General features: G+C 50.3%; 5 protein-coding genes and 1 long non-coding RNA gene across 10 annotated transcripts; 5 read left to right on the top strand and 1 right to left on the bottom strand.

The window, feature by feature from the left end:
- The first annotated feature begins 2,074 nt into the window (after positions 1-2,074).
- On the top strand, positions 2,075-14,524 carry MPZL2 (myelin protein zero like 2). The gene is made up of 6 exons (XM_058686901.1): positions 2,075-2,496; positions 3,481-3,647; positions 3,930-4,140; positions 6,899-7,046; positions 10,008-10,083; positions 12,302-14,524. The coding sequence occupies exons 1-5, from the start codon at positions 2,439-2,441 to the stop codon at positions 10,069-10,071; spliced, it is 648 nt and encodes a 215-aa protein (XP_058542884.1). The 5' UTR covers positions 2,075-2,438; the 3' UTR covers positions 10,072-10,083; positions 12,302-14,524.
- Positions 14,525-14,651: 127 nt separating this feature from the next.
- MPZL3 (myelin protein zero like 3) lies at positions 14,652-39,245 on the top strand. 2 transcript variants are annotated; one of them, XM_058686895.1, is made up of 7 exons: positions 14,652-15,539; positions 19,667-19,768; positions 24,425-24,591; positions 27,760-27,970; positions 30,268-30,433; positions 31,974-32,037; positions 36,372-39,245. In XM_058686895.1, exons 1-7 carry the CDS (start codon positions 15,467-15,469, stop codon positions 36,396-36,398), a joined length of 810 nt encoding a protein of 269 aa, XP_058542878.1. In that variant the 5' UTR covers positions 14,652-15,466; the 3' UTR covers positions 36,399-39,245. The 2 variants fall into 2 exon arrangements, with proteins under 2 accessions (XP_058542878.1, XP_058542879.1); XM_058686896.1 differs by lacking the exon at positions 19,667-19,768.
- Positions 39,246-41,103: 1,858 nt separating this feature from the next.
- Positions 41,104-68,542, top strand: JAML (junction adhesion molecule like). Of its 2 annotated transcripts, none has more exons than XM_058686884.1 (10): positions 41,104-41,239; positions 46,339-46,402; positions 49,276-49,430; positions 50,784-51,009; positions 55,744-55,856; positions 58,340-58,577; positions 61,971-62,109; positions 64,555-64,615; positions 66,031-66,117; positions 68,042-68,542. In XM_058686884.1, exons 2-10 carry the CDS (start codon positions 46,360-46,362, stop codon positions 68,132-68,134), a joined length of 1,155 nt encoding a protein of 384 aa, XP_058542867.1. In that variant the 5' UTR covers positions 41,104-41,239; positions 46,339-46,359; the 3' UTR covers positions 68,135-68,542. The 2 variants fall into 2 exon arrangements, with proteins under 2 accessions (XP_058542867.1, XP_058542868.1); XM_058686885.1 differs by lacking the exon at positions 41,104-41,239 and adding an exon at positions 44,917-45,040.
- On the bottom strand, positions 63,956-68,114 carry LOC131486891 (uncharacterized). The gene is made up of 2 exons (XR_009249510.1): positions 66,804-68,114; positions 63,956-65,013 (listed from the first exon to the last, which is right to left on the bottom strand). It is a non-coding gene; the product is annotated as an uncharacterized LOC131486891 (long non-coding RNA).
- Positions 68,543-75,579: 7,037 nt separating the features above from the next.
- On the top strand, positions 75,580-88,528 carry SCN2B (sodium voltage-gated channel beta subunit 2). Of its 2 annotated transcripts, none has more exons than XM_058686902.1 (4): positions 75,580-76,346; positions 83,189-83,355; positions 83,689-83,899; positions 84,566-88,528. In XM_058686902.1, the coding sequence occupies exons 1-4, from the start codon at positions 76,277-76,279 to the stop codon at positions 84,763-84,765; spliced, it is 648 nt and encodes a 215-aa protein (XP_058542885.1). In that variant the 5' UTR covers positions 75,580-76,276; the 3' UTR covers positions 84,766-88,528. The 2 variants fall into 2 exon arrangements, with proteins under 2 accessions (XP_058542885.1, XP_058542886.1); XM_058686903.1 differs by lacking the exon at positions 75,580-76,346 and adding an exon at positions 76,431-76,521.
- A 4,449-nt stretch (positions 88,529-92,977) lies between these two features.
- SCN4B (sodium voltage-gated channel beta subunit 4) lies at positions 92,978-117,931 on the top strand. 2 transcript variants are annotated; one of them, XM_058686899.1, is made up of 5 exons: positions 92,978-92,996; positions 106,699-106,871; positions 107,864-108,092; positions 110,496-110,625; positions 114,156-117,931. In XM_058686899.1, exons 3-5 carry the CDS (start codon positions 107,960-107,962, stop codon positions 114,247-114,249), a joined length of 357 nt encoding a protein of 118 aa, XP_058542882.1. In that variant the 5' UTR covers positions 92,978-92,996; positions 106,699-106,871; positions 107,864-107,959; the 3' UTR covers positions 114,250-117,931. The 2 variants fall into 2 exon arrangements, with proteins under 2 accessions (XP_058542882.1, XP_058542880.1); XM_058686897.1 differs by lacking the exon at positions 92,978-92,996 and adding an exon at positions 97,774-97,959.
- The last annotated feature ends 3,963 nt before the right edge of the window (positions 117,932-121,894 follow it).

The following is a 121,894-nucleotide window of genomic DNA, read 5'->3' as shown; positions in this document are numbered from 1 at the left end:
AGCCCGACGCGGGGCTCGAACTCACAAACCGTGAGATCGTGACCTGAGCCGAAGTCGGATGCGCAACTGACGGAGCCACCCAGGCGCCCCAATCCTATCACCATTTTGAAGATTGCCCCAGCATTCTGATTTTAGGTTCATCTCTGGTCTAGAAGCCGACATAGGAGCCACTCGATTTTCAGGAACACTCATCACAATAAAATACTCATGTTAGGAAACACTTCATTTTGGTTAGCTCCTGGGTTTCTCAGTTCTTTCTCTTCTTTTTTTTAATTTTTTTTATTTTAAAAAATGTTTATTTAGGGGCACCTTAGTTGGTTAAGTGTCCGACTTCTGCTCAGGTCATGATCTCAGAGTTTGTGGGTTCAAGTTCTGCATCGGGCTCTGTGCTGACAGCTCGGAACCTGAAGCCTGCTTTGAATTCTGTGTCTCCCTCTCTCTCTCCCTCCCCTGCTCACACTTTGTCTGTCTCTGTCTCTGAAAAATAAATAAACGTTAAAAAATTGAAAACTGTTTATTATTATTTATTGAAAGAGAGAGGACATGGGCATGGGAGAGGGGCAGAGAGAGAGGAAGAGAGAATCCCAAGCAGGCTCCACACTCAGTACAGAGCTTATCATGGGGCTTGATCTCAAGAGATCATCAAGAAATCAAGAGATGGCTGCTTAACTGACTGAGCCACCCAGGCGCCCCCAACAACTGCGTTTTGTTGTTTACCTTTTTTTTTTTTTTTTTCCCCCATGATCATGACATCTTTCTCCTGCTGCTTTGCTTTTCTTTTTGGCTTTTCTTTTTCACTTCTGCAATCTGCCTCTCCCTCGGTGGAATTTTCTCTTTTCCTCCCTCTTTATGAAGTTTTCTCTTTTTTCTCTTTCCTAGTCAGCCTGCCCCTTCCTTCCTTTTCTGGCAACTTCTCTGTTTCAGGGTTTAACTAGACGTTATGAATCACTCCAGTTTCTAGGTTGCTAATCCAGGGAATCCGGGCAATTTGTTTCTGTTCAGGGTTAGACTCCTGTCAAGCTTGCTTCTTAACTTCATGTGGAATCTTCCTTCTCTTCTGCTGTTTCGCCATGCTGCTTCATTAATCTGTAACAATTACCCACCCTCTCTCCAGACAAAGAGGCACCTTTACTCATTTAAATTCCTCAACTCTTCAGATTTCAGACAGATGGCTGCCCTCAAAATGGCAGGTGAAATCTGAGGCACAAAAATGTTATTTTTCTTTCAAAGATTATTTATTTATTTTGAGAGAGACAGAAAGAATCCCAAGCAGCCTCCATGCCCAGTGCCGAGCCCCACGCGGGGCTCGATCTCACAACCACAAGATCACAACCTGACCTGGTATAAAGTCGGATGCTTAACTGAGCCACGCAGACCCTGCCAAAAAAGTTATTATGGAAACCTCTTCCGCGAGAGTCCTCTGGGTCTGCTGGTCCACGTCGGGTATAATTTTGCAGAAAGAGCGTTAGACTTGAGAGCCAGAGAAGTTTTGATGTTCCTACCTATTGTCTGTGCAAATTTGGGCAAATCACTTACCTTCCCTGGGCTCTCTGGAAAAATGGGAACACTTCATGGGAGTATTGTGGAGTTGAAGAAAGAAGCAGAAAAGTACCTGCAAACTGGACCGAGATGGTAAGTGAGCAGGGACGGTGTTCTGCTTCTTTAAATTCTTCCAAGTGAAGGGGTCATTAAAACACTGACATTTGTTCGGTCAGTTTCTGCCCCCCCCCCCGCCCCGCCCCCCCTCCCCGGGTCTCAGGGAAAGCTACAAGCTGGAAAAGGTGCAGAGATCCTTGTGGTAACATTTGGCTCAAATGTCTACGCTGTAGGACTTTTTGTCTGGAGAGGGTCTTAAGGAATTCTGATTGGAGTTCTGTGAATCCAGCCCAGGCCAAAGCGGCCCCAGGGAGGTGCTTTGGGAAGGGCAATCACTGCAAGGTGGTTGCAACAGTTCACTTCGCAGGCGAGCAGGAAGCCTGATTAGAAAAAACCGTGTGTGTGTGTGTGTGTGTGTGTGTGTGTGTGTGTGTGCGCGCGCGCGTGCCAAACCCAAAGCAGCCTGGGACGTTTCAGGCTGGCACCACCTCCTCTGGCTGTCTCTGAGGCCATCCAGAGGCCAGAGCCCAGGCCGATTAACTGCAAAGTCAAGAGAGGACCGCAGAGTTTGGAACTGTGTGCGGACCGCTTGCAGCTCAGAGGGCGGGAGGGAGGAAAGGGAGGAGGGCGTAGGGAGCTGAGGCCCCACCTTTCATTCCAGCAAAGTGCAGCGGCGGAGCAGGGATGAGTCACAGGCACTGGAGCTCAGGTTCCCATAGGTGAGGGACTGGCTCTTCTCTCTGGGAAAACGAGGTGCCAGTTCTTACTGGAGCGGCCTTGGCAGGGTGTTGGAGCCCTCGGTCTGCCCGGTCTGGTCTCTGGGGCCAGGGCTGGGTTCCCTCATGTATGGCAAGAGCACTTGGCGTGCTGGGCTGCTTCTCCTTGGCGTGCAGCTCACAGGTAAGGGCTGCGGGGAGGGGTGGGGGGGGGGGTCCCTCGCCATTTCCTCCTTCACGGCGGACCCTGCAAGGTGGTCGCAAGAGTGTTGCTTGGAAGCCTGAGCCACGGTTGCCGTTCACTTTAGGTTTTGACTTTGCTGAAACCGAAGTTGGTGGGTTGTTTTTGGAGAACTGATTTTGGACAAACAGGTTTAGGTGTGTTTGGGCTGCTAGTGATTCAGGCACAGAGAGGGCTTTCTAATCTCAGGTTACAAACCATTTTTTTTTCCTTTTTTTTTTTTTTTTTTTTTTTTTTTTTGTGGCCACTCTCAACCTCCCACTGCAGGCAGGATCAGGCGCTTGGATTTCTGTGTGTCTTGTCTGGGACTCTCAGCAGCCCAGGGAAAGCTGAGAAACTTAAGGAGAGAGACCCACGGTGATTTTGAAACTGCCCCAATATGCACATTCTAAGTGTAAATATCCTGGTTAAAAAAAAAAAGCGCCACGTGGTGTAAAGGTTCCAGGGGTGCAGACAAACAGAAGCTGTCCGGGCTTAATTAATTTCAATTTCTGCAGAAGATTGGGGACAGTATGAAATCAAGGACCCTTTCTGGACAACTTGCCTTCTAGGGGACCATTATACACACAATACATAATGCTTCATCTGAATACATGTCTAATCCATGCTACGATTAGTTTTGATTTTTGTTCGTTTGTGCTTTCAATTGTATCTGCCGACGTTTGTAGTTGGTTCCAACAGTGTGGGAGCGGGGACCGCGAGGCTAGGGTATCGCACTATGGAGAAAGTTGAGAGCACCGAGAAGGCTCGCCATGTGGTATTCTGAGTCACGGTTGCACGTAAGTGGGAGCATGCAGACTCAGGATGGAGTAAGTTTGAGATCCGGGACATTGACTTCTTTACAAGACTCACTCAGACATTTATTTTGGCCGCGTCGGCAGAAATTCTCTTAATCTGCATCTTCCTTTCTCCTTTTCTCTCTGGTAGCCCTTTGGCCTATAGCAGCTGTGGAAATTTACACCTCCCAAGTGCTGGAGGCTGTCAACGGGACAGATGTTCGGTTAAAATGCACTTTCTCCAGCTTTGCCCCCGTGGGTGATGCTCTAACAGTGACCTGGAACTTCCGTCCTCGAGATGGGGGCCCCGAGCAGTTTGTAAGTAGATTATTGGCATAGGCCCGGGGACCCCTGGTTGGGGAGACAAGCTGGTCCATTTCTCCTTGCCCTGCCTGTGTTTTTTTGCTCAGCAATAAGCACAGGGTAAAGCTGAGACACGATTCTTGGCAGAGAATGACTGGCAGAGTTGAGAGGTCCATCAAGGGGAAAGCAAGAGGTTCTTGGAAGAGAGCCGCATATGGGGCAGTGAGGCTGGCTCCCCTTTCAGCCTCCGTGCCCCGGCACCGAATTAGAAGACTTTTGGCCGCTTCTGCCTTGTAGGTATTCTACTACCATGTGGATCCCTTCAAGCCCATGAGTGGGCGTTTCAAGGATCGAGTGGTCTGGGACGGGAACCCTGAGCGGTACGACGTCTCCATCATCCTCTGGAAGCTGCAGTTTGACGACAATGGGACATACACCTGCCAGGTGAAGAACCCACCTGACGTTGATGGGCTGATAGGGGAGATTCGGCTGAGCGTCGTGCACACTGGTAGGTCACACAGGGGAAAAGGGTTTTGGGAAGCTTGAGAGCTTATAGAAAGGAGAGGGGTGGTCTTTTGTGACGGCTGAAAGAGTAGCGAGAAGGGCTAGCCCTTCGGGTCTGGAATCTACAGAGGGAGGCTGAAGAGTCCTGGGGTAAAAAGAGAAAGGCTTTGTTTGTCTGTGGAAAGAAACAGAAAGTTAAGCAAGCAGACTGCGGAATCTGTTACAGAAGTGGCATTGAGATTGTAAAAGGGAGAGGAAGCAGTTCTCTGATAAAAGGCTAACAGTAGATCTGTTCATTCACTCGCTTATTCACAGGATACTTACCGAGTACCTACTCTGTGCCAGGCACTGTCCTGTGCTTGGCCCGTACCATCTCACTTAATCCTTACACCCTAGGCTGCGGATGCCAGTGATGGTGGTGATCATTTATTGAGTGCCTCCCACGTGTCAGGGGCTTCGCATATGTTATTTAATCTTTATATATCGCATCAGTTTCTTGTGCTCTTAGTGCCCCACATTTTACTAATGAGGAAGTTGAGGTTCATAGAGGTTAAGTCGTTTGTCTGAATTCATGGAGCTGAGGGAATGGAATCATTTGGAACTCAAACCCAAGCATCTTTGACTCCAAAACTGTACTCTAGACTAATGCATTGTAGTGCTTGCAATCTTATAAAGGAAAACCCGGGGCACTGGGTGTTGTAGGGAAGCCAATTTGACAATAAATTATATTAAAAAAATAAAATAAAATAAAAAGAAGGGAAAAAAATAAAAAGGAAAACCCGGAAGCTGTGCAGATAAGACCATAAAACTTAGGAGTTGTAAATCTGGGCTTGAATCACTGCTATCATTTACCGGTTGGCAATAAATCTTTTTTTCCTTTCCTTACAGTGAGAATAATCTAGCGAGGCTTATGGTGAAGGAAAAATGAGACAATGAATGTAAAAATTCCCCAAACTCTGAATTGCACCAAAAAACTTTTTTTTTTTTTGCACTGAAAATTATAATAACTACCGTACAGTGAGTGTTTATTATGTGTGGGCACAGCGTGGAACCAATTGATACGAATGTCTTTTTTTAAATAAGAATTCAATAAATGAATATTGTTGTCTCTGTTTGATACATTGAGGAAACTGAGGCTCAAAGAAGTTAATTACCCCAAATCACATAGCTAGTAAATTGTGGAGCTGGCATTTTCACCCAGCTGTCTCTGGCGGGTGCTCTTAACTAACACATGATATTCCTACCTGTAGAGTAGTAGGATTTCCTCCTTTCATTCCTAGTGTCATCCTTCAGGGCTCCATCAGTAGGGCTGCGTGACCTTGGAGGAGTCAGTTGAGTACCAAAAGACGTAATGGAATGTCTTTGGACCTCAGTTTCTGAATTCATCTGCGTGTAACCTGCACGAACAGGTTGGACAAGAACACATGTTCTTAAATGTATTGTGGTCACTACCCTGAGAACCTAATGAAAGTCGTGGCTCTGCTTCCCACAAAAGTGTACACATACACACATTATGACACAGAGTCTGTGGGCTTGTGGCCCGGCTCTCTTCCCATCCTCTGTCACAGACTCCAGGCTGGGAACTTCTGGGCTAGACATTTTCTTTTTTTATTTTTTTCAATGTTTTTTATTTTTATTTTTGGGACAGAGAGAGACAGAGCATGAACGGGGGAGGGGCAGAGAGAGAGGGAGACACAGAATCGGAAACAGGCTCCAGGCTCCGAGCCATCAGCCCAGAGCCCGACGCGGGGCTCGAACTCACGGACTGCGAGATCGTGACCTGGCTGAAGTCGGACGCTTAACCGACTGCGCCACCCAGGCGCCCCTGGGCTAGACATTTTCTAAAGTCCTTCCTGGCTCTGAGGGTTTATTGAAGTTTTAGTCAGAAATCAGGGCACCTGGGTGGCTCAGTGGGTTTAAGTGTCTGCCTTCAGCTCAGGTCGTGATCTCACGGTTTGTGAGTTCGAGCCCCGCGTCTGGGTCCGTGCTGACAGCTCAGAGCCTGGGGCCTGCTTCGGATTCTGTGTCTCCCTTTCTCTCTGCCCCTCCCCTGCTTGCACTCTGTCTCTCTCTGTCTCAAAAATAAATAAACATTAAAAAAATTAAAAGGCAGGAGACCCAGGCTTCACAGATTCTGCCTGGTGTTAGGGACCTTTCCCACTGGGTTCCCTCTTGCATCATTTTATCTACTGGACTATAGTTACAGATTTACTTGCCTATCTTCCCAGTGGGTATGAGTTCCTTGAAGGTAACGTCTTTTTTGGCTTCGTATTTCCGTTGCAATGTCTGAACATAGTAGGCCCTTAATAAATCTGAATAAATGACCGGATGAATGCCAGAGGTGAGAGGGAATCTAGGAGAAACAGTTTGGACGCTGGGTTTGGCTAGGTCAGCAATAACCTTACCCTACTGGGCGGTTTACTGGCTCCGTGGTTCTCGGAATCTTAGCATCAGAATCACCTGGAGGACAGACAGGTTAAAACAGATTGCTGGGCCCCACCTACAATTCAGGAGGTTGAGGTGGCCCTGATGATTTGCATTCCAAAGTTCTGCAGAGTGCTGCTATTACTTGTGGGACCATAGTTTGAGAACCACGAGAGCAGCCTTCGTAGCTTCCTTACTGCTGCTAGAGTCCACGAGATCGTATGGTAGGAGAAAGGAAGATTCCATTTAATGCTGAAACTACATCCCTCTTATATCGTTAGGTTTCATCATATTCTTTCTCTTTTGAGAATCATGACATCCTCTTTTTGTCCTTACAGTACGCTTCTCTGAGATCTACTTTCTGGCTCTGGCCATTGGCTCTGCCTGTGCCCTCATGGTCACAATAGTAATCGTGGTGGTCCTCGTCCAGCATTTCCGGAAAAAGCGATGGGCCGAAAGAGCTCATAAAGTGGTGGAGATAAAATCGTAAGGCTGGGCAGTTCTGGGCAGTCTTCCTCTAACCCTCTTCTGTTGTGACTCTTGGTATTTTACACTTGGGCAAAATGATTGTTGAAGAGATGTTTTTCCCTCCGAGTGAATCTTATAAAAGAATTCAGATTCACAGGATGGAGAAAGTAGGGTGTGATCTGGTAACTTCACAAAAGCTTTCTTAATTGTATAGAAGATTTCATTAGAGGCTTTCTTTATTATGGAGGATTTGATATTGTCAAAATCTGCTTATGTGAAGCTTTGCTAGGATATTCCGTACTTTAAAAAAATTTTTTTTAACATTTATTCATTTTTGAGAGACAGAGCACAAGCAAGGGAGGGGCAGAGGGAGAGGGAGACACAGAATCTGAAGCAGGCTCCAGGCTCTGAGCTGTCAGCACAGAGCCCGACGCGGGGCTCAAACCCACAGACTGTGAGATCACGACCAGAGCCGAAGTCAGACGCTTAACCGACTGAGCCGCCCAGGCGCCCCTGCTATTCCTTACTTTTTAATGTAAAGTGTATGTTTGTAAAATCTGCTGGGCAGGCAGCAGGGGCATCGTGAGTCAGTGCCTAGGAGAGTCAGCCATGCTGATATAAGGTGCTCGAAAAATATATATTTTTTGAGATGAAATTTACCTATCATAAAAATTTGTCTTTTTAATGTTCACCAAGTTACATAACCATCACCACTAATTCCAGAATTTTCATCACCCCCGAAGGAACTCCATACGTTTTAGCCATCACTATTTTCCACTTCCACCTGCCCCTGACAACTACTGATCTGCTCTCTGTCTCCATGGATTTGCCTGTTGTTCGAAGGCAAGGAGAACGTAAAGTGCCCCCCCCCCCACCGGCCCCGCCCCGAGACTGAGAAGGCACTTTGAAACTGGAAGAGATACAGAATACGCAGAGTTCTATGTTAAGTGACTTCCTGCCAGGGAGGATCAGGAGGACCGCCATCTGGACAGCTGCGCAGCCAGTCTCCTCAGAAGCCCTGCGTTTTAGCTTACTGGCTTTAAAGGAGCTGGACATGCGGGGGAGTGTTTGCATATACGTGACTGGTGGCTAATGTCTAGCAGACCTTATGGCACTATCCATGCGTTTGCAGAAAACTATGTTATCTGCACTGGTGTCTTAATGGGCCCATTGAAATCCAGAACAGATTCCCTGGACATTCTGGTTTTAGAAGGTGACCCTAGAGTTTATACATTAACCTTTTACATCTTATACATTACTCTAGAACATGTATCCCTGACGAGGTCATCAAGCAGACAACAGCAAGATGCTAGGGCAAAGATGGAGGCAGTATGGCCAGCATTCCTACACCTATTCTGGACATTTCGTATAAATGGAGAATCATCCGATGTGGCCTTTTATGTCTGCTTCTTGACTCAGTATAATATTTTCAAAGTTCGTCCACGTATGGCACTTCGTTCCTTTTTATGGCTGTGTCATATTCCATTGCACGTATATACCACAGTTTACTTATCCATTCATTCGATGGACATTTAGATTTTCTCTACTCTTTGGCCAACACGACTAATGGTGCTATGAATATTTATTTATAAATTTTTGTGTAGGCATGTTTTCAGTTTTCGTGGGTATATTATACCTAGGAGTGGAATTGCTGGAATGTATGGTTACTCTGTTAACCTTTTTGAGGCGTTGCCAGACTGTTTTACAAAACAGTTACGCCATTGTATATTTCCACCAGCAACATTCCAATTTGTCCATATCCTTGACAACCCTTGTTATTGTTTGGCCTTTTGATGATAGCCAGCGGATGGATGGGTGTGGAGTGTTATCTCCCTGAAGTTTGGATTTGCATTTTCTTAATGACTAATGATGTTGAGCATCTTGCCATGTGTTTATTGGCCATTTGTATATCTTATTTGGAGATCTATCTATTCAAATATCTTGCCCATTTAAAATTGGGTTATTTGTCCTTTGTGGGTTGCCCTTTCACTTTCTTTTTCATGTCCTCTGGAGCACAGAACTTTTTAGTTTTGATGAAGTATAATTTATCTATTTTTTTCTTGTGTTGCTTCTGCTATTGGATATAGCAGAAGCTATATATTCTTAGATATAGATTCATATCTAAGAATCTGGTGCCGGGGTGCCAGGATTAAGTGTTAAGCATCTGAGTTTGGCTCAGGTCATGATCTCAGTGTTCGTGAGTTTGAGCCCTGCATCGGGCTCTGTGCCGACAGCTCAGAGCCTGGAGCCTGTTTCAGATTCTGTGTCTCCTCTTTCTGTCATCCCCAACTCGCACTCTGTGTTTCTCTTTCTCAAAAATAAAAATAAACATTAAAAAAAAAAAAAAAGAATCCATTGCCTAATCCAAAGTCATGAAAGTTCATGTTTTCTTCTAAGAGCTTTACAGTTTTAACTCTTACAGTAGGTCTTTGGTTCATGTCGAGTTAATTTTTGCACATGGAGTGAAGTGGGAGTCCAAATTCATCCTTTTGCAGTTGAAGTACTTGAGTTGTCCCAGCACCATCTCTTTTTTCCCCTCAAGTAATATTTACTGGAGTAAAATGGAATTGATTTGAAGAAGCTCAATGAGCCCAACCCTGAGGTTAGGGCTTGAACAGAATATAAGCAATAAAGATGACTTCTAGGTCAACATAAAACTTTGTATTTTCTGAATAAGGAATGGAATTAGAGGCAGCATACTAATGTTAAACTAAGGTTTATTCAAGTTCCCAAATTGTATTTCCCTCCAAAAATATTCTGAAACATGTCAAAGTTCAGATACCCAGGGTCATGTGGAAGCATGTGCATTTTTAGACGGCACTAGTGGTAACTTTGGATCTATTCCCAGATGCATATAATTCTACCCAAAACATGGGAGAAAATACATCAACCGCAGCTTTGTAAGATTTGCCTCCCTTGCCTTTTTTTTTTTTTAACCTCCCTTGCTTGTTAACATTAGTTTCTGCTTCTTTGTTACAGAAAAGAAGAGGAAAGGCTCAACCAAGATAAAAAGGTCTCTGTTTATTTAGAAGACGCAGACTGACATTCTTAGATGGTGAGGTTCATAAATGAGTTGATTTCTTTCCTTAGCTTCCTTGTCTGGCCCATCTCTAACGTGGATCCTCCAGATTTTAGGACTGTTAGGTGTTTTCTACGTGACGTTAGAGGAGCTGGGTCAGGGAGATGAAAGTCTTCTATTAGTGTTATGGATGGCTTCCCCTTTCAGTATGTTTTGTGCAAAGGATGAGGGAGTTAGACCCTACTGCCGTTGAAGATGGAAAATTCTAAGATTATCTGAGGCTTTGTGGTTATGTTTACCATGACCACGAATAATAAATTAACTTTCAACATGTAAATAAATCTTTATTTTTTATTTATTAAGTTTTTTTCACGTTTATTTTTGAGAGAGATAGAGAGAGAGAGCGAGCGAGCGAGCATGAGCGGGGGAGGGGCAGAGAGAGGGAGAGACACAGAATCCGAAGCAGGCTCCAGACTCTGAGCTGTCAGCACAGAGCCCGACATTGGGCTTAAACTGTTGAACCGTGAGATCATGACCTGAGCCAAAGTTGGATGCTTAACCAACTGAGCCACCCAGGAACTCTGACATGGCCTGACATTTTAGCAGGAGAACTTTTATACTATTTGGAATTGATTTCAACTCCTTTCATCTAGTTATTGGGAATAGGAATCCCATTTTAGTAGCGTGTAATTTTATTTTACCAGTTTTCAGGCTTATTATGCTTAAAAAATACGATGACTTATTTTTCATATGATCGGAATTTTTTTCTATTCTCTGAAATAGGCCTGCTATTATTATTTTCAAAAAGAGTCATATTTTTGTAGCCTAAAGTCTCAGTGAAAAGTCTCAAGGACTTATAAAATCGAATATGGAGAAAAATGATTCTATTGTAAACCCAGAAGAACAAATTTGGTATCAGAGAGATTTTACCAAGGGCTATTGTCTTTTAAAAACCAAGCAGATTCTTGGGGCACCTGGGTGGCTCAGTCAGTTAGAATGTCTGACTTTGGCTCAGGTCATGATCTCACAGTTCATGAGTTCGAACCCCACGTTGGGCTGTGTGCTGACAGCTCAGAGCCTGGAGCCTGCTTTGGATTCTGTGTCTCCCTCTCTTTGCCTCTTCCCCATTCACGCTCTGTCTCTCTCTCAAAAATAAACAAACATTAAAAATAAAATAAACAAAGACAAAAAAACCAAGAAGATTCTCTAGCAAGTCCGGGTCATGGAAAATGAAGATGGAGATGAAAAGAAACTTTTAAAAACGTTTATTTATTTTGAGAGAGAGAGAGGGGGAGAGGGGCAGAGCAAGAGAGAGGAAGAGAGAGAGAGAATCCCAAGCAGGCTCTGCGCTGACAGTGGGCAGCTCAAACCCATGAACTCAACCCATGGGCTCTAACCCATGAACTGTGAGATCATGACCTGAGCCGAAGTCAGATGCTTAACTAACTGAGCCACCCAAGCACCCTGAGATGAGAAGAAATTTTAAGGAACTCACATGATCAAGTGCATTGTGACGGCATGTCCTGACTGGATGGATACTAGTTTGAACAAAGTAGTTGTAAAAAGATTAGGAGGGGGACAATTGGGAGTCTTGAATATGAAAATTTGAATATGGATAATATTAGGGAATTACTGTTAATTTTATTAGGTATAATAAAGGTATTGTGGTTATAGAGGAAAATGTTCCTATTTTAAATATGTATTTATATATATTTATTATATATACATTTATATATACATTTGTTATATATAAATTTATTTTCCCTATATTTGTTTTTTTATTATATATAAATACATATATAAATTTATATATGTATTTATATATAATAAAGTACCAAATATTGGGAAAATAAGGCAAAAAATGCTTTAAAATTAGGTGACAGGTGAATTCTATACACTGTCTTTTCTATTCTTCTGTGTGCTTGATTTTTTTTATATAAAAGAGTGGGGGAGGGGCAGAGAGAGAGAGAGAGAGAGAGAGAGAGAGAGAAGGCATGCATGTGTGTGATCGAGCTATAGATCATCTGAGTGTCTGTGCAAGGCAGAAGCTATGAATTAAGGACACTGAGAGCTATGTAGTTAAGGAACGGGAAACATCTTCTAAAAGTTGAATTAGAAGGAGAACAAGTACGTTTAAGAATAGTTTCCTTCACAGTAGAGAGCACATTCGATAAAATAGATGTAATTCGGAATTCCATGTTACCTCTATGCACTCTTCCCACGTGAATAATCCATTTAAACTTCTGTATTTCAGGAAGCTGAAGATTCCCAAGAACAAGCACCCTAGGATAAGCTGAAGTTAATGGAAGCTTTTCTTTGGCTTTACCAGTTGTGACTTGTCTTCCAACCAGCCCTGCAGTACATAACCACCCAGAGAAGCAACGTCTCTCTGGAGCCAGCATAGGCCCAGGGCCCTCTTGAGCTGATACCGGGAGACTCACACACAGCCCATCACTACGGTTTTATTTAATTTCAGAGTGCAAATACTTTTCAAATGCTCGTGAGCTTTTTATACTGAGAAACTACATTTTTGCCCTTGAACACTCCTTGGGGATTATTAATTGTATGCACGCCCATTGGTGTCAAATGAGATGAAAGCCATCTTGTCTGTCATGACATTTCCTTTAACGTATTAGTTTCTTCAGAGCAGCACTCTTGCTACTAAGGTTAATGTGTTTACTTTTTCCTTCTCAGTCTCAACTAAAAGATGAGCCAATTCTCTCAGCCGTTTTTGATCAATTAACAGGAAACCCTAAATCCCGTTCTTCAACAGTTTGATTTTTATGGCTCTCCTTGAGTATGGGACACATCTTGTTTTATTGAATTTCTTTCAGTATGCCAGATGATTGTTTGTTTTGGTTGATCCCACATTTATAATTAGCACAAATCTAAATCACAGAGTAGCTAGAAGAGTTTATGTAAATGCTTATGGATTGACAAATGCCACCTCAGGATGAATCACTTGTCACCTTTTTTCTCTGTGTTCCGAAAAAACAACCAACAGAGCAAGTCTTCCGTGAGCAGTGGATACTGTTCAGCTTACTGTTCAGTTATCACAACAGAGCAAAATCTGTGCTCTTTTGCAGACTGGAAATCATCAAGTAGTTACACAGAAGGTTCTGGAATAGTATATTATGACTATAAAAATTTAGGGCTGGTGAAAAAAATCAAGACTAAGTGATGATAATTTTGTACAGTGTTATATAAAGCTCTGAGAACTGGATGAGATTATTTTTTTTCCCTTTCCTTTCCTTTTCTTTATATTATTTTATTTTTGCTTTAATTTGCTTGTTTTGAGGGAGGGAGGATTTGGTATGGGGCAAAGAAATACCAAAACTAACAATATGAAACCAACTTTATTCTTTCTTCCCTTATGCCAGTAGAGACAGCAAACTTTATAAGTAGGCTATGGAAAGAAAAGTGCTTTTTCAAAAGTGTTTAACCTCCCAGTGTCTTTCCAAACTTAAGTTATAGCAGCATTTATTAAGAAAATAGAAAACATCTGAAAGTTTAGTTGCCCCCACCCCCGCCCCATCTTTATAGCCTAATAACTTCAGTTTTCACTGACTGGGCCAAAGATGTTCTTTCTTTTAACAAACTGGAATTTTCAAATAGGTTTTCTGTATTTAAATATGCTGAACTTTGAATGTTTTTTCTAGTCTTTTTAGAAAAATTGGTACAATATTCATATGAACCTTGATTCTGCATTCATTCTCTACCTATCTCATTTTGCCTTTTACACGAAAAAAGTAAAATTTTAACACTCAATTTGGAAACTAAAAGTTACATTAAAATATTTATTATTATTATTATTATTTGAGAGAGAGTACAAGCTAGCGGGGGAGGGGCAGAGAGAGAGGGGAGACAGGATTCGAAGCAGGGCCCACGCTGTCAGTGCAGCATGATGTGGGGCCTGAACTTAGGAACTATGAGATCATGACCTGAGCTGAAGTCAGATGCCTTAAGCGACTGAGCCACCCAGGTGCCCCAAAACTAAAAGTTGGCTTTCAGGTCTATATTACTTTTAAATTACATTTTCTACTTTTCTCCATAATTCAACCTTTGAAAATAACAATATTTTTTCAAACAGATGGCCTGAATGGTGTCCCAAAAGTGTAATGAAGTAGTTAAAACCTCATGGAAAATCTTTTCAGCAAAACTTGTAGCTTGTGTCTTGGCTAAATATTCAGGGGTTAATATGACCCTATTGTTCAGTATCTTTTTCCTAAAGAGAACTTTTGTATGGTAATTTATTTTTTATTGTGCCTAAACACATATGTAAATAACCTTTAGTAGTAAAGAATTATCAATTGTATAATTTGCTTACATACAAATCTAAAAAGTTTACATAGCAAGAACTCAAAAACACATGGTTATGTACTTTATCATTACTGAGAAATTTTCTTAGAGCCTGGAAGTCAATAATGGGTGAAATTAGTTTATACTGGATAAATAAATGTTTATACTGGATAAAGAATTCTACATTGCTTCGGATAATTGGGAATTGGGCACAACAAACTACTTAGTCTGGGTACTCTTTCTTAGGAAGGGTATCATGTTCTGTTTGGTACTCTAACATCACGTTTTTAATAGAGAAAACCACTAGCTTTCACATCTAGTAATGGAATGGGAACTGAAAAATGAAAAGTTATTAAGCCTTCCCAAAAGCTGAAACGTGGACTTTTGTTCTTCTCTTGATTTCATTAAACACGCAGATTCCAGGAGAATAGGTTGACCAACAATTGTAGCACGGTACCATCCCGTCTCTTAGAAGAATGTGACACCATCGCATAGCTTCCAGCACGGTGAAAACATTACTTTCACACTTTTCCCACCCAAAGATACATAAATCTAGCTCCTTTCCCCCTCTATTACATGTTGTACTGATTTCATCATTGCCACTGTGAACGGCAGTTTAATAAACACCCAATTTACGTAGGCACTTAGCTGGCTGCTGAACAGCAACACACAAAAACCCAGGCACTAGAGACACTTGAGCTACACATTTATCATGAAGGCGTAATACATATTTATTGACTGATGCTGTACGATCTCCTAGATCTCTCCTAACCAAAACTCTAGAAACCTATTTAAAGACCTCTGGAAGAGAGTCGGGGAGAATCGAGACTATTTAGTACTGCAGAATCCCACACAAATAAATTGTAATTTTTCCAAAGTCGGTGGCTTACTTCACCGTCAAGCAACAGGGAGTAATTAATTCTTACTCGAAACTTAAAAGAATCGCTCGTCGGGGCAAGTTTCAGGTGTGGCTCTGGAAAGATGCCACGTTCCTATGGCAACCTCGAATCGCCATTTGAAGCGTTCTCGCGACCTCCCGCCCTGACGTCACTTCCGGTATCACCTGCGTGGTTACCGGGAGCTGTAAACAAGGTGTGCAAGCATCCAGAGAGCTGTCGGGATGCAGCAGAGCGGAGCGGGTGGAGGCCGTGGCTGCGCTCTGCTCCCACTGCTGGGCGTCCTGCTCTTCCAGGGTGAGTGCGCCGGCTGGTTCCCCCAACTTCCGGCCGAGGGGGTTAGGGAAGATGGTCGGTTTTCCGGTTCCGGTGTGTGTGGGGGGGTCTCAGGAAAGCCCCCACATGGCTTCTAGCAATGCAGGAAATGTGAGGGTGTGGGGAGGCTGCTCTCTTCCAGTATTCGCCACCCACTGAGCAGCCTGTCAGTGCTTTTCCTGAGCGCTGGGGACGACGGACCCTTTGCGTGACTCGCTTTGTATTGTGGTGCTGGCACGACTTGCTAGAACCACGGAGGGCTCTGGCTTCGGGGGCACCCCGTCCTATCCTGTGATGACTTATCAGCGGTTGACCCTGCTGTGGTTTTGTGGGCTGTGTGCCCTGATTAGGATGGGGCAGTTTTAGTGCTCAGTAGTTTGGCTCAGTAACTGTTGGTACGTTTGGTTTTTGTAGGTGGTTGTCAGGGACTAGGAAGTAAAATGGGTATTGGTCACAGAAGGGATGTGCTGTGATTTCGTTAACGCTGGAGAGGCATTTGGTTGAGGAAAAGCCACTGCTGGAGCATTTTAACGACATTTTTAAACTACAAGAAAAGGCATACCTTTTCTGTTAACATTTTAATCTATTAACCAATATCAGAAGTGCAGTATTCACGCTATGGCGCGTTCTAAGGATTTGGATACATTTTGCTTTGATGCAATTTTCAAATTGCATAAATTTCAGCCCAACCTAATTGCCTTCGTTTTAGGGTGCCATTATGTCCTGCATTTGTGTGTGTGTGTGTGTGTGTGTGTGCGCGCGCGTGTGTGTGTCTTCTCAGGAAGTCGTATGTTAATAGATCAGAGTGAATTGTTAATTTCATAAAATTTCCCTGTGGTTAAGAGGGAATTTCTGAAGGGGGGCTTTAACATAAAGACATCAGTTGTTCTAAATCTTAGCATGTAAGGCCAGGAAGTTTTTATTTATTTGGTGACTAATATCCAGGTTGCCAGCACACTCCTTGGTCCCTCCCAGCTCTCTGTGTCATCACAGGTGTCCAGTTTTTCAGCTAAATTATTTTGCAATATAATATGTAGACTGACCTACTGTAATCCTAGTTTCATCTCTCCCCATCCCCCAGATATTCAAAAGTTGTCCTATTGAGGAAAAAAAAAAATCTAGAAATGATGAGTGGTTTCGTAAACTTGATGTCATTTCACATAGAAAAGCATCCATCAATTATAGCAGACCAAATAATTCAAACTTAAAAGTTTGTGACCTGTATGTAGTTGAATTGATTTATCTTTGTCTTTTATTTTATTTTTTAATGTTTATTTACTTTTGAGAGAGAGAGAAAGCAGGGGATGGGCAGAGAGAGAGAGGGAGACAGAGAATCCCAAGCAGTCTCTGCCCTGTTAGCCCAGAGCCCCGGGAACCCCTGAACACTGAGATCATGACCTGAGCTGAAACCAAGAGTCATGCTTAACTGACTGAGCCATCCAGGTGTCCCTGTCTTTTGTTTTTAGAGCTGACTTTGGCTCAGGCCATGATCTCTTGGTTTGGCTCGTGGGTTTGAGCCCCCGTGTGGGGGCTCCACATGGGGCCTGCTTGGGATTCTCTCTCTCTTCCTCTCTGCCCCTCCACGCTCTGTCTCTCGCTGTCTCTCAAAATAAATAAGCTCAACATAGCTTTATTCAGATAGAATTCACATGCCATACAATTTACCCATTTAAAAGGTCCAATTGAGTGTTTTTTAGGGTGTTCACAGACTTGTGCAATCACCACCATAATCAACTTTAGAATGTTTTCATCACCCCAAAGAGAAACTCCATATGCATTAAGTCACTCCCCATTCCTCCCTTCCCCCCCCCCCCCCCCCCCCCCCCCGGAGCAGACACCAATCTACTTTCTATTGCTATGATTTGCCTATTCTGGACATCTCACATAAATAGAATCATACAATATATATTCCTTTGTGGCTAGGTTTTTTCACTTAGCATGTTTTCAAAGTTCACCCATTTTTTGGAATCTGTTTCACACCAGTGTTTATCTGCTTTTCCCCTTCAAAGATAGGACCCATTAAATGATTAGCTTGTTTGAATTCTCCAATTTGTAAACATAGTCCCGTTATATCAGTTGTCAAGTACATGGAAACGATAGTTTAGGCAGCCTAGGGTTCTTACACTTTTCTCCATTTAAGTGTGCACTTTTATGAAACAAACGTTGACAGCTTTGTATTCTGGGAAATTGAGTGTGTAAAACTTGGAGTCTTGTTTTGTCATATTCTTTTCTTTCCTTCTGTGCATAAAATTACATATGTTTCAGTGTGATATTCTTGTTTTCCTCCCAGATTAAAAAAAAAAAACTTGTTAATGGTTATATTTCTATTGTTGGCTATCTTGACTTGGCAAGAATGCTTTTTTACTCAGGAGAAAATATAAATATCCCTAAATACATTGGGTTTAGGATGAAAATTTCTGAATGAATGTAACAGTGGATTAGTTATTTTATTTTATTTATTTATTTATTTATTTATTTATTTATTTATTTTTGGGTAGAGTAGACAAATTATTTTACATCTATTGATTGTAACATACTTTTAATTTTTAGAAACTAAATTTTTAGAAACGAAACATACCTGGGTAACTGGCACCTAAGTCAGGGTTTAAAGTGTCACTGGTACTCCAGAAGCCTTCCTTATACTTCCTTCCGGTCATTATCCCTTCTCCCTGAAAGGGAGAGACAGGTACATTAGTTTAGTTCATCCATGGATCTTACTTTTCTCTATGTACTTAAGACCCACTTATCCAATTTTTAGATTTCAGTAAAGTGACTTTACATATTGGTAACTTTGTGGTGAAATCATGCTAATGAACACGGAGTTAAGATATATTAACAATAAATTGGTTGTTAGGTAGACTTATTAATGGGGTACTTACTCTAATTCAGTAACCAAAACTTGCCCAGAACTTGTAGGTTTTATGCTTGTTTGGCAAGAATTTTTGTTTCATAAAAAGGAAACTCTGTTGGTTTGGTTCAGTTGAATATTACTGAGCATCCACAATGCCCTAGGTTCTGTTTTGATGAGCTCAGCCTCTATTGGAGAAGACAGACAAGCCAATAGATAATTTTAGAATCTGGTATTAAGAGAGAAATGTGCAAGAAACTGTGGGAGCACAGAAGAGATGCCCTTAAACAGCCATGAGGATACAGGGAAGACTTCCTGGATGTGCCACCGAAGTTCAATCTTGAAAGAAGTTGAGGGGCACCTGGGTGGTTCAGTGGGTTAAGCATCTGACTTTGGCTCAGGTCATGATCTCATGGTTCCCGAGTTTGAGCCCTCTGTGCTGTCAGTGTGGAGCCTGCTTCTGATCCTTTGTCCGCACTCCCCCTCCCCCGCTTCCCTGCCCCTCCCCTGATGATTCTCTCTCTCTCTCTCTCTCTCTCTCTCTCTCTCTCTCTCTCTCTCTCTCTCTCTCTCTCCCCCCCTCTCCCTCTCCCTCTCCCCCCCAGCCCCAAATAAATAAATAAACTTAAAAAAAGAAGGAGGAGGAGGAGAAGGAGAAGTAGTAGTTAGAGATAGGGAGTAAGTAAATTCCAGACAGAGAGAGGAACATGAATAAGGCATAGAGACTTTAAATAACTTTCCAGCAAATTTTTTGAGACGTATACTTTGATTGGGTTAACTGAAATCACATGTGGAGTGTGTGTGTGTGTGTGTGTGTGTGTGTGTGTGTGACACAATCAGTGTGGAGTGTTGGCTGGAGGGCTGGAGGGACATTAAGGAGATTCTGACTTATAACTGTAACTCACATATTTCTTCTTTGCTCTCAACCAGGGCCGGCAAACTTTTGTAAAAGGATAGAGGATAAATATTTGAGGTTTTGTGGGCCATAGGTCTCTGTTGCAACTGCTCACCTCGGCTTGAGTAGCGCAAAAGCAGCCCTAGACAATATCTAAATGAATAAATGTGACTGTGTTCTAATAAAACTTTATTTACAAAGAGTCATCGTATGTTAGATTTGGCCAGTGGGCCATAGTTTGCTGACCCTTACCCTACACCAACTGTCCACTGACATTATCTCTTGGCTATCTCAAAGGCCCATTAAACTTACCGAAATCAGGCTAACGCTTTCTCCCCTTCCCTTGTCTAGTCTTTCCTGTGTCAGTGAACGGTATCACCAAGTCAGAAACCTGGGAACCGTCCTTGATACTATGTTTCCCTAACATTCCACAACCAGTCTGCCACCAATCCTTACTGATTTTACTTTGTAAGTATGGTCTTCCTGGGTCTTTCCATGTCCACTACCACCAACTTAGTTCAAGCTTTATTTTTCACTTGGCTATTGGAGTAGTTTTCTAAGTAATCTTATATTTACTCTTGACTCCTCCTCAGTGTCTTCCCTAGAGTGATCTTTTAAAAATGAAAACCTCATCATGTCTTTTTCCACCCAGTCCCACATTTAACTGTTTTCCTTGGCTTCCCACTACTCTAAGAATAAGGACCCAAATCTTTAAGGTTCTGTATGACCTGCTTACCACCCATCCACATCTCCCTTTCTCTCATGCTGTTTGCCTTCCTTTCGGTTCCTTGGCTGCCTGTGCTCCTACTTGGCACAGGACCTTTGCATATGTTGTATTCTCTACTGGGAATGCTCTCCCTCTCCTCACTTTGTCACCCTTCCTTCAGAGCTCAACTCAAAAAGCAACTTTTTCGGGGAAGCTTTCATTAACCACTCCCTGCTCCCCTACTGTAATAGGTGCATTTCTGCTACTCTCTTGGTCTTTGCTTCAGAGTACTTGCCAGGTTTTGTAATTACACGTTTGTCTTTATGATTGATTTGATTGATATGTTGAACTTTTGATGTATTTTAAGCTCCAAAATAGGGAGCATATTTATTTTGCTCATGTTTAATTCCAGGCTCAGAGGGTGGCACACAAATGGATGCTCAATTACTATATGTTTGAAGAGTGAGTGAGTGAATAAGTGTATTGTCAAGAAAGCCTTGGGATGGAGAAGGTCTAGGAGCAAGCAGTCACTGCTTTAGAGAGATCCAATAAAATCAGGATAGAAGGACACCTATTGGAGTTTTTCCAGTTTTAGGACATGATGCTCTTTACCAGAAATGGTAATGGAGTCTGGATTGTGCTATAGGGGTCCAGAAGTGAATGGGAAGGGGGGAAATGGAGATGCCAGGTGTATACTGCTCTTTCACAAACTTGGCTTAGAAACGAAAGAGAGGGCAGTAGCTGGTAACACATAGTATCATGGGGTTAAGGGAAGATCATTATTATCTTGTTTTATTGTTATTTGTCTACCCATTTTTAAGGATGGGAGAGACTTCTCTGTGTTGAAACGAAGAGGCTGAGGGGGGAGAGGGCCCTCCGGAAAGGAAGAGGTTGAAGATAGTAGAGAGAGAGGGTTTTTCTGCTGAAGCAGGGCTTGGAGGGGAGGGCTCCAAGGCAGGACCAAAGAGGATGGCCTTGCATAGGAAAAGGGATACCACACCCTTTAAGATTGAAAGTATGGGTGGGTGTACCTGCAGGAAAATGCGTGGCTGGGCAGTTTGTAAAGCCTCACATTTCTTGAAAAAAGTAAGAGGAAATGTTTTCTTCTGAGAAAGAGGGATTTGGAGGTTGCATAGAGGATGGTGAAAATGGCAAAGGTTTGAGGAATCCGAAAGAGCTGCTGATCAAGGCTGCTTCGTTAAGGGCTCAGCTATGGGTGGAATCCATGAATTTCTCATGGTAACTATCTGTGCAGTTGTGTCATTCTTCTCCTTTACCGTACACCAGCCACAGCCGAGGAGGTCATCTCGGGCTGAGCTTTTCCTGAATGGGTGCACTGGAAAGAGAAGGGTGTAGAGGACTTAAGCATGTTGGAAATACTGTAAAAAAGGGGGAGCGGAAGAGACCGCGTGACTAATGAGCACACTTGGTTCCTATACTAGAATTTCTGGTGACCTGTCCACCTCTTTCTCTCAGTCTGCGTCTGCTCTCTTGCCTCTGAATTTTTGCCTTCAAGGTGCTCACGAACAGGGGAAATAGTCTTTATAAATTGAGGGCAATCAACAGTATGTGTACCTGAGGAGCATTATGTATTATTTGTTATGAAAACAGTGAAGAAAGAGCAGTCAACTGCACCCAGAGGAATCTGGGAAGGCATCACAGAGGGGGCCGCTATTTGGACAGGGTCTTGAAGGTGTGTGAGCACCGTGGGGGTGGTGCACACAGGTAGGATTGGTAGGAACGAGGAGAGCCTTCCAGACAATGCCACATTCGAAGAGAGGCACAGTGGCGTGAAAGGACCTCGTAAATTTGGGAAATGGTGGCTATTCTGGGCATGGTGGAGGGGATGGACGGGATGGGTAAGCGGGTGGAGTAGCAGAAGTTTGGGGCCAGGCTGTTCACTGTTTGGATTTTATTCTACGGCTCAAGGAGGAATTATTGAAGGTTTTTGAATGTTTGTGGTGTTCATTTAATAACAACAGCTAACATTTATTGAAAGATTCTATTTCAGATGCTATGCTAAGCATTTTTGTGTTATCTTATTTAATCGTACTAGATCCTAGCAGTGATCCAAGGAAGTAGGCCTTGTCGCTCTTCCGTTTACCAAGTGAGGAGACTGAAGCTCGAGTAGGTTAGGCAACTGTGATCCAAATCTCACAGCTAGAAAGTAGCTGGGCTAGAATGGAGGTCCAGGTCTATCTAATTCTAAATCTGTGCTTTCAAATCTCTCGACTGTACTTACGTTTTAGGATAAAGGAGTAGTATGGGGAGAGTATAGATTTTCCATCCATTTTCAGCTCCCAGTTAAAAAAAAAAATTCTTTTTTACATTTATTTATTTTTGAGAGACAAAGGGAGACAGAGCACGAGTCGGGGAGGGGCAGAGAGAGAGGGAGACACAGAATCTGAAGCAGGCTCCAGGCTCGGAGCTGTCAGCCCAGAGCCCGACGCGGGGCTCGAACCTGCGGACCATGAGATCATGACCTGAGCCGAGGTTGGATGCTCAACTGACTGAGGTGCCCCTCCAGCTCCCAGCTTTTGAGCTTGTTCTTGAGTAATGAGTAAGGTGGATCGGGAGTGAGGGCCTAGGAGAGAGTAGGGGCTGAGGGATGAAGGCTTTTGGGGCAGAGGAACATCATTTGCAAAGTCATAGAAGGAACGACAGATCTAGCATGGCAAAGCCAGAGTGGATGCGATGGAGGAAACAGAAGTAAATCCTTATCTTTGAGATGGGTCAGATCTCATTCGAGTTGTGAGCTCAGCCTTGGTCTCATCCTTTTAAGAGGAATGTGCACAGACTAGATTATCTTGAGAAGAGCAAGAAAAATCATTCAAAGCAGACAGAGGTGAAGGCGTTGATGACTCATAGCTGGGTCTGTGACGGGCAGGGTTGAGAGAGTGTAGGCAGGACTGAAGAGGTGGCCATCATAAGGTTGAAGCCATCTAACATGCACTGGGGTAGGCAGGCTTTCCAGTGTTACACCTATTTTCACTCATTTATTCCTCACAGTGACCTATTGAGGCCAGCGCTGTTGTTCTCATGCCCACCAGGGTGAGAAACTGAAGACTAACGTAACTTGCTAAGACCACAGGGCCAGCAAGTAATTCAGCTGGGGTTTGCCTCGACCAGAGGGCCTGCTGGTTTTCAGATTGGTGTGTGGGTTTGCGCTCTTCTGAAACCTTGCTGCTCTGTTCGCCTTTGGCCTGCCGAAAGAATCATGGCTTGTTGCAGTGGAGAAGGAAGCAGTGAAAACAAAGTGCGGGTGACTTTCCTAAAAAATGACTCCCTGGTGGAAGATAAACTTCTCCTCTGCGTTCTCTGAACGCGGAGGGGATTGGTCAGAGGAAAGCGGAAGCTCTTTCTGGGGGAACTGGGATGCCAGATTTGGATATCTGAGCCAGTTTTGGCAAGAGTTCAATCTCTGGAGGGTTTAGAAACGATATCTTATTTTTACATTTTACAATCTTGGTGTTTTTTTTTTTTTTTTTAATGTTTATTCATTCTTGAGGGTCAGAGAGAGACTGAAGGCGAACGGGGGAGGGGCAGAGAGAGAGGGAGACACAGAATCCAAAACAGGCTCTAGGCTCTGAGCTGTCGGCACAGAGCCCAACACGGCGGGGGGGGGGTGGGGGTGGGGGGGGGTGGGGGGGGGTGGGGGGGGTGGGGGGGTGGTGCGCTCCAACTCATGAAGAGTGAGATCATGACCTGAGCCCAAGTCAGACGCTTACCCGACTGAGCCATCCAGGTGCCCCTTTATTTTTACATTTCAGAATGCATTAAATTGTTCTGTTTTCTTCCCCCATGATTTACGTTTAATGGATGTGGGATTCATTAACCAGAGGGAAGAATAAAAGACAACCAGATGGAACCTTGGAGTAGCTTTCTAAAATTCTTTGAAACAAAATGCCCTATTCTTGTTTCCTGTTCTCATTTTGCTGGTGGTTGAGACAGTGGTAGCTTTGGGTTACAACTGTGCTGTACTTGGGGATAAGTCCCTTCGACCACAACAGCTGCCATAATTCCTGGCGGGGAGTGGGGGTGGGGCGGATGTGTGTGTCGAGGGGGAGTGAGTGGCGTTGCCTTTCAGCTGCTGTGAGCAGACCTACTTGTTTGTACTTCATTTGACCACAGTCTGTCTTTGGAAAGATGCTGGTGTTTTAGATTTTTTAGGTTTTAGATGGTGTTTAGGTTTCAGATTTTTACCCAAGCATTCGTGCTGTGACTGAATATCGTAAACTGACAAAAATACTCTCCTTGGTTAACGCAGATATCTGCTCCTTGTCTTTTTGGGCCTGCCTGACAAGATATTTGTTACTCCGAGAGCCCTGAAAATGATAGTGTCTGCGCACTGTTCACTCACATCTGTATATCCCGCCCCGCTGCATACGTTTTAAATGTTTGGGCTTTGCTCTGATTAGGTGTTTACATCGCCCTTTCCTTGGAGATTAAAGCGGATGCGCATGTCCGGGGTTATGTTGGAGAGAAGATCAAGTTGAAATGCACCTTCAGGTCGACTTCATCTATCACTGACAAACTCACCATAGACTGGACGTACCGAGCCCCCAGCAGCAGTCGTACTGAATCCGTGAGTATTTCCTCTTGAGGAAACTTCTTTGAGTCTTCTGTGGCCCACAGCTCTGGAGTCCTTTTACTCCAAGTCCCAGGCCCCCCTTAGACCTTCTCATCTTAGAATCAAAGATAAGCTTCTGTCCTATATGGCATCCATTTGGTCACATACGGCTTTTTTTTATGGGAGGATTTTGTAAATACACTATATAGGAAAAAAAAATTGCCAGAGACTCAGAGGAAATGTGGTTCACTTTTGTTTCCCGTTTGTTGTTTCTTTTTGCATGTTTTCCTAGCTTATTTTCAGATTCCAAGTACTACCACGAGTATCTCCAGGACTGCTGGCTAGAAAAAATTCTATCGGTCCCAGTCATAGACATCCTGTCTCATAAAGCTGCTCATTTCCTGTGGCATGAGGTTGTCTCAATGGGTGTATCTGTTTGCGTATCTGTACTCAGTAGATTTATCTTGGCACCGTGTCCTAGCATGTAAACATCTGCACTGATTTATATAGTTCCCTTCAGAGGGGATGGTGGCACCTCATGTTGATGACAGATGCTGTTGGTGACAGATGGCCTTGCAACGTTAGAAGCAATATACTTTATACACACATATAACACACATTTATGGCCCAGATCCCATTGTTGATGTCTAATTGGAGATTGCAGTGCTATTAAAAAACCCTTTCTCTTTAGCTTCCAGCAGCATCCTTTGTTCAGGATAGATGCTATTTCGAGGATGCAAATGTCATAGCTGTATTTTTGAAAGTATCCCTAGTTTATTTATACTGTGTTCTTCCCTGGGAGACTTTCTCTTTGATCTTAATATATAAGGTTTGGGTTTTGCTTTAGGACCCATTATTGAGAGCCACAGAGCTTGGAACCAGGTAGGGGGCCGCAGTGAAGGAAGCTAGGCTGTATGCCTGGTCCCTCTTCCTTAAAACAGTTCCTTTTGTTTTGAGTTATCAGAAAACTATAGCTGGCCTTATTTGGCTCTGCCTCCTTGGCCAAAAGCAGGACAGGGCAAGCAGTGGGAATCTTCTTGGGTCAGAAACCTTCAATGCAAATAGCAGTTCTCATATGGTGCTGTTTTTTTCTGGGAGACTGATTAGAAAGCCAGCAAGCTCACCTGCATTGGAATCAGCGGACCTTTATTTATTTATTAAAAACGCTTATTTATTTATTTGAGAGAGACAAAGTGCTGGTGGGGGAGGGGCAGAGAGGGAGGGAGACACAGAATCCAAAGCAGGCTCCAGGCTCTGAGCTGTCGGCACAGAGCCCGATGCGGGGCTGGAACTCACGAACCGTGAGATCCTGACCTGAGTCGAAGTCAGCCGCTCAAACGACTGAGCCACCAGGCGCCCCCTGGAATCAGTGGACTTTTAAAGCCCCGTTACCTGATGTCGCAGTCCAGGCCAAGTCAGTCAGGACTCTGTCTGAGTAATCGGTTAGCGAGTATTAGAGAGTCACCAGTTTAACGTGGAACTTACAGGTTGGATTAATCTCAGAGATACACAGCAGGATTTGTTTTGTCAGTGAGGAGCTTCAAACCCTTTTACAGAGATGCTGATGATCAGTGGTCAGCATTCTTCACCTCCCTCTTTGTTTGTTTTCAAGATTTGATTTTTAAGTAATCTCTACACCCAAAGTGGGGCTCGAGATCAAGAGTCGCTGATCCACCGACCGAGCCAGCCGGGTGCTCCCTCCCTCCCTCCTGTCTCTTGACGCTCGTCACACACGTTATTATTTCTTCCTATCTGAATTTCCCCCTTAGACCGGAAGATTCATGACAGCAGGGACTGACTATGCCTGTTTGGCTCTCACTATATCCTTTTGCTTAACCCAGTGCATAGCGCGTAGTAGGGGTGCCGTAAATATTTGTCGAATGGATACATGAATAATGGAACTGAGAAGTGATTCAGCATCTTCTCCGGGAAGTTGCTCTTCAAAATTGGGCAATTGAGTGCTTGCAAATGGGAAGGTACCAAGTAAACAGATAAAGAGGAAGGCCTTGAAACGTTGCATAAGAGGGAAAGATCATATTGTATTGTAGTACTTGCCTGGCCCACCACCAGACATATACTGAAGTGCTTTTGGTGACAAAGTGTCTGATAATTGATCTGAAGCAACGTCATTTTGATTCAACAGACATTCATTGAGTACTGATCACGTATTTGACTTGCGGTGGGCTTGTAATAATTGCCAAGATAACTTGAGAGATGCTTGACTCTATCATAAGAGAATATTTGAGAATGAACAAGTACCTTCCCTTGCCCACTTACTAGCTGTGTGCCTTTGAGTAGCTCGCTTAGTTTTTGGACTTGTTTCCCTTTCCATAAATTTGGAATAGTTGTACCAGCCCCATGGAGAGTTCACCGTTGTTATGACACTCAAGTGAGTAAATCTATGGGAATCATTTGCAAACCATAAGGTAGTGTACAAATAATTAGCTGCGACTTTAGAGTAGGGTTTCCTTGGGGTGCCTGGGTGGCTCAGTTGGTTAAGCGTCCGAATTTGGCTCAGGTCATGATCTCACGGTTCGTGAGTTCGAGCCCTGCGTCGGGCTCTGTGCCGACAGCTCAGAGCCTGGAGCCTGCCTTGGATTCTGTGTCTCCCTCTCTCTCTGCTCCTCCCCTGCTCATGCTCTGTCTCTCTCTGTCTCAAAAAAAAAAAATGTTATAAAAAAAAAAAAAAAAGAAGGGTTTCTCAGCTTTGGCACTAATGACATTTTGCGCTGGATAATTCTTTGTTGTGGGGGCCTACCTGGCACACTGTAGGATTTTTTCAGTATCCCTTGATCTCCACCCACTAGATGCCAGTGGCAGTCTCCCCACCTGTGACAACCAAAAATGTCTCCAGGCATTGCCAGATGTCTCCTGGAGGCCCCAATTGCCACCACCCAGTTGAGAACTACTGCCTTAGGACTTCAGGGAGAATTTGGAAGAGCTTTGAGAGTTAGGATTCTGGGACTCTTTTGTCAGGCCTTTTCCTGATAAGTTGTATTAACTTGTCTTTTAGCCTATAGGATGAAGGTGAACAAAACATAAAAAAAAAAAAAAAAAAAAAAAAAAGGTCCAACTGAGAAAACCCATCATGCATTTGTATTTTGTTTTGGACCTACTGAGCTTTACATTGTCACTACAGTTTGGAAATAAACTTTCTTTCCTTCTGGTGTTTGCTTTTCTTAGATTTTTCATTATCAGTCTTTCCAGTATCCAACCACAGCAGGCACGTTTCGGGATCGAATTTCCTGGGCTGGAGATGTGTACAGAGGGGATGCGTCTATAAGCATCAGCAACCCTACCCTCAAGGACAATGGGACATTCAGCTGTGCCGTGAAGAATCCCCCAGACGTGCACCATAACATTCCCGTGACAGAGCTAACAGTCACAGAGAGGGGTAAGCTAACTGCCACCAACCTGCTGCGGGGCTTTGTGCCTCTGTGGCGCTTCCCCGGGTGGTCAGGGACAAGCTAAACTACCTGTCTTTGTGAGCCAGTCAGTCAGTGGGGGCTTCTGCCTTGCTAATTGTCTCTTAGGATGAATTTCTTAATCTTTACTTTGCAACCTGCAGTTGTCATTCAATTGTTGTTCTAGTTTTCCCGTGAATCTCTTTTATTTTAACTTCAGGTGACCAGAGGTCTTGTGGGATGCATGGCAAACCCCTCCGTAAAGGGGGGCTTGTTCCCTGTGTGAAAGATAGGTCATTTGATTTCCCTAGTCCGTTTGCACCCTCAGTTGTGAGGCCGTGTTCTTGCCCGTGTCTTGAAAGGGTGCCCCCTCTAACGAGGGGGGCAGCATACTTCTTTTATGTTGGAAAGGGCAGCAGTTTCCTTTTGGTGTGAAACCCAAGGAAAGTAGGTTAAGGACTGACCTTTTTTTTTTTTTTTCCGACATTATTCCCTGGTGACTCCTGAGTGGCCATTCTAATCCTCAGTTGGATTGGAACCAAAGACCTAGAGATACAGAACGGCATTGTGGTTCGTTATAGATGGCCTATCATTTCACAGGTCTTTCTCAAGTCTGTCTGTCCCCCTTCCTTTCCCTTCTCCGTCTCTTTCTTTAAAAAAAAGTTGTTTTTTTTTTTTTTTTTTTTTTAACATTTATTCATTTTTGAGAGACAGAGCATGAGCTGGGGAGGGGCAGAGAGAGAGAGACACAGAATCCGAAGCAGGTTCCAGGCTCTGAGCTGTCAGCACAGAGCCCAGTGCAGGACTCGAACCCACAAACTGTGAGATTGTGACCTGAGTCAAAGTCGGATGCTTAAGAGACTGAGCCACCCAGGCGCCCCTCTTCTTTCTTTTGTTAAGATGGCAACTCAAGGTTTAGGGGCGCCTGGGTGGCTCAGTCGGTTAAGCGTCCGACTTCAGCTCAGGTCACGATCTCGCGGTCCGTGAGTTCAAGCCCCGCGTCGGGCTCGGGGCCGATGGCTCGGAGCCTGGAGCCTGCTTCCGATTCTGTGTCTCCCTCTCTCTCTACCCCTCCCCCGTTCATGCTCTGTCTTTCTCTGTCTCAAAAATAGATAAACTTTAAAAACAAAACATTAAAAAAAAAAAAAAAAAGATGGTAACTCAAGGTTTCAAAGACCCAGTCACGCTTATGCTGCTGGCTGCAGTAGAAAGTAGTATAGTGTTTTTGGAAGAGAGTTTGGTAGTATGAGTCTGTGTGCCCCTTGATCCAGTAATACCATGTAAAATTTTATCTTAAAGAAATAGACGTAAATATGAAGATTTACGTACAAAGATGATCATCATAAAGTAACTTGTAGATTCAAGGAATTGGAAACAATTTGAATGTCTAGCATTCCAATCCTGGTTCAACAAATGACTCAGTGTACTAGAATACCATGCTGCCGTTAAAAAATAACACCCAGAAGGAATGTTTAATGACCCGAGAAACATTTATTATATGGTACCTAAAAGAGGGGTCTAGAAACAGTCTGTAAAATATGATCCATACTTCTTTTTTAATTTTTTTTTTCAACGTTTTTTATTTATTTTTGGGACAGAGAGAGACAGACAGAGCATGAACGGGGGAGGGGCAGAGAGAGAGGGAGACACAGAATCGGAAGCAGGCTCCAGGCTCCGAGCCGTCAGCCCAGAGCCTGACGCGGGGCTCGAACTCACGGACCGCGAGATCGTGACCTGGCTGAAGTCGGAGGCTTAACCGACTGCGCCACCCAGGCGCCCCTCCATACTTCTAAAAATGTGCACTCTCCTCCCTACCTGCAGACCCATACCCACGTACTCCAAGAAAGCACTGGACGGGTAGATACCAATGCGTTAATCCTAGGGAGTGGGACCGTGGCTACGTTTTTATTCTTTTTGTACCTTTGTGTACTTTCTACCCCTTCTACCACGAATTTATTCCTGTTGTGATCAGAAGAAATACAAGAGCAGGAGCACCTGGGTGGCTCAGTTGGTTGAGCGCCCGACTTCGGCTCAGGTCACGATCTCGCGGTTCGTGGGTTCGGGCCCCGCGTGGGGTCCTGTGCTGACAGCTCCGAGCCCAGAGCCCGCTTCCGATTCTGCGTCGCCCTCTCTGTCTGCCTGTCTGTGTCTCAAAAATAAATAAGCATTAAAAAAAAAAAAAAAAAAGAAAGAAATACACGAGCAAAAGTAAAAGCTTTCTCGTGTCAAAGGAGGCCCTTTTGCGCGTCCCGCCCTCTCACCTTCCCTTCCCCCCCGCTCCGTCTAGGGTTTGGCATCATGCTCTCCTCTGTGGCCCTCCTCTCCGTCCTTGTCTTCGTCCCCTCAGCCGTGGTGGTTGTCCTGCTGCTGGTGAGGATGGGGAGGAAATCAGCTGGGCTGAAGAAGAGGAGCAAGTCTGGCTACAAGAAGTCGTCTATCGAGGTGTCAGATGGGTAAGTCCGGCTGGAGCCCTGAGCAGCCCTTCTTCTTCGGAGCTGTGCTTTGTGGGCAGTACCCAGAGATCTGAATCCACGCCTTTCCTTCTTCCCAGGCCAAGTTTAGTTCTGCCGAGGAGTACCAGAGGGAAGGTTGGAGGTGAAACTGGTGGATATTAATTCGGAGAGAGAGGTGGAGGGGTGAACAGTATGGTCCTACTCTCTCCTTTGGAAATCAGATTAGACTCTGCTATGGTTCTGCATATACATCCCCAAGGAGATCACATTCCTTCCAACTTACCAGGAAATTCCAACAAGTCGGTTATTTTTCCCTTCTTGTTTCGACACCAAGCTGATGTCTCCCGACAGAAAATGCCTAAGCAGTGAGGAAGGCCTTAAGAATAATAGCCTTAGACGGCAAAAACCGATTTAAAGCAGCAAGATCTGTTCTTGGTCAGCAGATGCTCTGAGGGGCTAATGGGATTGTGATTATCCAATCACATTTATGAAACGTCATGTTGCCAGTGAGCAGGCATGATCCAGTATTTTCTCTAAGAATAAATCTACTAAAAAAAAGGTGACAGAGTCTGCATGAAAACCCTTTTCATTCTCCATTGCCTATACCAGGGGTTCCTAACGTTGGGAGGGAACGCTTACCTGGGGAGGGTCTAAAATGTTCTCTGTGTGTGTGTGTGCGGGCACGTTCATGTGTGTGCATTATTTCACGGGAGAGAGAGGGCCCTTTCCAAGGAATCTGTGGGCCCGCTAAAAAGGTAATGAGCTCTTGGTAGAAATACTAACATGTCTGTTTCTAAGCACAATGTAACAAGCCTCCTCCTTAGGTCACATTGTTTCCTGACATTTCTTCTCTTTCACTCCACCTACCAGCTGCATTGAGCTTATTTGCTTCTCTGAACACACTGTATACCCTCGTCTTTTTTTTTTTTTTTTTCCTCCCACATGCTTTTCTCTCACTTGGAATCCTCCCCTTCCCTCTCTTGTTTGCCTGGAAAACTCTTCCTTGTCCTACAAGACCCAGATGAAGTGTCTCCTTCTCGTGAGTGTCCCTGAGTCGTCCCCCCCCCCACCCCAGAGTAGGCCACTCCCTCCTCTTTGCTGCCATAGCAGTTTGACCTTAAGGACTGAAACATTTTATTACATCGTGTCATAAAGTACTCATTAAGTTTCAACAGGTTTCTCACACCCATGAGATTGTGAGCTCTTTAAGGGGCAGTGTTTTATTTATGCCCATACCCCCAGCTCAGCACAATGGCTCACCCGCGGTGGCTCATACATTCATTTCTAAATGAACGATTGGGAACAACCCCTACTTATTGGGCACTTCCTATGTGTCAGGCACTGTGGGACGTGTTTTACATGTGGTTATTTTTTAATCCCAGAGCTTAAGTCACCTGCCTAGTCACCCTGCTAGTGAGTGGCAGAACTCGAATTTAAAACGCCGCCTGTCTGACTTTAACAGACAGTTAAGAGCGTGCTTAACTGCTCTACTGTGCCGAGGACAGTCATTGTTCAGATCTGGTTTGTCCTTTTTCTCCAGCACTGACCGGGAGGAGGCGGACGACTGCCTGGCGAGGCTTTGTGTTCGTTGCGCCGAGTGCCTGGTAAGCCCGTGCCATTTCTTGGTTTGCTCTTCACGCTCCTTCTTCCTGCTGACTTACGGGGACCCTTGCTCCCAGAGGCAGCAGAAGATGCTTGGGTAGATCCGAAGCAAGGTCTTCCCTTAAAGCATTTCGGTCTCAGGGGAACCCCTACTGATTCTTTTTTTTTTTTTTTTTCTTTTTTTTTTTAAGTAGGCTCCATGCTCAGTGCAGGGCCTAACACGGGGTTTGAACTCACAGCCCTGAGATCAATACCTGAACTGAGATCAAGAGTTGGACGCTTAACCGACGGAGCCACTCAGGCGCCCCGACCCCTGCCGATTCTAACCATTATTTTGTTTTCTGTCTCACGGGCATAGAGCGATGTCCTTAGGTTAGGGAAGGGACCATGTAGAACTGTGTCTGCCAACTGACAGCGAACCCCCTGAAAGATGGGTGCCTTAAGCCACTGGGTCACACTAGCAGATTTTGTCTGGTCGGACTCAGAGTCCTGAATTGAACTTTCCTGCTGTGTGTCAGTCCCCCCCCCCCCCCCCCGGGAATCAGCGCGATACAACCTTTTGGGTGACTTGTGGCTTCATCAATAAGAAGTACCCCTGTCGGAAGGCCAGAGTTTTTTTTGTTTTTTGTTTTTTTTTAAATTTTAAAAAAAAAAATTTTTTTTTTAACGTTTATTTATTTTTGAGACAGAGAGAGACACAGCATGAACGGGGGAGGGGCAGAGAGAGAGGGAGACACAGAATCGGAAGCAAGCTCCAGGCTCTGAGCCATCAGCCCAGAGCCCGACGCGGGGCTCGAACTCGCGGACCGCGAGATCGTGACCTGAGCTGAAGTCGGATGCTCAACCGACTGAGCCACCCAGGCGCCCCCCAGAGTTTTGATTTAAATTTCAGAAGGCTGTCACCCCTCCCCTTTTAAGCTCTTACTGTGATTGGTTGGCTCCTGCGGCTGTCCCAGGGTCCTAGAAGGAAAGACTCTCTGATGTGGTGCAATTGGAAACAGGTCAAAAGCAACTTACCATCTAATATGAAACATACCTGTCATTGCCAGGTTTAAGCTGGAGTTCTCTTTGTACTCATCACCAAGTTCAGCCTTTGGCCAGGTGACCGCAGCGTTCTTTTGTTCCTCTCGTTTTCAGACTTGAGTGTGATGGGTAAGGCGAGGGACAGTGCCAGTGAGGAGGACCTAGTTATAACCCTTCGGGGTTTGAGTACTTTGATGACACAAAGTAAGAGGGTTCTCATCCAGCTTTCAGATATTAATTCATTCAGCAGTTATTTAGTGAGCATCTGACATGTGCCAGATAGGATTCTGGGTACTTAGGAAGCACGAGTGAACAATACTGACAAAAATCTCTGCCCTCAAATAACTTACATTCTTTTCCATGCCTAGAAAACGCTCATTCTCAGGGAGCCTGGCTGGCTCAGTCTGTAGAGCACGGGACTCTTAATCACGGGGTTGTGGTTTCAAGCCCCACATTGGTGTAGAGATTACTTAAAAAACAAGAAAGAAAGAAAGAAAGATAACTCCAAGACACAACTGAAATGTCACTTTCTCATAAATTGGGGTACAAACAGTAACTAATGAAATCTTTCAAAAATAAGTGAACATATGGTATATCAGATTGCCCTCAATGCTATAGAGAAAAATAAAATAGGGCAGGGAGACGGGATGGCTGGAAGGCGGTATGGTATTACATAGGGTGGCTGGGGATATCATCATCACTGAAATGATATTTGAGCAGACACCTAAAAGAAGCAGATAGGAAGCCATATAGCTGTTCTGGAGGAGCATTTCGGGCAGAAGAAATGGTAGGTGCAAAGGCTCTGGGGAGGTGGGGCATGATTGGCATGTTCTAGGAATAGCCAGGAAGCTGGCGTGGCAGGAATGAAGCAAGCAAGGTGAAGAATTGTATTTATTGGTATCAGAGAGAGAATGCTCGATCTTATAGAACATTGCAGGTGATGCGAGTGATCTGGGCGTTTGTTCTTTTTTTTTTTTTTTAATTTTTTTTTTCAACGTTTTTTATTTATTTTTTGGGACAGAGAGAGACAGAGCATGAACGGGGGAGGGTCAGAGAGAAGGAGATACAGAATCGGAAACAGGCTCCAGGCTCCGAGCCATCAGCCCAGAGCCTGACGCGGGGCTCGAACTCACGGACCGTGAGATCGTGACCTGGCTGAAGTCAGACGCTTAACCGACTGCGCCACCCAGGCGCCCCTCTATTCTTAGTGAAAAGGGACGCGCTAGAGGTTTTCGAGAAGAGCAGACCCTTTGCAGATGTCTGTTTGCAAAGGGTCATCCCGGCTTCTGTATTGACAAGAGGTAGGACCATGGTCCGGGGACCCTGACAGTCAGAAAGCCCAGCCAAGAGACCTTAGCAATGATGCAGGTGAGAGAAGATGGTATTGGTTTGAACCAGGGTGCTAAGAAGTGGTTGTGTTCTGATTATAGTTTGAAGGCGAAGCCAGAAGGATTTATGGGTGGGTTTCACGTATATGGGAAAGAATGAGGAGTCAGGGATACTTAATTCCCTGGTTCTTGACTTTAGCAACTGGTGGAATAGATAGAAAAGGCAGATTAGATGTAGACCAGAGCCCTGGATCTCTCCAAGATGGATAGACCTGGCAAAGGAAGAAGAATTGGTGGAGGAGTCTGAGAAGGAATGTCCAGCGAGCTAGGAGAAAACCAGGAGGGTTTGCTATCCTGGGAGCCCAGTGAAGATTGAGTTTCAGGGAAAAGAAAGTGATCAGCTGTGTCAGTTGCTGCTGAGTCAGGTCAAGTAAAATGAGAGCTGAGGGTTGATTACTGGCCGGTCTGGTGGTGTGGGGGCCGTTGGTGACCTCGGCAGAAGCAGCTTCCGCGGGGTTAGCGGGGAAGAAAGCCCGACCGGGGCAAGGTCAAGAAAGAGCACAACAAGAGACATTGGCGACAGTGAGAGTAAACAGCTCTTGCGAGGAGTTTTGCTGTGAAGAGGTGCAGAGAAAGAGGGCAATAGGTAGCAGGGAGATGTGTTTCAAGGGTTACCTTTCTGTTGAAGATGAGAGAAATTACGGCACGTGTGTATGTGATGGGAACGATTCAGTAGAAAAGGGAAAAATGATGCTGCAGGAGGGAGAGAGGAGGTTGCTGGAGTAACTCCAGGATGCAGTGGACAAGCGGGGATGCTGGCCTTAAATAAAGGCGGGGAGAGCAGACTCCTAAAAATAGTAAGGAAGACCGCACAGTTGGGCCCCGATGCCGGTGAGTGGGCACATACGGTGATGGGAGCTTGCGAAGCTTCCCTGCCGACTACTCTATTCCCAATGTGGGGAGAAAGCAAGGTCGTCAGCTGACAGCAAAGTGAGGAGTAGGTGCTGGAGGTGCTGGAGGGAGGTTTGGGGAAGGAGGGAAGGCTATGGAACAGTAATCCAGGAAAATGAATGGCCTAGAGAAATGTGGTCTGCTAGGTAGTTCTAATGGGCCAGTTGAGGTTAGAGGTAATGCATACAAATGTAAATAATAAGAGTGAGGGACACCTGGGTGGCTCAGGGGCTAAGGGCCCGACTTCAGCTCAGGTCATGATCTTGCTGTTCATGAGTTCGAGCCCTGCGTGGGGCTCTATGCTGACAGCTCAGAGGCTGGAGCCTACTTCGGATTCTGTGTCTCCCTCTCTCTCTGTCCCTCCCCCGCCCACATTCTGTCTCTCTCTCTCTGAAAAATAAGTAAGCATTAAAAAAATATATATATGTTTAAAAATAAACAAGAGTAAGAATGAGAATAATGGTACCAGTAGCCAATCTTGAACGAGCACTGACAGTGTTAGGCACAGGGCTAAGTGATTTCCATACATTGTCTCATTCGATTCTCATAGCCTTTCTGTGAGGTGTCTATGAGTATTTTTATTACCCCCATTTTACAAATAAAGGAAACTGAGGCTTAGAGACGTTAAATAACTTTAAAGTTCACACAGCCAGCAAGGGGCGGAGTTGGGGTCGGCGCTCAGAGAAACCCAGAAGCCGCAACTCCTCACTATAGTCCCGCGTGTTCTGCTGCAGACAGGCGCCTTTTCCTGCGTGTTGAGGTTTTAAAGAATATCCGCCACGGAAAAGGGAACCACTAGGGTCTCAAGACAGAAATTAGCCCCAAAGACACCAAATATGTTAAAGTCCTGTGACACTTCATGGGGATGTAGGTGTGTCGATGACGTTAATTTCACCGTTAATGTCGCCCCACGCTGAGCTCCATCCGAGGGGTCCTAGAATGTGGTCTTCGTCTAAGCTCTGAACTACACCTGGTATGGTGTCAGTGACATTATACTTCATATAAACACCACAGCTGCTTTTCTTTCCCTCCAGGATTCAGACTATGAAGAGACATATTGATGAAAGGCTTCATGATGTAAGAAGAGTCACCTGATAGAAAATATCCCATCCCACTGGCAGCTAAAGCCTCTCAGAGAATCGAAGCTGCTTGGATCGCTGTGCCGGAGGATTCTGGAAGCCATCCGTAGAGACGTTAGGAACCATTTATTTATTGAACAACTGTTCTTTTTATATTTATGAACTGTTCAAGAACTCCCAGAAGAAACTCCTACCTACCCGTTCTAATAACTTATGCTCTAATTGAATGAAGGAATTCTCTTCCTGAATAGAAAGAAACTTTTTGTTTTTGCCTTTGCCCTTGAACATGTTACGTGCTTTCTTCTGGTTACTTGAGGGAAAATCCTAAATGTTGGCCACACCGCTGAGGCCAAAATATTTTTAAAAAATGAAATGGAGCTTGTAGTGTCCAGATGTGCGACGAGACGAGATGTTTGGGATAAGTATTCTTTGGCATTTGCTCCGTGAATGTTTTCAGCTGCGGATCAGCGCACAGCATGTACTCATTGGTTTAATGACATCATCCGTTGTGTTTGGGTGACTCGGAACTCTAATTTCCATAGAGTCGGTAGGGCCCGGAGCCCATGGTTTGCTTTGACTGGGTTTTTAAAGTATTAAAGTGTCGTCAGTGTCCAATTAAGGAAAGGAACGGTGACGTAGAGGGATCCCTTTCTTTTGTGTTGCTAGGTGCAGCTTCGAAGGTTTTTTTTTTTTTTGTGGGGAAATGTATAGAATATTTTATCAGTTATTTGCAAGGAAATCATCTTTTTTTTTTTTTTTTTTTAACAAATGCCACTCCAGAGTTCAAATGTTGGATTTACTTTAACGAGGCTTATGTTTATCGGAAATCATCTTTTGGCCTTTGTTATTCTTCAAAACTTTTCTGAGTTCTAAAATGCGCCAAATATGAGTGAACCAAGGTATTTACGAACTGTTTTTGTTTATGTCGTATTTGACATAAGGAAGTGAGGTCTATACTTCTCTATAGTCTATACTTCTCATTTCTATTCTCTCAGTACCTTATATCAGCTTCCTCCATTTTCCTGCAGCAACTGATTTCAAATTTTAATTTACATGGGATTTTCTACAAGCCATTAAGTAATACGTGTGACATGTCCGGAAGGGCTGATAGTATAGTCCTCTGTAAAAGAGCGATAAAGTTCACTTCTCGATTATGAGAGACAAAAATTATCCTCCCTCCTCCCATCTTTGTTTTTTGTTTTGTTTTGTTTTGTTTTCCCATGGTTCTTCACTAGGTGGCTAGGGAGGTTTCCATATTACAGCCTGATATGCCCCATATGTTACACAAAAAATCACTTTGCCAAGATTTATGTTTAAAATTTTGGGTCATTAGTTCTGGAAGTCATCAGTAAAGACTTTAAGAATTATGATATGGGTTCGGCCTGGCCTCTTTTGTTAATCTAGTCCATACATAAGAGAGTCTGGTTCATTAACAGATATTACGATTTACCTCTGGTCACGTAAGGAAGTGAAAGAGGCAAAGACACGTTGACTGTTTATTTCCAGTGGTTGAGCCTCAGAGTCTTGGGCTATTTGTCAAGTATATGGTTGTCTGGGGCCAGCCTGGTGACAGACACTCTGACACCACAGCAGAGAGGGGAAAACATATTTGGGCAACAAGAGTAAATAATTTGGGTTCTGGGACATTTGAAGATAGAGACCCAATTGTGGGGTAGACTTTCTGTGGGTCTGAGAAAGAGATGATGTGACAGGAACCCAGTTAAAACCGCGTTTCATGAATTGAGGAACCGGGTTTGTCTGGGGTTTCTTGTAATTTCCTTTCAGGTGTGTTATGAGGATTAATCCAGTTGTAGTAAGCTTGTCACTGTAGGTAAAGGGTGCTGTGTGACCACTTGGTCATGTTATTTTGTAGCCTCGATTGTGATTTGAACAAGTCCCTTTCTTTTTAAGTGGCCGAACAACAGCATCCTTCGTGGTAAGAGAGTAGGCTGGGGATTTAGTCGTCTCCGTGGGTTTACGGTCGCACCAGTCATAAGGCTTCTGTCAGTGTTCTTCTTTATCTCTTACATTGAGGTCTGGGTTACAGCCTTCCCCCCACCCCCAAAAGGAGCAAAAAGCAGTTCCTTTTTTTTAAAGATGGAAGAAAGATAACTTTTTTTTTAAACGTACTCTTTTTAATACCTTCTAAGGTGCTATTCTCCCTCTCTCTCGTTTTCTTTTCGCTGCTCTGTATGCAGAACACATCGAATGAAGACCAGCCTTGTCTAGAAAGGGAATTGAATTCTGAAAGCTTCAGAGGGGGTTAAAAGCCTTTCAGAATTTTTCTTTGGCTGCCGGAGGCTTTACTCGGGGCTACACTATCTTACAAGTTTCGTGCATTGAGCTCTCAATTCCGTTATCGAATGTGAATTTATGAAATGCTTTGTGTTTCCCACGGGTCCCCTTGCCCCAGGCTTCGTGGAGAAGGTACTAGGTCTCCGCAGCTCCCAAATCGTGCGCTGGTGTTTCAAGAGGGAATGTTGAATGTTCCTGTTTAAGGAGAATTTTTGGAGGCCAAATCCTCAATCTGAACGTTCTGTCGTGTCACTCAGTTAGGGTTCTAAAAGGGAGCCAGGAAGACCCCCGGAGAGCGGACCAAGACTGTCATTTAATTGCACAACTGGAAACTTCGCTGCCAGAAGAGGCAGCTGCATTCGTTCGATTCCTGCGTTGGACTGTTGTTAACCGCTGCATTTCACAGCGTTTTTTTTTTTGTTGTTGTTTTGTTTTGCAGGAGAGTGTGCACTGTTGGGCCATGTGCACAGACATTGTAACTCTTGATATCTTTACCACATCACAGTTAATAAACTGCTTCGCACTGTCTGGCTACTTTCTGGTTTGTATCTACATGTAAAATGAGAGCTGTCATGTGAAAGGGGAGGAGGTTGTGGTTTTCAGCATCAAGCAGCCATTCGCGTCTAAGCTTTACCCCTGCAAGACCCTGCACGGATTCAATGGGGTGCTGGAGCCAGTTCACCCAGCAAGAGCTGATCGTTAAATTTTTAGGAATTTTGCAAACTGATTGTTAAACTACTGGTAGATTGAAATAGGCTGTGGTGGGTGTTTATGTAAGTTGCTGGCTTACCAGTACACTATTTCTAAGAACCATGTAGCATAGGGGCACCTGGGTGGCTCAGTCAGTTAAGCATCTGACTTCGGCTCAGGTCATGATCTCCTGGTTCATGAGTTTGAGCCCCTCATCGGGCTCTGTGCTGACAGCATGGAGCCTGGAGCCTGCTTTGGATTCTGTCTCCTTCTCTCTCTGCCCCTTCCCTGCTCACACTCTGTCTCTCTCAAAAATAAATAAACATAAAAAAAAAAAAAAAGAACAGTGTAGCATAGTCCTTGAGAGGAGCAAGTATTCAACAACTTTTCAAATGATACAGGACAAGTTCCAAAAAACCATGATGGCCATGTGTAGGTAGGTCAAGCCAACCCAACCAAGGTTGAGGGTGTGTACAACTGAGAACACTTATTTTGAAGTGGCAACTTATTTTTTTAAAAAAATTTTAAACATTTATTTATTTTTGAGAGAGAGAGAGAGAGACAGAGCACGAACGGGGGAAGGGCAGAGAGAGAGGGAGACACAGAATCCCAAGCAGGCTCCAGGCTCTGAGCTGTCAGCACAGTGTCCGATGCGGGGCTTGAACCCACGAATCATATCATGATCTGAGCCGAAGTCGAACGCTTAATCGACTGAGTCACCCAGGCACCGCTGGAGTGGTGACTTAAAAGCAAAAGATTGAAGCGAAGAAGCTCTGAGTTCTTATCTACGACGTCCAAATCACTCAAGGGGTTCTCTGGGGGAATAAAATGCTACTTGCATTCTGGAAATGCTGATATCACATGGTCAGAGGACACCGACATGGTAAGCTGGAGGACTGAGCAGGCTTCTCTTTGGAAGCAGGGGTTGGGTGATTGCCTGGCTACATTGCACCTATGTGTTGAGAGAAGAAAACAAAAGAGGTTGCTATAATTTTACTTTTATTATCTTATTTTATTTTTAAATTGTAGATAAAGCAAGCATAGGAGAGGGGCAGAGGGAGAGAGAGAGAGAGAGAGATTGAGAGAGAGAGAGAGAAAGAGAGAATCTCAAGCAGGTTCCACACTCAGCTCAGAGCCCATTGTGGGCTTGATCCCATGACCTTGGGATCATGACTTAGCTAGAATCAAGAGTCAGACACTTAACCAACTGAGCCACCCAGGCACTGCTTATTTTGTCTTATTTTGTCTTATTTTATTTTATTTTATTTTATTTTATTTTGTCTTATTTTATTTTATTTTGTCTTATTTTATTTTGCCTTATTTTATTTTATTTTGTCTTATTTTGTCTTATCTATTTTATTTTATTTTATTTTATTTTATTTTATTTTATTTTATTTTTGAGGTTGCTGTATTTTAAACAGAGCAAAATGTGCTGTGTTCATCTTAAATCTATTGTTCTTTGTTTGCATGTAGCTGATTTCTCTCTTGGGGAATGTGTGCCTGATGCCTTTCAAGACCCCACCCTCAGAGAGTTCTCTAGAAGGGGAGACAGCCCCTGCTCAGGTCTGGAATATGAGGCTCTCCTCGGCAAGTTGAATATATATCTTCTTTTTAGAATGAAAATATAAATAAAAATTGGGTCATGGGCCAGATAACTGAAATGAGAACCTTGATTTAGAGGTTCCTGTTTGCATCTCTGCAGCCACTTCAGAACGCACGCATTTGGTTTGCTCTGAGCCTGACCTCCTGTGCTGGCAGAAGTCTCTTCAGTCGGACTTGGGTACTGCAGATGTAGCGCAGTTCAGTGCTTGGCTTCCCCTCGGTGCGCCTCATCTTGGGTAAGCAATTGCTTCGTATTTCTTAAGCAGGGATTCACACTTTGCTCTCTCAGGAGAAGGCTTTAATTTGATGGCCACGTTTACAGGGCTCTCCACCTCTGTAGGAAGAGATGGGTATAAGGTAGCCTGGTGGGTGCACTTTTCCTTTCCGTGGGGTAGAGTTGCTTCCGTTAAGATCCTCAGAGAGAAGAGGGGTAAGGTTTGCCCTTAATGAAAGAGTAGGTGATGATGATGATGATGATGATGATGAAGAACAAGACTTTCATTTATAATTTGCCTGTGGTTATAGGTAGAGCAGTGACTAGCTGCCCTTGAATTCATGGCGGGGCTTGTCCCTCACTGTTTCTCTTCCCCCAATCCTAGACAGACCAATATTTAACCTTAAGAAGTCAGAAACTTAAACCTCTCAAGAGAGCTAGGCTATACTGTCCTTACCAATCACGTCCTTTGCAAAGCTCTGATCTCATGAAGGCCTGATGTAGGGTCCTTTAGGTGTAACCTGGTCTGAGGAGGGAGCGGGAGTAATGACTTCCAAAGTCCCCTTCAGGTAGAGGGTTGACCAGTGATGTCAAGACTGTCTTACAAGGAGCCATGTGACCTCCCGGCCCAATGTAGGATAAACGGTCTTGGAAGGAAAACTGAGGATGCATTTCAAGAACTTCATGCCTCAGAGGGGTTATGTGGGTAACTATACCTCAAAACAATGAGAGCCCAGAGGTGCACAGCCAGGGGGAATCGAGGGGACTTAGCATCGCGAGGTGAGCGGGGTAGGTAAGGGAAGCCTGTGCAGGTGTCTATTTGCTCAGTGGTTGGTTGTCCTTACGGGGGCCAAGCACTGGCACTCAGAGGCAGCACCTCTCCCTTATCTTGTTTTGTGATATTGTAACATTAGGGGGTCATTTTCACATCCTGTGTGGTTGTCTCATTGTCACGAGTCCCTTTTCTGAAGAGGTTTTTCTGTCACAATCGTGCCAAGGGTAACCCTTCCTCTGCACTGTTAACAATGGGAGAGGTGATCCCGATGGTTACAACCTGCCCCCCCCCACCCCCCACTCCCACACCGGGAGTGATAGAAGATATTTGCCAGGAGTTATATTGTGAAAGCTCCGTGAGCTCAGGTCAAAACGTTTGGCCAACACATGAGATTTCTGACCATGCAGAATTATCTTAAGAGCTTCTGCTGAGGAGATGTCAGGATCTGAAGAAGCGAGGTAAAAGTTGAGAATTTAAACGGAATCCTATTATCAAGGTGCTTAAGGTGCATCTGATGCTTTGGTTGGATTTCTAAAGACCAAGATTCATTTTATGCGTATATTATATATTTGTATATATAAGATTCTGATCTTCATTGTTCAGATAGTAGAGCTTATAGTCTTGGGAGGTGAGCGTGGAGAGCAAGACTTTAATCAAACAAGCCCACAAATAAATAGATAATTAGAAATTATGACAAATGCCCCGAAGGAAGAATAAATAGTCTTATTAAAACATGTGGCTTGCCGAGGGATAGGTGGGGGCACCTGGGCGGCTCAGTTGGTTAGGGCGTCTGATTCTTGGTTTCGGCTCAGGTCACGGTCTGATGGTTCGTGGGTTCGAGCCCCACAGTGGGCTCTCAGCTGACAGGGCGGAGCCTGCTTGGGATTCTGCCTCCCTCTCTCTCTACCCCTCCCCTGCTCTCAATAACTAAATAACTCTCTCAATAACTAAACAACTACATAAATATTAAAAGAACAATAACAACAAAACAAAACATGTGGCTGGGCATCTGACCTGGTAAGTGTGGCTCAGGAGAGATTTCCCTGAGGAAGCCACGCTGACTTGACATCTGAAAGCTGAACAGGAGTTCACTGGATGAAGTGGGCGGGAAGAGCACTCAGTTGGGGGAGTAGATTCATCTTGTTTGGATACATGAAGTTCAGAGAAGTTTTGCTCTAAAACATGGAATACTTTCAGAAACACGAGGGGCAGTACAGGGCAGTGAGGGGACAGGTTCTGATCCAGAATGCCTGGGTTTGAATCCTGGCTCTGCCGCTTGCTATGAGTTATCGGGCAAGTCACTTCACCAATCTGTGCCTTAGCGTCCCAGTCTTGGAGACCTCATAGGGTCGTTGCAAAGGCTACGTGGGTCAACGTGTAGAGCGTTCAGGCGGTACGTGGCATGTAACCCTCTCGGAATTATTGCATATGTAATTACTGATTTCTGGCGTGGTCCTATATTAACTAGGGGGGAGAAAAGGTCCGATCTTTTAATGGTAAGGAGGAGGCCCAGGAGACTGAGTGATTTCCCAGAGATCAAAGAATTAGTTAATGGAAGGTCTGACCCAGGAAGAGAATTTTTTAGGAATTCAAATCCGTGCTTTTTCCACGAACTCATTGCTTTTCTCTTCATTCACAGGGAGTTCTACCGGTGCATATGAGTACTTAGAACCAAAAATGATATCTCGTATTCTTTTTTTAAAAAATATAATTTATCGTCAAATTGGCTAACGTACAGTGGGTAAAGTGTGCTCTTGGTTTCAGGGGTAGATTCCGTGGTTCATCGCTTACTCACAACACCCAGTGCTCAACCCAACAAGCGCCCTCCTCAACGCCCATCACCCATTTTCCCCTCTCCCCCACCCCCCATCCATCCTCAGATTGTTCTCTGTATTTAAAAGTCTCTTATGGTTTGCCTCCCTCCCTCTCCGTTTGTAACTATTTTTTTCCCCCTCCCCTTCCCCCGTGGTCTTCTGTTAAGTTTCTCAAGATCTACATATGAGTGAAAAAATATTGATCTCTTGTATTCATCAGATTATTTGCACGTTTCCTAAGATTTGTTTGAAAATGGTTGGGTGTGGCTCTGAGTGACTGGAGTTTGGTGACGAGGTTCAGAGTCTCTTTGGGATCACCTGTGTCCTCAGGATAGAATGGCCCGAGTTGTAGGGAATGTAAGTTGGTTTCAATGTGGTGGTCATTTGGGCAGCTATTTGCACTCACCCAGCACATGCCAGGCACTTTAGTGGTGTTGCAACACAGGCCTGGGACACTCGTAAACAGGAACATATGGTCCTTCTTGAGAATCTAGACTTGGTGCGGTTTGGTGTTAGACCTGTAAATCAACTGTTCCTCCTCCAAGCAGAGGGCGCACTGCTCTGGGGGAATGTACAAGAATAGTGTGCCGGACAGAGGAGGGAACACAACCAACTCCCTGAAGAGGAATTCAGCCAGAACGTTCAGGGATCTCAGATATCCCAGATATGATGAATTATAATGACACATGCTCTCAAGGAAGCTCTTTTTCATGGATGTGTGGGGTGGGATGTGTGGGGTGGGATGGGTGTCGTGGAGCCAGAAGACAGCTGTTGCTATCTTGAGAGAGATCTGCGTTTTTATCAGAGGTGTTTGGGGGAAACTTAGTATGACTCTTGGTATATCTGAGTCAGTGTAATTATTATCTACATTGTGATGGGGTTCAAAAATTGAAACTTAAAAGAGTTTCCAGTTCATTCTGATTCATCACTTGCCATTCTTATAAGTGTAGACGCTTAGAACCCAAATCTCTCTCGGCGCTACAAATTGTTTCCTAGCTGATTTTTAGGTTATGAGAAACAGGATCTTATGTGGTAATGATTTCTACTTTTTGAAGCACTGTTATCTACATCATCCTGTTTGATCCTTGCATTATTGTCCTCATGTTATAGGCAAGGAAACTGAGGTTCCGCAAGGTCAACTGACTTCTCTGCATAAGTGGGACCTAGGGTAGGACCTCCTTGAACAGTTTGACCCTGATTTTCCAGATGGAGGATTTTGTTGTTTAGAACGCAGGTAAGGAATCTCTTAGGTAATCGTTGTGTACAAGTTAAAATGGCCACAACATGTGGACTTCCCACCAGCGCTGGGTGGGGTACTGTGATGGAATTACACAAAGACAGCTTTCCTCCTAGCAGGTTCTAGGTAGAGTTCTTTTAATGGCGGGATGTTCCGGGGGCAGGGATCGTGGCCGAGACCAGACATAGCGGTTGGTGGGAACCCAGAACTGGTTGGATTGTAACTCCCTGGAGTTGCTGTTCTGTTTCATTAAGAAAATTGTGGGGCATGGTGAAAAACAACGAATCCTTTCCCAGAGCTGGTAGACGCAGCGAAATTAATACCACAGAGATAATATAGATGCTTAAAAAGTACTTTTTTGCCCATGTGCAGTCCAAGTCTCATTCTATCCCTGCTGCCTTGCTTAAAAAGGTGGGGGACGGGGGGGGGGGAGGGGAGGGCAAAAAAAAAAAAAAGCTCACCATGTCTATTTTATGCGGCTTCTTTCTGCCACAGAATGCAGTGAGTGCCTTTCAACTGGGTTGAAAATTTTCTCATTTGTGTAGCTCCTTTCCCACATGTCCTGAACATTCTCTATATGTTTAAAAGTAATAATTTTTTTTTTTTAAATTTTTTTTAACGTTTATTTATTTTTGAGACAGAGAGAGACAGAGCATGAACAGGGGAGGGGCAGAGAGAGAGGGAGACACAGAATCCGAAACAGGCTCCAAGCTGTCAGCACAGCGCCCAACGCGGGGCTCGAACTCACGAACTGTGAGATCATGACCTGAGCTGAAGTCGGATGCTTAACCGACCGAGCCACCCAGGCGCCCCTAAAAGTAATAATTTTAATTTAGTTGGAGAGATAGGCAAAAATCTCACACCGAGTCAGCTGTCATCTTTTGTTTATGTGACATCCTTAGGTTGTAGAATGGCCAGGGTTGTCATCTCAAGGACATCCTGAAATTATTTGCTTTTTTCCTCTTGAAAAGCAATTTTCATCTAATCTTCTCGTACAGCCAATCTAAAGCGGCCCCCAAACGACTCTCCAAACACTGCTTTGTTTTGTTTCATGACAGCACTTTCTAGCATCTGCTATTTTCTTGTTCATTCACTTGCTTCTTTTTTTCCCCCCTCCATCTCCCCCTCCCTCCCCCAACTCGCAAACTGCAGGTGAGTGGCACCTTGTCCTTGTTCGGGGCTGTAGCCCAGTGCCTCAGGCACAGACTGACCCACAGAGGCACTCACAGTGGTTTGTTAAGTTAACAAACTTCTCTTGATGCTATTTTCTGATCTTTTTTTTCTTTTATCTGAAGGTTGGAAAATTGGAGAGCAGCATGTGTTGCCCACTGAAACTCCTCCTGATGCCAGTGTTACTGGGTAAGTAGAAACCAAGGAACCAAGGAGGGCATTTGATTTCCTGTAAGTCTCGTGCGTTTTCGAAAGCCGGCTTTATAGATTTTCATTTCCCTTTGGTTTGCTGAAAACGGAAACCCCAACCTGGAACATCATAGTTTTGCTGAAGCAGCTGTTTTAGAAGCTAGGTAGCAAACTCTTTCTTGGAAAGCTGAATCTTCCTCTGTTTCTATTAGAAACAGAAGGCCTTCGGGTCCTTGATTGTGTGTTCTAGGACCTTCCGACGTGGTACGAAGAACATTTCTGGCATTCCTGCGCTTTAAATCGTGACCTTAAAAACACAGCTAGTCTCAGATCAGGAAATGAAATTACCGAAGAGAGTCCCAGAATCCCTGTACTCTGCTGTTGTTGTAGCTACACCACACCAGCCTTCTTGTGGTTCCTCAAATGCACTGAGCTCTTTCACAATTTGGGGTAGTTTCTTTTGCCAGGACTTTCTCTCCCCGCCTTACCCTAACGAGCCTGCCTAAGGCTTCCTTATCCTTCAGGTTTCTCCTTAAGCTTCCTTCCTTCTGGAAACCTCCTCTGAACAATGCCCCCCCCCCCCCCCCCCCCCCCCGCCTCCCAGCCCCCAACTCCGGCCCCGGCCCCTGGCCCTCAGGTCGGGTTGGAGTCTCCTGTTCATGTAACTTCTGTGCTCTGGGCTGCTTCTTGTGTATAGTTCGTGTCTTCTTTCTAAGTTGTCCGTCCTTTCTCCCTGCCTTTTCTTTTTTTTTTTTTAAAGCTTATTTTTATTTATTTTGAGGGGGGAGGGGCGGAGAGAGAGAGGGAGACGGAATCCCAAGCAGGCTGTGCACTGACCGCACATAGCCCCTTGCAGGACTCGAACTCACAAACCGTGAGATCATGACTTGAGCCCAAACCAGGAGTCGGATGCTTAACCGACTGAGCCACGCAGGCATCCTTCTCCCTGCCTTTTCTCTTTATCCCATGGAGATAGCTCTGTAGGAAGAATGAATGACTAAGGTGCTTTGCTCTCATAGTCTCTTATTTTTCCTCTTTATTATTAGTTTTTTAGCTGTGCATGGTAACCTAAACACTGACTCAGCAACGTGCACATAAGAACTGCCTTTGCTCTAATTCCAGGAAACAGAGAATGTGCACCAATATGCAGACAGACAGACAGACACACACACACACACACACACACACACACACACACACACACACAAAAATGGTATGTATTTAAGAGAAGCTTTTAGAACCATGCAGGCTGGTCATGTTCTGAGGCTCTTTAGACATTTCCTCAGAGGCACAGGAGGCAGCCTGCAGATTTCTGCCCTTCCAGCCAGAGACTTAACAATTCAGCCCCGTAGGCGGTGGCATCAGGGCATTTTGTATTTCTTTGCAGAGAGCTTTTTCCTCTGTAGAAAGTCTCATTTTCTCCATCCGTTGTTCTACAAAGGTTACCCGTCAGGTGTCAGTTTCTCGTCGCTTTGGCGGCTGCCTCTGCTTTCTAGCTAACCTTCACTTAATACTACATAGGGCGCTCTTAATATTAAATGAAATTAGCTTAATATTAAACTAATTAAATTAAATTAAAGGTATAAGAACACCTTTAAGCGCATGTGAAGTTGCTCAGTTCTTCCTTACAGGAAAATTCCAAATCGGCTTTGGAGATGATTTTGATGTCTTTCCAAACACTTTCCCTCCAAAGGGTGTAGGGTTCATGTTTTCTTTTCCGTCTTCCCTACTGTGCGCGCCTGCTGTTGGGCAGGAAGTTAACCCTCTTCTCTCAGGGCAACAGCTTGCATGAAAAGACTGGCACATTTTCTGTTTATTCCCATACGTGTTCACTTGGCTCTTCCTCGATAGAAACTGGCCAGCACCTAGAGGGGTCTTGCTCAATGTTGTCTCTCCACACAGGGCACATCTTGTGCAAATGGAAAGAGCCGTGTAATGGTTTCCTCTTTTAATGAAAAGAGAGGTGATTTGAGCGATATATAGATAGCGGAGTGGTGCCTGTGCATAAATACCTGGGATCTGAAAAGCCGGGGCTGACGGCAAAGCTGGGGTGGGTAGCGAGGGTGGAGACAGACACAAAGAGAAAGCAAAGGGGAGAACTGTGCTCGTGCTGGTCTAATTACAAGGACCTGCACTGACAGCCAGAATCAGCCAGCAAAGTCAGAGAGAAGCTTTTGTAAGGGAACTAAAGAAAAGGAAAAGAGGAGGGAAGCAAAGAATACCTGTGAGTTGGCTTTTTAGATAGGGAACCCATGGGAAACTAGGAGCAGGAGACATGTCATTTCCTGTTTGTGGGTGTCTAAATGCATGACCCGGAAGGAGAACGTCAGGGCTTCCCTGAAAGGGAACTCAGAGAGGGGCACCTGGGTGGCTCAGTCGGTTAAAGCATCTGACTCTTGATTTCTGCTTAGGTCATGATCTCATGGTTCGGGAGATCGAGCCCCACGTTGGGCTCTGCGCTGGGCGTGAAGCCCGCTTGGGATTCTCTCTCCCTCTGTCTCTGCCCCTTCCCTGCTCTCTCTCTCTCTGTCTCAAAATAAATAAATAAACTTAAAAAATAGAAGGAAAGAAGGGAGCTGGGAGAAAGGAATTCCAGAAACAGGGAAGGGACCAGCTAGGAGAACAGGATCAATTTGCATTTTTGCAATATGAAGATTGCAGAACCCCTCCAACTTGAGGCATGTGCATAACTAGAAGGTATTTCTCTTACCCTTGGGAGTGTCTTGCTGGTTTGAGTGAGGGGCCTCTGAGTACTTTGTCTGTGTTGGGTCATCTGGGGAGGGAAGACGTATAGTACTTAGTGATTAATACTGATTTTTGTGGTTGAGGGTATTTGTCTAAATGATGTCTCCTCTTGCCTTTGGCTTCTATAGATTATTCCCTGGGCCTGAATGACTTGATTGTTTCCTCCCTTGAGCTAACGGTCCATGTGGGTGATTCAGCCCTGATGGGGTGTGTTTTCCAGAGCACAGAAGAGAAACGTGTGACCAAGGTAGACTGGATGTTCTCATCGGGAGAGCACGCCAAGGTAACAAGGAGGAAATACAACTCTGTGGTAGAAACCCCTGGCCAATGGTGTGAGGACAGCATGGGGAGAGGGAGAATCAGGTCATCAGGTGCCATGAGGTGGTGTTGCCAGAGTTTGGGTTCTGAAGCTTGTCGGAACTGAGCCTCTTCCTTGCTCGGCCCTTTGGCCGTGCGACCCACTGGGCCAGTAACTCCACCTGGCTGACCTTCAGCTTCCTCATCTGTGACGATGAAAGTCATTATCATAATGGTAATGCTTACCTTTTGGGTCCTTGAGAAGCAATGAGAGACGTGCCCATGAAGTTCTTTTTGTTTCTTTTCTCGATGTTTGCCCTTCGTAGAGTAGCTTAGGTGGTTGGGAGGGCTGACAAGGGTGAGAGCATTGGTCTAGACAGAAGAGGCATAAGAACGATGTCACAATAATCTTTTTTGGCGGGGAGAGGACCAGATTCTTTCAGCATTCCGTGCCCCATTCATGTGCCAGAGAATCGTCTCTTTCTCCTTCATGGCCGCTTCAGGTGTTGGGATTAGAAGGTGAAGCATGGCCGAGAGGGGGTCTTTCATGGGCGCTCTTTGGAGTGGGGAATAGTGTATACAGCCCGTCAGAGATTCTGTAGAGATGCCTGTATCTCAGGATCATTTGTGAAATCTATCCTAAGTAACGTGTTACTAACGGTAAGGTCCCGAAGTGTACAAACGAAATACTCTTTATGTAGCTCATAGCATGTTATTCCTTTAATACTTTTCTCACTCAAATTTTTGTTAGTATTTTGTATTATGAGAGGGATAGGCCCATGGTGTACGTAGAAATAAGAATTTCCCAGGGCTCCCCTTCCCAGCCTGCAAGCCAGTCTGTGATGATGACTCCTTCTCAAGCTGTATGATATGCTGCCTGGAAGAGGGCAGAAGGGGGGGTGGGGAGTGATGGCCAACATGCCAGGGACCGTCACCACTACTGGTCTGGGGGATTACCTCAAGGCTTTGAATGCCCTTGAATCCAGGGGCCATAGCGGAAAACGGGGTGGAGATGAGAGAAGGTGTTCAAAAGTTGTGAGTTTGAGTCCCCAGAGTGACCTTCAGAGTGGATGTTACATTTTACCTCAGACTGTAAGAAATGGATATGTGTGGGCCATAGTCCGCCATTTGTGTGTGAAATAAGGCACAGGGCCTTGTTCAAGTTACGGTGTTACCCGGCACCAAGTACTTTTTAATCATAAGGACAAGGATGATGACAGGTACGATGGCGATGGTGATGATGCCGTTGCCTCCACAGAACAGGGTCTTTTGCATCCAGGCTCCTAGGTCTGGTGCCCGTGACTTTAGATGTGCCCCCCAATGTTGTGTTGCCCTCCAGGATGATTACGTGCTATACTATTATGCCAACCTCAGCGTGCCTGTGGGGCGCTTCCAGAACCGTGTGCGCTTGGTGGGAGACATCTCACGCAGCGATGGTTCTCTCCTGCTCCAAAATGTGGAAGAGGCCGACCAGGGAACCTACACTTGTGAAATCCGGCTTGAAATGGAGAGCCTGGTGTTCAAGAAAGCGGTGGTGTTGCACGTTCTACCAGAAGAAACCAAAGGTATGTGAATGCTTTACCTAGAGAAGGGCGAAGGGGCGAGAGATCTGATGTGCAAAGAGGGCAGGGAACCGGCTTTGTTGAACAAATGCCAGCCTTTGGTCTAGACACTTACCACAGAGTGAATCTGCGATAGTTGGTGTGCTTTTTTTTTTTTCTTTTTAATTTTTTTTACTGTTTATTTAATTTTGAGAGAGAGGGAGGCAGACTGCACGTGGGGGAGGGGCAGAGAGAGAGAGGGAGAGACGGAATCGGAAGCAGGCTCCAGGCTCCGAGCTGTCAGCACAGAACCCGACGTGGGGGTTCGAACCCACGAACGGTGAGATCGCGACCTGAGCCGCAGTCGGACGCTTAACCGACTGAGCCACCCAGGCACCCCGGTAATTGGTGTTCTTTAAAGAAAAATCTTTTTTTTTTTTTTTTTTTTTTTAATTTTTTTTTCAACATTTTTTATTTATTTTTGGGACAGAGAGAGACAGAGCATGAACGGGGGAGGGGCAGAGAGAGAGGGAGACACAGAATCAGAAACAGGCTCCAGGCTCCGAGCCATCAGCCCAGAGCCTGACGCGGGGCTCGAACTCACGGACCGCGAGATCGTGACCTGGCTGAAGTCGGACGCCTAACCGACTGCGCCACCCAGGCGCCCCTAAAGAAAAATCTTGACAGTGGTAATTTTATTATCACCTTAAATGTGTCCCATCATCATGAAAATGCCGTGGAGGAAATATTGGTCTTTTCATTTTACACATGAATTAACTTGAGGCTTAGACAGGCTTAGATGTGACTTGTCTAAGGACGCATGTTTATTAAATGGCGCACCTAGTACTTAAGCCCTGGAGCCTCTGACATCAAAGTCCCTATTCCTTTTACTCTGTCCTGATGGTACTTCCCGTCCGTTATCCTCAGTGACGCCATGTCCATATTTAGTAGGTTCCTCTGGTAAGCGTTCTAGGGGACAGGAAAGAAATGAGAGGATCTCGGTATCGTCTTTGGACTTCATCTTCCCATTTGTAAATGGAGGGTGTGGCTTCAGTAGACTGGTGGTGTTCAAACTGTGCTGTGTAGAACCCTGAAGGTCCAAGGAACCTGGTAGGCTGCGCAAAGGGTGAGAGCAGGGCAAGGGTTAATAGAGGATCCGGTCTAATAGGACCTCAGGCCTCCAACTGCAACCAAAGTCCTTTCTCTTTCTCCGGTTTTATTCATTGGGCTGCCAGAGAAGATTTTGTTTGAAGAAAGAATTCTGCTGCCTTAAAAAAAAAAACCTTGAAAACCCTAGAATTAGATATATTCTTTCAAAGTGTTGAGGGACGAGTCTATGGTCTCGGGAAAGCTTGCTAGAATCTGGACCTCCTCTCCTCCCCCAGCTGGTTTGGCCCGCTGTGCGCGCCTCTTTGGTGATGCCCATCACGCCTGCCCAGATGTGTCTTCCCTGTTCACCTGGGTCTGTATTCTTTGTCCTCTGACCAGCCTTGGACCCCCTGCCTGGCGCAGAGTAAGCCATCGATAAACATTTGTCGAATGAGGGGCGCCTGGGTGGCTCAGTCGGTTGAGCATCTGACTTCGGCTCAGATCATGAGCTCATGGTTTGTGGGTTCCAGCCCCACATCAGGGTCTGTGCTGATGGCTCAGAGTCTGGAGGCTGCTTCCGTTTCGGTGTTTCCTTCTCTCTCTCTCTGCCCCTCCCCCATTCATGCTCTGTCTCTCTCTGTATCTCAAAAATAAATAAATGTTTTAAAAAAATTAAAACAAACAGACATTTGTGGAATGAATGAAATTCTAGAATTAGCACCCTTCACTTGGAATCCTGTTTCTAAAAACTGGAGCTGTAAAAGGGATTGTAGAAGGTGGCCTCTGATCTCCCTCCTAAACTTTTCTACTTTTTTTCCTTTTCTTTTTTGTTTTAAAGTTTATTTATTTTGAGAGAGAGGAGGGGGAGACAGTATCCCAGGCTAACAGCACAGAGCCTGTTAGATGAGGGGCTCCATCTCATGAACCATGAGATCATGACCTGAGCTGAAATCAAGAGTCAGCCGCTTAACTGACTGAGCCACCCAGGCGCCCCGCCCCCCTACTTTCTTTCAGTTGACGTTTTTCTTTTGATTTCAAAGCTGTAGTTCTCCAGAAAGGAAATGAATCAGCTATTTCCCCAAGGATCATCTTTGGGCTACTCCTTTCTGCTTTGTCCTCTGATGCCATGCCCAAATGCTTGTCCATACAAATACAGCCTATAAAATAGGAGCCTTTTCCCTCTTTGAAGAGACGCAGAGGCCATAAAGTAAAAGGAGCCAATTTCAGAATTGGGAAATCCATGGACACAGGCTAGAACAATTTTAGGGTTTGTCAGATATTTCCCCCGTAGCCAGTGGAGCAACCTGTATTTATTTTTCCCTTGTGGCCGGAAAGGGAGTAGAGCCAACTCCTAAAAATCTGCCTGCTGGCCACTGGAAAGTTATCCAGCTTGCTTGGTGGAGGTTGTCTTCCCCCATGTGAAGTCATCTATACTTTGCTCTACAGAGTTTACTCCTCAGTTTATAACTTTTCTATGCTCCTGCTACCATTTAGAATTTTTTCCATGATCCTACTCCTTCAATTCCTTTTTCCTCATAGGTTTTATTTTAAATATCACAGACAGTATTCTTGCAAACAAAAATAGTATTAACTTCCTGTACTTTTGCTCTAGAACCAGCCATCCTTCCACTTACGTGAGGGGGCCCGGTACAGTGAGTGAGAGCTTTTGTGCATTTCTTCACTTAGGTCTGGGGTGTGTGCTTGCTCAGCCTTTTATGGGCCGTGTGCCTTTGGGCGCTTTCCACCTTCTTCCTCTGAAAATGGGCAAATGATAGTGTGTATCTCAAAATATTGTAATGACTGGCTGATATGTTACATACACCGTGTCTGGCACATGCCTGGTGCAATGAAAGGTGCAGAATGGGTCAGTTATATTTACTGCATTTTAAAAATAGAGCTCAGTTGGTGAAGCGTCCAACTTCGGCTCGGGTCATGATCTCACGGGGTGAGTTGGAGCTCCACATCAGGCTCCTTGTGAGAGTGCGGAGCCTGCTTGGGATTCTGTCTGTCTGTCTGTCTCTCTCTCTCCGCACCCCCCCCCCCTTCTCTCTGCCTCCCCCTCCCCACTCACTTGCCATCTCTCTCTCTCTCAGAATAAATAAATAAACTTAAAAAATAGAGTTCAGCTCTTAATGTGCTGTTGGATTTAGGGGGACCTTCCCTCCCTATCCGTCTTCTTTGGAGTGAATTTTTGTTACTTTCAAAATGACTCCCTCCATAGAGTTTCAAGTTCAGAATATTTTCTTTTGCTTTCCTCCTATTGTGCATCTCCCCTGCTGGGCAGGAAGTTCATGTTCTCCCAGAGCAACAATTTGGATGAAAAGGTCGGCTTATGCCTCGCGTTTCCTCCTTCATGAGCAGTGCTTAATGCTCTTTTGAAGGAATTCTGTCCAGTTAAGCCCTAGGCTTGTGTCTCCCCAAACACCATCCTGCCTTTCATTTCTTTATTTCTTTATTTCTTTATTTATTTATTTATTTATTTATTTTTTTAATATATGAAATTTACTGTCAAATTGGTTTCCTTACAACACCCAGTGCTCATCCCAAAAGGTGCCCTCCTCGATACCCATCACCCACCCTGCCCTCCCTCCCACCCCCCATCAACCCTCAGTTTGTTCTCAGTTTTTAACAGTCTCTTATGCTTTGGCTCTCTCCCACTCTAACCTCTTTTTTTTTTTTTTTTTCCCCTTCCCCTCCCCCATGGGCTTCTGTTACGTTTCTCAGGATCCACATAAGAGTGAAACCATATGGTATCTGCCTTTCATTTCTTAACTGACTTTGGGGTTGATTTGTGTAGCGTATTCTTGAAAAATCAGAATCATTTTGCTAGGTTTTTTTTTTTTTTTTTCAGGGGCCCCTTGAAATGATTTACGCAGTAAACACATGATGGGGTCAGTTGCGCGTACAAAAAAGCAGAAAGAAGAGTCTAGGAGTTGGGAAGCCAGAAGCAAGGGAATCTGTTGGGGGAGTGGGGGCAGGGATTAAAACAGAAAGACAAGCCAAGAGAAAAGCTGTCTATTGTCTTGGCCTAACTAGCAAGCGGTCCTGTGACCTGTACCATAGCCAGAGCTGTCTTAAGCCAGTCCTAAGACAACCTGTAAAAAGAAGGAAAGAAATTGAAGAAAGTCACCCGTGATTCAGTTTTTCAGCTCAAAGAGCCAGTGGGTTATGTATAAGCATGAGAATTATATAACTTTCCACTTCCTGTTTATGTTCGGCAGATGTGGGCTTCTAAGCTGGTGATCGGAAAGAGGGGGGCTTCGAAAAAAGAAGAAAGAAAGAGGGGGCTTCAAGATTGTCTGTCCTCTCTTTAGTATAAACCTGAAGTTGAGTTGGGACTGGAGAGAAATTCTGGAAAAGGGGAAGGAGCAGGGAATTAAAGGGAATCAGAATGTGTTTACCGTAGATTGAAGACCCCTCAGAGTTGATGTGTGTGGGTAGCCACGGGTATTCTCTCAGCTGCGGGGTGTCAGGTGAGTGAGACGCCTCTGAGTGCTTTGTCCACATGGGATCATCCGGCTCATCTGCGGAGTGAATGTGTGCGGTATTTGGGGGGTGGCATTGATTTTATGGCTGAGGATCTTTGGCTAAACATGATCTCTTCTGGAAGTTCTTTGACTTCTGTAGATTATACCTTGGGTTTGACTTGAGTTACCATTTTATCCCCAGAGCTCATGGCCCATGTGGGTGATTCGACTCAGCTGGGCTGTGTTCTCCAGAGCACAGGAGAGAAACGCATGACCAAGGTAGACTGGACGTTCTCATCAGGAGAGCACGCCGAGGTAAAGGAGAAGGAACCACTGCTGTGCTGTCGAAGCCCCTGGCGGATGGCGTCAGGACGGTGTGGGGGCAGGGGTATCGGGGCAGCGGGTGCCGTGTGGTGGCGTTGCAGGGCTTGGGCTTTGGAGCGTGTCAGAACTGGGCCTCAGCTCAGCCATTTGGCTGTGGGCAACTTTAGCTTCCTGGTGGGAAAAATAGCTCTGATGCAGATGAGGAAGAGGAGAAGGATGATATTCTTGCTACTGCTGCTGCCTGCTCAGCTTTTAGGGCCGTGGGGACACATGTATTAGATCGTCCGTGCAAAGCATTTGTACGTGACTTGGCCACTGCCTTTTAGTTTCCTTCCTCTTTTCCTTTCTCTTTGTAGAGTCCATGGGAGAACGAGGGGGGTTGACTTTGGTGGCCTTGTCTCTAAGCTCCGGGCTGGGCATAAGAATCGTTGCATTCTTATTTTTATTTCGGTTATTTTTATAAGTTTTCTTCTGTGCCCCGCCGCCCCACTTCTGGGATGGAGGGAATTTTCTTTGTCTTTATGGGTGCTTCAGGCGTTGGCATTAGTAGGTCCTGGGGGCCAACGCGCAGACTCGTTCATGGGAACTTGCGTGCAAGCAACAGGGCAGTTCACGAGACCATAGGCGTCATTTGTGCCTGCTGATGTACATGTGGGGCAAGGTGCACTGCGGGGGATATCCCAGGTCGGTTACTGTTAATCAAAATTAAGGTGCAAAGTTTATAAAAGATCTATCTTTTCCAAACTAAGACATATTCGCAGCCACCTCTGTTAAAAAGTCGTTTGTACTCACTCGATTCCTGTATGCCGTCTGAGTGGGCCTGGAAGCGTGGCATCACGGTGGCATATGGGGAATTACATGTGGCCCCAGGTTCACCTCTGGGAGCTTGTCGTGCGTTTAGACGTCAACTGCTAAGTGAGTCACAGCAGAAAATAGGTTGAGAATGAGCCTTTTGAGCTGTGAATTCAAAACACAGAGAGGTTTCGCATCCATGTTTGTATCCGTATACCCATTTCCTTTTCTTTTTTTTAAATTTTTTTTTTTTTCAACGTTTATTTATTTTTGGGACAGAGAGAGACAGAGCATGAACGGGGGAGGGACAGAGAGAGGGAGACACAGAATCGGAAACAGGCTCCAGGCTCTGAGCCATCAGCCCAGAGCCTGACGCGGGGCTCGAACTCACGGACCGTGAGATCGTGACCTGGCTGAAGCCGGACGCTTAACCGACTGCGCCACCCAGGCGCCCCCCCATTTCCTTTTCTTAAAAGCCTTAAAAAATGTTTTAAGTTTATTTATTTATTTGAGAGAGACAGAGACAGGGTGAGTGGGGGAGGGGTAGAGAGAGGAAAGAGAGAGAGAGAGAGAGAGAGAGAGAGAGAGAGAGAGAGAGAGAATCCTAAGCAGGCTCCTTTAACAGGTATTTACTTACTCATTTAACAGGTATTTTAAGCACCTATGTAGCAAACGCTCACAGCTCCTGCCCTGATGGGAGACTTAAGATCAAGATCAAGGGAGATATGCAGTAAAATACTGAGGAAACAAATACATGCTATGTCAGATATTAGAGCTATGAAGAACAAGAAGGCAGACGTTTGTGGTTCTTACTGTATACAGGTGGTCAGAGAGCCCTCACTGAACAGATGACATGTGAGCAGAGATTTGAAGTGAGGAAGTGAACCATGTGTATTTTGAGAGGGAGGGATGCCCCAGGCATAGGGAGCAGAAAGTACAAAGGCCCTGAGGCCAGTACTTAAGGAGAGCAAAGAGGCCGGTGTGGCTGGAATGAAGTGGTGAACTGACCCGAAGAGGTAAAGTGAAGAAAAAGTGTAAGATGAAATCAGAGAGGAAAATGGAGCGGGGCGGATCATGGAGGGCCTTGTACTTTTAGCAGAAATGGGAGGGGGCATTGGAGGGTTTTGAGTAGAGGGATAACATGATTTAACTTCTATTTCCTTTTTTTTTTTTTTAACATTTATTATTGAGAGACAGAGAGAGACAGAGCATGAGCAGGGGAGGGGCTGAGAGACGGGGATACACGGAATCCGAAGCAGGCTCCAGGCTCCGAGCTGTCAGCACAGAGCCCGTCGCGGGGCTCGAACTCACAAACCGCGAGATCATGACCTGAGCCGAAGTCGGACACTCAACCGACGGAGCCACCCAGGCGCCCCTTTTTAAACATTTTTTTAACGTTCATTCATTTTTTGAGAGACAGAGCGTGAACGGGGGAGGGGCAGAGAGAGAGGGAGACACAGAATCTGAAGCAGGTCCAGGCTCTAAGCTGTCAGCACAGAGCCCGACACGGGGCTCGAACCCACAAACCGCGAGATCATGACCTGAGCCGAAATTGGACGCTTAGCCAACTGAGCTACCCCGGCGCCCCTTAACTTCTATTTCTAAGGGCCCCCCCACTCAACCTTGCCCATGCCCCGACCCCCTTGGTCTTTGCAAACTCATACTTTGCCTTTCCCTTCTAGGAGGAGGTTATGTTACGTTATCACTCCAAACTCAGGGTACCTGTGGGGAGCCCCCAGAACCGGGGCCGCTTCCAGAACCGTGTAACCCTGGTGGGGGACACTTCCCGCAATGATGCGTCTATCATGCTCCAAGGAGTGCGGGAGTCTGACAGAGGAAGCTACACCTGCAGTATCCACCTGGGGAACCTGACCTTCAAGAAAACCACCGTGCTGCACGTGATCCTGAAAGAGCCCCGAAGTATCTGACGTTCGGCTGGGGAGGGATGGGGGGCCTCGTAGCGGGTGGGCATGGCCGGGACTAGGGTGAGGCCAGAGAGGCATTCGGGGTGCAGAATTTCAGGGGGCGTCTGTCTCTTACAAGCACTTGTGCCCTGGACTTCAGTGGCCTTGACAGTGGCATTTGGAGCCCTAGGCACCTTGCTTGCCTCGCTCTAGTTCTGGCCCTGAGGATGTGTGAGGTCAAAGGAGCTGGTATTTGGTGAACACACGCCTTCTGCCAGAACTCACTCGTTGCCGGTGTGATAGGCTGATGGAAAGGTACAGGAGCTCAGAGGTGGATTGGAGTTGGTGTCCGAAGTCACTTTTTACTTGGGTGCTGTATGCTCCGTAGTGGGAGGGAAAATGACCCTGAGCTGGGGAGAGACAGCACCGAACAGAGAGAAAACAGGAAGAGACCGGAGCCCCAAACAGAGGCGTTTGCTGTATTCTGGCCAACCCTGTGCATTAAAGCCAGTGGTATGTGGGAGAATAAAGACTCGATTGTGTGGACGGAGAGGGTGATCGGTGAGGGGTTAAAGTTAAACCAGAGCACAGGTAACAGTCAGGATGTGGCCTGTGGACTTTGCCTTTCGCTAGAGCCCTTCGCTGGGGGTTGGCTGCGGTTTGTTGGGGGCGGGGAAGTGAATGAGGCCAGAACACAGCTCGGTACCTCTGACCAGAGATCTGGGTCGATGGAAGCACCTCCCTGTAACAGCACAGGCTCCCAGCCGGAGAGGGAAGCAGGACAAATGGCTTTCTTCACCTCCTCACGAACATGAAGTCGTGTTTTCCACTTCACGGAGGAAATACACGCCATTAGTGGGGGCTCGCTCAACCTCCAAGGCCTCCCCGCCCGCAGGCCTACCTCCATCTGCCCCCCTCCTTACCTCCGTCCTGCCCCCCAAGGCTCCCTTCCGCCCCGGGCTGATCCGAACCTCTGTGCTCAGGTGACATGTTCTCCCCCTCGGGAACCACGTGCTTTCTACTGGCTTCTGCTCCTCGGCCTATAAATACGCTCAGCTCTTCCTCTTACCTTCTGTCCTCGTCTACTTTAGCTCGCACCCTGTATCTTTTTTTCTCTCTTAAAGCAGACACAACTCACATACCGTACAGCTCACCCATTTAAAGCATGCAACTCAGGGGTTCCAGAAAATTCAGAGTTGTGCGACCATCACTGCAATCAGTCGTGCCTTTCTTTCTTGACTTAGCCAAGTAGCTTGCTCAGAGGCTGAGTGTGGTGTCTCCTCTGTCACCTCCAATGAATTCCTGAGTGCACTGCAACCTGTCTTCTGCTCCTGCCTCTACTTACCTCACATCACTAATGGTACTCTAATCGCCCGTCCTCAGCCGCCTTTACCCGAGTAGGATTGGACACTGCATCCTCTCTATGTTCAGTAAATATTATGTTGGATTCCCTTCTTCTCTTCTTCCCTCCTTGCCTCCTCTCTCCTTCCCTCCCTTCTCCATCCCTTCCTACCTCTCTCCCTCCTCCCTTCCTTCCTTTCCTTCCTTCCTCTCCTCCTCCCTCCTCTCTTCCTCCCTCCCTCCCTCCATCCCTTCCTTCCTCCTCCCCTCTCTTCCTTCTCTCCTTCCTTCTCTCTCCCTCCTCCCTTCCTTCTTCCCTTTCTTCCTTCCTTCCTCCCTCCCTCCTCCCTTCCGTCCTTTCCCTCCTTCCTCCCTCCCTCCTCCCTTCCTTCCTCCCTCCCTCTCTCCCTCTCTTCCTTCTTCCCTCCCTCCCTTCCTCCCTCCCTCCCTCCCTCCCTCCCTCCCTTCCTTCCTCCCTCTCTTCCTCCCTCCCTTCCTTCCTCTCTTCCTCTCTTTCTTCTTTCCTTCCTTCCTACCTCTCCCTCTTCCCCTCCTTTCCTTCTTTTCTCCTCCCCTCCTTCCCTTCCTTTCTTCCTTCCTCCCTTCCTCCCTCCCTCCGTCTCTTCCTTCTCTCCTTCCTTCCTACCTCTCCCTCCTTCCCTCCTTTCCTCCCTCCTCCCCTCCTTCCTTTCCTTCTTTCCTTCCTTCCTTCCAAATTCCAGCCAGATATTCCACAAATTCTTCAAACGCAACACATCCAAACCTGCCCCTGCACACGTCTCCACAGCTCATCTCCAGCTTATCTCCTCCACCTGCGTTAACGCCGTCACCATCTACACGGTTAGCTAGCCGGATGCCTGGGAGTTGTGCCTGATTCTTCCCTTTCCCATGACCTCCAATCTAAGAGGTCAACAGGTCCTGTCATGTCTGCTACTGATTTTGGGTCTGCCTTCTTTCCAGTCCCATGCTAGGCTCTGGCTGTCTTCCCCTCTGGCTTGGCCTGCAGGCCCCCAACATGTATCTGCTCTCATCCTTGGCCCCCGCTCTCTCCTTCCTGCGCCTCTCTGTGCCATCCTGTCAATCACAGATCCCCACATTCTGTCCAGTGCTTGTAATCTTTCAGTGGTTTCTCCACTGTCTACAGAAACAAAAACCAGACTCCTGGCTGGGATAGTCAAGGCCCTTCATGACTGGGGACTCTGTTATCTATCCAGCCTAATTCTCCACCATACCCACGAATGCAACCTTGAACCAGACCCCCAGAACGATTTCTACTTTCCGAATGTACCATCCTGCCGGGCCTCCAGACTTTGCACACACTGTGCTCCACCACCCTTCCCCATATTGTCTGCCCAGCAAACTTGATGTTTCCTCAAGAGTTTTAAACTTGAAAACTTTTGCTGAGGAATTCTCATCTGCCCCCCGTAGAAGTGGGTACCCTTTTTCCTCTGTGCCCCTCTGTGCCCCATGTGGACTTCCGTCATAGCACCTAGAGCAGGCTGTGGTTCTCTGTCGATGTGTTTGTCCCTCTTCTTGAGATTAGGGACCACGCGTTGTCTCTGTAGCTTCCGTGCCTGGTGATATCTGGCACCCAGGAGGTGTTTACGTATGTATTTAGAGGGACGTGAGGAAATGAATGAGGGGTGCCATGTGGGTAAGAGTGCCCCTGAAGGCCTTACTTGGCGTTCTGACTATGAGGCTGGGTGTTGTAGCATCTATCCTTTTGAAAGCAACCACTTTCTCATAGAAAGATCTACAGCCTCTGAAGCATCTGTTATTTTATTTTAAGATAGAATTGTTAATGTAAAAGGAAACTCTGCTGTAGGTAAGGTGCTATCCTCTTCTCCCACCCACCTTGATCTATACTGTAGGGGTGAGCAAGGGAGCCAGACTTGGCTCTCCATCTAATGGGGACCCCTGGAGTCCCAGGGTTTCCACATGGGGTGGAGTCTGGCTTTCTCCCCCAGCTTCCTGACTTGGCTGTTGCTCCTTGGTATAGAACTTGTGGGACTCTCAGCTCTTTTCCCGAAACACTAAGACCCTCTAATTGCTTTTCTCCTTTCCCAAGCATTGGTGACCCCAGCAGCCCTCAAACCTGAGATCCTGGGTGGGAATCAGCTGGTGATCATTGTGGGGATTGTCTGTGGCACTATCCTGCTGCTTCCCGTTCTGATATTGATCGTGAAGAACACCCACAGGAATACGAGGTACAGGGCCGGGTTGGGACGCTGGTGGTACCTCTGACCCGAAGTGGGAGAGTGACAGCACCCTGACCGTGCCATTTTCCCAGAAGGGGGTTACTTTAAAATAGAATCATTTGTGGTTGTCAAATTAGATGTCATCTAGGTAGGGACCCCCCACCCCCTGCTCACCGTGCTCCAGAAAGCCCTTGCACGTCCCCACACCCTCTTCATTCGCTTTGGTATTTCACAAAGATTGCCAGCTCTTTTGTAACTGGTGGCCTAAGGAGAGCATTATTAAGAGTCTAAACCTTTTGCAAGAGCTATAATGGTGCCAGTCCGTGCCCGAGAGAAATGGTTTTTGGATTATCCGCAATATCCACTTCACCTAGAGGTGCAGATCTTGGTGCTCTGACCCAGCGGCAGTGTTTCATTGGCCATTGGCAGGCCCACGGCCCCCCACCCCGCATTTCCCCAAGTGTTGATGACGAAGTCTTGTGGCTGTCTTGTAGGAATGCTGCCCACGGGCAAAGGCCCCCATTCAGGCTAAGTAGTTCTGGCTTCTGAGTCTCTTTTCCCCGTAAAACACCCATTCCACGGAAGGTGCTGGCGTGCCTTCTGGCTTTGCACCTCCTCCCCCCGGGGCCTCGCTGACTCGGTTTGAACTTGGCTGGCCTCTCCAAGGGTCTTTACGCTGGGCATGAAAGTGGCACTGAGCCCAAAGTTAGACACCCATGTCAACTCACCTACCCACTCTGGGCCTCAGTTTCCCACCAAATGAAATCAGTGCTTCCGTGTCTACTCGCTTATCCGAAAGAAATAAGCAGACGGGGGGCGCCTGGGTGGCGCAGTCGGTTGGGCGTCCGACTTCAGCCAGGTCACGATCTCGCGGTCCGTGAGTTCGAGCCCCGCATCGGGCTCTGGGCCGATGGCTCGGAGCCTGGAGCCTGTTTCCGATTCTGTGTCTCCCTCTCTCTCTGCTCCTCCCCCGTTCATGCTCTGTCTCTCTCTGTCCCAAAAATAAATAAAAAACGTTGGAAAATTTTTAAAAAAAAGAAATAAGCAGACGGCTATGCTGAGATTTGTGAACATGGTTGCTGTAGCACGGGTGATAATCGAACACTGAAAATCATCCTCAGTGACGGTCAGAAAGGTAACGATTCACCGCATAGGTGTTCCATTCAATGACACGGTGCACAATCCCGAATGGGACGACATGGAAAGATGTCCCAGAAGCCGTATTACAGAATGTATGATACGATCTCATTTTTATAAAAAAAGAAAATTATATACAATGAACATATCTTGTGTGAGTGCCCCTAGGCCCATATTGAGAAAGTTTGGGAGAATAATTCCCAAGTATTGGTAGTGCTGTTTGGGAGAAAAGAGAAGGTGGGTCCCCTGAGGGTGGGAGGTTTACTGGAACTTCAATTTCCAACTCTCTGTGTTTCTTTTGTTTTTTAAAATGTTTTATTTATTTATTTTGAGAGAGCGTGTGCATGTGCGGTGAAGAGAAACAGAGAGAGAGAGAGAGAAAGAGAGAGAGAGAGAGAGAGAGAGAGAGAGAGAGAGAGAGAGAATCCCAAGCAGGCTTTGTGCTGTTAGCACAGAGCCTGACTCAGAGCTCAGACTCACGAACCCTGAGATCATGACCTGAGCCGAAATCAAGAGTCGGACGTTCAACCGACTGAGCCACCCAGGCACCCCTCTTTATGTTTATTTATTATTTGAATTATTTTACAACGAGAACACACAGCTTTATACTCAGATAATATGCGAAAAATATTTCCTCCACTTAAAGACAAAAAAAAAATCCGGTTTCTTTTCTAGCTTCAACCCTGATTTTTTATTATTATTATTATTATTATTATTATTATTATTTTTTAGCTCTTGCCTAGGCCAGAGCAGAAAAAAAGGAAGTGTATTCAGTGGCAGATGCAGAGGGCAGATGGTCAAGAGATCAAAGGCCGAGGGCTGGGAAGGGGCCAGGGCTGGCCGCTCAGGGAGTTTCTGGCGCCAATTCTGCTCTGCCAACCGCCGCCCCCCCCCCCCCCCCCCCCCCCCGCCCGGATGGCCAGGAACCCTTTGAAACTGGGTGTCGCTGAGCTTCTGTCGCCCCCTGCTGGTCCAGCTACATCTCCCTAGTCCTCGGTTGTGATAAAATCTAATCCCGTGGCCCTCACTGTTAATTCACTTGAAAGTGTGTGGGCAGAAAGATGTTAGCTAGGTTAATAGGGAAGTCAACGCTGCTGTTCAGCCCAGACTATCTCCAGAATCCCTTCCTGCCCTTCATCAGAGAGATGCACTCCTCAGGTTTCGAGGTGGGCTGACTGGTGCTGGCGGTGGGCATCTAGAGAGAATAGTTCCTCCTCTGAGGTCCCCCTCTGCACAAAGCTCTGTGGGGTCTCCTGCAGGGACTCTTGAACATACAGTGCTGGCCGGTTAATTCCCCATGATTTTCATGCCTTGCAGCTCAGGAACGTCCACAACCCTGGTAAAAAGCCTGGAGAACATACAGAAGCCTGATCCAGAGGTAAGGGAAGAACTCTACCGTTCTGCTGCTGGGCCCAGCGCGGGGCCGGGTGGATAAGGCTCTAGCATTTCAGGTGGTGCCATCAATTCCTCTGCGAACTATCTTCCTCAGTGTTATGTCTCAGCATGCCGGCCGGTGCTGGGCACGGAGCAGGGGCTCAGGAAATCTTCATTAAGCCAGCGAGCGAGAGCCCCTGCGGTGGGAGTGGGGTGGGGCTACAGGGCCTCCTGGTAGGGCTGGAGGAAGGAGCACTGGACTCAGAGCCATTTGTCCTGTTGTAAGGTCCAAATAACCCGATGATCTGCAAGAGCTTCTTCATCTGGGCATCATGAGGGAGCCATGAGGGAGAATTGTGGTGAGTTCAGGAGTCAACAGTTCAGATGAAATCATTCAGGGACCTCAAGTAGGAGGATCAAGAAGTTCTTCCATATTAGTTTGTAATGGAGCTATAAGTAATTGCTATTAGAGACTGAGAAATGAATTCATTTCCTTGAACTTCCTTTCCTTTCCTTTCCTTTTCTCCTTCCTTCCTCCCTCCCTCCCTCGCTTCCTTCCCTCTTCCCCTTTTCTCCCTTCCTCCCTTCCTTCCTTCCCCATCTCCCTCCCTCCCTTCTTCCTCCCTCCCTCCCTTCCTTCCCTCCCTTCCCCTTTTCTCCTTTCCCTCCCATCCCTTCCTCCCTTCCTTCCTTCCTTCCCCTTCTCCCTCCCTCCCTCCCTTCTTCCTTCCTTCCTCCCTCCCTCCCTCTATTCCTTCCTTCCTTCCTTCCTTCCTTCCTTCCTTCCTTCCTTCCTTCCTTCCTTCCTTCCTTCCTTCCTTCCTTCCTTCCTTCCTTCCTTTAAAAACTCCTCTTTGAGTATTTACTTTTCCATCTTTCGGTCTGTTTGTGACCCAAGAGTAGGTTTTGTCGCAGCTGGGGCCTCAGAAGCCCAAGAATTTATCAGTGGATGACATCGCCTCCCCAAATAGTGACAGGAATACTACCACCGACCTCACAGATGTGAGATTCAGGGAGGGCTGTTCCTGCCACATAAACCCTGTCAAAGAGATAACCGCAGTTAGCTGCTGATCGGTGCCATCGTGCCAAGCCTCTAATTAGAAGGAAATAAGCACAGGGTACAAGTAATCTGGCAAGATAAGGATTCCCTGCTGCTACCTAAATGGCCATCCAAAGATGTTTATCTTTTGAAGCAAAGAATGTGGTTAAGATAGTGCTCTTCCCCGACTAGCCAATTTTCTTAATTTGGGGGAAGACTGGGGACTGAATTGTCATTATTGACGATAATTTTCTAGCTCTCAATAACCCTCTGGTGTTGATGCCCTGTGAACAGTAGCAGATGACCATTTTCTCTGGCATATAACATTTGCCGATTTTGGGGAACGTTTATCCCGTTTCTCCCCCCGTTCCCCCCTCTAGAAACATGTTTACTCCTCAATAACCACACGGGAGCTGATTGAGGAAGAAGAATCGAGTGGAAGGGCAGAGGCCACCTACATGACCATGGTGAGAGTGGTTCTGGGCCTGGCGGAGCCAGGTGACGGGGGTTGGAGAAGGAGCTGGCGAGGATATGGCAAACTCCTAGGCGGTGGGCATGGCTGGGTCACCCAGGGAGGTGACTCTGCCGAGGGCTCCTGCCCTGTGATGCTTTCTAAGTAGTAGGGAAGTCTGAAAGGCTGAGGCCCTGCTGGGTAGAAGACCAATCTTGCCTTCGTACCCAATCTCGAGTAGTTAAGCGTCACTAGGGCCAATGGTGATGGATTTTAGTGGCGAGAAGAGGCACCTTTATCAGGCATGAGCAAAGTGCCCCTGCCTCATTGGAGGTTAAACACGACTAATGAGGAGGGTACCATAGATCCTTGGACAAACGTTGTGTGGCGATCTTCCTTCCTATCCAAGAGTCCCTTCCAGTTCTTCCCTTTTTATTTTTTTATTTTTAAAAAGTCTTTAAAAGTGTATTTATTTTGGGAGAGAGAGAGAGAGAGAGAGAGAGCGAGAGAACGAACCAGCAGGAGAGGGGTGGAGAGAAGGAGAGAGACTGAGGACTCTGCACCATCAGCCCGGGGCCCGATGTGGGGCTCGAACTCATGAACCGTGAGATCATGACCTGCGCCAAGATCAAAAGTCAGAGGCTTAACCGACTGTACCACCCAGGTGCCCCAATTCTTACATTTTTAAATTCTGTGACTTACGATGCGTGGACATAATCTGATCGCCAGGAGGGCTGCCTGCTGCATTCCATACAATAATAGGGAGTCGGATTCCTTCTTTCCCTTTCCTCCACTCCACAGGGAAGTACAGCATGTAGACAAGGCAACTGGGGCGCAGTGAGTAGGAATAAGGACAGAAGGGGTGAGCTGGCGACGGGCACAGTACTATTTGTAGACTAATTATGGGCACCCCGGCCATGAAAGGAGTGGTGTTCTGCTGGGCCCAGAAAGGCTGGCCTCTTGCTCGCGTTTGTTCCCGTCACAGCGGCACTGAGAACACGTGACTCCCAGATGATCGCGGCAGAGAAGGACCCTGCCAAGGAAGTGTGAGATCAGGGACCTGGCCTGGTTCCACCAAGTGCAACAGTAGCTCCACTCCGAAGTTGCGTGTAGTCATGTTTACCCCTCTGGCCTTCTCCTGCTACTGCCCTGTGACGCTGCGGTCCCTGCCAGGCCTTGTCCGGCCTCTCACGGACCTGCTGATGACCTTTGCATGGTAGCTGCTGCTGAGTGCGTCCTCACCTGGGTGACACTATCTGCAGAAACTCTGTGAGGTCCACCTTCCCCGTGTTCAGTGTAGGTACTTGCATTGAAACTGTAAAACAGCACTTCTGTCCTCTTGAAACGGAACTGAATAAAGCAAGGGGGATGAGAGGCCAAAGCCACAAAACTCAAAGGCCTTTAGGAGCCGGTCAAGTTATTTCTAAAGACCGCGTGCCAAATTCAGTAAGCGTCCGGACAGATTTTGGCCCGCAGGCCATTTGTTTGAGACCTCAGGTATAGAGGTGATACTCGATTAGGGAGCAGGGATAACAATAAACCTGCAATTTTGTTGTTGTTGTTGTTGTTGTTGTTGAATTGATCGTATTTATTTCAGTGAAGGGGGCACCACGCCTGTGTCCCCCTCCCTGAGGCTGTATGGCATACTGGTTGACGTCACAAGCTTTGAAGCTGGGCAGATGCGAGTCCAAATCCTGGCTCTGTGATTTAGAAGCTAGATGGTCCTGGGCAGGTAACTTAGCTTCTCTGAGCCTCAGTCTTCTCATCCTTAAAGTGAGAAGAAGAAGACTACCTCCCTCCCAGGTGGTGAGGATCTAAAGAGTTAGTGCTTGTGAAATTCAGAATTGGGCCAGATCGATGGAGAGAGCTCAATAAATGGCAACTATTATGATCAAAATACTTACAAATGTGCTCTGTTTCTTCCCTCCCTTCCCCTGCAGCACCCAGTTTGGCCTTCTCTGAGGTCAGCCCCAAATAACCCGCCTGAAGAAAAGTCAGCTGGGGGAATCCCCAAACCAGAGCAAGCCTTTTGAGAAGAAAGGAGAATTCCTTGTGTCCTTAGCAGTGGCGCAGACTCTGTCCTCTGTGTGTCCCGAGTCACTGTCTGGTCATTCCGGACCCCTGCCCCCACCCCAGTTGGCTTCCTGCCCCATTGGTCAAAAGGCTGAAGAAGGAGGGTTCAGAACCTGGCAGAAAGACGGGACAGCTCGGGAGGAACGGGCTCCGATGGAGAGAAGCATGGCGGCGCTCCTTCCGGAGCGGGACACTGGCCCTGGGGACCCTGGCCGAGCCGCCGCAGTGGCCTCCTGCATTCCATCAGGTCCTCCCCTTGGATGTTGGTCTCCATGGATGGGTTACTGGGAAGAATCACAGAAGTCAAAACCAACCCAAACGGTTCCTTTGGCAAATTACCCCTAAATAAACGTGGCTTGTGGAAATCATCCTGTTTATGCCCCGGCTGAGGGGGGAGTGGAGGCTCTGGTGAGGAATTTAGAGTCAGGAGTCCCTCAGACTGAAGTGACTGCAGGCCAGTTTTGGCCCTGGGACAGTGTGGGAGTGAATGGGTTGGAGTGAATGGGTTGGAGTGAATGGGTTGGATTGAATGTGGCTCGAGGATTTAACCCGGCAGCTGTTGGCCTGGCTGGTATCAGAATGGCTGGTGGCTCTTCCCTGGGCCTCACTGGAGGCATCCTTGGTGGAGTTTGGGCATCTGTCTGTCTTTTTCAAAAGTGGAGCTTGTTGGTTTGCCAAAAGTAGACGGCCGCCGAGTTAACTCTTGGTCGGAAGGGGGAGGTCCCTATACGTTTGGTACCATTGTAAGATTTAATGAGGTTCGTTTCAAAGATCCTTTGGTTCTGGGCTCCCGTCTCTAGCCTGGGCTCTGCTCAGGCCTCCTTTCTCCGACTGCCGAGGCCCTTCCTCGTTCTCTGTACCCCATCCTTCCCGCTTAGCCCTTCAGGGCGTGGAGTTCTGGTCCAGTCTCAAGTGCAGCTGCATTTTTGAAGGATTCCCCTGACTCTCCATACATCAGGACCCTCTCATTACACGTCCATTATTGCCCCTTTCTCTTTTACCAACCGTTCTTGGGTGTCTACTCGGAGGCCTGTAGCCTCACTTTCGTTCTTGTGCAGCATGGCTAAGAGTCGTTAAATGTTTCCTGCTCACCTGTTAGCTCTAAATAAGGAGGATGTCAATACTTTGCAATACGTGCATCCTGTCCAAGACCTATCAGAGAAGTGACACGTATTGCCATGATAAGTAGAGTGAACGGAGAGACTCTTTCATATCCTAAGGATTCATGGAGAGGAAGTGATCTCATTTCTGGGCTATTAAGTAACATGCTCTCCTGGGCTAAGGGGTCCCTTTCCACTTCCTCAAATATTATCTGCAGAGGATGAGGACCTTCGGGGTACAGAGTTAGGTGGATGGATGGTGATTTTAACATCTGACGTTCTGGGTCAAAGAGAATAAATTAGGGTAAGAGCTGGAGGGTGGGATGTGCAGTTACCCACACGCTCCTGCGGAGGGAGCTGGGGCCGGGATGTGGGGGCACGCCCCCTCCAGAGTTCCACGTGCCCGAACTGGAAGTTGATTCCTTCAAAGTTTGGTTTCCATTCTGGGTAGAACAACTGTAATTGAGGAGGGGGAAGAGGAAGCCTCCTTCTGTCTCTCAGCCAGACCTCCCCACAAATGTCTCATTTATACACAGGCCTCAAGTCAAGGTTGAGAGTGGAAATCCACAGCTGTCAAATACCAGTTTTGCCTAAAACTATAACAGCCCCGTGGAGACCATCGGAAGAGCTGCCTGCTCCCTCATGCCCTCCTCCTGCGGGCGGTTCTCTATTCAATCCAGGAGCATGAAGGCATATGGAAGAGGGAATGGGCTTCGAGCTCAAACAAGCCTGGTTCAACCCTGGCTCTGCCTTTTGTTCTTTCTTCGATATGGCAATTGGTTGACTCAGGATTTTGAGGCTGTGTCCCGATACATAAAATGGAGACCCAGAGGGTTTTTTGTGGCGACGAGATGAGGTGGTTTAGGTGCCAGTGCCTGGGGTGGGCCCTCCATCCCCTTCCAATGAGTTCCTCCTCGGTTGGATTGTCTTCTAATGATTCCGTCCCCATCTCTCGTTACCTTTTATTTCTGTGGGCAGGAAGTGCTTGAACCCCGCACACCCCGAACCCCTCTATCCCACCCAAAGGAAGAGAGGGCTCTGAAGCTGAGCTGAGGGGAGGGTTTTGCACAGCTCCCAGGGGGCACGTTTGGACGGTGGGAGAGCTGCTGGAAACACGCAAGCTGGATCTCCTTGTTGTAGACCTTTTAGCAAGCAGTTTTGTTACTTGAATTTGTACTATTTTAAGTCCCTAGAACACCAGATGCTCCCATGTTCAAAGGCTTCCAGAAGTACGCAGGCTTTTGCCAACAGAAATTGGCCTTGAAGGAGTAGAGCGGGTGGGGCCACCCATGAATAATAGAGAAGCTAGCAGCCTCAGAGCTTGGCTACCAGAACTGAAAACACTTCAGCCTGTCCACTGGGAACCTGGAGACGTACCTCCCGGAAAGGGCTGCAGCTTCCGCCAGCCCTTTTGTCTTCGTTCCCCTTGCCACCCACTTTTTCTCCTTTTGGCCAGTCAATATGGTTACATGTCTACACTGGCAGTTTGTTTGATAAAATACTAGCGCTGTGCGTGCGTGTGTGTGTGTGTGTGTGTGTGTGTTTGGGAGGGGTCTCGCTGCCCCTGACTTAGTTACTCAGAGCCAAAGAACCTTAGGTTGCAAGTTTTGTCCCCACACAGACCAGTTATCCTCTTACTAAGCATAAACACAGTTTCTAAGCACTACTGACCTTTGGTCTTAGCCAGCTGGTTTGCAAATGTGGTCTGTCTTCCTCAAGGGAGATGAGGCGGTCCATCGCCACTTCTGTAAAACTCAACTCCCAAACGTACCTTCTTTATCAAAAAATAAGGGAACTCAGAGTTTTCTCAGAGAGCAGAGACCTTTCCTATTTTGTAGATGGTGCAAACAACAGAGATTTGCCTCTCCCAGGACTTTCAGATCATGTGTTCATGGCCTCCTGAGTTTGGGTGCCATTTTGTCCACCCATCCATGCCTCTCATTTTCTTTTCATGACGGAACCCTCTGCTCCATATACCTTTGTCTTTCTTGCTTCTGAGCCTTTGCTCTGGGTGTTTCCCTGCCTGGAACTCCCTTTCCCTTTCTGCCTGCCCAAATCAACGTTCTTTCAAGGCCCTGCTTCAGTCCTGCCTGAGTGGATTATTTCTCCCATCTTCCCGGATGTCTCTACACTTACCAGATTTTATCTCCTCATGTTCTCTGTTTGTTTTATGAGTGTGAGGCTTTATTTTCTCCAAGAGATCTTAAGCTTTTAGAGATCCTGCTTTGTGTGTCTTTTCTTTACATCTCTCCTGCGACCACGTGGGTCCATCCCTTGTTAAATAGGATTCCTGGAAATGGCGTGGAACAGCATGTACCGGGAGGCCTCCAGTTCGGGTCCTACCATGCCTTGGCCGCATAAGTTCTGGCTGACGGAGTTTCTGCTCTCTCCCCAGATGTAGACATTTATTCTCATGTGCTCAGGGACCAGTAGAGGCTTAGCTCAAACTCCAAATAAGACCCAGTCCCTGTCCTTAAAGAGCTGTAGTTTAGTTGGGGGGGTAAGCTGTGTAAACAAAAGGTGACAATATTTTCTGACACCCAGGCAATACCAGGCGTGCCTTTGTTCCTGTGCCCCCTGGAGAGGGACATTTACACCTTTGTCTCCCTATCTAGAACGTGAGCTCTCCGAGGGTGAGCTGTATCTCATTCATGTCGGAGTCTCTAGCTTCTAGTCCTAGTACGTGGGGGACACGGAATAGATATTTGAGTCTGCTGAGCGAGAGAGCTGATAAACAAACGAGGGAATGTACCCCGCATCACAGGCGTCTACGTCTCTATGTCTCTACGTCTCTGCGTAGAGAGAAGAGGTACGAAGAAGACAAAGAGCGGGTGAGTTGGTAGCCGCTTTTTGAAGAAAGACTAGGAGGCTGCTGAACAGACCAGAGAGGAAGGGCATTCCAGGAAGAGGAGACAGCGAAGGCAAGGACACCAAGGTGTGAAGTCCTGGGTCAGAGAAACCACCTGGTGTGCAATGGCTGCAGAAGGGCACGGGGCGGAGAAGAGAGGTGAGTAACGATGAGTCCCTTCCTTGGTGGTTTCTCATCGGGCAGCTGGGTGCTCTGCAGATCCTGAGACCAGCATTTCCTCCTAAGCTTGTCCCTGCTTACCAATCCCTTCTCCCCAACCCCCGAACCTGGCTTCTCACCGCCCATGGCTCACGGGATGCCACCCTTTTAATACGAGTTGAAGTCAGGACTTTAATGTGCTCAAGAATCACCCGGAGATCTTATTAAAAATGCAGATTGTGGTTTCTTGGGTGTGAGGTGCGGCCTGGGAGTCTGCATTTCTAAGGAGCTCCCATGTGATGCTGAGGGTGCCGGTCCAAGGACCAACCACACTTCGAGAAGTCAGGCTTTCAGGCGAACTACCTAGGGAGGCTCTCGGTTGCCTCAGTGAGGCATTCCAGGGGCGAAAGGAAACCACCTTCCTTTGGGTTATTTAGAACACCGCTTCTCCCAGCAGGGTAGGTGATTGAGTGTTGCCCAGTAAAAAGTTAGGGGTAAATGGCACCGGGTAGAAATGCCAAAAGCAGGGCTTCACTCCTCAAATAGCCCGTCTTTGATACTGGTGTCTATACTCTGCAAAATACCTCTTTGAGTTTCAGCTTCCCAGCCTTTCACTGGCGCCTGGGGAAGCTTTACGCTTTTGGCGCAAACGGGCCTTGGGAGGCCCGAGTGAGCCATGAACGGTTGCCAGGCCTGTCTCCTCCCGCGGGACCCTGCCACAGGCCACCGCCCCCCTGATCTCGTTTGACCCTGAGTCCTGGAGGACTGAGTCGCTCAAAGGCCGTCCTGTTATAAATCACGCACCTGGTTTCTCTTAGCCACATTTTGGAGAGAAGCAGAGAGACGCGTCTTATCTTCTGTCCCCAGCCAGGATAGAAGTTTCTGGTCCCTGTGTGAGACCCAATGAGCTGAGTAAGCTGCTTCCCTGAGCCTCCCGGGCTCCCTCGACTGCATTAAGGAAAAGGAGGAGGCCGGCTACGTCAAACCAAAACTCTCTGGCTGACATGTGCCTGCGGCAGCACGGGTGGCTGAGTGGCTGTTCCGCAGACACAGACCGGGACCGGCAGAGTGCAGGCCCCGGGCTGGTGGCGCTGGTGGCGAGGTCTCTCCCTCCTCTCCCTCCCTGCACACCTAGGAGCCCGGCCCCTGCAGCAAGGAGGCCCAGGCCAAAGGGCAGCAGGGATGGGGACCGGCCGTGGCCAATGGAGGACAGTTTTCCCTAGGCGACCTCTCCTCTCTCTCTACCCCTCTGCCTCCAGCGACTGGCACCCAACCCTGGCCACCTGGCCTCTCCCAGCCTAGCGGCTGCGGCTAGATTTTCCTGCCAAGCGCTGCTCCGAGCTCCCATTCGGTTCCTCCACACCCTGCTTGGGGCACCTTCCTCTTGCATCCTATGCAAAGGTTTCTTGCTACGTCCCTTCCGGTCTTCGGTCTTCTCTTTCCCACGTCTCCGAACAACCCGAGAGAAGGACTTGCATCTCCACGGTGGGCCATGTAGAGTACCGGGAGAACCCAGTGTTTCACACAGGCCTCAGCTTGCGTCCTGCCTCTGCCTCTGCCCTTGATGACCATACGTAAACTGGGGTGGGTTCGGTTCTGTCCGCCGCAGCGACGGGGCCTGGGACAGGTGGCAGTCCAGAGCTGATGGCCAAGAAAGAATTCTCGAAACGTCTTCGGTGCCAGAAAAGGTGACTCCGTTAAAGCACGGGGATGGGACTCTGGGCAGAAAGAGCTGCCCCGGGACCGTGAGGAGAGACTGATTATAGACTTGGGAGCCAGGGGAGGCAAAGGCAAGGGGGAGTTTCCAAAGTTTATATACTAAAGAAGACTCACAGGAGAGCGGAGGCCTAGCTATTGTCAAGCTCAAGTCGTTTTTCCCTCTAGCCAAGCATGAACCTTAAGACAGAAGGGAGTTCCTGGAGGCATGTTCTACTCCGCCTGCCTCAAGTATTTATCAATGGGCTGCAGGTTATAAGGGAATTTAATTTTTTTAATGTATTTATTCTGAGAGACAGAGCGCTAGCAGGGGAGGGGCAGAGAGAGAGGGAGAGAGAGAATCCCGAGCAGGCTCCGTGCTGTCAGTGTGCAGCCCTGTGTGGGGCTGGATCCCATGAACTGTGAGATCATGATCCAAATCAAGAGTCGGATGCTTCACCGACTGAGCCACCCCGGCACCCCCAGGACATTTAATTTTATCTGCCATTTCCTTCTGCCTCTGTTTCCCACATCATCAGTTTCCTAATTTACAGTGAAAAAAAGAGAAGAAGAAATCACCTGGCCCAGAGTTACAGTTCAGTTGAGATGTCACATGTAAAGTTCTTGGCGCAGAATTAGTGCATAAGGATTTTATTTTTTTTTTATTTAATTTTTTTTTTAACGTTTATTTATTTTTGAGACAGAGAGAGACAGAGCATGAACGGGGAAGGGGCAGAGAGAGAGGGAGACACAGAATCTGAAACGGGCTCCAGGCTCTGAGCCGTCAGCACAGAGCCCGACGCGGGGCTCGAAACCACAGACAGTGAGATCGTGGTCGGATGCTCAGCCGACTGAGCCACCCAGGCGTCCCAGTGCATAAGGATTTTAATTGCTTCCTCTTGCCCATGGCCCAATGGCCCATCACAAGTGTGAGGGACTGCCACACAGGAGTCTTTGTTCTACTTAAATGTCTCCCCAGAAGAGCTGGGGCCACCTGCTGTGTTCAGGGCCATCTTGGGACTTCACCCCAAGTTCTCCTCCTTGTTGATTTTTGCCTTCCTTTTCCAAAAGTTTTCAAACATACACATCAGAAGAGAGACCTGTACAATGAGCCCTTTGCAACGGTCGCCGGTTTCAATAATCAACAGCGATGTCCTGTCTTGTGTCACCTCCCCCATTTTTTTTCCCCCTGGTATATCTTAAAGCAAATTCCAGTCACCGTATCATTTCACCTATAAACACTCCAGTATGTATAACAGATAAAGATGTGCAAGAACAAAACCACAATATTGTTACCACATTCAACAAAATTAAGAAATATTATTATTTAAAAAAATTTTTTTTAATGTTTATTTATTCTTAAGACAGAGACAGAGCGTGAACAGGGGAGGGGCAGAGAGAGAGGGAGACACAGAACCCGAAACGGGCTCCAGGCTCTGAGCTCTCAGCACGGAGCCCGACGCGGGGCTCGAACCCACGGACCGCGAGATCGTGACCTGAGCCGAAGTCGGACGCCCAACCGACTGAGCCATGCAGGAGCTCCAAGAATTATTATTAATATAATATAATACCCAGTCCATATTTATTTTTTCCCAATTGTCTCAAAAAATGTCTTTTCACTGTTGATTTGATCGGACATCAGGGTTCCCAAAGGTTCGTATTACATTGGACTGTAAAGTCTCAGGTGGTTTTGTATCAGCCTGTTTTGACGTGTTTTGTTTTCAGTGGAAATGGTAGAAAAATGAGGAAGCCCTTACTTCCTGAAAGTCTCTCCAACTCACTTCCCTGAACCCTTTCCAAATAACACAAAACAAACATGTCCTTTTTTGGGTGTCTTTAAATGACAAAAAGAGCTCCCCCCCTTTACAGCAGTTTTGAAAGGAATGAGCTCCTCTAACAGCTTTCAAAACCCAACAATCATTCAGGAGGAGAAGAAGAAGAAGAAAAGCAGGATTTGCTTCAGTTCTTGTTTTTGAGGGGGAAAATTCCTGGGAACTTTGTCCTTTTCAGAAAGACTTTTTTTATGCCCTCCCACCTGCTTTTCAAAATCCACCAACCACAAAATTTACTCCATCCCCCCTTTTTCTCTCTCCCTTACACACTCCCTCTCTCTTTTTAGCAGCAACATATAAGCCGGCCATATTAGAGAGATGGAAATAAAGCTTCCTTAATGTTGTATGTGTCTTTGAAGTACATCTGTGCATTTTTTTTTAGCATCTAACCATTCCTCCCTTGTAGCCCTCGGCCCCTCAAACCACCCTCTCCCATATCCCACCCGACTAACATCTCAGTCTCTGAAAATGCACAGAGATGCCTGGCTACCTCGCCCTGCCTTCAGTCTCACGGGGCTCAGTCTCTTTTTCTCTTTGGGTAAGTTAGACGACACATTTGCATGCTCCTGAGGGTCCAGAAGTGTAGCCGCAGCTGGAAGAGGGTGGGGGCTGGGGGGCAGAAAAGAAGACATTGCTTGAGTTTCCCTTCTTGTCCTTGGGAAGGGAGGTACCGGGGGACCGGGGGAGACATTGCTGAGGACTGCATAACGCGGGTATGACTTGGCCACAGAAATGTTGGGTCGGGGGATCTGAGTGTTCCTTGGGGGTGACAGTTATCACAGGGGGTGGTTTTTCTTTGGATTTCCCTAAAACGGACTTATGTGGGGGTGGGGGCAAAAGATAGGTTGATCTGCCAAGTCTCCTCGTGGATTTTTTTTCAGCTGCTGCAAATGTGGGGTCCTGGGCCTTAATGCTCCCTTAAGGGGCTTCTTTTGTGGACCTTGATCTTTGGAAGCCGGTGGATTTAGGATATTAGGAAAGAATGCTTGGGGGAGCCGGGGGTAGAAAGTTGAGTCTGGGTCTTGTTTCCTGGAAATCTGTACCATTGATTTGTTGAAATGTGTGGGGGTGCAGGTGGCAAGTTGGCTTGGGGTATGGTCTCTGTATTGGGAAGACACTTTCTCAAGCTGATGGTGGCCTCTGACTTGGGCCAGATGGAGTGGGGGAGGGGTCAGGTGAAGGACTCAGGAAAAAAAGAAAAAGAAGAAGAAAAAAAAAAAAGGAACTCATAGGCTGAGTGTGGCTTCAAGACCAGCCCAGCCTTGGAGACTGCCATGTCAAGTGATCCAAATGTTAATTTCTTACTTGACCCCTCATGACTTCCTGGTGAGGAGGTGGGCTCCAAAGTGATTTGCAAGCCTGCTTTGTGGGTAGTTTCATTCTTGCTCCTAAACTTACTCATTGCTGGTGTAGCAGTTGGTCAAGTCCAAGGATTGTCAGTGGGGATATCCCCAATCGCAAAATCCCTCTTCTTCCCTCCCTCCCTCCCTCCTTCCCTCCCTCCCTCCTTCCCTCCCTCTCTGTTTCTCTGTTTCTTGGTTTGCTGTGTTGGATATTGGGCAAGAGTGCTAGACAGAGACAACACAGAGCCCCTGGCAGCTTGTATGATATGGCCTATTGGCTTTGCTGAGTTACTGGGCATATTAACAACAGAGCAGGAATGTTATGGAAGCTCGGGCAGTACAAAGAGGGTGAGCCTGGGAATCAGATCTGGGTTTAAAGCCATCTTGGCCATTTACTTCATGAGCATAGGCAAGTGACTAGACCCTCCTGAGCTTCAGTTCTTTCATGGGTAAACTGGAGAGGGCCTGGGTGTGTTTTGTGAGTCTGGCACAAAGCAGGTGCTCAATAATAGCTGAACTTTGTGAATGTTTTCAAGCACCCGCGCGCTGTGTGTCTTATTTAGTCTTCGCGATAATCGGTAATCATGCGAGGTAGACACTGTTATGATCCTCCTGTGACAGATGACGAAACAGGCACAGAGAAATTAACCAAATGACTGAAATTAAATAACTTGAAGTCACACGACTAGAATAAGACGAGCTGAGATTTGAACCTTTTGTCTGACTACGGGTACTTAGTTGTTGAGTTCTACTGCCCCCAATGTTCAAGAAGCGGTACTGCTATATTAATAATTGATCAAAGAATCTCCATCAAGTGCAGGCAAAAAGATGAGGAATTGGGTGGATGGCCTGTGTGCAAGGAGCCAGGGATGGAGGACAGGTGACTCCTTTTGGAGTTAAGGAGAGCTTCCTGCAGGCGGGGGCAGTCTTGTGAGAGTGAAGAAAGGAAGGCGGCTCTGGGACCAGGACCAGGGTGTGTCTTAGGGGAGGATGGGGTCTGGAGGGAAGAGGTCAGGGAGTGGGGGTTGTGAGGTCGTGGTGGGAGGAAGCTAGAGCCTTGGCGAACCTGGGTAGTAGAGAATGCAGGAATGGGGATCTTGAACTCGAACTTGACTGATGCTAAGATGGGGTATGCTCTGGCATTCCCAGGCTAAGGGGTTCAGGTGGAAGATGGAACTTTGGCGGTTGTAATGGCATCGGTCTCCAAGATGGAGGAACAAATGACAAGGGAGGGGCCGCATCAGGGGCAGGGTTTGTGAGAATGACTATACAGCTGGTCACGGGGAAGGGGACCAGCTGGGCAACCTGCTGCACACACAACAGAAACAGGTGGGACTAGTTTTTAGCTAGACGCAATCCACGTGACTGGACTTCCCAGAGTTTTTCTTAAGACCATTGGCTCCGCAGCCCCAGCCCGGTTACCAAAGTCTGGGTTATGTTAGGCAAGGCCTAGAAAGTGGAGTCTGGTCCTCAGTCACGCCCGCTGCACTTTGCTGCTGGGGGCAGGGATCCAGACACAGAGGGGAGAGTGCCTTTCCTTCCTTGTGCAGACTTTTACGGAGTGCCCATCTGTGTGTCACACACTGTTCTGGGTCCGGGGATACCAAGATGACTAAAAATCAGCCCTGGAGCCTCCTGAGAGACACAGGCACATAAACAATAACAACGCCACATCATAGGTGCTGTCATAATAATAACAATCATAACAACGATAGCAATAACAGCAGCTAAACTTTGTCAAGCGCTGACTACGTCCCAGGCAGCTGTGAGCTTTACATGTTAGCAAGCCACTTACTCCTCACGGCAGCCCTAGGAGCTAGGTTCTGTTATTGCCCCCCCCCTTTTAACAGATGAGAAAACCGAGGTCTGGAAGGTTAACTACCTCGCCTGAGATCAGACCACTTGGCCACTAGTCCATTCTGCCTCCCGGTCATGTACAAGTGGAAGCGGTAGGGACGGGGGCCGCTGCCGCGGAGGTATGCCTTATAAGCCGGGAAGTGTAGGCTATGCAAGGGGTGTAGAAGGGTGAACGAGTTTCCCGAACGGAATTAAAAACGAATGTAAGAGGCCTGGAGGGGTGAGAGAAGGTGGAGTTGCTGGGAAAAGTAAGAAGTCAGGGGTCACTGAAGTGGAGGAAGCATGGAATCAGGAGCTGGCGGGAGAGGAGGCCAGGACCTAGGTTGGCCCCAGATGGCAAAGGGCTTGGAAGCTGTGCCCAGGAGCCTGCGCGTGATCCCGAAAGCAACAGGGAGCCAGCGGAGGGGTGATGAGGACAGCTTGCTCATGCTGTGCGGGGGCAGGGGTGGGGGGTGGCTTAGACTGGGCTTGGAGTGGGAGATCCTGGCACGGCGAGGGGGGAGGGTCTGAATGCAGGAGGCAGGATCTGGGTGCCACGCTCTCCTGGGATGCAGGGGCTGCCCCGGGAGACAGTGTGCTCAGAAGGTTGGGGGGACACATTCTCTACTTAGACACATTCTCTCTCTTTTAAGCAAGAAGAAAATAAACCTACCTCATGGGGGCTGGAAAGAGGGTTGGAAAGAGGAGTGGGAGAATTCACTTCTGTCTTTGCAGGAGACAGGGCTCAGCCGGAGGTGAGCAAATTTTTGTGATCTCTGAGAGATGGGTCAGTTAGAACAGTCGATAACAGCGGGCCTGGGGTGCCCAGATGCGCCCTGGAGAAAACGGGGAGGGCTGGGCACCGGAACTAAGACCAGAAGCCACATCCTTACCGTACCCCTGTTGATCCCCATTTCCTTTCTGTGAGTTGGTAATCACGAGACCCAGACCTGGTCTCAAGTGGGGCAACCAGGAGGACTGGGCTTCCTTGTATGGAGATTCCTTTAAATAGGCCCATTCTCCTCTGGCCAGCCTGCCCCGAGCTGGGGGCTGGCAGTTTGGGGCGGGGTCTGCCATGGAGACGGCAGGAAGCCTGGTCCCTGGCTGTGTCACACCCTCACCCAGCCCCAACCCCTCACCCCTGTCTGGAACCTTGGCAGCCTGGGTTCAAATTGAGCTTTGCCACTTACTAGCTATACACTTGGGCTATTCACGTAACTTCTCTCTGCTCAATTGCATATTCTGGAAAGTGGGGTGGTATTAGGGTTATTGTACGTATCTAATGAGGCCTGCGTGCATCTTATGAGGAATGCATAAAACAGCATCTGGCCTGCGGTAAATAAGCACTTTGTTATTGTGAAATCCTTTCTGTGGCCCTAGTTGTGGACTCGGCTACTTTCTGGAAGCAGCAGAATTTATCAGGATTTTGCTCACAGCTCTGACCTTGTTGCACGATGGCTCCCTCGTCTTTAATGGGAGCCTGGATCCGTGAAAAGCCTAAAGCCCCGGTGGGGACTCAGGCTGAGGTGGGCGCCTTGGAGTCAGGAACCACCTTCTGGCCCCGGCTTGTCCCTGGCTTTCACTGATTTGGTGATCCCATCCCTCTCTCTGCTGTTGGGACTTGCTAGATTTCTCTGACCACTAGAGGGCACGCGTGTTCCTCCCGGCGCCTGCTGCAGGGGTGCGGGAGAGGGACCCTGCATTGCACCTCTGCTCCCCTCCTGCCAGCCAGAAAAGGCCTCCCCACAGCTCTGTCCTTCCATGCGGCAGGGTGCTGGCTCCTTCCCCATGGAGGGAGCTTCCCTGTGGCGTTCAAGTTCTAATCTGAGTGATGTGGGCTGGGGTGGGAAAGGGGCCAGGGATAGGTCAGCCCGATTCACAGCACCTGGTTTCTGGGGCCACCTGGAGGCTCTTTTGGGGGTAGGGGGCCCTGGGAAGGTAGCAGAACTTGGAAGGGGCTAGAGAAGCAGGGCCGTCCTCGGATAAGAGGTAAGCTCAGGACAAGGCCCTGCCAGGTTCCTTCCCTGCAGATCTCTCTGCCTCTGCAGAGCGGGGGCGGCAATGGCATTTTCTGCACACCTCCTCCTTGCCCGGTGCTGTGCTAGGTGCTTTCATAATGGTGATGAAAGCGGGGATGGGGGAACAGGGCTTTGTTCTTCTCAGCCGGCCCACCCTGCGTCCCCAGCTCGGATTCCCCTGGTGAGTATTCAGCCCACACCCCGAAGCCTTGGCCTTGCAGGGGGCTCCGCACCCCTAATCCCTCCACCGAAGGCTCAGTCGTGACCTCTATGGCCAGCATTTTATTGCATTTCCTGCTCGTCAGCGTCCCGCCCACGAGCCCCGGCCATTGCATCCTAAGGGATGGGCTGAACAGAAGGCTTCCAGGCTGCGGTGCGGCTGCTGGTGTGGTGGGGCCCGGCAGGTCTGTGCTATACAGCAGCGTGAAAAACAAGGGCCCTGCAGGGCCTCCGCTGCCGGGCCTGGGCTGTGTGCCAGACCTGGGGGAACTCCAAGGGGCTGCCCTCTGCCGGGAGGAGACTGTCCTGGAAGGCCTTCCTGTTTAGGGGGCAGAATTTGAGAATGTAGGATGACAGACTGTCCATCAATGCATTTACATGCAATTTACATTGCAGAATTTGAAAAATTATCGTGGCAACCCCAGGAGGTGGGTGTGGCCAGCCGTGTTTTGCAGAGCCGGGGACCGAGGCTTGGAAGGTGAAGGGGCTTGTCCACATTCTGCGAGCCGACTACAGGCAGCATGGGACCCCGTGTCTCACGGGGTCTCCTGGTCTATGCTACTCCTGTATCAGCAGCCGCCTAGCCACCCCTCTGCCCACGACTCCCTGCCCCCAGGCCCCTGGTGGCTTTGTATCTCACCCAAAGAAAATCCTAACTCTGAGTTCTGGCCCCCAAGGTTAAAGTTACATTATTATTTTTTTCTTTGTTAATGTCTGTTGCCTTCCCTAGGACACAAGCTTCATGTCGCAGCAGTGACGCTGCCTGTCACAGCAATGTCCCCTAGGGCCTAGGCTAAGTGCAGGGGCGGGCATGGTGGGTGGCTTATAAATATCAGGTAAATGAGTGAATGAATGGCTGATGCTGAACGTCACTGTTTATCCCCTCTAAAGAAGAGGAATCTTTGGGGATGACATTTTGACGATATTGGTGGAAAATCCAAGCCTTAAGGTCAGGACTAGGGCGAGGTGCCCACGGTGTGTGGTGTAAGGAGGCCTTTGCCTGATCCCGAGGGGGGGCGCCCCCTTAAATTTTGTGTCCCAGGCTTTCTGCCCTCTGAGGGTCCCTGCAGCTTCGGCTGGAAGGGCCTGGGTTCGCTCACCTCCCCCTAGACTCTGCTCTGCTTAGGATGTCTCAGTGGGACAGAACTTTCTCAGCCCCAGCACCCAGCTCCTCTGGGCCAGGTCTGGTGCTGCTTATCGGATGTGACAGAAACCTGCTGTTCCCACCCGGCCACCCCCTCAGCCTGTATCAGCTGCCTGCTGTGGCGTTTCCAGGCCTGACATCTCCCAAAGGGACTCCTGTCCTTGGAGACCCATCAGTTGGTCCCTTGGAATCGTACCTACTTTTCTGGGATGGCTCTAGCCTTCCGCTGCTTGTCTGCCTTCTTTCCTGTTTGCTAGGGGCCGGTGGGGGGTGGGGAGGATAAGCGGGGGGGGGGGGGGGGGGTGCGGGGGTTGGGCTGGAAACACTGCTTTCCTCCGACCTTGGGGTATAGAGAGCAAGGCCTTCTGAGTCTCCATCCATCCTCAAGGCTTTCCACCCCGTGGGGGACACTGGAGGGGCTTTGGCTCAGCAGAGACATCTGGAAGCGGTGGGGAAGGAGGTGAAAGCCGGGGTCGGCACAACGGAGCCCCTCGTCCGAGGTCTTCAGCTAGCAGGTGGCAGTGGTGGGACTAGGGCAGGACAGCCGGATGGAATGGCTGCATGACATGGTCCTGGGAAAGTCTCAGGGCCACTTGTCCGCCCCAGCCTCAACAGATGGTTCGGTTTCTCTCCACCCCAGCCTTGCTCTACCCAAGGGCCGCATCAGGTGCCCCTTATGAGCTTGGCCCACCTGACCCCACTCCCTAGTTTCAGCCAGAAGGGCCAGAGCTCTCTCCACGCCCACCTGGTGCGGAAGGCTTGCGCCCTGTCCCCGGCCCTGTCAGCCGGACTCCTTACCAGCTTGCGGCTTCATCCGCAGTGCCACCAGCGCGGAGCATGGAGATCACAGTACCTACCACCCTCAACGTCCTCAATGGCTCTGACGCCCGCCTGCCCTGCACCTTCAACTCCTGCTACACAGTGAACCACAAACAGTTTTCCCTGAACTGGACCTACCAGGAGTGCAGCAACTGCTCTGAGGAGATGGTGAGTCCTGGGAAGGAGGTGGGTGGGGGTGAAAGGGGAGGCAGGAGCCCTTGCGAGTGAAGCCCCCATTTCCCACCACCTGTCCCTGCACTGGATGACGACCCTGGTATTCCCGGGGACGGCGGGGGCGGGGGGGGGGGGGCTCTGTCTGCTCCGGAGGGCTTTGGCAGAAGGCGTGTCGTGCCGCCCGCGGGGGGCCCCGGGAGGGTGACAGAGACCTGGAGGTAACCGCCTCTCTTCCGGGAAGACAGGCGCATGGGGGTGGACCCCCCCCCCCCCCACTCTTCTCACACCTCCTCATGCATCCAGCTCCCCTCCTGCCCCTTGTCCTAGTTCCTCCAGTTCCGCATGAAGATCATCAACCTGAAGCTGGAGCGTTTCCGAGACCGCGTGGAGTTCTCGGGGAACCCCAGCAAGTACGATGTGTCGGTGACGCTGAGGAGCGTGCAGCTCGAGGACGAGGGCATCTACAACTGCTATATCATGAACCCGCCCGACCGCCACCGGGGCCACGGCAAGATCTATCTGCAGGTCCTCATGGAAGGTGAGGGGCGAGTGGGCAGAGCGGGGAGCCCGATCCCAGCCGGCCGCCCTCGGGGCGCCCTTGGAGAGCCCGTGCCCCTGCTGGGGCTTGTGCCTGCTGGGAGGCCTCCGCTTCTCTTCCGCTGCTCCCTGGGGACCGGGGCCGCGTCTCGGAGAGTCCTTACCGCGACCTCGGTCGCGATCATCATCCGAAAATAGCGGCTTTTCGTGCGTGGGGCCCTTGCTATGTCTCCGTGAGAGGGCTGACCTCGACGTGGGCGCTATCCCAGGTCATCGTCAAAAATGCCTCAGTGGGGGAGGCATCGTTACTGTCCCCATTTTACCGACGAGGAAACAGGCTGAGAGCAGATCAGTCAGTTACCTAAGGTCACACCATAAACGGAGAGTGCAGTTGGGACTCAGGTTTCGGTCGATTCGATCTCAAAATCCGTGGTCTTAAATCCTGCGTTTTACTGTCATCCCCTGGGGTTTTTAGGTGCCCCGGGGGATTTGGGGGCGGGCCCCGTGGAGGTCAAGGGCCTGGGTTGATTTTGCTTTTGACCAACGTCCTTTCCATGGGGAGCGCCCAGTCAGGACCACCCCGCACATACTGTGGGGAGCAGGGGGCGGCGGGGGAGGCCCCCTTTTCCAGCCCCGGGGCTCAGTGGGTCCGTTTCTTGTCCTCCAGAGCCCCCTGAGCGGGACTCCACGGTGGCTGTGATCGTGGGCGCCTCCGTGGGCGGCTTCCTGGCGGTGGTCATCTTGGTGCTGATGGTAGTAAAGTGCGTGAGGAGGAAAAAAGAGCAGAAACTCAGCACGGATGACCTGAAGACAGAGGAGGAGGGCAAGACGGACGGAGAGGGCAATGCGGACGATGGCACCAAGTAACGCGGCGGCCCGGCCGCCCCTCCCTCGCGTCCTGTCTTCTTCCCCCTGCCCCGCACCGTGTGCCCTGCCTGCCCTCTCTTGGTGTGCTTCTCTTGAACCAGGCTCCCAGTGCCGACCCGGGGCCCCCCGAGCCCCTCACTTCGCGTCCCCCACCCCGCACCAAGAGTGACCCACCTCTCTTTCATTCGGGGGAAACCTGCCATGGGGTGTGGGACACGTGGGCCCTGGGGGAGGGGGAAGTGGGCTCCAGACTGCCGGTCCCGGAGGGGAGGCAGGAGGCCTGTGTGAGGGTCCTGGAAAGAGAGGCGGGGAGGGTGGGCAGTGGCGGAGGGGGAGGTCAGCTGTCCAGCCTGCCCGGTTTGTGGACTGGTCCGGTGGGGCCTCAGGGAGGATCGGCGGGTGGCAGAGGGGCTTTCCTGTGCTGCCTCGAGAAAGCCTGGGCGGTGGCATCGCCGTGCTCCCCGGCTGCTCCAGGCCGGGTGGCCCGGTCAGGCTGGGGTGCCGATGGGTCCTGTCACTTGGGTGGAGGCCACGTTGAAGGGAGGACCGTGCATTTCCTGGGCACTGAAGGCAAGCAGGGGCTGGGGGCAGGTGGAGACGAGCCTCGGCCCAGGAAACTCTGCTCTTACCCCCTCTCCGTCCATAGCTGCTACCAGGGAAGCCTCGGGGGTTTTCTGGCAGCTGTCAATCCCTTGGGAGTTTTTGTGGGCATTGCACGGAGAGTCACTGAGCTGGGTCATGGGCGGGTCGTAGCGTTCCAGGTGGCGGTCATTTCCCACCATAGTCACCCACTAACAGGAGACAAATTTCGAAGCCGGCTAAGGTCTGAAGGGGCAGGGGCTCCATTGTGAAGTGGAGTTGGCCGCAGGCTGCCTTCTCCCACAGGCTGACCACCCTCACTCCTCCCAGGCCGGGAGCGGCCAAGGTGGGGGGCTGAGGAGGGGTGGGAGCCGTGATGGGGGAGCCGATGTGTAGAGTGGGGGCTTCATTCAGGCCTTCCATTCAAACTTTCCCAGTTAGCAGGGTTTGGGCTGGCTTTTGGTAGAAAACAGGGAAGGAAATGCCCTGAGGGAAGTGTGAGGGGGCTCCTGGAGCCTCTGAGATCCTGTGGTCGCTCCCACCCTTCCTGCCCCAGGGACTCCCTCTGTGGGGAAGAAAGTAGCGTTTATGGAGAGCCAACTTTCACTGCCATTATACTCACATCGGGAAGGGACTGATTATTTAAGCCTCAGGAGAGGGAGCGAGACAGAGAGAAGCTGCCGACGTGGACACTACCTTGGAAGACCCTCAGAGACCAACCAGGCAAGCCACTCACAACAAATGGGGAAACTGAGGTTCAAACTGGCAGAGACCGAGGGTCCCGCCATCTCCTCCTCTGGCTCCTCAGTCTCCAGTTTGACCCAACAGAGCCATAGTTTTCTGGGTGGGGAGAGCCTCTGCGGGCTGGTCCACGAGGGAGGCGAGGTGAGGGAGACGGGCTGTCCAGGCCTGCTGCTGTCCCAGGGCGGCAGCTTCAGGCTGTGATTGAGGCCGGGTGGGGGGGTGGCGGGATGGAGGGGTGGAGTGGGAGGGCAGAGCTGCTGGCAAGGCCCCACTCCTGCCCCCCTCCCCCCCACCCCAGGCTGACCTTCTTCAGCACTTCCCAGCCTTTCCAGGAGCTCAGAGGCCACCGAGGCGCAGGAAGTCAGTGCCCAGGGCAGGAATGAGTCTGAGGAAAGGAGGCGAGGACAGGACTGGGACAGTCTCGGGGACCATCCTCTGCCTCTCCCCATCAGATAGCCGTTTTGGGGCGAGAACGATATGGGAGGTTCCGTTTAATTCATTCCAATTCAGCATCCGTTCATTGAGCATCTCCCGTGTGCCCGGCACTGTGCCGGGCCCCAGGGAGGCACACGAAGCCATAGACGAGTTGGGAACTGCAGGTCAGCCCCGTGGGGGCCAAGACTAGTTTTTTTGTTTTGTTTTGTTTTGTTTTTGGGGTTTTTTTTGGTGCATCTAATTCCACCTGTGCAGCCACTGCTCCCAGGGCTGAAGTTGGAGAAGAAGGAAGAAAGTCCTGAATCCGGGCCCTGGGAAGGAAAGGAAGGATGGAAAGGGGGGAAAAGATACCGCAGGGAACAGGGTGGTAGACCAGGAAGAGTGGGCACAGCGTGGGGGACAGACAGCCTGAGTCAGGTGAGTCCAGCTCAGTACCTAACTGCCAATCAACACACTGCCAATGGGGGTGGGCTAAGCCACCAGGATGCCTGGGGCAGGCGGACACAGCCCATCCTTGGAGCCAACCAGCGAAGAGGGGAGCGACGGGTGGTGGGCACCCCATGCCAGCTGAGACCAAGGTGGCGACGCACTTCTGCAGCTTGCAGGTTTCACTTTTCGGCAACCCCTCAAGGGCTCTCCTCTCCCAGGACCAGTGAAAGCCTGTGCCGAGGATCAGAAAAGTGGGGCAGCTTTCTTTTTCCAGGACTCCTAACATTTAGGGGAGTTTTTGCACGATCCCCTAGGTTTCTTCTAAGAAGTCCCAGCTCTCTGTAAAGAAGCCCCAGACTTCCGGGTTCCTTCCTTGCAGTGCCCTGACCTAGTGGGGCCTCAGAGGCCCGAGCGGATGGAGGTGGGCGAGGAGCCACCTCTGCCCCAGGTGCCCACCCCCATGCGCCCTTTCTCCTGCAGCCGCTTAGAATCTCTTCCAGGGGCCTCCTCGAGCTGCCTCCCCCAGGGCGATGAGGTTGGGAACCAAATGGGGCTTCTGCACGAGTAGAGGTGGGAAACCGGTGACATGTTTCCATGGCTGCTATCTCTCTCTCTCCTGCTTTCTAGTTTCTACCAGCAAGCTGGTCCTCTCCCTGCAAAGCCCACTTCTGGCTGCGTGTTTCCGTCACTGCGCTCTCGGCTGGGTCCAGTCTCCTGTTTTTCTCAACCGCCCCTGCCTCTCCTGTTGTCTTGGAACTCCTTGTCTGTCTCGTCCTCCTAATTAAGGGCCCCTGTAAAGAGCTGGGCTGGCCGACCCATGGGATTTAGCTTATAAGAACAAAGTACAATTTTTTCAGGACTGAAATGCCTTGAGGTGCCTTGAAACTGGCTTTGAAAATAGCTGTCCGCCCCTTCGCTGGGGACTAATCACAGTGATTCCCAATTTATAAAAAGGAAAAGCTGATTAATTGGATTCGTTAAGTCCCCTTGGGGAAGCGGGGCTGGGAAGTATTTACAAGGTCAGGTTAAGCAGATGGACAATTGAGAATACTGGCCAGGTCACCAAAGACAGTCCCAGGCCATGGGAATGGCGTGGTGCAGTTAGATGGAGGGATGAATCCAGAAATTTCCCTTGCTACTTGTCTTAAGGATGGACAGCCTGTGTCTCCTGCTGTGCCTCTTGCTGATGTCTTCCTTTATTGAAGCTTGCTGATGCATTTGTACATAGTCTATATATAGGTATAGATATATTATATATATACAAATATACAACATCTCACTGCATCCACCCCACAAGTTATACTGGGTGTGGGGAGAGGGGAACAATCATTTCTCAATGTTTTGAGTTGATTCACCAAAGGCAAACTACAGAATGTTCTTCTAGCTCTTTGTGCACTTGGAGGAGAAAACCCAACTACTTAGGCACTTTCTAGGTTTCACGTGCCACCGGGTGGTTGGAAGGGGTGGTGGGGAGAAAAACTTCAACGGTCCTCGGGGGCCCAGCTGCCGCGTTTCTTTTGCAGTTTGTCTCATTGCTTGGATCTATTGGCTACAATAAACAGATCGTCTCCCTGAACATCCCTTGAGTGTGGCTTTTTTGGGGGGCGCAGAGCGGGAGAGGCTTTGCCAGGATCCTGACAGGGCCCCCTGATGCTCCTTTCCTGGTAACCCCACTGACATTGCCGGGTCCCCAGCAAGGACGAGGTCCTTCTGCTCTGCCCATGTTGACAAACGCCTTCTCTCTTTCCCCGTTTGCCTTGTCTCGGAAACCTGGGGGACTCCATCCAGCTTGAAAGCACCCTGAGGACAGGGTGGCTGAACACCCACTTCTTGGGGGTGGTGCCTGGTTATTTCTGGGATGCTGACAACCATTTAAGTCCCCACCACTGTTAACACTGATGTTATTTTTTCCGTGGGTGGAGGGGCCATCCTTCCTGCCCCCTTTTTCTAACCTGTGTCTGATTAGGCAGACACTCCTTTTGCCTGTTCTGGGTTCAGGAAAAAGAGATGACAGCTGGTCAGAGACTCCCCTGATGCACCTTCACGGGTGAGGATCGCTGTGGGGAAGGGTCAGGCTGTCCATGTCCCGTCTGAGTGCCGCCCTATCCTATTTACATGCAGTCGAATCTCCCTAAGTTCAGGACCAAAGACGACCCCCTGGCCCAGGAGCTCTACTGTTCCAGACACAGTCTTTTTCTCTCTTGCTTCCTGTTTTTATGCCTCTGCATCTCTCTCTCTCTCTCTCTCTCTCTCACACACACACACACACACACACACACACACACACGTGCCCAGGGGCTTACCAGATAAGAAAAGCCTCAACTTTCTGAATGGCAAAGAAATGCTGACGTGGCTGGTTCCTACTTTTCTTCTGGTTTCTTTGTCATTTCTGTCTATTCCCCGCTGACCCGGAGGCCTTTGCCAGCGGTTAGTGGTCAGCTGCATTTTAGAATATTCCAGAAGGATCCTGATATTGGTAGTTGTAACTTTGGCAAGGATTACAGCTGCTACCTGAGAGAGAAGCCAGAAGGGAGGTGCCCGGTGTTTAACAGAACCAAAGACACCTTGCTTTAAAAGGATGTCTGTCTTTCAGAGCGCCTGGGTCCTTCCAAGGATGGGATGTCAGAGAGGGTGCTTCTCTAGTTAACAAATAGGGAAACTGAGGCAGGGAGCAGCAGAAGGCTCTGGGGATTCTGGCAGGTTCTTTCTGGGGTGGAGTCAGCATCTTCCTCATTTGGGGGCTCTTCTCCCAGAGCACTTTGGAGCTGGGCCTGCTTCCTGGGAGGGTTGGATTTGGCTCAGGCATCTCCCTTAAATTGATGTTCTTTAGCCCAGGGTGCTTGGGGCCTGGGGGCAGGTAGCTGTGATGTTGCAGAATGAGCTGCCTCGTGGGGGAAGGACTGGCTCCCACTCCCGTGCTCAGAATTGGCCACCAGCTTCCTGTCCCCTCCCTGCACCCTCCCCCCCCCCCACTGAGATAGAGGTGCCCGTGCAAGAATCTCTCAATTCCCAAGGCTCCTTCACTTCCTGCTGGCGTCCCCTGCAGGGCTTAGGCACCCCATCCTCCTGCCCACGGCCTGCTGCCATGGAATAGGAGACTACCTAGTGGTGGGAGGGCTTTCAGAGTCTCTAGGGCAAGTCCTGAAGGCCAAAAGGACCGGGAAGGGAAAGTAGATCTTTACAACATCAGAGACAGGCGGGGTCTTGGGAACCGTCTGGCCAAGCCTCCTGACTGTCCTGAAGCGGAAGCTGAGGACCACAAGGCGGTGATCGGCGTAAGGCCACAGGGTGGGTCAAGGACAACACAGGATCTCTTCTCAGGCTCTAGGTCTAGGCCTGCCATTCTTCCCACAGTCTGGGCACAGCTGGGCACATCGGCCCAGGAGCCTGCTGCCCCTCCCCCGCTGGGCCTGGTTGAGCTAGAAGAGGCCCCCACGCTTTCTGTAAGGGCTGTTTACAAAACTGAGATCCAGAGAGGGAAAGTGTCCCTCCCAGAGTCACACAGCTGGCCAGCGACAGAGCCTGGGCGGGAAACCAAGTCTCTCCTCCCCAGGTAAGGCCTTCCCCCGGGATGACCCATCATCAGATGCGAAGACTCACGTCCCCTGGCTCCAGTTCCCAGGGTCGCGTTCCTCACCTCCATAGCGTGACTGGCCTCATGTCGGTTTGTATGTGGGCCCCTTTTAGGTGACTTGTCTCCCTCTCATATTGCGGGGGTAGGGGTGGTATCTAAAAGCCATCAGTGAGAGGGGGCTGGGCAATGCCTGGGGGCCTGAGGGCTGGGCGGCTTGATGCACAGGATTACCAACCCCCACTAGGTCCCTGGCCCTCCTCTGTGGCATCTGGAGGGCTCAGAGGGTCCGTGCTGGCAGGGCGCTGCGGGAGCTCTTCTCAGATGGCCCAAGTGAGGTGGCCTTGCCTACGAGCCCCCTCCCCTGTAGGGCTGAGGAGGCCTCTGGCTAGAAAAGGGAGAAAGACTGGGAAAGTAACTTCTTCCTTTTCTCTGGCAGTGATGACCTTTGAGCGTCCAGGAAGTGCTAGGGAAGGGGGCACGTGGGCACTGGGTGCTCAGCTGGGCTACTTGGGATTCCACGGGAGGGGCTTTCCCTCGCAGCCCTGACAGAGTCACCTTTATCCCAACCACAGCTGCTTCTGCTTCTCAACCGGGACAACTGGCCCGTAAAACAGGTGGCACCGGACCAGGAGCTGTTTGCCTCAACAGACTGCGAGCCCCTCCTGTGGGCACGTGGCCAGCCGAAGAGGGTTCATCCCACCAGGAGGGGAAGCGTGTGTCACAGCTCTTGGCCGATACGGTGGCCAGGTCTGTGGCCACGGGGTGAGGGATTAGACTTGTGCCGTTGTGCCCCAAGGTGACACATTAGGGCTGGTGGGCAGAGGCAGACAGAGATCCAATGGAAGTCAGAGCTGTGCAGAGGGTTGAGTTTCTCGGAGGTAATGAGATCCCCATCCCGGAAGGTATTCAAGCATAGCTTGAGGGTGTTGTCGAAAGATTCATACATCAGGGCATACTTCTGGATGCCTCCAAAGTACAATGACCCTCTTCAGGCCTCATTTTCAGATTCAAGTGCTAGAAGGAGGCTTAACTCTTGCTTGCCTGAAGATTAACATGACATGCACGGGCCAGCTCCTGTCCCTCTGCCTCTTACTCAGTCCCAGCCTTCCCCAGCTTGCCTCTGTACCCTCGTGCCCCTTCACCCTATTTATCTTTACTTGATTCATCCATGGTGGGGAGAGGGGAGGTGGCGAGCGCCTATTGGCGGTGAGAAACAGTCTGGGAGAAGGTGGAGATTTGGGGTCAAGCATCCTCGGGGACTTCTTTCCAAAGACCAGGCCAAGCCCAAATTGTGTCCTTGGCCCTCCGGCCAGGGCAAAGCTTCCCCTGTCCTTCCAGCCAAGACTGTTAGAAGGTGCCAGTCTTCACCGCCTCCTCCATGGGCCCTCCCAGCTTCACCAAAGGCTTCAGCCTCCCCGTCCCTGCCCTGTGGCCCACTCACACCGTGTGGACACCCCGCTGCAGTGGAAGGGTTGTGGGGCTGGGTTTGAGTCCAGCCTGAGAGAGCTGGGGAGGTGGGGTGGGGGTGGGGGGAAACCGATGAGAGAGTCGGCTAGACTAGTAAGAATAACCACCATTTACTGAATACCTACCCTGTGTCTGGCCCCGAGCTAAGCATTCCAGGGACGTCAGCTGACTGAATCTTCAGGACAACTCCCCAAATATGCATCCTTTTCTCACTTTTCCAGATGGGGAGGCCAAGGTTCTGCTATACTTAGGACGTCTACACGCAAGGTGACATGGCTAGAAAATAGCAGAGGACTCAAACCCAGGGCAGAGCGATGCCAAAGGCGTCACATCACACTGCGAGGAAGGACAGAAAGGGGCAGAGGACCGGCCTCTCGCAGCCCCAGAGGTCGAGGAGCGAGTGGGGGAAGGGTGCCTCAGAGCCAACCTCGAAATGACCATGGACGAGGTAAGGGCAAAAGTGTTTGGAAGCAGAGGCAAAGCCTTCTCGGTGGACTCCTAACACCCCCCCCCCCCAACCCCCGTCCTCCGTGGCCTGGCCCTTGACCGCACAGCTCTATGCCAACAGCCCTGGTCTCTGGTCTCTGGTCTCTGGTCTCTGGACACCTTCTCCTCTAGGCTTCTGGAAACACGTAAAACCCCTTCTTCGCTCTCAGGGCAGCTGTCTCCTGGTTCCTACCCCTCCTCCTGGGCCTGGGTCACACTCCAACTTCTCCAAGTTACCCTTCACTCCAAGGAGCCGACTCTCCATCTCCCCCACCTTCTTCCCCTGCCGTTTCTCCCCTCCTACTCACATCCTCCCAGCCCTCCCCTTGCGAAATCCCGAAAGCTGCTGCTCCTGCACTACTGTGTTCAAAGGGGACCGCATCAGAACACTCAGGGAGTCCCGTCTGGGGCTCCACACCACGTTACATTTCTGTTTCGGTCTGTCTGTCTCAGCGCCCCGTTCAGGGCAGAACTGGGTCTCGGGTCCGGGAGGGCACCTGGCCGTCCAGCCGACAAGGTAGTCCCAGGGGCAACCAGGCTGCAGTGGATAAGAAACCTTCCCAATGCCCCCAGCCCCCAGCCCTCCTGAGTCCCCAGGCTCCCTTGACGGGAGGGCAGGGGTCATGGCAAGCCTCGAAGCAGTGAGTAAACAACCTCTGGGGTGCTGGGCGGGGTAGCTGAGACCCTGCCCTGGGGCTTCGCAGCCCACCCCCACGTGGCCCGGAATAAAGAGATGCCGGGGACTCACCCCATCTCTGAGCTGCCGCAGGGAAGGGATGCCTGCTCCCGGAAGTGGACACACACGCCCCTCTCCAGCTTGGGACTGCCCGGTGAGCACCTCTCTGGTCAGGACGGTTCAGCTCCCTCCTCCCTCTGCCCTCCTCCTCCCAATGAGCTCATCTGTCTGGGGCTCCCCACCCCCTTTGCCCGAAAGGATGTTTGGATAGAACCTGGAAGAAAACAGAAAAAGAGGATGATGGGTGGCATGGAGGCGGTGGCTGCCTTGCCTGCCTGTGCCCAGAGCCCTTAGAAAGTGGAGGTGGGTGAGGAGGGTTCAGGAAGAGCTGATCTTTACTCCAACTCCACAAGGCGAGGTGGGCTTGGGGAGCAGGGGCACGGTGGCCAGGACCGGCTCCTGGCCGGCCGCTAGACCACGTGCCTGCGGGCTGGTGTGGTGCGTGCTGTCCTGTTAACCCCCTCGGCACCTGCCAAACTTCAGTGGGTGCCGAGCCAGCGGCTGGGGGCGGCTGAGCGGGCACTCGGAGCTGGAGGGACCGAGTGGCGGGGAGGGACGGGCAGGGAACAGACCCAGGCGCCCTAGGAAGGAGGCTCCCAAAAGTTTGTGCGGATGGCGTGCACCCAGCCCCAACCCGAGAGGCAGAAAGGTTTGAGGGCATTTAACTTTAAATTAATGCAGGCGGAGGATCTCGGAGCCTGCAGCTCCGCCGTCCTGAGGTTGGGGCTCTGTTTATAAGCGAGGGGTCGGGTCGGGGGGCGGCTCAGGGAAGGTGGTGGGAGAAGCAGCCTCTGGGGGTAGATCCCAGGCTGGTGGGAGAGGAGCTGTGAGGTGGGAGGGCGGGGGCTCCCCGCAGAGCCCCGTGGTCTCTGAGTCTCCGAGTCTACACCACTGCCAGTGAGCTCAGTTATCTGCAAGGCCGGGCCAGGGCCAGGGCCAGGAGCCACTTGGGGGGGCTTTGGGGGAGGAGGGGGAGAGGGGCCTTGGGGCAAGGGCATGGGGGAGCCAGCGCAGGGGCTGGGGGGTGGGGGGAGGGGTGGGGGGGAGTGGGGGGAGGCTCCCTGCCAGGCTCCAGTTACTTAGGAGGAACTCCTCTTAAAATAGCTCCCGAGACCTCATAGGAGTGTCCCTTTCCCCTCCTCCCCTGCCGGGGTCTTGGCCACCTTTCCAAGAACTAGCAGGGGACTGAGCCTCCCATCTGCCTGCCCTGCTAGAAGCCGGGACCGCCCCTGGAGTGAGTTCCTTCGCTTGGGAGAGCATTTCCCGGGCACCGGGGGCTGGGGTTCTGCTCCCAGAACTGTTGGGGGCTCCCCCTTTCTCCAGCCACACACCGACCCTCCCTCCCTCCTATGCTCTCCCTCCTGGCTCCGCTCCAGCTCCCCGAGGGCAGGAACCGATAGGGCACCTGAACTGTTTCAAAGAACCTACGTGACCCCTACCCAGGAGACAACCTTCTTCCCCCTAAATCGAGGCCCCATCTCCCTCCCTCCACCGGAGAAATGACAGCACTTCCTGATACTTCAGAGGCCCACTCCCTCTCTGCAACCCCTGAAAACTTGCTCTTCGGGGTATTTCTGAGCAGGCTGCCCAGGACCTGAGTGTGCATCAGCCACCAGCAAGGATCAAGCCTCCAGGGTGCCGCTGGGGGCTTATACCCAAGACACCATCCCGGCCCTCCAGGGATTTCCAGCAGAAGGAGGGAAAAGAGCCAAGTGCCGAAATCACGTCCCCCACCCAGAGACTGGGGGCTCTTGAGCGGGGCGAAGGGGGCTAAATCAGGGAGGGTTCCTCAAGGAGACGTTTTTCAAAGGGTCATTCTCTCCCCAGCACACTCAGGAGGACCCTCCAAGCTGGATCAATGGTCTAGGGTTTTGAGAATTGTTCGGGAAAGTGCTCTATAAATGTAGAAATCTCCTAGCCACTAATGCATTTCTCAAGCACTTCTTCTGCCCAAGTGTGGAACCCTCCTGATGTTCTTTAAAGGAAAGCTGGGGGGGCGTGGACAGAGGGAATCACATAGTGGGGGAGGTTCTAATCCTGGCTCTAAGACTCGCTTTCTCTGTGACCTTGGGCTCCACACCCTACCTCTCTGGGCCCGGTTCTTCATCTGTGAAATGTGTCTGTCTCCTAAGAATTCTCTGGGCTGTGAAGAATGATGAGCAGCGAGGCAGCGGGGACGCGGAGGGCACCGGGGACACTGGCCCCGTTTCCGGTCGCCAGGATCTAAAGATATCCAGAGAGCTCTGTCCCCTCCCCTCCCCCTTCTCTGGGCAGGGGTCACTTTCCTTCCCTTTGGCTCACCTCCTCCCTCACCTCAGCCTCCTGTTCTGAGAAACATGACCCCTGCTGTAAAAATAAAGTGGGCAGCTTTGATGCCCGCCCTGCTGGTCTAGTGTCCAGGATCTCCGGTGGGGAGGAGAGGGTGAGGTGAGCCTGGAGATGGGAAGAGACTGAGCATTTTCGGGTCACAGACCTCTTTGAGAATAATACGAACGAAAAGGTACTGTGCGCTCACCCTCTGTCTAGCACTGTGCTAAGCACTTTTTGCATAAAAGAATATCATTCAGGCTTCATCGTCAGGTCCGCTTCTGACGTTTGTAAGGCCCGGAGCAAGTGGACGAATGGAAATTACGTCTATGCCTAACTAGAAGTTAGATGTCAAGATGCCAAAGTGTTAAAGTTGATCTGTTATCCTCCGAATGGATTAATTTTCCTTGGCCTTCATTCGAGGCCCAGGTCCAAAAAGGATTCCCTGGGCTGCTTCTCGGCTCCTGCAGGGGTGGGGGCTCTCACGTCTGCCTGGCAACGTTCCACCCTGCGTGTCGGGTTCTGTCCACTCCCCAGCCCCTGCAAACAGCTGACCCTTGCCCACTCTCTGGGCCTGCGGGTGCATCTGGCACGGTCAGCTCCTGAGGGGACGCGCCTGGGGACGAGGCTGGCTCCGGGTTGAGTCATCCGAGCAGGGAATTCTAGGATCCCGGATACCCGGAGCACGGTCTAGAAGAGGAGGTGCGTGGACCACCCTCCTTTCTGACACACGAACTCCTTTTCCAGTGAGGAGATTAGGGCCACAGGAGGGCCAGAGCGAGGCCCTGAGGCCCCTCCCGGTGGCTCGGTCTCAGTAGCACTGCTCTTAACCATCCCCTGAGGTAACTATCACAAAGGACAGACGAGGCTTCTGCAGGAGATTGCATAACTTGCTCAAGGTCGCGCAGCAGTGCATGCTGGAGCTGGGATTGGAGTCCCCAGCGCCTAACCCCAGGGCCACCACAACACTGTCACAGCGACACGGAGGAAAGGCAGTGGGCCTCTCTCCTGGAAACACAGAGCATCTTCCCGACAACCTCAAGGAGGCCAGGATCTCTTTAAAGCCCGGCCGGGGACCCCCAGGTTAAGAAAGTGGGGGCACTGATGGGGCTGTTGCAGGGCTCAGCCCGTGACATGGGAGCAGGCTTCCAAATCTGAGCCGGTGTCCGGACCTGCAAGGACTGGAGGGTCAGGGAGGCGGACAGGATCTGTGGTGGAGGGAGGGGGTCTGGGTGGCCGGCAAATAGCCCTACTCGCTTGTCCCTCCAGGTTGGATAAGGCTCCCTCCTCTGCCATCGCACCTCAGCCCTCCGACCTGGCTGTAACCCCAAGCAGGGAGGCCTGCCCTGGGCTCCTTTACTCCCCACCCCCAAAAGGGAGACTCAGGGAATCCCTTGGAGGAGGGTGACAGAGCAGGTTCCGGGGGGACAGACTGGGTGGGCAAAATGAGAAGGACGGTGCAGCGGGCGCACATAGGGAGTGTCTGGCCTGATTCCCCAGCCAGGAGCATCACGATTTCGGGAGAGGTCTGTGGGCGGGGGGGCGGGGGCCGTTTGCAACTGGAGGCTCTGTTCTCCGGGCCCTGAGCGGCGGGGGCGCGGGCGGCGGGCGGCGGGCGGCGGGCCGCAGGCGCAGGGGGTCCGCAGTGGGCCAGCCCGCGCGCGCACTCACCCGCTGCGGCAGTGCCGGCCGCGGACGTTCGAGTGGTCCTTTTGCGGCCCCGGGAGAGGGAGCCGCCGCCCGACTCGCGTTCCCCAAAGCAGAGCAACACAGCCTTCCAACACCCGAAAGGCTCCACATCTACCCCCACCCCCAACTATCCTCCTAATTGGCAGCTCGGCGCACGGGATGATGCGGGCGGCTGCGGGTGGCCCTGCAGTGCTGAGCCGCAGCCGCCCAGCCCGCGCTGGGGAGGAAGCGGGGTGCCCGGCCCGCTCCCGGGGCTCCCGGCCCGCGAGGCGGGGCAGGGTGCGCAGCGGGCGGGGGCGCCCGGGGTTCCGCGGCGGCCGCCGCCCCTCCTGCGGCTGGAGCGCGTCCAGAGCCGAGGCGCAGCGCCGCTCCCCTCTGCGCCCGGTCGGCGATCCTCCTGCTCGTCCTCCTCCTCCTCCTCCTCCTCCTCCTCCTCCTCCTCCTCCTCCTCCTCCTCCACTTGCTCCTCCTTCTCCTCCCGGTGCCCTCAGCAGCGGCTCCAGCAGCCGGCCCCTCCTCTCCCTCCCTCCCCCTGCTCTTGCGCTCTCCCCGCTAACTTTCCCGAGCCCCGACCGGCGGCGCAGAGCTCGCGGCGGCTCGGCGGCCCACTGCAGACCGCGGGCCGCGAGCGGCTGTGCCCTGTAGCCCGTCCCCGCGCCCCTGGCGCGCTCCGGAGACCACAGAACGATGCCCGGGGCCAGGGACCGAGGCGCGGCCCCGGCGAGATGGCTGGGCACTGGGCTTTTGGGTAAGGCAGCCCCAGCTTGATCTCTTCTCCTCTTTCTCCACCCTGTTCCCCCAGGGGAGGGGACACTTAGAAGAGAAGTGCCGTGGACCGGGTGGGCTTTGGAGTGCGGCACGGAAAGAGCAGCGCCGCCACCAGTTTCTTGCCGGCCGCCCGGCTCGCACGGCTGTGCTCTCTGGGGACGGTGCGTGTCCCCCGCCCCAACGGCCGCCAGCCCCGTGATTAGTTCTTTGCTGTCCCTGGCGCCTTCAGCTCCGGGCTTCTGGAGCTGCATCTTGGCGCTGCAGCAGGGGTCTCTGGAGTCCTGAGGTTTAGGCTTGCTGGGGGAGGGTGTCTCTGTGCCCTGGGCGCAGGGGGGATGCCAGGCGGGCTGCACCTGTGACTGTCGGGATGGTGGTGTCTTCCCCTACCCAGAGCTGTTTGCAACTTGGAGGCTTGATGCCCAGGCATCGGGATGCACCAGTTGGAGGGGGTGGAGGGGGGCTCCCCTTCCTCCCGGCCCTTTTCCCGCTTGTCTCTGCCCTCTATCTCCTCAGTGCCCACCGTCTTTCCCGCAGCCCCACACTAGGGACTGGGGAGGGTTGGAAGGACTTGGAGAACCGTTCAAGCCCCCTTTTAGGAAAGATCTTTTCCTTCTCCTTGCAAAGAGATACCACAGGGAGGACCTGTTTAACCTGCTCCCGGGCTCTTCGTTTTGGGACGAGTATGAAGACGGAGGAGACAGATCCAGAGGACCCCGAAGGAAGAGAGCGTTAATATCTATTAATATACACGCGATAGTTTTGAGCGGCGAGCTCCAAGAGATTAGAGAATGGTACCAGTCCAGAATCTAATCCCCTCATAAATCATAGCTGGATTTCGATGTAAGCTGACCCCGTCTCCGGCACCTGCCCTTCTTCCTGTTTATATTTGTCAGATTTGGCTTTTGGTAGCTCCCCTCATCGGGCTACGTACATGATGTAGGCGTTTGTGCCGGAAACGGGGAGACCGAAGCTTTTAAGGGCGGCCGCTGCTGTGCGTGCAAATGTAAATAAACCGTATGCGGACCTGTGTGGCCACATGTATGCACGTGGTGCGGAGGCGGGTAGAGTATTTCTTTCACTCGGGAGCCACCGATTTACTTACATCCCTACAGCTGGCGAGAAGACACGGGTGTCGTCTCTCGTCCCTTGGGCGCAGGCTTGTGCTGCTTTTGCAGTGACCCTAATGAGGTTGGCGTCTGGGAGGCCTGAGGCTCCCTCTTCATCGGGTGGGCGCGGGCCACTGTGTGCCAGCTCTCCCCACCCCCATCTTGCCTCTGATCAGCCCGGGGGGCCCACTGCGGCCACGGCAGGGCTAAGGGGTCCCTGGGGAAGTCAAACTCCTACCGTCATTAAACCAGCCCACTTATCAACACCTCTGCCCTGCCTTCTGCCTGCGGTGGGCAGAGTCCTGGTACTTTGCTCCAGGTGGAAAACGTCCCCTCCCCCCTCCCCCCAAGGACTGTTCAGCTGGGTAGACTTAGGACCACCAGGGTCCCTCCTTGGACCCGGCCCAGGCAGCCGCTACTGAGCCCTCACAGAGGGCATTGCTTTGAACTTGGGACACAGACGCCATCTTTGCTCCCCGTCCAGCGGGGGAGATACAGGGGCAGTTGGGCAGCCAACTTGAGAAGCTCCCTGGCAGCATCCGAGCTGGCAGGAGGTTTGAAAACCATATCACAGAGTTCCCCTAAGGATGAGGAAGCCAGGGTCCAGAGACGGAAGGTGACTCACCCAACATGGCCAATTGATGGTCAAGTGGGACAGAATCCAGTTCTCTTGGGCTCTGCCAGCCCAACTTGCCCCCCAGTTGACTGAAGTCGGGTGAGAGGGAAGGTCAGCAGGATTGTGCTCTTGAGCTGAAGAAGGGGTGAGGCCTGTACGGATAGAGGCTTGGGGGGCCCAGACACCTGCAGAGACTGGGCACAAAGCAGTAAGCTCCCTGGGGTCCCTCCCCCGCCACCCCCTCACCCCATGTCAAACTCAGTTTCACTTATTGAGACCACAGATTTCTCATAACCCCACAACACATCCCTCTCTTAAACAGAGAAGCAGTTTCCAAGGTCGTATTGTTGCGGCTGGGGTTTACGTGGGTGCCAGTCCCTTCCTGAGCTTGTAACTGGTAATATGTCTGTCCTGCCCGCCCCTTCCCGCCCCTTCCTTGTTCCCCGATTTGCTTAATTGCTGTGATCTGTGTTTAATTATCACTTGTGAGGGTGCTATGTTGCACAACCCTCTTTCCCTTGGTATGTATTTATTAAGGGCTTGTTTTTTTAAAAAATTTTTTTTTCAACGTTTTTTATTTATTTTTGGGACAGAGAGAGACAGAGCATGAACGGGGGAGGGGCAGAGAGAGAGGGAGACACAGAATCGGAAACAGGCTCCAGGCTCCGAGCCATCAGCCCAGAGCCCGACGCGGGGTTCGAACTCACGGACCGCGAGATCGTGACCTGGCTGAATTCGGACGCTTAACCGACGGCGCCACCCAGGCGCCCCAGGGCTTGTTTAATGAGAACACAATTAAGGAGAAGGTGCTCAGACCCGCTCAGAGAAAAGGAAAGGAAAGGGTGAGGTAAGGAGTTCACGGAGGAGAGGGCGGGAAAGAGGAGGAGTGGAGAGATGCCCTTGGTTTTGAGCTGGACTGGGTGATGGGCTGGTTTTCTGGAGATGCGGGCCGTGGGGGTATCCCAAAGCCCTCCCTCCCCGCGCCCTGGTGCTAGGATCAGTGCGAAAGGTAGGCCCTGGGCACAGGTACTCCCACGGCTTGCTGAGAGTGCAGGGATCTCTGCATAAGCCGCAGGCTGGTTGTGCCCACACACCCATTCCGTGGCTGCAAGTGGGGGGTGGGGGGGCAGGCTCGCTGTTTGGACTTGTTGGCAAAGCTGGTTTTGCTGAGCATCCAGTACTCTCTCGGGGGCACACTTCTGTCTCAGCAAAGCTCCTGGGGGTGGGCAGGAAGTAGGCAGGTTGCCTAGGGAGAGGGAGCTGAAATCTTTCCTTTGTCTCTGGGCCCAGGGGCCTTGGTTGGCCCAGCCCTGCCTCCCGCGGCCCCCAGGGCCCTGCTCCCCAGGAGGGGTCTTGTCCTGCTGCCTCGGCCCACTTTCTGCTACTCAGCTCTAACTTTGAGCCTGTCTCTGTCTGACTCCCCCGGGGCCAGGGACCAGAGCGTATCAGCTTCCCTGTTACAGTCAGCCCGCTTCCTCCCACGCTGCCAGGCCAGCCCTTGGAGCTAAACTTAGAGCCCATGCCACCTTGCCCCTCTTTGCTCCCTCCCCTCTGGCGGTGTGTGTGTGTGTGTGTGTGTGTGCGTGTGAGTGATTGATCCTTGGATTTGGGGAGAGGTGGCAGACCATTTCCTGCCTTGGCATTTGCCTTGGAATGTTTGATGGTGACCGTAAGATTCCCGCTGGTGTGAATATTTAATGATAACATCTGCATGCGCCAAGGACTTAAAAAAATTTTTTTTTAATGTTTATTTATTTTTGAGAGAGAGAGAGAGAGAGAGAGAGAGAGAGACAGAGCATCAACAGGGGAGGAGCAGAGAGAGAGGGAGACACAGAATTGGAAGCAGGCTCTAGGCTCCGAGCTGTCAGCACAGAGCCCATCGCGGGGCTCGAATTCACAAACCGCGAGATCATGACCTGAGTCGAAGTCGGACGCTTCACCCACTGAGCCACCCAGGCGCCCCTAGGGCTTTTTTTACTTTACTAAAACTTGGGCAGCTCGAGTGACTCCTCAGACAATACCCGCAGCACCCAGATGAGAGTGGAGGGACCGAAGGCTTCCCAGAAGGGCAAAGAAAATGGAGGCTCCGAGAGTCGCTGGGTAGTCAGGGCCTTTCAGGGAGCAAAGGCAAAGATTTGGGGCTCAGGGTGGTATTCCACAGGGTGAGACCTTGTTCATCGACCCCTGAGCCAGAAAGAGGCCCCCAGTCCCAAATACAGGCACACACTGAAATTCTAAACAGTTGAAATTCTAAGCAACGTCTTCACTCCGGGGAAATGGCCGCACAGACACAATCACCTCCAAGTGGTGATATAGGGCACGAGTACAAAGTAGTGTGCGAACGGCCTGGGGGCATTTTCGGTCGCATCCAGACCTGTGATGGGGGTGAGCCCTGTCCCCCTCCCTCCTTTCAAATACCATCCTCCTCTCCCTTCGAGGTGCCTAGGTCAGAGGGGTGGCCTCACCGAGGCCCTTCTTGGGCTTTGTGAGCTCATGTTTTGTCTTTATACCAAGCTCAGGAGGTAGGAAAGACAGGCGTCCCTGGTCTGGGGTGTGCATGCGGGCTGTGGCGTCTCTGACTTTATCAAGGTCAGCAGGCAGCGTGGGGCCTGCCTGGCACCTGCTGACCAGTCCGCTCCTGGCTTGGTCATCCTACTGAAGCACTCTTCCGGGGGCCTCTAGTGGACCAACATCTGCCCTTGTTCCCTCCTGTCCCCCCAGTAGAGCATTGCCAATGGGAGAGCACGGGAGACAGGCCCCTGGCTTTTCTGTGCACGAGCCTCCCAGGCATAGCGGCCAGGACTTCCAGACCGTTGGGAGGCTGTGCGGTGCAGAGCCCAGGCTTGCCTGCCGTCTCTGATGCCTGAACTTGGGCAGGGCTTTGGACTTTTCCGTGGAAGCCTCTCTGCCTTTCCTTTGTCCCCTGCAGGCTATGCTGGGAATGGCAATGTTTCACTGTGGGAGTCCTGAGTGTATTAGAGTTAAGTCATCCACATAGGCACACACTAATCAGGCAGAAATATGCATTGTCATGAGCTAGACCTTAAAGAAATAGACTGTCCTCCGTTCTGGACTCTTCTTTTGCCCTTTTTGGCCTCTCCCTATTTAAAGCAGTCAGAAAGATTTTGCTTTCGATGTGTATTTTTGGTGTTCTTGGATATCCCTTTCTGGCGGGGGTTGGGGAGGGGATGTCACCCTTGACTTGAGTTCCCCCCCATCTGCCTCAGGATGCGGGTTCCTGGCCAGAGGTGCCAGTGAGCACTGGAGGCTGGAGCTATGGCTGTCCTTGGAGCTTGGGCACTGAGGGAGGCCTGTGGTTATTAGGAAGCTTCTGAAGGCTTCCCCGTCATAGTTCTGCACTCTGTTCCTTGGTTTGGGGGAACAATGGGGGTCAGAAGCAGAGCTCGTGTTGCCTACAGAAGGGCCATCTTTAAAAATTTTTTTTTTTAAATGATTATTTACATTTGAGAGAGAAAGAGAGAGAAAGAGTAGGAGAAGGGCAGAGAGAGAGAGTCAGAATCTGAAGCAGGCTCCAGGCTCTGAGATGTCAGCACAGAGCCCGGTGCGGGGCTCGAACTCACAAACCGTGAGATCGTGACCTGAGCCGAAGTCGGCCGCTTGCTCCTGTCTGGCTGCTGTCCCCAGACCTCTAGGGGAGGTGTGTTGCAGGGCAGGGGCAGAGGGAAAAAGGAAACCAGGAGCAGTGAGCCGAGCTAGCCTTGAGAGTGTGAATGCTGCTTATTCCACTCGCCGGGTGTGTGGCCTTGAGCAAGTGATTTTCTCTGAGCCTGTTCCTTTCATTTTGTATATTAAGGATAAAAATAACTACCTCCTAGGATTATTATGAGGATTAAATGAGACAGGGCATATAACATGCCCTGGGCTCAGTCCCAGATTCACCAGTTACTATGTGGCCCTGGGCAAGTTATGTAAGCTCTCTGAGCCTCAGTTTCACCATCTGTAAAATGAGAAAAATTATACCTACCTTTTGGTGTTCTAATAAAAGCTGGCATTAATATGGATAAATCCTCTAGGACAGTGGTTTTCAAAGTGTTGTTGCTGACCAAAGTATTCCCTGAGAACATGAAGAAATGCAAATTTCTTTTTTTAAAAATGTTTATTTATTTTGAAAGAGAGAGAGAGAGAGAGAGACTCCCCAGCAGGCTCTGCACTGTCAGCACCGAGCCCAATGTGGGGCTCGAACCCAGTAACCATGAGATCATGACCTGAGCCGAAATCAAGCTTCAGAAGCTTAACCCACGGAGCCCCCCAAGCGCCCCTAGAAATGCAAATTTCTAATTTCCGGTAGGCTCTCTGGACTGAATCAGAAACCCCAGAGGTGGGCCAAGCCATCTGTAAGTGTCCTCCAGGTGATCCCCATGCTGTCTCAAGTTGGAAAGCCACATTCTAGAACAATTCCTGGCACATAAGAGCTGATCGAAGAATGAGGGCTAACTTCTCAACACTCATGGGAACCTTGGCGGGCAAACCCTTCTCTACTAGGATGTGAGAAAGGAGTTTCTTGCTTTGGGGCTTTGGAATGCTGGAAATGTTTCTTGTTGACCGAAAGGCGAGCCACTTAACCTCTCTGTGCTAGTTGTCTCATCTATAATATGGACTTATCATAGCACGTCGCTCACAGGATGGGTATAGATCCGATGTGCCTGGCACATAGTACATGCTCAGTAAGTATCGGCTGTGATCGACACTGGCAGGGGCCACCATGGGTTCCTGGACCATCGCGTGTTCCTTCTGACCTTCGAGGTGAGAGCCCTCCACGTTGCCTTCAGCAGCTGAGGGGACGTGAAGAAGCTGAGTGGAGCCCTGAGTGCAAGAAGCGGGGCCGTCGGCTCTCCTTGGAGCCCTTCGCTGTCATTTAAAAAACACTGCTTAGGTGCATGATTACCTCCGGTGAGCAAAGCAAAGGGAAACTGATTAGGGACCATGAAGGAATCACGGTAGACAAAAGAGGTCCTTGAGAGTCAGGATGGGACAAAGAGAGAGGTCGGTGACCCCTAAGACAAGGACTGACCCTGGCTGTCTTGGGAACAACACCCATCTACGGACTGTCTGCAGAGTGGATCTGGGCTGGGGTGGGGGGGGGGGTGTCTCAGGGGGCCCAGCCATCACGCCCAGTCAGTGCAGCCAAGTCACTTCCCATGTGGGGCCTTGCTGTCCCGTCTCTAAGATGGGCAGTGAGAGTAACGGATCAGCCTGGGGCCTCTAGCTCGGGCACTCTGGGAACGCCAGGCCGGAGGTCCAAGCAGCTGGGAGGAGCTGCAGTCTGGGAAGAAAAATCAGGGAAACTTCGGGACAGGAGTCAGTGCAGCCACAGGGCTGCTCCCTCCTGCGCGCTAGCTCTTGAGTCAGACCTGGGTTCACGTTTCCAGAACCCCACGAGTTGTACAACTTTGGGCAACACGCTTTGCTTTTCTGAGTCTCACTTTTCCCGTCTGTAAAGTGTAGGATTGCTAATACCCACCTTTTTATTTGTAATGCTTATTTTTATTTTTGAGAGGGTGAGACAGAACGAGAGCGGGGGAGGGGCAGAGCGAGAGGGAGACCCAGAATCGGAAGCAGGCTCCAGGTTCCGAGCCCTCAGCTCGGTGCCGGAGGCAGGGGTGGAACCCACAGTGAGATCCTGACCTGAGCCGGAAGTCCGGGTGCCTGAGTGGCTCCGTCTTACAGAAATACCCATCTTCCAGGTGTGAGTTGGGAATGAAATGGGATCACCCACGTGCGGCCTGTAGCAGAGCTCTGGGCCCAGGAAAAAGGGTCATTATTCCGGGGATGGCTGGGAACCTGAGTAGGACCCTCTCTGAGACCTCGCTCAGGGCGACCCCAGGTGCCCCTTTCACTTAGGGGCAAGGACAGCTAGGCATCTTATTCTGACGCCCCTCCTCCCCACGCCCCCTATCGCGGGGCTCCTCAAAGGACTCTGTGGGACAGGAGGAGGGCCAGGGCCACGAGGTGGGTCCCAGAGGCGAGTGGAGACTGGTGGTTCCCAGGCCCAATGATGTCCTGAGTGGTGGGTGCGAGGTTGGGAGAAAGAGACCGGCGGGAGGGGGGGGGGGTTGGCGCTCGAGGAACGTTCCCGGAAGGAGGGCCGAGAGGGGCTCTGGGGTGTGGGGGACAGTCCGGGCTACTCCGGGCCGGGAGGGGACAGCGGTCCGGCACCCTCCACACCGCCCGTATCCCGTGCATCCCTGTCGTCTGGACTCTGCCTCCAGCGGGGTCTGCCCGCTCCCTTTCTCTCCTACATTCGCCTGACCCGAGCCCCCGAGCCACCCCACCCCCTCCCCCGGTCCCCCGGTTCCCCCCCCCCCCGCCCCCCCCCGCCCTGTCGGTCCTGCCCCGGGGGGTCGCCTTCCTCCTGTTCTCAGGGTCCGGCAGGTGTCCAGGGGCCGTGGGACCCGGCCCGGCAGGCACGGTCCGGCGGGAGGTGGCCCTCAGCCTCTCAGCCCCCGGGGGCCGGTGCGAGGGTCCAGGGCTCAGGACGAAGAGGCCGCTGCGCGGTGTCGGGGACTGGGTTTGCCCATTTTCCCTTCTTCCCCGCGCGGGACCTCGCCTCGTCCCCACCCCCCACTCCGGGAAATGTAACGAGGGGGCCGCGCAGCGTCCCAGGGGCCATTGCCGCCGCCAATAGGCCGAGCCCGTCCGGCAATGGCGCTTTCAGGGACTGCCCCGCAGGTTAGCGGGCGCCGACTCGCGGCGAGGGCCCCTTTTCCTTGGGTTGGGGTGACCCCTGGTGGTCATTCCGTGTGCCACAAGGGCGGCTCACCGGCCCGGGCCAGGCGGGAGAAATGAATGAGGGCGGGTGGCTCGGGCAGCGTGAGCTGCAGTGAAGAGGACCGTCCTCCCCAAGTTGATTACCGAGGGTGACAGAGACCTCCCTGCCCGGCCAAGCCACTCCTCCCTGCCCGAGTGTCCTCTTCCAGAGCTCCAGGCTGGGGATTCCCGTGGGGTTTTATCCAGGGGGGTGGCGTCTCTCACACAGGTCTCTTCCTGCTCCCCGTGTCCCTGTCGCTGGAGGTGTCCGTGGGAAAAGCCACCACCATCTACGCCGTCAACGGCACGGAGATCTTGCTGCCCTGCACGTTCTCCAGCTGCTTTGGTTTCCAGGACCTCTACTTCTGGTGGTCGTACAACAGCAGCGACACATTCAGGACTGTAAGTCGTGGGGGGAGGGGAGGGGACAGCTCAGCTCCCTGTGCCTTACCCCTGCCTCCCGTTCCCCTGGTCTGGTCCCTTCTGGAATGACATCCCTGCAATGGTCCCCAGGATCCACCTTGTGTCACCCTTGCTCCTAGCATTCTTCCCAGAGCTGTCCAGAAGGATCCAAGTGCAAGGAATGCTTAGACTGTGTTTCCAGAATTGGGGGATTTGTTGGCATTCTTGGCTAGAGTCCTTGTCTGGTCTGAAGGAATACCTGAAACTTGGATTGCTTGTGTGAAAATAATTTAAAAAACGGGAGAGGGAAAAGACCTCTGGAAGGCTTGCAGAGAGGAAATGAGAAGAGGCCAAGGGGAGAAGGGCTGGGGAGCTGTACCTGAAGGGAGGCAAGAGGAAGCTCTCCAGGAGTATCTGGCAGGGCTGTGGGCTGGGGGTGGGGTGGATCAGTCAACAGGGGCTCAGGGAGGAGTCACCGCGTGGTCCGGTAGGGGTCCCAAGGTGTAAGTAAGGAAGCCACAAGAGACCAACTCTGGATGTAATTAAACGCCGAACTCAGAGGCTGTTGACGGACAGTGCCGTAGGATCGGGATTGACCCAGGTCTTGACGGAGGGCCAGAATTCAGATGGACAGGGGACAAGGCGTCAGCAAAGGCTGGGGTGGGGGGTGTTGACAGAGGGAAATGAGTGTGGGATTTGCCGGAGTCATTATGTAAAAGGCTTTTAAGAAGAAAGCAGTAAGCGCTGTGCTGCGTTCCAGGGAGACCTTAATGACAGAAAATGGGTTTAGTGCGAAGCAAGCAAAATTCAGGTTAGACAGGCAGAGTCATGGATATTGGGAGGAAACCAAGTGGGGGCAGCGTCTCTGGCGGCAGGCTCTTTCTGGACCTGGGCAGGGAGGCACCTAAGGGATGGGCTCGAAGTGATGCCGTGACTTCTGAGGAGTCTGATTCTTTCTCGGCCATCTCTTCCCCACCTCCTTCCCCCTATAGATCATAGACGGGACAGTGAAGAATGAGAAGTCTGACCCCAAGGTGAAGTCAAAAGACGATGATCGCATCACTCTGGAGGGCTCCACTAAGGAGAAGATGAACAACATTTCCATTCTGCTGAGGAACCTAGAATTCAGCGACACGGGCAAATACACCTGTCATGTGAGGAACCCCAAGGAGAAAAATATTCATCACCAGGCCACCATCACCCTCCAAGTCGTCGATAAACGTAAGCAGTGGGGGCTGGGACCAGGGATACCCCACTCAGTGTTACAGTGAAATGGCAAAATGGACCCCACTGGTGTTTTGTTTTGTGCTCTCGAGAGTTACTGGGGTCACATCTGGAAGCTCAAATAACTGAGCAGGAAGACTTCATTCTGCTGCTGAACAGCTCGTGATATACATTTCGCTCCTCTGAGCCGGTTTTCCTCATCTGTAAAATCTGCATTCTCCTAGGGTACCCGTGAGAAGTAGAGACGTGAGCTAGGAGTGTTTTGTGGGGGGGAAGTTCGTGGGGTGTGCCGATCATTACTGCTCTTGTGGATTCCCTTAGCAACTGTTGGTCGCATGCCACGTATCCGACCAAAAGGGCTACGACTGATCCACAGTGTTCTTCCTTGAGGAATTTAGAGTTCAGCGTAGGACAGAAGACGGGTAAGCAGAGAACTGAAGTAGGGGTGGAGCGTGGAGAGGCACAGGCAACTGAGATTGATAAGAACGATTGCTCCCCTCTGGAGCTTAAACCCCAGTTGGGGGTTGCCGTCTGGCACAGATGGAACGGACGGTTGGGCGGTGAAGAAGCCGGTGATGAGGAGCCAGGTGGTCACATGACTCCAGGCGCTAGAGGTGGTTAGAGAAGGGGCTGGAGGTGTTAGGCTGGGCTTCGTGGATGGGGCGTCTGCCAGGCTAAGGAGGCACAGAAGCAGAGAAAAAAAGGGAGGGAAGCTGATCAAGGATCCTGCTTGTGCTGCATTTCTTGTGTTCCTGGGGGTTCACTGCCCTCCCGGATGATGTGGGGCCTGGAGAGAGAGATGCCCATGGGTTCACTGTTGGCCGTGTCAGGGGCAGAGCCAGCGGCCGTCCAGGCAGCTCGCCATGAGCCTGGAGCCATCTGGGTCAACGCTGTGTAGAGCATCACCTCTTCTCCTATGTTTGGATGTTATCCCACTTTGTGCGCAGCCTTTCCATGAGGGAAGAGGAGAGGCAGGGAAGCCACATTTACGGAGCATTTCTGGGTGCCAGACCCTGAGTTAGGCGCTGGGTCTTACCTTCGCTCTTTTGATCCTCACACGTCCCTTTGAAGGGATCTTTTCTCCGTTTTTATAGACTCCTTCGTTCCTCTATTCACCAGATAGTTATTGAGTACCTACCGTGTGGCAGACGTTGTTCTAGGTGCCGAAGACACAGCACGAACAAGGTAGACAAAGTTGCGCCCTTCTGGCGACGTCCTTCCAGTCAGGGGAGATATATAGTAAACAAAATAAAGAAGAAGATGATGTCGTCGAAGAGAACATGGCTGGCGTTGTGAAGAAAAGGCAAAACGGGGAAGGAAAGAGGGGAAGGCCGCACCAAAAAGGCAACAGAGAAGAAGGACATTTGAGGAAGCAATGGGGATATCTTTGGGAAGATAGTCTAGGCAGAGGGAACAGCAAGGGCAAAGGCCCTGAGGCAGATACTTGAACATCAAAGAGACCACTGTGGCTGGGAAGAAAAACAAAAAAAGAGAGAGAGGCCACTGTGGCTGGAGCAGAGCAATTAGAAATGAGTCAGATTAAGCCATATGGTGTGGGGCCTTACACGCCTGAGGGAGACGGGAGCCACTAAAGAGCTCTGAGCAGAGGAGTTAACCTGGAACAAGCTCTCTGCAGGGCCAAGAATAGATGATGAAGCAAGGAGTCCGGTTAAGAGGCTCCTGCAAACATCCAGGCCAGGATGTCTTGGGCCAGTGTGGCACTGAGAGGTCAGATTCTGGGATTTTTAAGTTAGGGCCATCAGGACTCTCAGGTGAATGGGATGTGGGGTTTGGAGAAGGGAGGGGTCAAGGATGACTGCAAGCATTTTGGCCAAAACAACCGGAAGGGTGGAATTTTCTCGACGGAGGTCGGGGTACAGGGAGTGGAGGGGGTTCCGGAAGTCAGGAGTTCAGCTGAGGCACCCAAGGTAGAAGGGTTAGTGACCAGCTCCAGTTACCAGCTCGTTAGTGACTGTTGAAATCCTGTAGTTAAAATCCGGACGACCTGACCCTGAAGACTTCCTGCCACATAGAAGTTGTTAGAGGGAGATGCTTCATTTTTCCTGCACGGACAAAAGAGGCCCAGAGAGAAGCAGTGACATTCGATGTGGCAATTTGGGGCTCAAAAGCCGCTGTGGCCCCGCGTCTGGATTATTCCAGAACGGTGTGTGTGTCTGTGAGAGGGTGTGTGCACGGAGGGGGTTGGGGGAGGGCCCTCTTCATGTTGTGCCTTAGCCTGGTGGACGCCATGTTCCAGCTTATACTTCCTGCTGCAAGGCCTGGGGAGGGCCGCGGACCCGGGGTTGGAGGGCTGTAGCCGCCGGGCTGCCATAATGACGGGCTCCAGGTGACTCCTGCTCCCCTCGCCCACCCTCTCCTCTCCCCGCTCTGGCCGTGCAGTGGAAGAAGTGGACAACACGGTGACCCTCATCATCTTGGGCGTCGTGGGCGGGGTCATCGGGCTCCTCATCTGCATTCTGTTGCTCAAGAAGTTCATCGCCTTCGTCATCAAGAAGACTCAGGAGAAAAAGTGAGTTGGCTCCACTGCACGCTCCTGTCCCCCCCACGGGCCCACCACCCCGTCCCGTCTTCTCTCGTGGGTGTTCCCGGGGTTGTCTCATCCCACTGCCGTCTGCCCCCTGTCCGCCCGCATCCTTCCATGTGTCCCCTCACCCCATCCTCGCTTCCCACTCCTACCCCTCCTTCCCATCCCTGCGCCCCTCCTCCCGCCTCCCAGCCCCTCTTCCTCTTCCTCCTGGAGGAATTTATTGAGTTCCCAGAGTACACGAATACAACCTGCCTGCTCTTTCTCCTCTAGCCGTCTTCCTGTCCGTCCCGTTAGCTCCCCTCCTTCCATGTGCACCTCCCCAGCCTAAGTCTTACCGGAGGACTGACGACGCCTGCTTTGTCGAATCACAGACAATGCGAGATTCCGTGTACAGAAACTCTAAAATGGGAAGACCCTTATTCTGAAAGTTCACACAGGGGAGACTAAAATCTAAGAAGGCCGATAGGGCCTTGCCGGAAACCCCAGGGCGAGCTCAGGTTTAAGATGGATGGGAAGGGAGGGCGGGTACGAGCCCAGCCCCCGGGGCCTGGAATTGCCAGAACTGTGTCGGGCTCCTGACCAGCAGGAGGGGAATGTGAAAAGGCATTTGGAATGTGGGGCTCGAACCCATGAACCGAGAGACAGGTCATGACCTGAGCTGAAGTTGGGTGCTTAACCGTCTGAGCCACCCAGGCACCCCAGAACTGCTCTGTTTCTCTTCCCGTCATTCCGCTTTGTTGAGAAGAGGGAGTTAGGCTGGAAAGGGCAGAAACTGTACTGGTAAGAAGGGAGGGAAGCTGAAGGCAGGGGGGACATTAAGGGAACAGTGCTGGGGGTAGAGAGCGGGAGGCTCGGGGTATCACCTCCAGCACTGGCTGGGATGAAGAAATCTTGGATTGTCTCCCTGCATCAGGACCAGGGTTTTGGAGAGTTTGGAGAGGGACCAGGAGCATGGAGTTGGACCACATTTTGTTTTTAATAACCAGTTTTGCTATTGACGGTTAGCAAAATTGGAGAACGGACTGTTCAGCATATGGTTTAAAAGCATTTAGAAAAGAAAACAGTGGTTCTCGGGAACCACCATGGGTTCCTCAAGGAAAGGCAGACCAAATGTTTTCTTGCTAGGGCGCTGGTAAATCAAGAGGTTGCTGCAGATGATAACACTTCACACAGAGGTGCAGTAGAATGCTTCAGGGGTTCAGGAGAGGGTGGAACACTAGGGAAGGATTTCTGGCCAAAGGGACATTTGTGATAGGCCTTGCAAGATGGATGTAATTTAAGCCTTGGGGAGGGTCAGGAGAAGGGTGTTCCAGAACTGCTGAGAGCAGAAGAGGACAGTCTGGGAGGAGGGATGTGTCTGAAGAACAAGGCATTTTGTTTGATGGGAGAGCGGGGCATGTGGTTGGGGGGCGGGGGGAAGGAGAGAAAAAGCCTGCAGAGGGGGCTGCGGGGAGACCCCTGGGGACCTGGGAGTCCGGGTTGAGATCGGTTTTCCTTCTGGCTGCATTGGAGCCTGTGAGAGCTCTCAGGGCCTGGCATGATCAGAGGGCTTTGGAAGAATGGGTCTGGCCTCGGTGAGCACAGGGACTGGGTGGGAGGGGAGGCTGGAGGTGGGATTCAGACCCCGGGGAAGCCTGCAAGGGTCCTCTGAGTGCAGGAAAGCCTGCGTTAACAGCAGAGATGGGGTGGCTTCCCGAGCAGAAGGGAGATGCGGGACAGCATCTTGGGATCAATTCTGGGCTTCTCCTCAAAGGCGCACTTCCCTTTGCCTGGAATGTCTCCTCCCTTTATCCTGCTCATCTTTGTTGGACTCAACTTCTGTGACATGTCCAAAGAGCCCTCCCTGATCCCTAGGAGGAGGCCTCCTCGGGGAATCCCTCCTCGGCACACCCTTCACCCTATCATTGTGTTGGGGTCATGTGTTTAATGTCACATTCTCTGGAAGACTGCAAATTTTCTGAGAGCAGGCACTCAGCGCCTGCTAGTCTGACACAGTGCTGGGTACCGAGTAGCTTTTCAGTAAAAAAATCTGGAGTGCTTGGGAGCACAATTAGGTAGATTGTGGTTGTCTGGTTGGCTATAGGTATAGGGATAGGTAGGTAGGCAGGCAGGTAGGTAGATAGATAGATAGACAGACAGACAGAAAGATAGACAGAAAGGTAGATAGATCCATCTGAATAGAGGTCTTTAGTGGTATGCCACCGGGCCCTGCTTATTCATTGTTACTAGGATTTGAGTGACACCAAGAATATCAAATTTCCAGGAACCGAGTGACTATTAGAGAACAGAATTGGGATCTAGGAGGAGCTCGGTAGGCTGCAGCTCTGGAGTAAATTTTGCAAGACAAAACCAATGAGGACAAAATAGCAAGTCCTTCCCGAAGGCCTCGAAGCTGGCTGCACAAGTCCGGGGTGAGGCGAAGATAGTCTGTGGCCACAGCAGCCATGAAAAAGCCTCGGAAGCTTTCACAAGCAGAGAGCTCGGAGTGATGTAGCGGTCAGGGCTTCTCTGGAGAGCCGTATGCAGCCTGGGTACGGGCATTGAGGTGGGGCATTTTTTTTTTTTTTAATGTTTGTTTATTTTTGAGAAAGAGAGAGAGACAAAGCACGAGCAGGGGAGGGGCAGAGAGAGAGGGAGGCACAGAATCCGAAGCAGGCTCCGGGCGCTGAGCTGTCGGCACAGAGCCCGACACGGGGCTCTAACTCACGAACCGTGCGATCGTGACCTGAGCCGAAGTCGGATGCTTAACTGACTGAGCCATCCAGGCGCACCCCCCCCCCCCCCCCGCCTTTTATTTTTTAATTGTTTTGAAGTGGGACATTCTTACCCTGGAACACGACCAGTTCTGGGCAGGCAGGGTGGTGGCACTCCTGGGGGATGTCTTCCCATGTAACCATCTCTCCTTCCTCCTGCCGTCTCCCCATCCCGCCATACTCTGTCCACACCTGCCGTCCTCGATGCCCTGCTCTTTCTCTCCGCCTCTTCCGTGAGTGTTCCTCCACCTCTGGTCACAGCCGGCTCAGGGAGCCTTGAAGGGCCCGCCGGGGGCCTGGGGAGGAGCTCTTTGTCCTTGACGTACTGCCCGCTGGCCTGCACCCTTCCCCTGGGCTGGCCCAGCCTGGGAATTAACCTGGCTTGGCTTCCCCGGAGCCCTGGCCCCTGGGAACAGCACCTGGTACTCTTTCTTGCCTTTTGCCACATTGGGGCGACTAGGTGACAGTGAGCCTTCCCGGGTCCTGCCCACGTGGCAGGCACTGTTCCAGGTACTCGCTGATGCCTTGTGGCACCCCCACGAAGAAGGTGTCATCGTTACGTCCATTTTATAGATGAGGAAACTGAGGCCCAGAGAGGTTAGATGACTTGACGTCTCGCCACCTTTGCCCTCCAGAAGGCCAGAGAGAGGGCCTGGGGCGGGTTGTGGGGCCCACCGCTTCTCTCCAGAGCTGACCCCTTACTCTTGCTCCTGTCCTCACCACCTCACCAGTGCCCTCTCCTGCTCTCTCCCTCTCCAGGAAAGAGTGCCTCATGAGTTCCTCAGGGAATGATAACACAGAGAATGGGTTACCTGGCTCTAAGGCGGAAGAGAAAGCACCAACCAAAGTGTGAGCCCTTGCTGGGGGCCGAGCAGCCGCCGGAGGCCTCACTTTCTGATGATGGAACTGATGCTTGAGCCGTGTCCGTGAACCCACGTGCCTGAGACACCTGCTGCTTGGCTCCAGCTGTAGTCTTTCTGGGGAGAAACCGGGGTCCTGGCCAGCCTGCCTGCCCCCCTCCCAGCCGGGGCTCCCCAGGGATGAGGGCCGGCCAGGGGAGGGGGCCTGTGGAAAGTTCAGGGAAGCAAAGGAAGGCTCCGCGGTGTGGAAGGTGGGTCCCCCAACACCTGGGTACATGCGGTCTTCTTCAGTCTCCCCACCTTGTATGAGCAACACCTTGGTTTTCCTCCAGATTTCTGTTTAAGAGAGGCTTGGCGGGCTATCAGTGAGGCCTGCCCCGGTAGCTGGACCCAAGTGAACAATAATGTGGAGATCTAACCCTTTCGGTGGTGGCTGTGGCCTACAGGCCTCTGTTCAGGGTCGGGGGTGGGAGCCTGCTAGCGGGGGTCCTACCGTGAGTGGCTTTGATGGACACCTGACCCGCCAGGTCCCTCTGGGGAGGCGCTTCCTCCCCTCCACAGGGTGTCCCACAGCCCCTGTCCCATCTCCACCCCCCCCAGACCCCCCGTCCCCCACTGCTGCTTGGAGTCCGTGAACCTTCCCAACTGGGGCTGACCGTCTTGGTCTTAGAGGGGGGGTCCCGGCCTTCCTGGAGCACTGGGGGTGCTACTGAAGCCTTTCCTAGCATTTCTTCTCGGGGAACCAGCACTGCGGACGTGGGCGAGCCGGTGTCCAGGGCCCCTCGGCCACTGGGATGCCCGCCCCGGCACCACCAGTGTGGGCTGCCCCTTCTCCTCGGCATGGCGGGACCATGGCCGCCCCTGGGAACTCCCGAGCTTGGCTCCCCTCTGCTCCTCTTTCCCTGATGCGGCAGGTGGCATCATCTTGCTTGAGGTGTTGCACTCTCAGACCCTCCCTTCCCGTGGGCTCACTCCCCCGCCCGTGCCCGTGCCCATCCATCACACCTTCTCCCCTGGCCCTGGGTTGTTCACCTCCAACTTGGGGTCAAGCCTTGCTTTCACCTCTGGGATCCTCTCGCTTTGGAAGAGAGGGCCCTTGGGTTTCCTGGCTGCTTCCCGTTCAGCTGTGCCACCCTCCCCCCTCGCCCCCCGAGGGTGGGGGAGGAGCAGGGAGAGAGTTCTCGAAGTCTTCTCTGCTTTTCTAAGAACTGGTTTGCACACCCCCCTGTGTGTGGGGCTGGACTGTGCCTTAGCTCCTCATGTCCTGCCTCATCCCCTCTGTCCCGTCTCCAGCCTGGACGCGATGGCCATCTCTGGTGTAGTGCTGCCTCCTCCCAAGACCATGCTGGGGACCAGGGAGCTGAGGGGGCCCACCAGTGGCCCCTTGGACAGTGATGGGATCATGGAACTGTCAGGGTCCCTGACAGGGAATTCGGCGGTGGTGTCCCCATGGGGCGGGAGGAGGGGTGAAGAGAGCCGTGTGCGGTTAGGGGAGGCCTCCACAATCTGTTCCCGCTCGCCCCCTCTCTGGCGCTCTGTCCTCTGGGCCTGGGAGGGATAGGAAGGGAGTAGCCCCCTTTCCCAGAGGTTAGGGGGCTGCCACCAGATTCTCCCTATCCAAAAGCAGCCGCAGGCTTCCTCCAGGGTGGAGGGGATGGGGGCTGAATAACAGGTGCCTGGCTGTGACCCCTGGCCCTCACCCCACCTGACGGGTTTACAGGGTCCCACTCTGATCTGCCTCTAGGGCTCCCATCCTTGGCCCCCAGAACTCTAGGCTCGGGCTCAGATTTTTGCGGCTTTGCGAACACACAGACTGCCAGCCTTTTGGAAAACTTCTTGTGGCCACCTTCGTGAAAGCTGCTTGCTTCTCCTTCCCGGTTGCAACATTTGAATGAGCTGAATCCGAATCGGTTGGGCTCCTCTTACTCTCTTCAGAGGAGGCCAGGGTTTCCAGAGCAGGGGGGTGGTGGGGGGCAAAAGCATCATCCTGTCCGCTCCGGGGTCTACTGCTGACTGATAGGTGGTCACGCATCTGCTCTGGGCTCCGCTTTTCCCATCTATAAAGTGGGTGTAATGATACTTACCTACCTCCCAGGACTGTTGTGAGGCTTGACGGGTTTTTGTTTAAAAAAACCTCTTTGGCTTGGAAAGGGATCTAGGAGGCCAGGCCTTATCATTGGAGGAGTCGTTCCAAGTCTGTCCTGTCCTCACCTGTGCCCTTCCCCACGAGACAGACACAGACCCACATCGACGCACACGCACGCATGCACTTTCTCTTTCTCATCCACTCTCGCTCTCTTCCCACTCCTCCCCCTTGGAATTATTTTAGTCTCTGCAATATTAGAAACCTTGGCTCTGATGCTTGAAGCTTCTTATCCACGGCTTCTGTTTGGGAGTTTTCAATAGAGGGGGTAGAATGGGGACCGGAGGGGGACACTTTGGGTTGCCCCGGTGCCTGGGGGCACTACGGGCATTGAGCGAGTGGGGACTCAGAATGCTCAGCTTTGTCCCCGCAACAATGTTCTGCCCCAGCGCTGGGAGGGCACCTGGGAGGCACACTGGCATGGGTTTGCCATAGAATGTAGACGGGCAAAGCTATGTTCCCAGGCCGTCCCTCAGTGCGCGCAGATCTCAGAGGGTGATGTGCAGGGGTTGGTGAGGGTGTCTCCAGGGCTCTTGGGCTAGAGAGAGCCATTCACGGAGTTAGGGTCGGGAGCCCTGGAGGCACGCAGCTGTGCCCACAGTAAAGTCCGAGAGACCCAACACGAGAGTCTCTTCCAATTCCCCATCCTTGGCCTCAAACGAGGACCTCAGCATTCTAGGCCCTGCGTCTCTCCCTGGGCCGGAATTGAGCAAAAGGCCGCCAGAATGAACCTGTAAGGCTAGAGAGGTCTGGGAGAGGGGCCGACGGAGCGCAGACTTTTCCCTCCTGGCTGGCTGACCAGAGCTGGGGTGTGAAGGGAGGGGTATGAAAGCGTGCTCCTGACATGGTGGCAGGTGAGGGTGTGCCCGTGGAGTTGGCGGGGGGGGAGGGGCTGTGCACAGAAGCATGGTTGTGTAGGAGGCGTGTGTGAAGGCTGAGTGTGCCTGAGATGGGGGGAGACTCGGCACATTTGGGGAGTCATCTTTCCTGGCCTGGGCTATAGCTGTTGGGCCACCTGGAGGCTGAGAGAGGATAAGAGACAGAGGGGAAGAGCAGCCATGCTTCTGGGCCCCATTACCCCATGACTCCCTCCCACAGTCGCAGGCAGCTGCCATGAGTGCTGGGAGTGGGGGGGTGGGGTGGGTGGGGAGAGCAAGGAGGGGAACTTCTCGAGAAAATCCTACAGCTTGCTTCACCTTACTCTGTCCCGGGTTGGAGTCCCTCCCCTCCCACCTGATATTCAGAGCTTTTGACTATCTTATGCATGGTTTATTCCTCTGGCTTGGATGACAATACCCATAGTCAACTTTTTAAATATAACTATAGATCAAAACAGTGCCGCAATGGGTCCGGGAGGCCTCTGGTCCGTGGGCGCCTCTGGGAGGCACGGATATGCACACCCCCAGCCATGACTTGTGTCCAAGCACAGAAAGATGGATGCAATCAACTCTCTTGCCTTTATATCACGTTTGGCATTGTAGAACTTTATTTAGCTTTGCCTTGGATGAAATAAAAATTATATTTAATAGAAACGGCTTGGGGCTTCCATTTTTGGCTTTTGGGGAGTTGGGTTCCGGTTTCATTACCTGCCAGCTGTAATGGGGACAGGTTCCTTTACCTCCCGAGCCCCGGTCTCCTGGTCTGAAATGTTACCTGCCCTGGTATGATCATACGTGGAAAATGTCTAAGAACGTGGGGCACGTTCATTCATAGGGAGGTTGGAAAGCTGGCCCTTTAACACTGGAATCACTGCCAGGGCCCTCCCTGTACTGATGACCTTGGCGATGATTCTGGTCGGGCTTTGCTTGGCTGGTCCCTCCAGCTGGCTGTTCCAGGGGACAGGCTCTCTACCTCTACCCATGCACATTCCATATTGGTGACCTTGAACTATCCTGAGCATGGATGGATTACCCAAGCGTTCCTGACTTTAGAAGAGTTTCTGCTGGGCATAAGGCCAGGCTGGGAAGGAATTGGGGGTCGTGTGTGTGTGTTTGGACCCAACAGAGCAGAGTCTACTATGACTCTGTACTTTTTTTTTTCTCATACCTGAAACCCTTTTATCAGCAGATCTCAGCAGCTCTATGTTCAGAACACATCCTGAACTCAATTGCCTGTCACCACAGCCATCTGTGCAATCCGGGACCAGGCCACCGTTGCCTCTCACCTGCATCACTACAGTACCTTCCTTACAGCTCTTCCTCCTTCCGCCCTTGCTTGTCCTTGATCTGCCCTCTCGAGTGGTCCTTTCGGCACAAATTGAGATTTCAGACAAGATAGAGACTTGGGGACTCTGTACCTTTGGACCTCAAACGGCTGCGACACTGGAAAGAGTTTATGACATGGTGGTTTTCAGAGGTAGGACAACAGGGCTTGGAAGACGGTGATTCCCGAGAGGGGCAAACAGGCGAGGTGGCCCTACTATTTATCGGCCAAGCTTACAGCCTGGAGAGGATTTCCAGGCTGCAGTGCAGGGAGGGGAATTTCGGCCAAGCCCGGTGTTTCTCTGAGTTGATGAGAGGCGCTGAGAGGCTGGAAGGTGAAGGCAATTAGGGTTCACAGGGCCGGGTACCTGCCCACGGTCCTCTTGAGTCCTCAGCTGATACTCATGGTGGGGTGTGGGAGCAGACCCCGTGAAGCCAGGGCAAGAACCACCAGAAAGGCAGGGGGGTGAGGACCCTGGGGCTGACGGGGCAGCCTTTCATCTTGGGGTGAGCTCGCCCCACTACTGTGGCAGTACCTTTCAATACCCTTCCCCTCTCCCATGAATTACAAAGTTTTCCCATGCCAGTTGGTGGCAATGTTTCTATTCTGGGCCGGTGTGAGCTCCAGATCATTCTTGCCACCCCTCTCCGGTGGGTCTTTCTCAGTCCCAGGTGATATCCTCACACACGCGGCCCCCATTAGAAGCCAAAGACCCCCAGGGGACCCTCTATGGATCTCCGGAGTTCTCGCCGTGAAGCTCTCTCTGCTCCAGGACTTTCCGAGGTGAGTCCTACCTGCTTCCTACCCCCATCTCCTTGACTCCTGGAGGTTACCAGGCTGTGCCTGGGCCCCCCTCCTGTACCGTAGGGTGCACCTCTCTCAGGGCTCACTGTCCTGTGTTGCCTCGTGTCCCACGTCTGAAAGCCGTTCTGTGTATCACTTCCCCAGCTTTTGAGTCGTTTCAGAGGGGAGAGTGAATTTACTCCCCGTCTTTGTCAGAAGAAATTTGTGAAAGGTTATGGGCGTGTAAAAACCTGTACGCAAATGTTTGTAGGAGCTTTATTTGTGATCACCCAAAATGGGAACAACGCCAATGTTCCTCAGCTGGTGAACGGGTGGACAAACCATCGTACGTCCATATGTGGCGTGCTCGTCAGCAATAAAAAGTTCCGTGTGCCAGTGTGGATGAATCTCTAATGCGTTATGCTAAGTGAAAGACTTCAGCCTCAAAGCGCCTACTATATTGTTCCAGTTCTATGCCATCCTGGGAGAAGCAAAACTGTAGGGACAGAAACAGATTAGGTGGGTGTGGGGAAGGCTGTAAATAGCAAGAGAGTCTTTTGGGGGTGATGGGGCTATGATCGCTTGTTTGTACACAGTTGTCAAAATTGGCAGGCCTCTAGACTAACAAGGATGAATTTTATCGTATGTAAAGGACGTCTTAAAAAAAATCACAAAAAATTAGATCTCTTTTGCTCAGAACTTTCCGGTATATTTTACCCCTCACAACTGCCTAGAAGGCTTTATTGTTCTGCCCCTGTTGCCTCTTTGATATCTTTTTCCAATACTCTCCTTCTGCTGACTCACAGCCTCATCGTTCTCGTTGCTGTGCCTCAAACATCAGGTCCTCTTGTCTCAGGGCCTTTGCACATGCTGTTCCTCTGCTGGAATGCTCTTCCCCCGCATACCCACAGGAGTCATTCTCTTGTTTCAATCAGGTCTCTGCTCAAATGTCCTCTCCTTAGAGATTTCTCTGGCCATCGTATCTACAATCATACCTCCCACCAGCTCAGACACTTGCTACTTAACCCGTTTGATTTTACTTCAAAGCATTTATCTCTAGGAGGCCTATGTTTGTTTACTTGTTTATTATGTATCTTTTCTAACTAGGATGTGAATTCCATGGGAGCAAGAGCTATGTCTATTCTCTGGGGGAAATCTAGATTCCTCTCCCTGCCCTTTCCTTGAAGGGATGGGATCTACAGAGAGGCCTGGGGTCTCTAACGACGTGTCTCGTCTGCTCAGAGGGAAGGCAGCCCTTTGAGGCCAGAATGGACTGTGAGGTCCGTTGTTCGAGCCCTTGACATTGCAAGGCAGAGCATCTGGACATGGCTTTCAGGTGGGCCATGGGAGGGGCAGGGGCCCTGGGCCCTGGCTTCTTAAAGTACGGTCTGGGGACCCGCAGCATGAGCATCACCAGTCCGCTTGTTAGAAAGGATTTCAGGCCCCACCTCAAATCTACTGAAGCAGAATTTGCTTCGTAACAAGTTTCCCAGGTGACTTGCACGCACATTTGAGAAGTCCTAGTTAAAACTACAGGTGTGGGTCCCTGGCTCAAACCTGTCTCTCACCCTGGGCACTGCCTTTCCAGAGGCTTAGAAAAGCAGGGGGTGGGGCGCCTGGGTGGCTCAGTCGGTTAAGCATCCGACTTCGGCTCAGGTCACGATCTCGCGGTTCGTGAGTTCGAGCCCCGCGTCGGGCTCTGTGCTGACAGCTCGGAGCCTGGAGCCTGTTTCAGATTCTGTGTCTCCCTCTCTCTCTGCCCCTCCCCTGTTCATGCTCTGTCTCTCTCTGTCTCAAAAATAAATAAACGTTAAAAAAAATTAAAAAAACGGGGGGTTTGTCCTGCCCAGTGTTCTCTTCTCCTTTGGCCCTAAACGGGAAGCGCGGAGGCCTCTGGGAGCAAGCTGGAGAGACCTCGACCCTGTGTGGTAATGACGAAGGCAAATATGGATCGAATCCCTAGGGTCCCAAGTGCCCTTCCTACAGCATATTGAAGTGTCCTTGTATTCCTGGAAGGCAAGTATAATTATCCCCATTTTACCCGTGATAGAAGCCAAGCACTGCGACGTTAAAAAGAAAAAGAAAAACAAAAACAAAAACACGCCCTTCCCGAAGATGTAACTCTTGTGTAGCAGAACTGGAATTTAAAGCCAGTGCATTTTGTAGAACAAGCAGGCAGCCATTTACAGAAATCTGTAAGTAATAACGACATGATCGTCACTGACCTACACTGAGCCCCTGCTGGACCAGGGGCTTCTCTGAGTACCTTACACGGATCTGGTTATTTAACTCTGATGGCAAAACCCTACGAGGGGAGCACCAGTGTTATTGGCCCCATTTTACAGATGAGGAAATGGAAACCCAGAGAGGCTCAGTGTTTGTACAGAGTCTGGAAAGATACACATCCGACTGAGGTCAGTGGCTGCCTCTGAGGAGGGAGGTCGGGGATTGAAGGGGGAGCTTTTTCTCTTTACTCGAACCCTTCAGCCTTATTTAGAACTGGGTAATGC

Source organism: Neofelis nebulosa, chromosome 10, assembly GCF_028018385.1.
Source record: "Neofelis nebulosa isolate mNeoNeb1 chromosome 10, mNeoNeb1.pri, whole genome shotgun sequence".
Classification (NCBI taxonomy): Eukaryota; Metazoa; Chordata; class Mammalia; order Carnivora; family Felidae; genus Neofelis; species Neofelis nebulosa.
Note: the sequence above shows the minus strand (reverse complement) of the source record. Positions and strands in the feature narration are given on the sequence as shown.

Coding starts and splice junctions, on each gene's coding strand:
- MPZL2 (XM_058686901.1), top strand. CDS start 2,439: ATGTATGGCAAGAGCACTTGGCGTGCTGGGCTGCTTCTCCTTGGCGTG. Junction 3,648..3,929: donor ATGGGGGCCCCGAGCAGTTT/GTAAGTAGATTA, acceptor TCTGCCTTGTAG/GTATTCTACTACCATGTGGA. Junction 4,141..6,898: donor GCTGAGCGTCGTGCACACTG/GTAGGTCACACA, acceptor TTGTCCTTACAG/TACGCTTCTCTGAGATCTAC.
- MPZL3 (XM_058686895.1), top strand. CDS start 15,467: ATGCAGCAGAGCGGAGCGGGTGGAGGCCGTGGCTGCGCTCTGCTCCCA. Junction 19,769..24,424: donor ATCCTTACTGATTTTACTTT/GTAAGTATGGTC, acceptor TGCTCTGATTAG/GTGTTTACATCGCCCTTTCC. Junction 32,038..36,371: donor TTCGTTGCGCCGAGTGCCTG/GTAAGCCCGTGC, acceptor CTTTCCCTCCAG/GATTCAGACTATGAAGAGAC.
- JAML (XM_058686884.1), top strand. CDS start 46,360: ATGTGTTGCCCACTGAAACTCCTCCTGATGCCAGTGTTACTGG. Junction 58,578..61,970: donor GATCCTGAAAGAGCCCCGAA/GTATCTGACGTT, acceptor TCCTTTCCCAAG/CATTGGTGACCCCAGCAGCC. Junction 64,616..66,030: donor TACAGAAGCCTGATCCAGAG/GTAAGGGAAGAA, acceptor TCCCCCCTCTAG/AAACATGTTTACTCCTCAAT.
- SCN2B (XM_058686902.1), top strand. CDS start 76,277: ATGCACAGAGATGCCTGGCTACCTCGCCCTGCCTTCAGTCTCACGGGG. Junction 83,356..83,688: donor GCAACTGCTCTGAGGAGATG/GTGAGTCCTGGG, acceptor CCCTTGTCCTAG/TTCCTCCAGTTCCGCATGAA. Junction 83,900..84,565: donor TCTGCAGGTCCTCATGGAAG/GTGAGGGGCGAG, acceptor CTTGTCCTCCAG/AGCCCCCTGAGCGGGACTCC.
- SCN4B (XM_058686897.1), top strand. CDS start 97,899: ATGCCCGGGGCCAGGGACCGAGGCGCGGCCCCGGCGAGATGGCTGGGC. Junction 97,960..106,698: donor GCTGGGCACTGGGCTTTTGG/GTAAGGCAGCCC, acceptor TCTCTCACACAG/GTCTCTTCCTGCTCCCCGTG. Junction 108,093..110,495: donor CCTCCAAGTCGTCGATAAAC/GTAAGCAGTGGG, acceptor CTGGCCGTGCAG/TGGAAGAAGTGGACAACACG.